The sequence below is a fragment of the Malaya genurostris genome, chromosome 2 (genome assembly GCF_030247185.1).
Source record: "Malaya genurostris strain Urasoe2022 chromosome 2, Malgen_1.1, whole genome shotgun sequence".
Lineage (NCBI taxonomy): Eukaryota > Metazoa > Arthropoda > Insecta > Diptera > Culicidae > Malaya > Malaya genurostris.
In genome coordinates, this window is record NC_080571.1 from 3858047 (window position 1) to 3968046 (window position 110000).

At 37.4% G+C, this 110000-nt stretch overlaps 10 protein-coding genes across 14 annotated transcripts; 4 read left to right on the top strand and 6 right to left on the bottom strand.

Moving 5' to 3' along the window:
• Positions 1 to 7249: 7249 nt before the first annotated feature.
• Positions 7250 to 10538, bottom strand: LOC131432541 (uncharacterized). 2 transcript variants are annotated; one of them, XR_009229890.1, is made up of 2 exons: positions 10364 to 10538; positions 7250 to 7671 (listed from the first exon to the last, which is right to left on the bottom strand). XR_009229890.1 is itself a non-coding variant. In XM_058598878.1 (2 exons), the coding sequence occupies exons 1-2, from the start codon at positions 10252 to 10254 to the stop codon at positions 7625 to 7627; spliced, it is 1017 nt and encodes a 338-aa protein (XP_058454861.1). In that variant the 5' UTR covers positions 10255 to 10283; the 3' UTR covers positions 7250 to 7624. The 2 variants fall into 2 exon arrangements, 1 of the variants encoding a protein (XP_058454861.1); XM_058598878.1 differs by lacking the exon at positions 10364 to 10538 and adding an exon at positions 9285 to 10283.
• Positions 10539 to 12056: 1518 nt separating this feature from the next.
• LOC131432251 (large ribosomal subunit protein mL44) lies at positions 12057 to 13267 on the top strand. The gene is made up of 2 exons (XM_058598397.1): positions 12057 to 12218; positions 12282 to 13267. Exons 1-2 carry the CDS (start codon positions 12158 to 12160, stop codon positions 13199 to 13201), a joined length of 981 nt encoding a protein of 326 aa, XP_058454380.1. The 5' UTR covers positions 12057 to 12157; the 3' UTR covers positions 13202 to 13267.
• Positions 13268 to 19638: 6371 nt separating this feature from the next.
• Positions 19639 to 27628, bottom strand: LOC131429605 (fatty acid synthase). Its single transcript, XM_058593835.1, has 5 exons — positions 26952 to 27628; positions 24680 to 26886; positions 24200 to 24620; positions 21641 to 24144; positions 19639 to 21579 (listed from the first exon to the last, which is right to left on the bottom strand). The coding sequence occupies exons 1-5, from the start codon at positions 27219 to 27221 to the stop codon at positions 19821 to 19823; spliced, it is 7161 nt and encodes a 2386-aa protein (XP_058449818.1). The 5' UTR covers positions 27222 to 27628; the 3' UTR covers positions 19639 to 19820.
• A 14110-nt stretch (positions 27629 to 41738) lies between these two features.
• LOC131429620 (malate dehydrogenase, mitochondrial) lies at positions 41739 to 43550 on the bottom strand. The gene is made up of 3 exons (XM_058593856.1): positions 43353 to 43550; positions 42838 to 43242; positions 41739 to 42613 (listed from the first exon to the last, which is right to left on the bottom strand). The coding sequence occupies exons 1-3, from the start codon at positions 43416 to 43418 to the stop codon at positions 42071 to 42073; spliced, it is 1014 nt and encodes a 337-aa protein (XP_058449839.1). The 5' UTR covers positions 43419 to 43550; the 3' UTR covers positions 41739 to 42070.
• Positions 43551 to 46802: 3252 nt separating this feature from the next.
• Positions 46803 to 67268, top strand: LOC131427010 (GTP-binding protein Rheb homolog). Its single transcript, XM_058589874.1, has 5 exons — positions 46803 to 47076; positions 47566 to 47637; positions 48026 to 48233; positions 48292 to 48421; positions 65653 to 67268. The coding sequence occupies exons 1-5, from the start codon at positions 47028 to 47030 to the stop codon at positions 65740 to 65742; spliced, it is 549 nt and encodes a 182-aa protein (XP_058445857.1). The 5' UTR covers positions 46803 to 47027; the 3' UTR covers positions 65743 to 67268.
• Positions 67269 to 68141: 873 nt separating this feature from the next.
• On the bottom strand, positions 68142 to 72615 carry LOC131432958 (uncharacterized). Its single transcript, XM_058599614.1, has 2 exons — positions 70419 to 72615; positions 68142 to 68803 (listed from the first exon to the last, which is right to left on the bottom strand). The coding sequence occupies exons 1-2, from the start codon at positions 72613 to 72615 to the stop codon at positions 68142 to 68144; spliced, it is 2859 nt and encodes a 952-aa protein (XP_058455597.1).
• Positions 72616 to 78109: 5494 nt separating this feature from the next.
• On the bottom strand, positions 78110 to 80193 carry LOC131432309 (DET1 homolog). The gene is made up of 2 exons (XM_058598512.1): positions 79623 to 80193; positions 78110 to 79569 (listed from the first exon to the last, which is right to left on the bottom strand). Exons 1-2 carry the CDS (start codon positions 80037 to 80039, stop codon positions 78274 to 78276), a joined length of 1713 nt encoding a protein of 570 aa, XP_058454495.1. The 5' UTR covers positions 80040 to 80193; the 3' UTR covers positions 78110 to 78273.
• Positions 80194 to 80298: 105 nt separating this feature from the next.
• Positions 80299 to 87468, top strand: LOC131430380 (DNA helicase MCM9-like). Of its 3 annotated transcripts, none has more exons than XM_058595309.1 (4): positions 80299 to 80631; positions 84014 to 84494; positions 84551 to 85613; positions 85717 to 87468. In XM_058595309.1, exons 1-4 carry the CDS (start codon positions 80576 to 80578, stop codon positions 87372 to 87374), a joined length of 3258 nt encoding a protein of 1085 aa, XP_058451292.1. In that variant the 5' UTR covers positions 80299 to 80575; the 3' UTR covers positions 87375 to 87468. The 3 variants fall into 3 exon arrangements, with proteins under 3 accessions (XP_058451292.1, XP_058451291.1, XP_058451293.1); XM_058595308.1 differs by lacking the exon at positions 80299 to 80631 and adding an exon at positions 83733 to 83951; XM_058595310.1 differs by lacking the exon at positions 80299 to 80631 and adding an exon at positions 83806 to 83946.
• On the bottom strand, positions 87417 to 89913 carry LOC131430381 (uncharacterized). Its single transcript, XM_058595311.1, has 2 exons — positions 88058 to 89913; positions 87417 to 87986 (listed from the first exon to the last, which is right to left on the bottom strand). The coding sequence occupies exons 1-2, from the start codon at positions 89745 to 89747 to the stop codon at positions 87865 to 87867; spliced, it is 1812 nt and encodes a 603-aa protein (XP_058451294.1). The 5' UTR covers positions 89748 to 89913; the 3' UTR covers positions 87417 to 87864.
• Positions 89914 to 93255: 3342 nt separating this feature from the next.
• On the top strand, positions 93256 to 107114 carry LOC131427299 (zinc finger RNA-binding protein). 2 transcript variants are annotated; one of them, XM_058590361.1, is made up of 9 exons: positions 93256 to 93449; positions 94445 to 94611; positions 95489 to 95960; positions 96028 to 97091; positions 97151 to 97378; positions 102331 to 102443; positions 105577 to 105672; positions 105737 to 106088; positions 106149 to 107114. In XM_058590361.1, the coding sequence occupies exons 1-9, from the start codon at positions 93400 to 93402 to the stop codon at positions 106241 to 106243; spliced, it is 2637 nt and encodes an 878-aa protein (XP_058446344.1). In that variant the 5' UTR covers positions 93256 to 93399; the 3' UTR covers positions 106244 to 107114. The 2 variants fall into 2 exon arrangements, with proteins under 2 accessions (XP_058446344.1, XP_058446343.1); XM_058590360.1 differs by lacking the exon at positions 93256 to 93449 and having other exon boundaries at positions 94265 to 94611.
• The last annotated feature ends 2886 nt before the right edge of the window (positions 107115 to 110000 follow it).

The following is a 110000-nucleotide window of genomic DNA, read 5'->3' on the forward strand; positions in this document are numbered from 1 at the left end:
CACAATAAACGTTTACGTGTATTTGTTGATGTAAAAGTTTCTTCTTGTAAATTCGGAAATGAGTGATGCAGGAAATCATTTCTGTTGTGATCAGCAAAAGTGCACGGAGGAGCGAGTAAATTAGCGAAAATAATAATTTTGACAAATATGAGTAAAAAAAAAATGCCTTCAAACGGTTTAACTTAAGTTATGCACTGACAATTTTTTCAGTAATTTGATTTTCTAGCATTGATATATATATATATATATATATATATATATATATATATATATATATATATATATATATATATATATATATATATATATATATATATATATATATATATATATATATATATATATATATATATATATATATATATATATATATATATATATATATATATATATATATATATATATATATATATATATATATATATATATATATATATATATATATATATATATATATATATATATATATATATAGTATATCATAAGAATTTCTCTTATCTGATTCTGATGCAGTTTATTTAATTGTACTCCATTTGAAAAAGGGCGGGAGATCAACGATTTCAGACGTAGATCATGTCATGTCTTATCTTGATCATATGTGATTTTCCTCCACCAACATCAAAGCTTTTCGAATCATCCAGTGATTCAACTTACATAAATCAAGAATCATTTTAGTTCAAAACCCATTGTGTGACGGAAGATCAGTACCGATATTGATCGATGTGATTTAAATTTCACTGATCAACTGATAATGAAAAGATTCTCCGGCAGTGATCTCGTTTTGATGAGGTTTTGGTCTTTATTTTATCAGCCCTGTATGCTACACTAAGGAAATATTATTCTTTACCTAAAACAATAATATATCTATATCGATTTTTCACTCATATTTGTATGGTTTGTCATACATATTAAGAATGTATTGAGATGAATTTTATTTATTTTGAATTCGTGACATGTGGCATAGGGGGGGTGTTTGCTTCTGTGACAATTTGTGACAAAGGGGGGAGGAGGAGTAAAAAATCGTCAAAAAGTGTGACGTCTTTTATGGACAGCCCCTTGTGACAATCTGATGCTGTACTGGTAGCTAGTATAGCAATGAACCGTCACAGCACGTATGAGAATTCTTTCTAGAGAAATACTTGTAAATTCACTGAATTGATCACGAAACGAAATGTTCTCATGTTGGAAGCGTAATTGTAGGTGATTAGGACAGATACGTATCAATGTCGATCACACTTAAAAGATTTCATTCGATTGCTAAAAGAGGAAATTGAGGATAAAGAGAATTAACGGTCTTTTGTTCAACGCGGGACCAAAATTGAAATTGAACCGATTTTGAAATACTTATTAGTTCTTCCATTGAAACGTCTAGCTGAATTCGGCTGGAAACGTTTTTCGATAATAGTCAATAAACTAACTCGGTAGTAACATGTGATTAGGTCATTTGCGTGAATCGGACAAATACGTAAATTTAAGTTTTTTTATGCCGAAAGATTCAAAATTGCATGGAACATCGAGATTTACTGTACTCTTGAAAAAAAAAATCTTTTTGAAAAAATCGACTGTTGAGACTGTGTCGAATATCGAAAAACAATTTTTTTATTAATCACGACTTCATAAATTGTTAGATTTCCAATATCTATTCTTTTGTCGTGAATACGACTTACTTTACTATGGGGCGCCTTTTCAAAATTAGCCATATGGAAGAATGGGCAGAACTTAATCGTGAATATCTCGACTTGTATTAATGGTAGCAACATAATTCTTTCACCATTTCATCAAAAATATGATCAGGAATTCAGGATAATATTTTGAACAGTGTGCGATAACCACAAACAATTCAAAAATTAAGTTTTCTTAAAATTTGAAAACAACGCGGAAAATTCTTTACTTTCGCTTGGGTTTTTCGCGCAAGGACGACGATTTTGAGGTAGTCAGGCACATATCTTCAACTGAATGCATATAAAAGGGGAACCGTGGTCGAAAATCGATCATTTCTTTTCGTGCGTTCGATGGAAGCAGACGTCGTGGGAGTGGAATCATCAACCAGCAGCGACGGAGAATGCACCTTCTGCGTGGTTACAACCTCAAACGCTCAAGTCGCATCTCTCATTCGCTTGCTGGCCATCAAGGCGAGAACCAGCAGCGACTGAAACTGGATTCTGAGTCTGTTATTGGATCTAAATTTAGGTCTTGAACTCAGGGTCCAGTTCTCTATTCCAGACTTCTATTCGGTTCTTCTTAAAACCATAATAATACTCCTAAAGAATTATGCGGAATTTACTTTACTGTACCTCTATACAACCCATTTTTGTCGTGAATACGACTTACTTTACTATGGGGTGCCTTTTCAAAATTTACCCTCTGAGAGAGTGATAAGAATCAGAACGCGTTCTAAGGAAGAGAACAAAATATCTGCTGCTGTACAACAAATCGTCCGGGAAAAATGTTCCGAAAAGTGGTGAATATCGCAGTGAGTTCCTCAATTTGGTCCTTGTGAATGCTAGAAACGAGTCCCTTCAGCATATTGATAGTTTCTTTCAATAAAATATGCAAATCCGAAATGAAATAATCGACATTAAAATTCTGTATGCGGCTATTTTTATAGCCGTTAGGACCGCCCATTAGTGAAAAAGCTACAAACGAAATCAGGTAGAAACAAGCCTCTCAACTAAACTTGAATCAGTTTGGATTGTATCGCCACTGCGAGCAGATGTGTTTTGTGTCGTCTGAACGCTTTCGACAAGAGCGATTACGTCACAGCTGCCAGTCATTAGCATTGGGAAAAAAACAACGATGGAGAGCATTGCACAATATCAGCCGTTCTAATGGCTCTAAAAGTTTTCTAAAGAACTATTAGGATTTGTTCGCAAATCGTAGGGAAATATCCTCAGTTTACTACAATTCAAGAACAGTTTGCTTAGATTTGTGCACTTTTCGCTGTGTGAAACTCACAGTAATCGAGATCAAGTGAAGCCTTCTTTGTTTTTGCGAAAAATGTTCCAGAGTTTAATGTCGTAGAGAATTACGCAATTTGACTTTTCTGAATGCTAGAAACGAGTCCCTTCAGCATATTGATAGTTTCTTTCAATAAATTATGCAAATCCGAAATGAAATAATCAACATTAAAATTCTGAATGCGGCTATTTTTATAGCAGTTAGGACCGCACATTAGTGAAAAAGCTACAAACGAAATCAGGTAGAAACAAGCCTCTCAACTAAACTTGAATCAGTTTGGATTGTATCGCCACTGCGAGCAGATGTGTTTTGTGTCGTCTGAACGCTTTCGACAAGAGCGATTACGTCACAGCTGCCAGTCATTAGCATTGGGAAAAAAACAACGATGGAGAGCATTGCACAATATCAGCCGTTCTAATGGCTCTAAAAGTTTTCTAAAGAACTATTAGGATTTGTTCGCAAATCGTAGGGAAATATCCTCAGTTTACTACAATTCAAGAACAGTTTGCTTAGATTTGTGCACTTTTCGCTGTGTGAAACTCACAGTAATCGAGATCAAGTGAAGCCTTCTTTGTTTTTGCGAAAAATGTTCCAGAGTTTAATGTCGTAGAGAATTACGCAATTTGACTTTTCTGAATGCTAGAAACGAGTCCCTTCAGCATATTGATAGTTTCTTTCAATAAATTATGCAAATCCGAAATGAAATAATCAACATTAAAATTCTGAATGCGGCTATTTTTATAGCCGTTAGGACCGCCCATTAGTGAAAAAGCTACAAACGAAATCAGGTAGAAACAAGCCTCTCAACAAAACTTGAATCAGTTTGGATTGTATCGCCACTGCGAGCAGATGTGTTTTGTGTTGTCTGCACGCTTTCGACAAGAGCGATTACGTCACAGCTGCCAGTCATTAGCATTGGGAAAAAAAACAACGATGGAGAGCATTGCACAATATCAGCCGTTCTAATGGCTCTAAAAGTTTTCTAAAGAACTATTAGGATTTGTTGTTCGCAAATCGTAGGGAAATATCCTCAGTTTACTACAATTCAAGAACAGTTTGCTTAGATTTGTGCACTTTTCGCTGTGTGAAATTCACAGTAATCGAGATCAAGTGAAGCCTTTTTTTGCGAAAAATGTTCCAGAGTTTAATGTCGTAGAGAATTACGCAATTTGACTCTTCTGAATGCTGGAAACGAATCCCTACAGCATATTGATAGTTTCTTTCAATAAAATATGCAAATCCGAAATGAAATAATCGACAATAAAATTCTGTATGCGGCTATTTTTATAGCCGTTAGGAGCGCCCATTAGTGAAAAAGCTACAAACGAAATCACATAAAAGGAAATCTCTTAACAAAAATTGAATCAGTTTGGATCCTATCGCCCCTATGAGCAGATGTGTTTTGTGTCGTCTGCACAGCTAGTTTTGCTTTCGACAAGAGCGAATTCGTCACAGCTGCCAGTCATTAGCATTGGGAAAAAAAAACAACGATGGAGAGCATTGCACAATATCAGCCGTTCTAATGGCTCTAAAAGTTTTCTAAAGAACTATTAGGATTTGTTGTTTGCAAATCTCCTCAGTTTACTACATATCAAGAACAGTTTGCTTAGATTTGTGCACTTTTCGCTGTGTGAAATTCACAGTAATCGAGATCAAGTGAAGCTTTCTTTGTTTTTGCGAAAAATGTGAAAAAGGGGAATGCGTGCATAATTTATACATTTGATATTCGGAAGTGTTAAGGAACATGTCAGTTGTTTTCGTATTCACGACATCCAGTTATGTCTCTGACATTACCCACCCGCCTTTTTTGTTGTCGAATGTATGAAATTGTTTCGAGATAACATCAGATCTCCACGTTTCATGCAGTTCTGAGACATTTGGCATTAAAAAAAAATTCGATTCAGGAAATTTCAAAATTTTTCCCTGTCTCAGAGTCTATTTAACATAATTGTTTCGAGATGGTACTAAATCTTGACGTTTTATGCAATTCTAAAACTTTTGGCATCAAACTTTTTTTTTCGATTTTTGGATTTTGGACGTTTTACTCTACATTCAGGCAAAATAAGTAGTAAAATCATAAGGCAAATTTTTGATGCATCAAAAATCACCAAAATTAAAAATATACCTGTATTATAATGTTTATGACTCAGAAATATACATCTCATCGATCAATATTATAGTTTTCATACGAACAACTTATGAATTCCAAAATATATGAAAAAAGTTTTGTTTATCATAGAAGTTTCGCACAATGTTCCTGATAATTTCGTATGAATTTCATAAGGCTTTTTATTGGAATTCCAATATTCGTGACTTCATAAGGAGGTCTTATGATTCTTGTGGCTAAAAACCATACGATATCATTATGAAATTATATATATTTTTTGCTGAGTGTACGCAAAATCATAAGCATTCGTTTTATGTTGAAAACTTTCTAGAAATTTCAGTAATGATTCTGTTATAATCAAAAGAAAAAGTATAAACAAAAAAAAACTCACGTTTGCATTTAGGACCTTTTGTCCTGGGACTATCGATGTATACAATACTATGAAGACAAACACGAGAAAAGGTCCTAACCCAAGTAACATTTTTAATATTAATAAATACTTGTAGCTATCTACATAATAAATCTTGCATTAAAACTTTAAACTCCACGAAAGCCTACTGAAAACCTCTATAGGAGCATGTTCCTGCCAAGTGGACCATTCTTCATAAGGTTTATAAAGCAAAGTGAAGAATCAGCATAAAGCTGCGTTAAAACTTCAATTTCAAGAAAATTTTGAAACCAGCTTTACGATCAACATTAATTTTATTTGGATGAAATGAATTTCCCTATGAATAAACTGTCGTTTTGATAATATTTTTCCTGACTATATGTGTCATGTCTGCGTTGAATGCAATCAGTAAGAATTCATTGGATTTTATTTACAAGTTTGAGGCTTTAACCGAACGTAAAAACTTCATGCGCTTTTATTTTTATCGTGAATGTATGGATAAAAATAAGAATTATAACTAATCGCCTTGAAATAAATACGGTTTTTGCAAAAGTCTCCATGATTTATAAAAATTATTTTCTGTGATTCATCGTCTTTTTTGTATAAAACTATTTCGTGGCGGTAAAACTTGTGCATACGTTCTGAACATGAATTATAAAAGTCCATCATACTTCCTCGTTTTTGCCTTTCGAAGTTTATTTGATGTCAATAAAGGCTACGGCAAAGAAAATCATAATGGCGTTCATGAAATTTTCTTCAATGCAAATTACACTTAATCTAAGAAGCAATGAATCAAATAGCCCACAACAAGTGTGTCATAAATGTACTTTAGAACCCTCAAATTTGCTCTGAGTGGAACTGTCATTAAATAAACACGCACACACACCAAACTAGATTTATGAAAGAATTTAACTGACAATAATGTTTTAAAGAAAATTTTTTAAAGCAATATTAAGAGAGTTTGCATGGTTTTATTCTAGTACAAATTGATTTATTTTTAGTCCAGTTGTTAGTCTAGGTAAAAGGTTTTATAGAAGCTTTAAAAACTATAAGATTACTAAAGTATCCACTACTGTGCCAAATAGAACCGAGGAAGTAACCTCATAGACTCCAGAACTATCCGAAACAGGTCCACTCCGAAATATATCCGAGAACTAATCAAACTTTGACGAAATAGAGCGGAAGGGTATTCTTCTTAATAAACAACACTAGATTTAAATCGTTCACAGTCAGCTGTCAGAAAGAGAACGGTCTTCTCTGCCGACTCCCTGCCACGACGCCATCTTGATGAGATCAAAATCGGAACTTCAAAATCAGCTGATTGCAACGTAAACAAACAAACAGTAATACATTTGTTTTACGCGTTTACCTTGTTTAGTGCACGAAAATTAGTGAATTTTTGGTCGACTCTTTTACAATAACTTGTCGGTTTACCTAAAATACAGCATACAGTGTTTTGGGACATCAAGTGGAATAATTTTCACAATTTGAGAGTCGCGATGAGTATTAAAACATCGCAGTGTTTGGGACTCGAAACGCGAGGGGCTCAACGTAATCGGTATACTTTCAAATGGCTGGTGCTCACATACCGGTGTCAGATGGGTGTTCTCTGCACGCTGATCATTTATTTAGAATTCTGCAAAACAGACTTAATTCAGATTAACTACTTTTTAGGGTAAAAGTTACCCTGTTGTACTAAATGCTTGTATACAACAAGTCCTTCCCATTTAGGAAGAGAATTAACCTAATTCGAGAATTCATAAAAATTATTTTACATTATTTCATAAAACTCTTCGACAACAAATCGACAAAATTATCATTTATACAATACATAATCATCAAAACTTAAATTTTTCCGACGTCTTTTAGATCTTCTGAGGGGTGCTTCGATAGCATCCTTTGTAGCTTTGCGTTTCCTAGTCTTAGAATTCGTATCTAAGTTTTCTTCTGGGAATCCACGAAAACAAACTTCATCATCAATAGATTTTCTGTCCACCGGCCAACCAAGCCGCGGAATTCGGTTGGTTTGTTCATAGTTTGGCTCCTGTCGTTTCTCTTCTTCTTCTTCTTCATCTTGCAATGTCGTTTCATGTTGTCCCTCCAATCTTCTTCGTGGTCTGACAGTTATCAGCGCGTTTGGCCGAACCACCGAGTCCGGATCTTTCGAAACTCTAAGTTGAGTACGATGGGCGAGAATTTGCGCGTTTCCAATTTGAACCTGGAAAGTATTAATTGAAAACCTTTTTAGAAATGTTGCCCGGACCCATCTTGCTTGATTGTGTGAATGATTATTCTTGTACCATAATTCATCTCCCGCGTTCAGATCATCTAAAGGCGTTACAGAACTTGCTGGGCCTAATTGCGTTAAATCATCATGTTGCGGGATTTCAGGAGAAGATAGATTATTTTGGTATTTGTTTTTGGGGTTGATTAAGTCAATCAACATCTTAGGTCGATAAACGAAGATTTTTTCAGATGGAAATTTACCATCCTTCGTCATACAATTTCTGAAATTTAACAGAAACAAATTTATCTGGTCCTCCAAATGCAATACTGCTATATCTGGGTCTAATAAGTATTTTTTTAAAACATCTTTTACTGTTTTCACTAATCTCTCCGCCTGGCCATTGCTAGCCGGGTTGTAAGGCGGAGTTTTTAAGACTTTTATTCCTTGTTTTTCTAAGAAATTTTTGAATGCAAATGAATTGAAAGGAGGGCCACCGTCCGTAACTAAAACATCCGGTAAACCAAATCTTGCCATAAAAGCAACTAAACATCTTAAAACTTTCTTGCAATCTGTGCCATATTTCATCCATTCCAGTTCCACCCATTTAGAAAAACTATCTACTATAAGCAGAAAAGTGCGATGCTCAAAATGGAAAAAATCTAAATGCACCCTGCTAAAAGGTCTAGTAGTTTCCTTCCATTTAGAAGTAATTTTGGGTTTTGGTGTAATCATCATACTGTTGCAACTTTCACAGTTAGCAACAAATCTTTCAATTGCTTTATTTATCCCGTACCAATAAACGAAACGTCTTGCCATTTGCTTCATTTTTACAACTCCACCATGGTTGGTGTGTAAAAGTTTGAGAATCCCACTTTGTAAAGATTGCGGTACTATAACTCTGTCTTGGAACAATAAGCATTCATCAATAATTTCTAAATCATGCTTGTTAGAAAAAACATTGGCAAAGTGTTTGTCTACTTTGTCTGGCCAACCATGCTGTACAAACTTCATAATTTGTTGTAAAAAATTGTCTGATTTTGTTTCTCCAGCAAAAAGTTTGAAATCCATCGGGAAATCATTGCTAAAATTTAAACAATGTATTACATCGTACTCTTTGGCAACAGTATCTTTTAACGGAAACCTAGAACAGAAATTCGCATTACTAATTTTAGAGGATGGTCTATAGTTTATTTCTTCTACCAAGAAGTTTTTTCTTCCAATATTATTCACTAAAATATTTTCCGCAAAAAAGTCCCTCCAGTTAGGAATGAAAACGTCTAACCAAGTTCTTCCAAAAAGCGGATAGAAATTGTTTTTGCAGTTTATAATCAACAATTTCAGATTCGCTTTTACATTCCTAAACTCCACTTTGACTACCACCTCCCCTATTAATTGCAATTCAGTCCCATTCACTACAATAAGTTTTGTCGAAGATTTACTCAAAGTTTTTGTAAAATGCGAAAAATATTGAGCTTTGCTTATCACTGATACAGAAGCTCCGCAATCTACCTCCATTTGAATCTCTTTCCCGTCAATTTTAACATTAATTAAACAAGGGCTATTAATTTTATTTATAGAGGAAACATGCATACAACACAATTCACCTGAATCAGAATCGCCGTCGTCATCAGAATCTTTAGTATTCAGACGATTAAGAAGATCAGACACACTGTCCTTGCTGCTACCAGGAACATCCACCAGATTGACCTCACGCTGTTTTTGAATCCGTCGTTTGTAACATTTCCTTGCTACATGTCCTTGTATTCCACAAAAATTGCAAACACGTCGATCCAACACTGGTTGTCTCCTAAAATCATTCCTCCACCCGGCAGGCTTCTGTCCGTTATAATCTCTAGCGTTCTCAAATTGCACTTTTTTGAATCGTCGATCGGTCAAATTCTTATAACCGAGCCTGTCTTTCACTGGAATACGTGTTTTATCTTCAAATTTACCACTGTTATTTTTATAAACATCAGCAAGATTTTGTAAAATTTTCCCTCTGCCCATAGCAGGAACAAATTTCAAAGCGAAAGCTTCGTCTTCTTTCTCAGTTATAGGTTTGGAGTTCGCACTTGCCATCTCCCAGGTTTCCAAAAATTTTTCTGCCGTAGCAAGATTCAATTTATTTTCGCTCAACAACTTTTTTTTCAACTCAATATCTTTTATCCCGGCAACCATCCTATCCAGAATGGCCTGGTCTTTATAATCACCATAATTACAAAATTCGGCTTGTAACCTTAAAGACAAAGCAAAATCTTGTAAGGTTTCGTCGGGTTGTTGGACACGAGTGTTAAAACGAAGTCGTTGGATTAAATCCGATTCGGTTCTATCCAAACGAGCTTTCAGTTTGCTAATTAGCTCTTCATAGGGAACATTTTCAAAATTGCCAGTCGGAAAAAGTAATTTTAATTGAGAAAATATTACTGGACCACCCATAGTTATGAAGTAGGCCCGTTTGTCGTTATCATCTTCAATTTTATTCACGATGAAAAAATATTTCAATCGTGTAGCCCAATCTCCGAAGGACGTGCCGTTCCGGAATGGTTCAATCGTGGCTGCAACTGTGGGCGCCATTTGAAGATTAAAACTATTCAAAATTTCACTCTGAGGATCCTAACAAACGTTAGGGATATTCGCCAATTATTTATAAAATACCAAAAAAAAAGTATAAAATTGCACTCACCGCAATAATTAACGCTTACGTGTAATCGATCCTATGGATTTCCCGTCAAATTAAACGAAATTATCGCTGCGTCTTCGTCCAACAAATTAGCCGGAAACGTCCAGATAGAAACTCCTTATGAGACAGCGACCTAATAAAAGATCAAAAATAATATAAGAATTTTGCCTCACTTAGATTTATCTCACTATAAAACCAAAGCAAAACGAATAATGAATAACACGAAATAAAGTTTAATTTAATTTTTCTTTAAAATATCGTCGAAGAAAATCTGGCACCACTGCTGCAATTTATCCTCACCTGAGAAAAAAAAATTGACGCTATGCTAAAAAACAAAATGGCTTTTTTATGAATTGCTTGGCGTCGGTATGAAAATTTAACACAATTTCTTTCGCTCTACTTCCCGTTAACTTACAGTTTTATCAATCCAGATGGTTTCTTAATTTTTAAAGATTTCCTTACTGCATCAGATAAAAGTCCGAACCGTGAAATCCTTTTCCTTCGGGTGCAATCTGCCGGGATCAAATAGCGGCCACCTTGTCGTCGCCGTCGTTTTCCTCGTCGCCAGTTAAAGTATCCACTACTGTGCCAAATAGAACCGAGGAAGTAACCTCATAGACTCCAGAACTATCCGAAACAGGTCCACTCCGAAATATATCCGAGAACTAATCAAACTTTGACGAAATAGAGCGGAAGGGTATTCTTCTTAATAAACAACACTAGATTTAAATCGTTCACAGTCAGCTGTCAGAAAGAGAACGGTCTTCTCTGCACGCTGATCATTTATTTAGAATTCTGCAAAACAGACTTAATTCAGATTAACTACTTTTTAGGGTAAAAGTTACCCTGTTGTACTAAATGCTTGTATACAACAATTACTTGTCAAAAGCGACACTTATTATAGTTGTTATAAAACAAGTAGTGATTGAACAAGCAATTACAAAACTCCTATAAATTATAATCAAAACCATAAGGCATTCGAATTGTTACTTGGGAAGTGCAAATGAGAGTTTCTCTTTGTTTACTTTCTCTTTCGAGTATTACGGTCCAATCAGCAATCTTTCCATCTAACTCTTCACATAGGATTATATCAAAATCCATCAACTTTCGATATGCACTGTAGAATTTGTTGGGAATTACTGGAATTTGCCGTAATAATTGAAAGAGAAAGTAAAATAAGAGAAACTGTCACTTGCATTTTGGACCTTTTCTAAAGTTTGTAGCTTTTGTAGCTTTCGGTCTTTTGTGCTTCTGCTTTTTGTGATATTCGGCATTTTGTAGTGTTTGGCCTTTTTGTGTTTCGGCCTTTTGTGATTCGGCCTTTTGAGGTACTTCCGAGAATTCATTTATATGCGAAAGTTTTACCAAAGACATCATATTAACAAGATATCCAGCTCTCACATTTCCCGAACAAATCATTGGCAACATCCTTTTTTGCGAGCATGTCGCCCTCAGGTGAGTTCGCATCGAATCTCATACATAGAAGTAGGGAAGAGAAATGTCAAATTCGTGCGCGCCAAAATAGCAGGGCTGCGCACCCATACAATTGACATGATATGTTGAATGTGATGCCGTGCGATGGCGTTGCTGAACTGAAGATTGATGTCGCTCCAAGCTGACAGGGTCTGGTTTTACCCTTATTATTCAGATGTCTTGACTTATTTGGCCGATGAGGCTAGTAGCTGTCAAAATCTATTCACGTTCTGTATTACAAAACCAAAACAAAAATTGGTGAACGCTGTAATTTCAAAAAATTAAAAAAAAACTTTGTTTTGTATAAATCAAATAGTTTTTGCAATGTCTTATATTGTCGCTTCGTCAGCTATAGTGCGTAATTTCTCACAGTTACTTTATTCCGGTGAGTTTTGCTTTCTAGTGCGATTCGATCAAAGTTGACTTAATTGTGTGTTCTATTCCACAGTACAGCAAACCCGACAAATTCATCGCTGGGTTGCCCCTACACTCCGGGAATTGAAGCGGCGTCGTGAAAAAATGGGCCCGGAAGCTGTTTTACCTCGATCGACTCACAGTGACTGGAATTATAATGCGGAAATTTTTGCTTTTGGTAAAAGACTATCGGAACATTTTGATGCCGGTCTGCTTCAGCAAGCATTCACCCATCAATCATTCATCGCAAAAGAAGAGGTAAAGCAGGCCCAGGTCGGTATTGATCAGCCCCAGCTTGGCCTGAAAGACAATCAACAGCTGATTGAACAGGGAGAAAAACTAATACAGCAATATGTGCAAGCATTTTTGTTAACAGCCCTGCCAAATCTCCCTGAAGAAGGAATTCATGCATTAGTCACACATCTGACAAGCGAAGATAAGCTGGCTTATGTTTCTAAACACCTAGGGACAACCGACATAATTCTATCAGCTGAGTTCCCTGTAACGGAAAGGTTGTTAGCCAACACTCTTAAAGCAGTTATTGGAGCGCTTCACAAATCATCCGGTGACGAGCGGGTGTACCTGTTTGTACGAGATTTTGTTTGCACTCAACTAAACCAACAGGACGTCAACGAATATTGGAATATTGATGATCCGTTATCGTTGTTACAGGAATATTGTAGAAAGAAGAAAATAGGCGAACCCGAACCACGTTCCATTGGGTTGATTGGTAAAAATACCATCCTAGCGGCTCACAACGTAGCAATCTACTGTAATAAAGAGTTCATCGGATCAGGATACGGTGAAAGTATCGAAACGGCCATTCGGGAAGCCGCTTGCGACAGTTTGCGACAGCTGTTCGGTACGGAACACAATATGAAGCCGATCAATTTTAGTTTGGAGCTGAGAGATATAGTTAAACATTTGAAACAGCATGAACTGAAGGGGCAGTAGATAATAAAAAAGAAAACTGTAGACTAAAACAACTAATAAAAATAGATCAAACTCGAAGAATTTGGAGACAGACTGATTTATTTTTACAGAATGAGAATTCCAAATAAGTTATTGTTCTGAATAAAGGTTCGGTTTTTTAACAAACCCCTAAATGTTCACTTTCTGAGACGGCCAGTAATAAGTCGTCACTCATTTACGCCCGAGACGTCAGAAAGTATATAGAACCTCAATGCAATATACTTAGAGTGTTACATAAATGCGTAAACTTTGCGTCGACTTAGCATTTTAAATTGAACTTATGGGCAGGGAGGTATGGCATATTCAATTTGAACTACTTAAATCATTGATGAGCCGAATGTGAAACGGAAGAAGCTAGAGTAATTTTCTTTTTCAAATACTGCGAGTCTTTCAATTACTTCGTTAGACAGTACACAGCGAACAGACATTTAAGCTAGTACAAACTTTTTTCAAAAGTTCTGTGTAAAGCATACAAATCTAATTTATTAAAAATGCGATTTTTCATGCAAGAATTTCCATTGTACGCCAGTTCGAATGCAAGATCTCAAGCTATATTACTGGCGTGGATGCCAGCAACGTTGCCAGGTACACTAATTTCATGGTGTTTTACCGATTTTTGACCTCTATTGAGGTTTCTATGCCCCCCCCCCCCCCCCCCCCTACTGAAAAATGGGTGGCCAACACGTTTCCTGATGAAAACAAAACAATATGTAAAAGCGATTCACACGCAGCATCAAGTGACTATCAGCTGCATGGAACGATTACGAAACAACAACATTAATTGTAAGCAATTCATATGAAAGTACACTACGTCAAGTTCACGGAACATTTTAACGTCGGATACGTGAGCAATATTCGACTAAAAAAATTAATAAATAATAATCTGGACGTCGACGAAAGTTGATTGACCGTCTGAACCGTGTTTAATGCATGCGTTTCCTGATGAAAACAAACCAATCTCATTTGCATTTGTGGTTGTAAGTGAGCTGTCAGAGACCCTAATACAGCAATACAGATATGTTCTCTTAAAATACCGAAAATTCACGGATCATATACATACAGATAAATGAAGACAAATACGAGAAAGGGTCCTAAGTGCAAATGACAGTTTCTCTTTGTTTACTTTCTCTTTCGAGTATTACGGTCCAATCAGCAATCTTTCCATCTAACACTTCACAAAGGATTATAGCAAAAACCATCAACTATCGATATGCACTGTAGAATTTGTTGGAAATTACTGGAATTTGCCGTAATAATTGAAAGAGAAAGTAAATCAAGAGAAACTGTCATTTTCACTTGGGACCTTTTCTAATGTTCATCGAGGAATACCGATTTTGGATTTCAGCGTGGATAGGCATGCGGATGTCTTGGTTTTTTTTCTTTGCTTCAATGAGCCCTGGTGACATTTTCCTGGTACTTATGTAGCAGAGATTCTGATACCGATAGATTTTTGCGCCGAATACAGATTTTTGGAAAAATGACCTGACGACGCTGGATGTCAGGTCATTTTTTAATAATTTGTGATCAAGCCAAAAAACAGTCTGTGCAAAATCCGTAACATAATAGGTGATCGGAATTATTTTGAGCAAAAAAAAAGTCGGATATTTATTTTCTCCCTAGCAAATTGAAAACTTTTTGGTGCTCATCTGTTATCGATTTCAGAAATCTAACAGATCGGCTGAAAAGTTCGTATCGTTTCTATGAGAGGGCGCCACTAGAATTAAATCCATACCATTTTCAGTTAGTACCAACCTTCAAAAGATACGTGTATAAATTTGACAGCTGTCTGATTATTAGTTTGTGAGATATTGCATTTTGAGTGAAGCTACTTTTGTTATTGTGAAAAAATGGAAAAAAGGAATTTCGTGTGTTGATGAAACACTACTTTTTGATGAAAAAAAGTGCCGCCGATACCAAAAAATGGCTTGATGAGTGTTATCCAGACTCTGCACCGGGCGAAGCAACAATTCGTAAGTGGTTTGCTAAATTTCGTACTGGTCATATGAGCACCGAAGACGATGAACGCAGTGGACGTTCAAAAGAGGCTGTTACCGATGAAAACGTGAAAAAAATCCACAAAATGATTTTCAATGACCGTAAAGTGAAGTTGATCGAGACAGCTGACACCCTAAAGATATCAAAGGAACGTGTTGGACATATTATTCACGAATATTTGGATATGAGAAAGCTTTGTGCAAAATGGGTGCCGCGTGAGCTCACAATCGATCAAAAACAACAACGAATTGATGACTCTGAGCAGTGTTTGGAGCTGTTATATCGAAATAAAACCGATTTTTTTCGTCGATATATAACAATGGACGGAACATGGCTCCATCACTTCACTCCGGAGTCCAATCGACAGTCAGCTGAGCGGACTGCACGCGATGAACCGAACCCCAAGCGTGGAAAGACTCAACAATCGGCCGGTAAGGTTATGGCGTCTGTATTTTGGGATTCGCATGGTATAATTTTCATCGACTACCTTGAAAAGGGAAAAAACATCAACAGTGACTATATATATTGGTATATTGGTTTGCTCTCCGAAATCTACCATGGAGAGACCCATTAAACCTTCCAAGTTATAATGATCGTTGCCGACTGATCGAACTGGATCTGCTGTGTGTTCGTAGAAACGTCTACAAGGCTGTTTTCATCGCTGATTTAATACAATCACATATTGATTGCCCTGATCTCCTACGATTGGTCAACTTTGACATCCATCGTCGCAATCTTCGTTCACATCCATTTTTACGAATCCCTCGTGCTAGAACTAACTACGGATATAATGAACCGTTTCTCAGTATGTGTCGTTTGTTTAACAGTTGCTCGCAGGTCTTTGATTTTCATCTCTCGCGTAATGCGATAAAACGCTTATTCAACGATTCCTTAACTATCCAGTAAATAAATGTTCACCATCTTCATTGGAAACTAATCAGATTCGCCGAAACTAACCTGTTCGTCCTCTCTTTCATTTTCTCCGTCTTCCACCATCTTTTCGTTCACTAATTAGATCTACATGCCGGTTCTAACCCCATCGTTCGTCCACGCTCACTCACTGCTCCCTCAACTAACCTTCTTCTTCCATCTTCATATCCACTTTGCTCTTCTATCCCGCCTTTCAAGGAAGCTGCTCTGTAATGCTGTATTATTGTGCCATCAACTAGTTATAGAGTTAGTGATTTAGCTTTAACTGTTAGTTTTAATTGTTACACACTTAAATTTTTTAGCTGAGTCTCGGCAAAAAAATGCCGAGATTCGCACAGCCGAATAATCAGCAATCATCTCGGCAAAAATAAAAGTACTGAGCGTCTCGGCATCCTAAAATTTGACAAACGTCAAATATTGCCGAAATCGTCAGCATAAGATTTACTGTTTGCTCAGTGAAACGTTCTCTGAATATTCGGCAATCCAATAAAACGAAAAAATGAAAAAAATAAATTACCGAATCATCAGTATTTAAAAATCTAGTCAATTAATTTTGTTTGTATTTTTTCAACATTATAAACACGCCATTCAGGATAAAAAATTCATTTTATTAACACTTAAAGGAGGCTTACAAATTTGTTGCCAGTAGTGCTTAAAGCCTACCAGAAAACATGTAGCATAAATAAAAAGCGGCGTTTCCAGAGGCGGCCACCTTGAGTCGAGCTGGAAATATGAAAATAAAACTATATATTGATTTTTGGCTTACAAAAATGTTCAATATTTAATGATGCATATACGGTATTGTTCAAAAAATAAACTTACTTTGATCTATTGAATTATTCCATGCATTGGGTTAATTTTTCGCATATCCCCCAAAGTTTTGTCTCGAAGACGCTTTGAGCCCCGTCTTGGGTGTTTTTCCCTTATAATCGCGAGTGCTCTGATAAAGTCGCTTTTTATAAAGCGAAACATGTCACTATATTTATTCAATATTTTTACTTGCAAGTGGTTCCACACTTCTTCGAAGATTATCCATTTTTTCACTCGAGAATTTCATTAGAAAATAATTGCACAATGCGAAGCGAAAATGTAACGCGGCAATAAATGACAGCTGTCGTGCTGGATCTCGGCAACAGCTAGCGCATATTCCGAAATCTCGGCAAACGTCTCTGCTGATGTCGGCATATCTGTTGTTTACTGATAAATTCAGCAAGCAATTATGCCAAATTTCGGCAAAGTGGAGTATTTTACCGAAATATCAGTGAATGCATTTAACGAAGCTCAGAAACATGCGTATTGATTACTGAGCAATCAGCAAATTTACGTGTTGCTGATCAGTTTCGGCATTTTGTTATGCCGAGCTCAAGAAATGGTTTTAAGTGTGTAGTTTTAAACGTAAATGTATCTGTTGGATCATTGTAATCTGTTGATACAAAAGATGAGGAGGTTTTATGCCTGCTGGAGAGAGAGATTGCTATATTTCATCTCCATCGGGCTTTTCCCTGCTCCCCAAAATAAATAAATAAATAGCGTTCTTAGAGCGTTTGAAGGACGAAATTTAAAAAAAACGGCCTCATTTGAAGAAGAAAAAAGTTTTGTTTCATCAAGACAATGCACCGTGCCACAATTCGATGAAAACCATGCTGAAATTGAACGAATCGGGCTTCGAATTACTCCCTCATCCACCGTATTCTCCAGATTTGGCTCCCAGTGACTTTTTCCTGTTCTCAGACCTCAAGAGAATGCTCGCTGGTAAAAAATTTAGAAGCAATGAAGAGGTAATCGCTGAAACTGAGGCCTATTTTGAGGCAAAGGATCGTACTACAAAAATGGTATCGAAAAGTTGGAAGATCGCTATAATCGCTGTATCGCCTCTGATGGCAATTATGTTGAATAATAAAAACGAATTTTGGCAAAAAAATGTGTGTTTCTATTAAACGATACGAACTTTTCAGCCGAACTGTTATGAAAAGCTGTGATCGATTTCAGAAATCCCTAAGACAAGACCTGACAACTAGCTTCTTAATCTTCCTTCCGAATCAGCGTTGCCAGGTCATTTTTCCAAAAATCGGGCAACGTTGTTCCGAATCATCCTTCTCGTCATTTTCGCCCTGTATATGGAATAAATACCAACGTTTCGGCTACAGTGTAGCCATACTTACAGATTTTTTAATAACTTTATGCTAAGAAAAAAATATTTAATAAATTTAAATTCTTTGACTCGGTTTTTGATTTGAAATAAACATGAAAAATGTTTTGGTGAATGCTTGTACTTGTACACACTTAAAACTAAATTTCGATCTCGGCGAAAAAAAGTTCGGCTGTGTAAAAATGCCGAAAACGAACGGTGAAGCGATATTTTACTGAAATTTCGGCTAAGATAGCTTTTTCCAAAATACTCGATTTATTATTTCCGATTTCTCGGCAATTCAAAATGTTATACTGATATTCGGTTATGTAAACTACCATATTTACCAGTAAATGGTTGTTTTACCGTAATCAGCAAATTAATGATATCCACTTACCAAAATCTCAGTAAACAGTTTTCAGACATCTAAATGTTGCATATTAGTGAATTTGCATATTAGCGAATAAAACAAATCGCTTTGGTTGTGTATTGAAATGAAAGAACATATCAAATTGAAGTGCTATTTACATATGAATCGACCGTGCAAATTTTTATCAGTGCAGGCGGATTGCTACCTGCCCTCTCAGAAGAAAACGCTCAACGGTGGTCCATCGTTGGTCCAATACGTTGGATCGTTGCTCCAATGAAAGTTCAATCAATCGTTCAACGGGAGGCCATCGTTGAGCCCTTTTTTTAATATGAGGAGTTGGAGCCACGTTGGATTAGTTTTACTGGAGAATTTCCGAAGTTTTTTCCACTTTTTTTTTAAATTAACACTACATACCTGTACAGTACTTCTACTTCACGTAGAATAACGACAAATTTTCTTTCTATATAAAGGTAACATCTAATTTTCACACTATTTTTGCAAGAGAAAAACAACAACAACCCGTTCCAACAAACTGAACGAATATTTCGTGCAGTACAGTCACGTACCCAGAGGGACGGCCCAAGGGGCCCAGGCCCCTCCCGAAATCAAAAACAGATATTTAATTATTTAGAAGGTCTCAGACATGTGTTACAGAAATAACAAGACAGTAAACGTAAAGAAATGTAATACAATAACAGTTTCAGTGGAAAAGTTTAAAGTGTCTGTTAAAAACACCAGTAAAAGGAACACCGCGAATTAGGCACATCAGCAATCTTCGGTAACAATATTTTTTATCTTTGGGCCCCTCCCGAAACGAAATCCTGGGTACGGACCTGGTGCAGTATGTCGTTCAACAAGCGCTCAACGACCAACAAAATAGAACGGCCCGCTGAGAGGATGGTGATCAACAACCATTAAATTTCTTACACACATTAAGGTATCTACTTAAAAGTATTTTCTCTGTGACAGTAAGTCATATAAATTCAAACGACAGCATTATGACGAATTAATTTTTATTGAGAAAATAAATAGTTTTTTGTTAATAAGAACTGTGGTTTAGGTGCCTGTTATGTACGTGTATTAAATAAAATTATCAAATAAAATATTTCTTCGGGTGCCATTTCTGTTAAGGTGATGTTCAATCGAATCGTGGAAAGTAGAGAGCAGAATAGAGTTAACTACTCAGCTATAACGTTACTCTGTAGATACTTTTGGAAGAAACGATCCGATTCCAGCACTGGATCAGACTCGGTTATAATTTGGGTCAATTTCGGGTTCTCTAGCATAGTAATATGATTACCTTCCAGGAATTTCAAGCTTACATTGGATTTAGTATACTCAGATAGGCCGTAATCTTCCTCAATATCGACAACTGATACTTCGGTAGGGCGAACCAACGTAATTGGTGACTCCAAAGGCTGGATTTTATTGACATCGGTCAACAGGGTGATCTTGATACGGTTAAATAATGCCTTAGTCATCATTCGCAGATATTCCTCAGAGTAGATGTTCTGGTCTTTTGCTAGTTCCAGTAACTTATCGATGCGAGATTCAAATGTAGTACACTCGGTTATAATTGGTAGTACATCAGTGGTTTCATCGGGGAATATTGTGTTTAAAATACCGGCGATCAACACGATTTGAATGGATTCTTCCGTCCAGTTATCTGACATTTGATCAACCGCCAGTTTATGAAGAAACTTAGGTGCTCCATCAATCAGTAGAATTTGTCCACGTTTACCGGTTTCCTCCAATAACCGAGCTAATTCCAACGTAACAAAAGCACCGAACGAGTATCCGACTAGATAGAAATGTTCGGCCCCTTTGAATACGTTCTCGATTACATCATTAGCTAGAAATTCGCTTATTTCTGCTATGCTGGTCATGTTGATAGTCTTCGTCAATTGAGTAATGAAAGTTGGCAAAGTTAGTTGGCTAGCGATGTTGTGCCAGGCATTACCAGCGACTCCCTCGATTCCGGGTGTCAACAGGACGCAGGCGTTATATTTCTTTGAGTCGTTCTCAGATTGTAATCGTAAAATCGTGTGTTCACTGTTAAATTCATCGCCCAGATTACGCAGCAGCATAGCAACTCCGGTTGGTGTTTTCTCGTTGGCGAGTTTTAGTTTCACGTTCTCGTCGGAACTTGCCTTGGCTTCCGTTAGCTCTTGTAGCTTCATGAACGTCAGCGAACGAAGGTCTTGAGGTGTAAGGAATAACTCGTACTCGCGTTCCAATGTCTGCTTGATCTCTACGGCCATTAACGAATCCATACCCAGTTCCGATAGCGTAGTATCCATCGATACCGATTTTATGTCACGAATACTCATGATGTTCATCACTGATTCGATTATGTTATCTTTTCCGCTAGTTCGAATGCGTTTCTCGGCGACAACCATACTAGCGACTATAGGATCCGGTGTCGTCAGTAGAGGGTCTAGCTCTTGAAGACAAGAAGATATGCGTTGCTGGAGGGTTCCTCCAATTTCCATATCTAACTTATCCTCTTGCATGTCAGCTACTAAACCAACTTCACCAACAGCTCCCCACTGAATAGCCTTGGCTGGAAGACCGTTGGCATGACGATGCTCAATGAGTCGCTCCATCACAGAATTTGCCATACCGTAATTACTTTGACCACCATTTCCACGTCCACAGGACACACTAGAGAAAACGATAAAGTATTCCAAGCGAGGACACATTTTACGGCTTAGTTCATCCAAGTATTTGGTAGCCAATGCCTTTGGTCCCATGCATTCCGCAAACTTGTCCACCGTTTGGTTCTCGAAAATACTATCACGTAGTTGAACAGCTAGATTGTAGATGCCACCTACGGGACCCAATTTGGTAGCAGCTAACAACAATGCTTCACATCCCTTTCTGGTCGCAATGTTTTCGGTGTTTACAACAATATTTACTCCATATTGTTCCCAAATTCTGTGGAAAATCGGGTTGTTTTATGTACGTGCAGTAAACATAATAAAAATGATAAACTTACTTGATTCTATATGCCTGATATGGTTTGGAGACACCCTTACTCGAGCTCATTACAAGCTTACGGCATCCTCGAAGTACTAACCAATCTGCAAGTTCTAAACCGAACCCTCCCAAACCTCCGACAACTACATAGGAATGATCTGGATTGCAGTACATTCGAGGGAGGTAGTCGATTGGAAGCGAATGATCATCGTTCGGATTTTCACGAATTTTCAGCAGAACCTTTCCAACATGTTTGCCGCTAGCCAAGAACCGGAAAGCATTCTCAATTTCGCTAGCCGGAAATACGTTACTTTTCAGTGGTACAATGATTCCGGATTTAATATCTTTGTCTAGCATATTCTTCAAAACCATCTTTTCTTCTGGTGGAGCAGTGAAAAGGAAATCGACCAGTACTGCGGTGAACGACAATGCTCGCAGGAAGCGGTTCAGACCAAGCTTGGTATCATTTGCCATATCATATTTGCCGATTTCCAAAAACTTTCCATACTTACCCAAGCACCGCAAGGAAGCATGAAGTTTATCCTCCGATAGGGAGTTCAATACATAGTCAACCCCCTTTCCGTTCGTGCGGTACATAATCATTTTTTCGAAGGATGTGTCACGCGAGTTGCCTATGTCCTCTGCCTGAAGTTTCGGGAATGTTTGCAACAAGAAATCTCGTTTAGCTTGACTGCCAACCGTGGTGTATACTTTTAGACCATATGCAAAGCATACACGAATTGCTGCCAGTCCGACGCCACCACTTCCAGCATGAATAAGAATAGATTGACCTTTTTGAATATGCGCATTAATGAACAGAGCACAATAAACGGTGGTGTAAACCACAGGTACGGTTGCCGCTTCTTCAAGTGTCCACTTATCCGGAACAGTCCAGGTCAAGGTATCATCACATTCCACGTGAGTTGCCATAGCACCAGTGGTAACCATACCCATTATACGACGTCCACTTTCGCCCATTCCAGAAAACTCAAACCCAAGTTCACACTGCTGTTCGATACGGGTTAGATTGGCAAAATCAGCTGACAGTTTACCGGCAGCAAACATCACATCGCGGAAGTTCAATGAGCTGTAGCTAACTCGTACCAGTTCTCCTTTCGGTCTACGCTGGTTAAACGGTCCGCTTAACCATGTCATAGATGATAAATCACCTTTGGTTAAAGCATTAGCATAGCAATGATCACGTCTAGGTTTGGTAACTGCTGGCTGCACTAGCTGAAGATGGCGATACGTTCCCCACCGACCATTTCGGTAGATGTTAATAGCGAGGCCTAGCTTTAAATGAACCTTATAGATCGGGTTATCAAGTTCAAAGGACGGGGCTTTCGGGTCATCGATAAAAACACAACTAACCATTCCACCGTCCGGTTCTTTGCGAATACAGTTCACTAGACCAATAATTCCCGAAGTGCGATCCCCTTGAGACACTACGATAACCGATCCCTGTTTCATGGCTTCTCTAAGTTTGGAGATCCATTGATATTGTTCATCGTTAGCTGGAAGACTAATGATGGTGGGGCTTCCCAGGTACTTGCGTTTGATACGTTGCAAAAGTACGTACGTTTCGTTTTCAACTGGGATAACTGCTATAAGTTGATATCCCGCTGGAGCCACAATGCTATCTGAAGCTAGGTTTGGTGCCTCCCGTGAAAGGATGAATCCGCTATCGTGCAGACTGCTAGCCGCTTCCTCGATCAATTCTGGACGACTTAAGCAGTGAACTGAAACCAGGAAAAGGCAGTTCGACTGTGTTGAGAGCTTGCCATCCTCGACGTGCACTGTGGGCAACGATATTTGCTGCTGTGAGAGGAACATAAGATCGGCTGTTACAAGCGGAAGGTCCCCCAAAGCTTCAGCAAAGAGAGGAGTTATCGGTGTGTCATTGTGGAAGTCTACTTCAACGGCCTTAACCTTCGGAACCGGAATATTCTCGAGAGCCAACTGAACGCACACTCGTACAGCATCAGATTTAGACATCTTCGGAGCGGGAATGTGCGAGATAAACTGATAAGATTCTAGCACGGGATAGCCAGGGGGCTTCCTACGTCCAACGGTGCTAGCTTGCAGACCAATGATTTCGATACCTCCACAACGTATTGTGTTGAGCACTTCCGAGTACTTGAAGTCGAAAACTTGCTGGCCTTCATCCATTGTATTGGCGATGGCCAGATGCATTTTGGGATCGATTCGCATGCGCTCCAATCCTGTTGGAATCATAAGTGAACGGCTATCCTTGCCCACGATGCAACATTGTAGTAGACAATCCAAAAAGGACACCCAGTTTAATTCCCAGTTAACTTTTCCGCAGCGAGCATCGGCGCGTGCTTCTTTCACCGATCGGAACGCTCCGTTATAGTGATATCCTCGGAGACGCAGTTCCTTGTAGAAATCGCGTGCTTGAAGAATGGGGTAATCGCTCTCTGGTGGATCCGGAATTTGGGAGAGCTGAATATTTTCAACGTGTTTGACATAACCAGTCACCACTGCTGCGGATCCTTCGGTAATCTGAAGAAATATAATTTTTACAATTTTACTCTTCTACTAGGATGCTGTTGTTTACCTCGAATCGGCCGGTTCCCGGTTGCAGCATCACGGTAAACTCGATTTCCTGGTCCTTGGCAATTGAAGTCGCCCGCAAAAACTTTACATCTTCAAACTCGACTTCTAAATCGAAATACATTGGTCCCCGAACCATAGCCAGTGTTTCCCAAGCTAGATGTAAATATGCAGTTGCTGGGAACAGTACACGACCGTCGATTACGTGGCCAGAGATGTAACTGTAGTCCTGATCACTAAGTTTAATCTTCACACGACGCTCACCACTCTTGGAGGACTTCTGCATTTCGAATTTCGTCACAAACCAGTCCTCACTGTGATCCCATCGAACCAAGTGCGAGATCATCGGTGTTCCACGGGATACTGGAAATTGCACTTGTGGGTATAGTCGCGATACTGGAATGTCCAAGCCGTTAACGTACAATCTAAAATGAAAGAATTTGTGGAATTATGCCACGTATTTTCAATAAACAGGGTAACTCACTTTCCAAGAGCGTTAAACAAATATTGAACATTATCTCTATTGCCACGTTTGGTCAAACCAATATGAACCGCATTTGGCATTGATTTCTTCAGAATAGCCTGCAGGAGACCATGCGGAGCGATTTCGATGGTCATTGCGTTGTTTGGAAGCAGTGCCGAGGTTTCCTCGAACAAAACTGAACTTAACAGATTGTTCGTGTGGTAGTGAGCCGATGAATATTGACTCTCGGTTTGATCCCAACGAATTTTGGGTACGGAAGAGCTCAACCACTTGGATGAACGCTTCTTTGGTTCGGGAATCACTTCATTCAAACGTGCCAAAAGACGTGGTCCCATTTCGGCAATGTATTTACTATGGTACGGTATGTTGGAGCATGGAACCTCTTTCGCAAAGATACCCTTGCCCGTAAGCTCCTTTACAAAGGATTCTACATTTTGTTTCGGACCAGAAATTGTACACGAATCCGGCCCGTTGTGACAGGCGACCTCAATACCCGATGGCAGCATTGTTCGAATCTTACGATAACCCAACCCAACGGCGGCCATTGAACCGAATACAGTTTTAGTTTCCAAACTCGCCATACCACGAGAATAGGCCGAAAGAATCATCTGTTCGGCCGTGAAACAGTTGTCTGCATATGCACATCCCAACTCTCCAACCGAATGTCCGATGACATAGTCAGGTTCAATATCTAATGACCGAAGCACGTCTACGATGCCGATCTGTACCGCTGCGATTCCAACAAATGAATGTAGAATATTTTCGTATTTACACTCTTTCGATGTCAAAATTTCCATCAAATTAAGACCTCTCTTTTCCAGAATGCGATGACAGTTTTCGATGGAATTTCGGAAGATCGGTATATCTATCAAGGAACTACCCATCTCTGTCCACTGCGATCCCATTCCGCTGAACACCCAGACTAGGGGTCGTTTCAAACCAGTGTAGTGCTGACAATCCCGTCCCAAACAAATGGCATTTTCGGTTTCGTTCTTAGCATATACTCCATAGCCTCTAAATACATTGCCGGGGATTGACTCGCTTTGAACATTATGCAAGAGTGCCACATATTCTGCATCTAAATGACGGTTGCTCATATCGGTTAGAATTGCATCGATAGCTTCCTCAGTTCTGCCAGACCAGGTAATCAGTCTTGGAAGATTATCGTCTGGAACGCCACCGTTAACTTTCTCCTTTGTGTTACCTTTGAGTAATGCATGAGCATTGGCTCCACCGAAACCAAACGAGTTCACAGCTATCAACGGACCTTCCAACGGTATTGGTTCAGAGACGACAAACAACCTTCCTTCAACTAGCGAAGGAATATCCTTTCGGAGATCGGTGAAGTTAATGTTGGGTGGAATCATCAAATTTTCAAATGCCAACACACTTTTAGCGATTGAGCAAATGCCAGAGCTAGATTCCGAATGACCAATGTTTGACTTTACTGATCCAACGGGTAATGGCTTCTTACGTCCGGTGCAGAAAATTTTGTCCAATCCTGCACATTCCTCGGGATCGCCCACTACAGTACCGGTGCTATGGGCTTCAACATAGTCGACGGTTGAAGGATCAATACCGATTTCTTGGTAGAATTCCGTGAGTAATCGACGTTGCATCAACCCTGACGGATAAGTTATACCTTCCTCCTTGAAGCCATCGCAATTTGTCTTGGAATAAACAAGATTAGCGTAGATGCGTTTGGCGTCACGCGCTTTCTGCAGATACACCACAGAGATGGCTTCTGATCGAGTATAACCGGAAGCATCCTTGTCGAACGGTCGACAATAGCCATCCGCAGCCAGGACACCCAGACGAGCAAACTGCAACGTAACGTATGGATGAAGCAACAAATTCGATCCACCCACGATGGCAGCATCGCATTCTCCATTACGAATAGCATTGAATGCGCAATCTAACGCATACATGGAGCTACTGCAAGCAGTGTCTAACAGAAACGACGGCCCGTTCAAACCCATGGTATAGGATATCCGATTTGCCATCATTGCCCTGGAGCAACCGGTAATACCGAAACCACCCGAAGATATCTTTTCGTAGAACCAAGTTTTCTCCGACTCAGCAAAACAGGCACCAACAAACACTCCAGTTCGTGAACCACGGACTGTTTTCGGATTCACACCAGCGTCAATGACGGCTTCGTAGGCATGCTCCACCAGTATACGGCATTGCGGATCCATGGTATGAGCCTAGAATGGCAGAAGGTTTATGATTTTGGAATTTCTAATGTATACTGCTTCATTTTCTAACTAACCTGTTTAAAGTGCACACCGAAGAACGTAGCGTCGAACTTCTCCAGGTTATTGACCTTTCCCATCCGACGCGGAATCTCCACATTACTGTGGCGCCAGCGAGTTTCCAGATCGTCAACCATATCGATTTTGTTATACAAATTGTAACCGAATTCCTTCACACTGTCTGAATTTGGGAACCGTCCAGCAATACCGGAAATGACGATCTCATCACCCGGCAGAGGTGGCTTAGCCCGGTGCTCAATCGCAGGATTGTCAATTTCGGAACTCATTGTTCTTGTTTTTTTGTTGTTGTTGTGTTATGTTACTTTTTCCTCAATTCGTTTGAACACAAATCACTCTCCAATCACCTTCAAACTAGTTACCACATAAAACACACCACACCAATTCAGTTCTTAAACTATGTTCACTGACGAACAACAATGAAGTTTTGTCCGAGTTATTCTGAGCTTCTCCAGTTTCCACAGTGCGCATCTGAGTCCTTTGTTGCGGTATAGTCTGCAGGTATCCTCTATCCAAGCATTGACACTGAACTTGAACCACGGTATAAATGCACCTATCACACGTTACAGGAGTTATCGGCCGCGAACTAGTTATAACACCTATTAAATATTCATACAATAACTACACAATAGAAGTAGAAGGACCCGACAGTTCAGAACTCAACGCGCGGCACAGCGACTAGTCAGCTAGTGAACCTCGTGCAAGCAGCGAAAGCTATTTTATAGGTATGACCCTTAGCTTTGAGGCGACTTTCGATTAATGATTCCACGCATCTGATTAATACTTTACTTTCATTAAGCTTTGAACCAGTACGGGTAGGAGGTAGCTATGGTAGCTGAACAATACACATATTTGACTGGTCAGGAACATCGATTGATGCTTTCGATAACGAGGTATCACCTACTGAACGCACCGTGATTGTATATTTGCATAACTGACACCAGGGGGATTGTTTTTGGTATTTTTAACAACCCCTTTTCCACCGTTTTCCATTGCGTTATCGTTCATTTCTTTATACTTCTTCGGAAACCGCACCCGTAAAATACGGTTCACCGATGCCGTTGATGATCCGGACATGTTATGGAAGTAGATATAATGTAGACAACGTATGAACGTGCTTAACCTTTACGACCTATTCATCCACCAGGGTACCACCACACAGCCAACAAGAGACGCAAGCCTCAAAGAATCCGTTCCGTTATATAATTTGTTCTAGATTTTATTTCTTTTACATGGCATGGTGATTGAAGCTTCGATTTGGTAACTGGAATTGATGGAAATTTCCTTCAATTACCAATATAAGACATATGAAATTTTTGTCTTTTGACGATTTCACACAACAAACTCATAGAAAAGAGTGTAGCATGAAATTTCGAATTAAAATTGTTCTTCAAAAAAAAACTTGGAAACTCAGTGGAAATACTATGTAAATCTGTTTAAATCTATCAATCAAAATAATGAGGCCTTTCTGAAATATTCCTCAAATTAATATGATTTATAAGATAATACAACAGAAACAAATTACTAATATTATAGTTAAAGCTCTAAACTGTGTTGGTCGATTGTAGTGATATATACTTTTATGGGGTAGCTATATACATATCAGGGGATGGTCACATAATACTCATCTTTGTCAGGTAAAATGTCCACATTAACGTTCAAAATCAGTTTACGTGAAATTTCAAGTAATTCGAACGTGAATTTTTATTTGAGTGTATGATAAGATAATAATAATCATGAAGTTCAATAATAATATTTATTATCTATTCGCCATAGACAAATTCATAAACTAAATGAATGTGTTTATCGACTCCGTATTCCACTATATTAAAACAATTCTATACTATTTCGCTACTAATGTCACGAAATAGTAACAGATACAGGTACTAGCATTTCGGTATGATTTTTGCAACCTTTATCAGTGTATCAGAACTTAGAACTGATATACGAGTGAATTTTATCTGAATTTCAAATCACCATGAAATCAATGACATTTTAATGGGTACTCTAATAGAGAACACAGCGTCGCTACATGATTTTCAGTTCTTAAGATTTAATTTTAAATGTTTTTAATGGAGCCACTCTGCGAAAAATTGTTATTTTTTCATTTATTGTTTTAATGGGCAGTCTAAATGATGAAAAAATCGAAAAAATTTTTTCAGAATTATTGTTTAACAAAATAAATTCAAATATTTTGTATGACAAAAAGCATCATTCAAACAACATTTTGTAATTTTATCGTGGAAAAATATTGATAAATAGGTGACTAATCAGAAGTGAACAAATGAACGCAGCATAGTTAGAGTAAAAGTTTTTCTAGACCCCAACGATTCTGTTTGATTTTTTAATTTTTGGTAGATGTTCAAAGTGAAAATTACGATTTTTCAAGAAAAAAATCGCCATTTTGAAGCTGTAAAACCTCCCCAAAGTAACAAACAACGAAAAGGAAAACGTTGGGGTCTGGTTTTTAATATTTATAAAGTGTGTGCAAAATTTGAAAAAAATTGGTGCAGTAGTTTTTGAATGACGATGGACACGGACTTTTAGAACCTGTTTTCGAGGAAAACACGTTTAAAGTTTTTTGTCTATGAAATCAATGGAAATAATTTATTACTCAAAGGAGCCCGTAGGTTCTAACATTTTCAAAAAATCATATTTTTGCCTTTCTCATATAGAAAGGTTATGCAATCACTGTGAAAACCGACTTTTGAACCGAGGCCCGGAGGGCCGAGTGTCATATACCATTCGACTCAGTTCGTCGAGTACGCAAAATGTCTGTGTGTGTATGTGTGTGTGTGTGTATGTGTGTGTAACGTTTTTTTGCACTAACTTTTCTCGGAGATGGCTGAACCGATTTTAACAAACTTAGATTCAAATGAAAGGTCTTGTGGTCCCATACAAAATTCCTGAATATTATTTGAATCCGACTTCCGGTTCGGGAATTATGGGGTAAAATGTGCAAAAAATTGTGAAAATAAGTGCACTAACTTTTCTCAGAGATGGATGAACCGATTTTCACAAACTTGGGTTCAAATGAAAGGTCTTGTAGTCCCATACAAAATTCCTGAATATTATTTGGATCCGACTTCCGGTTCCGGAGTTATAGGGTAAAATGTGCAAAAAAATGAAAATATGTTTTCTAGCTTTTCTCATAGATGGCGCGACCGATTTTCATAAACTTAGGTTCAAATGAAAGGTCCTGTGGTCCCATACGTAATTCCTGAATTTCATGCGGATCCGACTTCCGGATCCGGAAATATAGGGTAAAGTGTGTTAAAAATTGTAAACCATCACTGAAAAGGACGAAAAACCGTAAAAAGTTTTCTAAATCGACCTCAAATCTTCTCCAATTAATAGTTTTTTATCAGCAGACGGTCAAACAAACCGATTTCGGTTATTGTTTTTAGGAATCGAAGAAAATTATTTTGAAGATTATAACAGTATTATATATGATGGTATGATTTATATGAGAAAGGCATCATTACACCACTAGGTAGATTAAAACAGGTTTTTCATTTATAATTTGTTATAATGAAACATTTCAAGAATATTTTGTCATATTTTAAGTCAATCGAAGCAGAAGTCTTGGGCATGTGTAACGAGCTCTTACTTCTTCGCAGTATGAGATAAGCAAAGATAGGCATGCAAATTTTACAGAATATTCTTCAAATGTTTTACTATAAGAAAATACAAAGAAAAAAAATAAATGATTTTTCAAAAGTGTTAGACCCTACCCTCCCCTTAATATCTGGACATTTGTAAAAGTTACGCTGTATTGAGTACATCTGCGATTGTGCGTGTCCTCGTTTTTGTACAATTTTCAAAATGGAATTGAATTTGCAACAACGAGTTTGTATAAAATTTTGTACCTTTTACTTTTTTATTCATTACTTCTGGTCAGTCAGTAATTTTAACTTTTTTTTCGAACCGGCTGGTTCGGATAGTAAATGGCAAACGACCTTTGCCTTTACTTTCTGACATATCAGAGACTCGGATGACTCGTATCGCTAAGATGCCTAAGTTCGACTCCTCTGGTAGAAGGTAAAAATTTAGATACGAGAAGCCTTCTGCTTACTTAAATGACCCTTGTCACGTCTCACTGTTCCGCACTTTATTATTCACATCCTTGCTCTTCCTTGAGTACTATGGCTCTATAATTTCATATTCTATCTCTTCTTATAATCTCTAGTTAGTATGATATCGTTAAAAAAACCGAAAAATAAATAAAATGTTGTATTAAAAACGGTTTCAATGGTGTGACGAAATTGCAAATGTTAGAAGAGTGTTTCGGCAACGATACTCTGAAGGAAACAGTCGTTTATCAGGGACACGAACGTTTCAGAAGGGGTCGTGAGTCTGTGAACGATAATGAGAGAAGCGGTAGGCCATCAACATCAAAAACAGACGAAAACATTATCAAAATCTAAGAATGGATGAAGGTAGACCGCAAATTAACTATTAGAGAGATGGCAAATGGCGCTGCATCAGGATCTTTTGCGTGAAGCATTTCACCAAAAAATACCAGATTTGTGGTCAATGTGGTGAATCTTGCATCACGATAACGTACCGTCACACGTAATCCGTTAAGATTTTCCTAAAACGAATACCATTCAGCTACCACCTAATTCATCTGGTTTAACTCCTTGCGACTTTTTGACTTTCTCATATAGAAAGGATATGCAATCACTGTGAAAACCGACTTTTGAACCGAGGCCCGGAGGGCCGAGTGTCATATACCATTCGACTCAGTTCGTCGAGATCACAAAATGTCTGTGTATGTATGTATGTATGTGTGTATGTGACAAATTATGTCACTCGATTTTCTTAGAGATGGCTGAACCGATTTTCTCAAACTTAGATTCAAATGAAAGGTCTTAAGGTCCCATACAAAGTTGCTGAGTTTTTATTTGGATCCGACTTCCGGTTCCGGAATTACAGTGTGATATGCACCAAAAAAGGAAAAAAATAGTCACACACGTTTATCAGAGATGACTGAACCGATTTTCACAGACTTAGATTCAAATGAAAGGTCTAATGACCTCATACAATTTTCTCAAATTTTATTTGAATCCGACTTCCGGTTCCGAAATTACAAGGAAATATGTTCAAATTTATTAAAAAAATGCGCACTCAATTTTTTCGGAAATTTCTTAACCGATTTTCACAAACTAAAAAGCAAATAAAAAGTCTTAAAATTCTTTAAAAAGTTCCTGAAAAATTGATCCAGATCCGACTTCCGGTTCCGGTATTACAATGCAATTAGTGAAAATTTTCAATTTCATGAGTATTTTTTCACAAGCGATGACGAAATGAGTCCCCGGTTTCCGCTCTGAAAGCTCCGATGATGATGAAAAAAATCTCCAAAAATGGAGCTCACTTCGATTTCTCAGCAACGGTTAAGCCGATTCCCATGAATCATGATTCAAATTAAACTCTCATCGTCTTTAAATATACTATGCAATTTCATCCAGATCTGACTTCCGCATCCGAAATTATAGGGTGATGAGTGTCAAAAGATTCAAATCGTCATTAAAAAGGACGATGCAAAACTGGTACGCGTCGGTTTGTGCGGTTTTACTCCGTACGCCGCGTGCTTTGTTCAATTACGTATAGCGTGCAGGGTTGCCAAATTTAAGTCTATATTCTTCAGGTGAGAAATATGTAAATTTGTAAATCGTTTATTTAATTTGTACCTACTTGTTAGTGTTATTACAAGATCATGATAACGATGCTTTTCTATAAACATACACGTATTGCCTTTCTCATATTGAAAGTTTGAGCAATCACTTGAAAAATTGACTCATGAAAATTGGCCCGGAAGGGTGAGTGTTCTATATCGTTCGACACAGTTCATCGATCTGAGCAATGTATGTTTCTGTGCGTGTATGTGTGTGAATGTGTGTCAAATAATGTCACTCATAAAATAAAAAATCTCGTAGTCCCATAGGTTGCTACTGAATTTCATCATGCTTTCATAGGGTAAAGTGTGCTAAAAACTGCACACCATCATTTAGAGCGACGATGCGAAAAAGTGTAAAATTCATCTAGATTTGGCTTAAAACTGATTCAATTTGTAGGCTATATTAGAAATTTACTAAACGAACCGACTTCGGCTATACTGATTCCAAGTTCCAGGTTCCAGAAGTACTGGAAATAGTGGTCAAAAAGTTTAAAACGAGACTCACTCCATTTTCTCAGAGATTATTTGATCTATTTCCACAAACAGGCTCAAATAAAAGTCCCTATAGTCTCATAGGTTGTTGTTTAATTGCGGGTCCGACTTCCGGTTCTAGAACTATGGGGAAAAGTGTGTTTAATCATTTAGTGCAACGATGCAAAATAAACAAAAATTCTTATTAACTTGACATAACTGTTTACAAATTGAAAAGGTTATGTTACTTTATACCTAAAGAAAGTTTCTTATTTTATTCAAGATTGAAAAAAAAATTTCTCCGTAGAATTTTCCAGTGATATTTTTGAAAATATAAGTAATATGAGAAAGGCATCATTACACCACTAGGTGGATTAAAAAAGGTCGACTCAAGAAACCGCTCCGTGGCACGCGTTTCAGCACACGAGATGAGATTATGGAAAAATCGGAAATGGCTCTGACGGCCATACCAGAAACTGAATATAAAAACCTGTTTCAATCCACCTAGTGGTGTAATTATGCCTTTCTCATATATAATAATGTGGTATTCTATTTAAAATGTTTCCCGTCGATTTTTGAAAGAAACCAAGGGATTGTTTGTGTATTAACTGTATCACAGTAATTGCATAACCTTTATTTATGAGAAAGGCAAAAACCGTTCATTGCAAATACTCCTGAGTCAATAGCCGAAAACGAAGGACCGTATACGGATGAACAAAAAGTGCGAAGAGTAAGTTCAACACCATTGATTCATTAAAAAATAGATCGTGTCTTCTTTCCAGAATGAAGACATAGTACCAACATATTTGATTCCAGAACATCTTCAAACTCTACAACAGGCATCAGACTACGGAAGATAAATTTTACAGTATTTGAATATCCACCCGCTTTCTGAAGTCGGACAAAAATTGGTTTTGTAAATTATTGATTTCCACATATCGAAGCAGAGAAAAACCACTGCTTACGAGCTAAGAAAACTAGAACATATCAACGCAGGAGGCTCAGTGAATGCAAGTACTCTCGGAGAAGAAAACAGCTTACTTGAAGAAGAATCGGCAATTCACTCAAGCCACTATATATTTACCCACAATATCAACAAGAGTCTGAATTCTAATTAGTAATTTTTTTATGAATTTCAACACCGGTTTTTATTAAAGCATTTGATTATTCTAGCTGGACAACGATTATCACAAACTTGAACTTGGAAATCCTGCTGACCCGTGCCGTAAAAGGAATGAAATAATAAAGCCTGTGGCAAGTTACATCACAAAGCATGCACAATTGCACACGATTCGATATAAACGATTGGCTATAGCTTTGACCAATGATACACAATCTAATGGTGAGTAGTAGTTTTATTACACTGCCGTTTTAAAGATTATTCTTCCTCCACAAGAGTCTACTGTAAATATTTTAAAAACTCTAATACTTATTCTGCGAAGATTTTTAAGTTTTTGTTTTCTTGTACACTGAATACTTGTTTATTAATATTTAAAAATTAAGCTACGAAACTATTTAAATTAAACTTTAAACTTCGAACATAGAATATTCAAATGTTTTTATATTTTCGAATTTCATTCACAGATGTGCAGAGATGGCATTTCACCAGAGTTATACACGCTAGAGTCAGATTTTTGCCACACCGAGGATGAAAAAAACGAAGCACCGCACAAAGAGGAAAGCGCACTTCTTCTCAGTGTCGAATAGACAGCATTTGAGTGTGTGCTTGTGGTTAAAGCAGCTGGCGCGAGTGAAACACATTCTCTTCGCATGAATCGCTCACACGCGCTCTCGTCTAAATACACCCAAGTGACCACTGGCGCGTGATGGTGAGCGAACACTTCTGTGAACTTCAATTAATAGAGAGTAGATCTGGCCTTGCTATGAAAAATTTGCAAGGAAAACCGAAAATTTTACGATAAATTGTTTTATTTCGCTGATTTTGCGTGTCCACGCTTCATCTACGAAAACCATACAGTAGAGTGCTCACCGGCGTGTACACCAGGGCTTGTATTGTGAATCCTCAAACGAACGAAGCAACAAAAAATATCTGCTGTGAACACTTTGCTTGACATAGCTGATGAGAGACCTATATTAGAGAGAAACTGGATGCGTGAGAGTATATGCTACTGAGCAGACCAATTCCCCTTGCCAAGTAAATTGTCTGTGCTCTCATTCTCAGTTAACACATGAACTAAGCAATCCATGACAATGTAATGAAATGAAGGGTTCACTCTCGTTAGTATTGTACGAGAAAGAAGACCATGCCTCACGGTATGCTACAAGACGCGAAGCAACGTCATATAGGCAATGTTTACGGTTTATTTTTAAAAAGTAGGTTTACAGAAATCATTTTTAACATAATGTTCGCATTCCAAGACCAAATTTGATCACATTTCAAACAGACTTTAAACATTTTATAGCAGAAATTTTGCATTTGAGCCCATTTCAAAACGATCCATTTGTTTCTTGGCAGTTTACACTGTGTACATATCCTAGAAACACTAAAAGCAATGTTCTTTAAATTAATATTCATCGGAACTAAAAGTTATGAAACTAGTTTCCTCATAGGCATCTACAATATGAGAACCATTCATCAAATGCTAACCTCATGAAGCATAGGTCTCAGCAAGCGGGCATATTCATGAACTAATGAACGAACGAAGCAGCTCTCCTGGCTTGGGTTGCGCTGTGAATTCTACCTGACATACGAATGTGTGTGAATAGCACAGATAGTGAAACCCTTTCGTTCATATTCGTTGCTTCAATATGCAAGCCCTGGTGTACACCTCTGTGAAAGTATCTGCATCCACCTCAGAGAATTTATTAGCTAATGCTCTAGCACTTTGGTGCGATTCAGTGGAAGAGGTAAAAGGAAATAAACAAACGAACTCATGATGCGTGCACACTTACACAACAGTGGTGTATAAATGTGAAAGAGAAGAGCTCTCGTTGAAGTTGTCAGTGCGAGGGGAGAAATTTTGCTTGCTCTTCGTCACACAGAGGAGATAGACATCTCTGGATATGCGACTACTTCATATTCAAGATTCAAACCAACCATGCCGCTCTCACAAGAAGACACTTTTATACTAACGGAAAGAAAAGCCGCTGGTTTCACAGAACTTAACAAAGTTTTGGATACTTACGAAAAACAGAAAATATCTATACCACCTAAATTGATAGTCATAGGCGAATGTATGACGGCTAACGAAACATGCTACGTAAATTATAAATCCATTGAGTACCAACTATCCACAATCGCTCGAGGAATCGACATAATACTGAAACTACAAGTTATACTGGGTTTGTCTGTTTCTCGGAGATCAAAATAATCTGGATATTTATAGAGAAATTCTTCTACGAAACAAACCTTTCTTAGGGAGGATAGAAATTTTTTAGCATATAAGGTAAATGAGAGATCGGAGAGAATTACCGATATTGATATAAATTCAATAGACGAATCCCCAACTTCGAACGACGAAATTTTAGGAATGTATTATTTAAGACCACGTAGTATTTAAGTTTATTTACAAATGTAAATATGAGAAAATTGGTATAGTTACTATTACAAAATTAAATAAGACAAACCACGAATGTTTTTTAATAATCTTGATCCGTTACTGATCAGGATTAGCTGAAATTGTACAGGGAGTTTTTAGATGATCCGACCTGGGACTAGTAAATCATACTTCAATGTACATTTTCTGGTAATCCCAGATTTCATTGATCAGTACCGGCGACGGCCATCATTCCTTAGACGTAGATCGTCTAAGGAACGGGAAGGAATGTTAGTCCAACAATTGTTGTTACTCTGGCCGTATATACTACTGCGCACTCCACAAGTGTCATGGGAGTGTTATTCGCGCGCGACTCAGTATGTTCCGGTTTCAAGATGCTCGAATGCACCACTAAACTCACTGACTTCCCGAGTGAACGTTTCAACAATATCCTATATTGAAGTCCCGGGAAGTCTTGATTCAGAGCTCTTATTCGAGGAAACTGAAGAAAAATTTGCAATACTATCGCGTAAAGAATAAAAACTTCCCTATTTTTTATAAATGAAATTACGTGATACCAAATAAACGAGTAAATAGGATTTAGACAAAATAGTTGATTGATTGCATTGACATATTCTAAACAGTTGTTATAAAATCATTTTAAATCACCAAATAAAGGTCAAAAGATTTCACGTGCGTCTTGGTTCTATATTATTTCCGCTTTATTATTTTAATTATTTATTAAAATTATTAATTAGTTATATTGGTTGATCTGGGCAGCCGGCTACTGAGAAAAATATCACTTGATATTATTAATATCAAGTGTTTTGCCTTTCTCTATAGAAAGGTATTAGAATTGCTGGAAAAACCGACTTTCGAACGGAGCCTCGGAGACCCGTAGTGTTATATACCATTCGACTCAGTTCGACGAGATCGGAAAATGTCTGTGTGTGTGTGTGTGTGTGGTGGGTGGTGACTTTTGGTTCCAGAGATATAATGGTATAAGTGACGTAACCGACAAAACACATTGATTTTTACCGCTCTTATATATAAGGGTGCCAAAATTTTGGATCACCTCTATTTTCGTAAAGCTCTAGTGCTCAAAAGTTTAAGCACCTCGAAAAAAGCCCTCATGCAAAATTTGAACTAAATCGGACATGTGTAAGGGGTGCTGCCCGACGGTAAAGGTTTGAAAATTTTCGATCTTGAAAAAGCACCATAGGGGGAAGTACATGAAATTTACAAAATCGAAAATTTATTTTGATGCCAAAAGTCTCAAAACTGCATGAAACATCGAGATTTAGTGTCATCTCTAAGAAATTTTTTTTTTGAAAAAATCAACTTTCTGGGACTGAAATTTTGATATTTTCTCTAAGTCCCAAATTTTTTTTTCGATTTTTTCAAAAAAAATTTTTTTTCGAGATGACACTAAATCTCGACGTTTCATGCAATTATAAGCTTTTTGGCATCAACATTTTTTTTTATTTGTTTAAGGACCTTTTAAACTTTGTCATTCAGGTCCGTGGCATCAACATGTTTTTTTCGATTTCGGGAATTTGTACATGATAATTTAGTAAAATAGAGTAATCAGAAGTGAAACATTGAAAATATCTGATAACTGAAAGGAAAAAGAAACTCCTGCTATTGTCGCCTTTTACGACATGGAAGCAGGAACCCAGTGGATCTATTTTTGTTTCATTTTTTCCGGAACCCAGCCCCTACAAACCACGAATGTTTTTAATAATTTAAAAACTTCAATCTGTTGAAATCAATCAAACCAAATGTCAAAATGTGTTATTTATGGAAACTCATTATGGTACCTTATGATCATTATAAGACGAAGTGAACGAAGTCCATTAAAGCAGTTTTATGAATTTCATAAAACTCACGAATATCTAATATTGAAATCTTGAAAAATGTCTCCTCTATCTCATAAGACAAACTCAAACTTATGGAATACATTTATAATCCTTTTGTCGGCAAGTCATAATCAATCAGTTCTGAATGTTGGTCGACACTGTTGGTATAGCATTGGATGTGAGACGGAAATGATTTTTTCATTGTAACGCAAGAAAAAAACAAAAAAAATTGGTAAAAGTCTAATAAAACAATTTCAAGTTGCTGTAATTATCATTGATCATTGATTTTTTTCGTTAGCTTATTTTATTTACACATCAGGTATTTTAAAAATTATGAAAGTGATGAAAAATTTCATTAATTATATGTTTATAAGAATTGTAACTGAATTTGCTGAAATCCTCAGATTAATTCACGTGGTTGTTAGGAGTGAGATGTGTTTCCAATTTGTCCTTTGAACTTTAATAAAACCAACAGATGCTCTTTCAAATCGCTTCGCTAACAAATACCCTTTACAATGGCGTACGGTTTGATTTTAGCTTCAGCTAGTTCACCGGTTCACGAACCTTGTCCAAAAATTTTCCTTATGCTCATATGGTACCTAGTAGGGGAAAGTCTTATAAAGCGTCTCTGCCAGCCAAAATGCCCTCTTTCCTTTCTTAAGCATTGGAGACTTTTCTGAACCAAAGTTTTATCACTAACACTATCTTTTCGTAGGATCTTTCTGCTATGCAAGTTTGGTGGTTGTCGTTTGCAGGAAAGTATGAAAAAACTAAAATTTTCATTTGGCAGCTTTTCGATGTAAGTTTTGCTTCGACTAAATAGATGTTTTATCCGCCATTTCTTTGACATACTGATTATCTCAAAACAGTAACTTTATGGACATTTCAAGAAGCATAATGCATAATTGTTGTGGGATAAAATGTCTTTTGTTGTGTGTCATGCCACTGATTTGTTGTTAGACATATTTTACGGCTGCTGGGGCATTATGTCTGAGGCGAGCAAAAAAAACTAAGAATGAGGCCGCTTTGGAAAATGTGTTTATATCAATCAATTCTCATCTTTTCTATTGGAGTCATTGAAAATTATGTTCCTCATCCGTATTGCAATGAAATACTTACATTCTCGAGGAAAATATATCAATACACTTGGAAATATCTCAATGTTTTCTTAAGGGGGGCATATTATAACACTTTACCCTAATCTTGAGTTTTCCTTTAGTAATAACAATACACTTAAATTTATATGAAAACACATTTTAAAAAAGTGTGAGCTAACATTCCCCTCACTCTAATTCGCTTTTCGGCAGCAGCAACATCAGTATCTCAGCAATTGTGTTCAGCTTCTAAATAATACGGATTCGGGAACTGAATTTTGGATTGGATTCTAGAACTGAAGTCTACAGTTTAATTCAGAACAACCTGGTCTACTACACCGTAAAAACTTAAATCTCAGTTCAGAATTTGATTTTAGAATTCAGTTCCATATTTCAAGATTGCAAGTTCAGAATTTAACTCCTAAATCTGGATACTGGGACTGGTTACTTGACTAGATTTCAGAACTGAATTTAGTTAATTTATGTTCGGATTTCTAAACCAGAATTCTGATCTGAAACTTCAGAATTCTGGAACAAAATTCAGGATACGATATGAATTTGATTTAATTCCTGAATTCAGTTTCATAATTTATTTTCTGAATTGAATATCAGAATTCAATTCCTAAATTCAGTTTCAGACATTATTTCCATTTTCATTTTCAGGTCTACTGTATGCTAGAACTAAATTTGAAACTTGGATTCTAGAACTAGAATTTGAAACTGAACTCGGTTACTTTATTCAGGTTCGGAATTCAATTCTGTTCTAAAACTGAATTCTGAGTTTGTTCCTGATTCTTAATTTAGTTTTTGAATTCAGTTCCAGTTCCTGAATCCTGGTTCAGAATTTAGGTTCTGATGTAGAACGATGGTAGAAAATACTCGAAAGAGGTCAATATTGAAAAAAATGCACAAATCCAAGTGATTATGCGAAGTTTTCCTCCACTGAGTAAATGAATCTACTATAACATTGGTTGCTGTATTTTTTATTTTCATTTGTTCCATGTTGTGAGATTGAATATGTCATCAATAAGTCGTACTTTGGTATAGATGCACCGTTACAATTCTGGAAACGAAGCTGTAAAACTTTCACACAATCTATCAACTAATACGAACAATTATTAATATTAGGAAGTGAAAAAAACATGTCAGTTTGATTCATACTCACACGCTCAATATATGCCTATGGCATTGCCCATCCACCTTTTATTCTTTGAGACATTGTACAGAGAAGTGCATGAAACTCTAGTATATATGAAACAAATCATTTTAGTTTTTTGATAATAACAACAAAAAAGCGTTTTGTTTTTCTTGCATATGTGTTTGTATATTCATATGTAGCTGAGTAGTAAACATTCAAATAGTAATCCCTATTCTGTATTTCGATCGAATCGGATTACTTCGATCGAATGTGAAAATTTGAATACTGTAGTTCGATCGAGTGATGCTTTTGTATGGAAAACTCGAACTGATTGATCTGATACATATTAACACATATCACGAAAAAACTTTGAAGCATTCTAGGCATCCGGCTACCCAGAGCAATACATATGGCAATAATATGAACACATTTTCTAACATAGTACTTCTTCCTGTGGTACGAGAATGCAGAGGATTTATCGGTTTCTAGTATCAACATGCATCGAACTAACAAACCTTCCCTTCCCAAGTAGATCTGCATTCGTAGACGTGACCGGCGTCGGTATTGTTTGTGCGAGTTACTGTTCCTCAAGCTTCGAGTGTGGCTGCAGTCTTCTACAATATTTTTATCTCTGTAGCATGCACCTGATGGTTGAACGAAACATATATGTTCAATGATTATATGATCAACGAGCCATCAAATGCGACAGGAAAAAAGTTTCCGCGCCAGCATCTTTTCTAAACCCAAAACAAAATTCTATCATCAAATAGAATAGTTTAGAATTGACTTGGTTTGATCGTGAAAAAATTTTCTTCCCTGAGAACATAGCGATGTTGATGATTCGGTTATACTAATCTTGAACAATTGTCGCACTTCGACTGCTTGTAGCTTGAGCCTAATTTGGAAGTCTAAATGTAACACAGCTGTTTTCTTTTTTGTGTTGTGCATTCTAGATAAGGACGACCTCGGTCTATTGGCCACGAGAATTATACTAATAATCAATTGGTTTCATCGAATATTACTGATTGATGGAATAAAACGACACACTTTGTTCAACACAATTTCAACTCTATTTTCATACTGAATGGCGCTTGATTTATTATATGAATTTGCAACGGAAGTATTGAAGCATATTTTACTTAATGGTTTTTAATGCGCACCGACTTTTCTTTGGGTTTCTTCCTTTACTTTTAAACTTAACTTAATGATGTACAAATTGCGTTTAGTTTTTTTTTTTGAAAACACGAATGACGTGTGCCACCGTATGACGTGTGAAGTGTATTCAATCACGTAACTTCGAGGACTGTTAGCACACCAATCTATCAAACAAGGTGTGGACACACTTCGAGTTTCGATGTTCTTGGTACTGTTGAAAAGGATTAGTTTTTCTTGACAAATTCTTCACCTTTTTGAATATTTTTCTTAAGTTCTGGGATGGCTTTTTTGAGTAGGTCTTGTTCGTAGGCATTCAATTTTGGCAGTCCAAGATTTTTCTCTAATCCATTTTTGCCCAACAACAGCGGCGTAGAGAAATATTTTGCCTCAGTTACATCAGAGCGAACATATGCACATTCGATTACATTCTGCTCTCCGTTAATTGCACGTGCCAAAGCTAAGGCGAACCGTGCGCCAGCGTAAGCCATGGAAAGAGTAGCCGAACCTGCACCAGCTTTTGCCTTGACGACCTCAGTACCAGCCTCCTGGATGCGTTCGGTTAAGGCAGAAATCTTATCCTGAGGGAAGCTGACTGATGGAGTAGCTTGCGATAGAACCGGAATTATGGTTACTCCCGAGTGGCCTCCGATAACGGGAACATTAACCTTTTGTGGATTAACTCCGGAAGCTTCCCCGATGAAAGTATTCGCTCGAACAATGTCCAGTGTAGAAACTCCGAAAACACGCTTCGGGTCCAAAACTCCAGCCTAAAATAAAAAAATCAATTTATCTAATCTTTAGTCGAGTAGAAATGCAATCAGCACAGTGAACATTTAATCTAATCCATTCAATATCAAGTTTAATTGTGCACCATTAACACTAGTTCATTGCTAAGCTTTTTTTAGCACACATCTGATTAGAAAGAAGGTCGTGCTATTTTTTAACATGGAAGCAAACATTAATTCTCGGAAAAAAAGCATATTTATCCTACCTTAGCCAGTGTGTCACAAGCGATGGGCACCGTCGAATTAACCGGATTGGAGATGATGCCGATCAAGGCTTTCGGACAAGCCTTAGCAACACCAGCGGCCAGATCTCGCACAATCGATGCGTTCGTGTTGAACAAATCGTCACGTGTCATGCCTGGCTTGCGAGGAACACCGGCTGGAATGATGACGATGTCAGCACCGGCCAGTGCCTTTTCCAGATTTTCGGGACCGTTATATCCAGTAACCTTGGAGTGAGTCTCAATGTGAGACAAATCTGCAGCAACTCCGGGTGTGTGGACAATATCGTATAGTGACAGTTCAGTCACCAATGGGCTTTGCTTCAAAAGTAATGACAAAGGCTGCCCAATTCCACCGGAAGCACCGCATACTGCTACTTTAACGTTATTCTGCAAAAAAAAATGTTTCGATTTTCTAAAGCAATAGGTTACGTAAATAGCAAAAAAAATCCGGTCATGACCTTAATCATTTTTTTTTGCTATATGAAAACGGAACTAACCTGCGAGCTGGTGGAGAAATTCTTAACTCCTTGAGCAGCAACAGTTTTCAGCGTACGAGAAAACATTTCTGAAAATGATTGTACTGTATGCTTATTCGGAAGAATTTGCAATAATAAATGAAGCACACGCAATCAAAGCAATGAAATACTCCCGCTGATCTAATGCCCACGGACTCTCTTCGATACTAAACTTGAACCAAAAAATGAGTTGAGTCTGAGTGGTGATTAGATTTATTTTTCTCACAGTGAATGAGCGTATATTCTTCGCACTTCAAAACCAGGGTATCCATATTCACAGATTATTCGTTACAATCACAGATCTTTGAATCAATTCAACCAACAATACAGAGTTTCTCATGTTATTGGAAAATAATAGTTTTCATTAAATTTTTCAGTATATACCGAAATACAGACAGATTTCTAACATGTTTTATTCAGATTTGAATCCAGATTTACAGCTGCCAGCTCTGCTTCACTCACCATTACTAAATTGAGTAACGTTTATATCGTTTTCCTTTTAATTGCGTGAGTCTGCAGTGACTCCAGTAAAGATGGGCAATTCGTTCGCGAACGGTTCAAAAGAACTAGTTCTTTTGAAAGAATGAACGAGCTGTAGTTTTTTCCTCGAGAACGGTAGTTTTTCAGTTCAAAGTCGTGGTTTCTTTTTTTTTGGTTTTTGAGCTCACTAAACATTTTTTCAAGAACGGTACTAATAAGAAAGTTTCATTTCAAAACCTCAGTTCTACTTCGAGGGACTTTTTTTTGCTCGTTTAAGCTTACAAAAGTAAGTTCTCGTTTAGTCTTTGAACAAACAAACCAACTATGAATAGAATGAACGAACGGCTCTGGAGAACTAGTTCGTTCAACAGAACTCTGCATCACTGAACGGTTCTTTTAAATGAATTGTTTGCCCATCTCTAGACTCTAGTAGTCATAGTATAAACGAAAACCATTGGTTAGAGTAGGATCAGCTATATCTGCTCGATAGATTGACTGCAGCGATAAGATGAAAAAGAGTTTCGCGTCATTTTAACAACATTAATGCACAATTTTGAACTATATTTCTGCGGTTTTGCTTCTTAGAGCCGAAACAATGATATTGTATTTGATTTTATCACATTCCGTTGATTGACATTCGAGTAATCGGAAAAATTATATGGCGATTTTAAAAAATTTTTTTCGTTTATTTTGGCCTGGCTTTAACCTAATTGTGATCGTTCGCCGGACGTGGCGGCTCTACTAATGAGATAACTACCCGAATAAAAAATATTGTAGAAAAACAATACGATTTGCTGTTACAAAATCTTCCACAATTTTCCTGTGACCATTGAAAAATATTTTAATGTATTGTTATACACTATTCAATGAATTGTGAACAAGCTTTTTACAATAGAATGTATACACTAAGCTACATTTTCTTTTTCACATTATATGATATTCTAATGATTTTGCACTATTAGCATTTCCAATGATAATAATGCGGTTTTGCTTCTTAGAGCCGAAACAATGATATTGTATTTGATATTATCACACTCCGTTGATTGACATTCGAGTAAACTGAAAAATTATATGGCGATTTTTAAACTTTATTTATCGTTTAGTTTGACCCGGCTTTAACCTAATTGTGATCGTTCGCCAGGCGTGGCTCTACCAATGAGATAACTACCCGAATAAAAAATATTGTAGAAAAACAATACTGTAGAAAAACAATGCTTGATGGTAGTATGAGAATAATTCGATCGTCTCGCGACAAAAAGACTAAATGTCTTCAAAATTGCCAATATCAATCAAAGGCTTCAACAATTTGAATACGAATATAAATCGAAATAAAAATAGTATCAAAAATTACCTTGAAATTAGATTGAAAAAAATTTTAAAAATATATTATTACTGTTGTGTCTTACGAATTACAACTCGGTTAACGGAACAACATTTATTTAATTTTAATAAATTACATTTAATTCAGAGCGTTAAAATAACGTGTTTTAATCTCCTCAGAGTCTACGAAATCACTCCGCGTGAAAAACACTTGCTGTCAATCTCGTCATGGTCAGTCCTAGGGATGTCGTAATATCGATCGATTAATCGAGTAATCGATTAATAACCCAGATAATCGAGTAATATTTAATCGAATAGCTTAAAACTAATAATCGATTATTGAGCTAATCGAATAATTTAAAAAATCCCATATTAATAATCGAACGAATAATCGAGTAATCGATTAATAACCCAGATAATCGAATAAATTTCAATCGATTAGTTTCAAAATTATACTCGATTATTGAATAATCGAGTAATTCGAAATTTCCGACATCCCTAAGTCAGTCCGCCAGTGCTGCCATAACAATTACAACAAACAAAAGCGCTAGTTGAAATAACTAACTTTATTATTTAATTTAAAGTTAATAAATTTAAAGTTAATAAATTTAAAGTACTAGAATTGAAAACTTTAACTAAAGTTCGTTCATTTAAAATAATTTTCCAAATTGAATTTACCGTGAAATTATTTGTCAAGAAATTGACAGGAACGCACAAGTAAAAAATATAATATAATATTTTTATCAAAATATTGATTGAAACAAATTAATCCACTAATAAAAATTCGTTATCTTGTTTTGTAGCAGTAAAGCAGTTAGTAAATTTAATAATTGAATAATATAATATAAAACGAAATAAAAATAGTATCAAAAATTACCTTGCAAATTAATTCGAAAGAAATCATTGCAAAAATATATTATTATTACAAACAAAAACGCTAGATTAAAAAACTAAATTTAAGTTAATTTATTTAATGTTAGTAAATTAAAAGCACTAGAATTATAAACTTTAACTCAAGTTCGTTCATTTAAAATAATTTTTCAAATTGAATTTATCGTGAAATTATTTGTCAAGAAATTGACAGGAACGCACAAGTAAAAAACATGTAATATTTTTATCAAAATATTGATTAAAACAAACTAATCCATTATCTTGTTTTGTAGCATTAAGCAGCAATATTTGCAATATCATACCAGTTTTTTGACACTTTTTCAATAGCAAAATTCGTTCTGTGAAACCCAAATTTGATCATTTTTACAATTTTTTTCTCTTCGTGTAGAAAGTATTTCAAACGTTTGCCATTCCAGGTCTCTGTACATTCACGATAAGTCTCGCAAATGTCGATAAGTCAAGTCGCTACGCGAATGAGTTTGTGAATTCTTATGTCAAATTTCGTATCAAATGCACTAAACAACAAATCGCTAGCGATATAACATCTTGTAACAATATCCTATCCGGTTCTAGATTATCATAATTAAATACCTTATTGAACTTACTACTTTCTCAAAAATATTCTGAAAAATGATGATTGAATAAGCATGCACAGATATTCTATTGTAAGGCTTTATAACACTTAATTTTAAAATTCTTCTCAAATAGTTATTAATTATTCATGATGGCCCAAGAAAGAACTCCTCAGGCGAAAAACTCAGTGTATAGAATGAAAGCCACTCACGTTAGACAGCTGAATATTTTCCTCATCGTGTTAAACCAAAATTGAAACGATCGGAACTGAAAGTTGGCCTTCAAAATATCTGCGTATTTCGATTATTTAGAATTCAGGTGTTTGTTTGTGGAAGCGAAAATAAAAAAAGTGTGTTCAATAACCGGTAATTGCGCCTTGAAAAAATACACAAAATGCCTGCGAAAGAACGAAACATTGCCATGATGGGTTACCGATCCGTAGGTGGGTACGATATTTGCCTCAATGTGGGGCAGCCTTTAATTGCGAAGTTGGAATTTACGCAGCTTAATCTGTCATGTTCATCTGATGTCGTACCAATAAAATCATAAATGATTAGATCATAACCATTCCGTTGGCATGTTTGTTTTTGTATATGTCTTTGTTATCAGTGAATTGGCAAAAAAAAAAATGGGAAGTGATAAGTCCAACAGAGGTTACTCAAGTTAATCAGTTCTTCTCGATCTCGAGAATCCTTTTTTTCACATAGGAATATTGAAAACGGTTTCAGTTTCACAAATACTGTTCCGTTTGTGAAATGAAGATCACTTGGAATAAGTGCTAAGTGGAAGCCTAAATAAATCCGCACGTCCCAGATATCAGCAAATTTAATTTTTGTTGTCGAACCCTCATGAGTTATTTGTCGATAACGTTCATCAGCTGATTATTTGTACATGTAATGTTAATTCGTTTATACTTTGATCTCAATTGCAGGAAAATCATCGCTCAGTATTCAGTTTGTGGAAGGACAATTTGTAGATTCATACGATCCGACTATTGAAAACAGTAAGTATCTCACAATAGTATAAGTCAAATGTTTTCCGAGTTTACAATGCATTCGCGAACTAATTGCGACTTGGCTTCCAACTATTCTTAAATTACAAACAAAGGCATTTCGATAAAGTCATTATCTACAATAATCTTAAATTAGAGGTTAACTAATTATTAATTCAACTAAATGTGCTCTTTATAATGAGTTTCATTTTGATTTTAGTATATCTCAAACTCGAGCTTTTGGTAGTATTGTTAGGGGTAGTACAGCAAAATGAGTTGTGGCATGATGATAATCTTGATAAAACTGTAGCATTTGACAAGACTCAAAAGTGACATTTTTTTTCAAATTCCAGGAAGATTCCGTTAATTTGCTAATACGTGTTGGATTTTTTTTTTGTAGCATTCACCAAAATTACACGCGTCAATTCAACAGATTACGAAGTAAAACTTGTTGACACAGCAGGTCAGGATGAGTACAGTATATTCCCTGCCCAATACAGCATGGACTTTCACGGTTATGTCCTAGTATACTCTATCACCAGTCAAAAGTCGTTTGAGGTGATTCAGATTATCTACGAGAAGTTACTCGACGTCATGGGGAAGGCCTAGTAAGTTAAAACTGCAAACTTTTCCTCCCGTAAGTAATTGAATTAATTTATTTTTTAGCGTTCCAGTTGTACTAGTAGGAAATAAGACCGATCTGCACCAGGAGCGCGCTGTCACGACGGAAGAGGGCAGGAAGCTAGCGGAATCCTGGAAGGCACAGTTTCTGGAAACATCCGCCAAGCAAAATGAGGTATATTTGACATTAATGTTTCTTCCCCATGACAGTTTGATTAAAAAAATCTAATAATTCTATTGAAATTGCAAATAGGTTTAAAATTTACATTTTGACACAAATGTGCAAGATCTTATAAGCCGGTTGTCGTATGTTCGAATTCTGACCTGGAAAGATTCTACTAAACCATACTCTTGATTGCTTGACGGCATCTAGTATAGTAAATTCAGAACAAATGTTTTCATGTACACAAAAAATTATACAGAACTTTGTTTTGCCCGTATATCAGCACCTTTTTGTAGACGATATTCGACATAACAAAGAATTTATTGTAAACAAATTACCGTCATTGTTACTGTGCAGTGAGCTCTAGTAAATTTTTCGGGTATCAAACGTTTTTGTTCGCTGTCAATTCATCTCATTCCACTACTAAGCGTCGTCGCGAATGTGGATACTAACCCACCAATTCACTATGTTCAGGGCGGAAACAAGTTGATAACTGTAATCTAAATCTCGATATCAACCTCAGTCGCCTCATAGTTTCTAACTCTTCTTCACCAAAAATCAAAGGATTACCGAAGGTTCAAAAACCTGCTGAAGAAATAAGGGAAATATTTTTTTCAGTGGGAGCCCCTAGCCAAACAAAATTCCAAATTGCTAATAAAACAACTCAAATCTATGCCAAATAATTTTTCAGTAGATCAGTTCCTAATACGCAAGAGTTCGCTACTCAGGAATCAGAACTCCGGTGAATTATAAGATGATGAAATAATGTAAATGTAAACCAAAGTAAGTCCTAACCTAACTCGGCTTTGCATGGATGTAAGTTATTTCAAATTCAGTGGTTAATTTTATATACAACGCCGATGGATAGTTCGTTCTCCCTATTTTTATGCGAATTATGGCAAACTTCTTTAAAAAAAACGGAATAATACCTACTCGCTGATGGAGTTGATATTAGATGCCTTTCATGCAGTCCACCTGGGTTCGATTCCCAACACCGCAGGCGAATGACCGTAAGGCAAATGACCTCGAAACAAAAAAAAAACAATTTACAAAACAAAAAGCAATAAATTCACTTATGAGAAAGAAGAAAAAGAAAAACCTGTTTTAATCCACCTAGTGATGTAATTGGTGCCTTTCTCATTTCAATCAAACTATCATATATAATGCTGTGGCATTCTTCAAAATAAATTTCTTCGATTCTTAAAACCGAAATCGGTTTGTTTGAATGTCTACAGATAAAAACTATCAATTGGAGAAGATTTGAGGTCGATTTAGAAAACTTTTTACGGTTTTCGCTCTTTTCAGCGATGGTATAAAATTTTTAGCACACTTTACCCTATATTTCTGGATCCGGAAATCGGATTCGGATGAAATTCAAGAATTCCGTATCGGACCACAGGACCTTTCATTTGAACCTAAGTTTGTGAAAATCGGTAGCGCCATCTATGAAAAAAGTTAGAACACATATTTTCATTTTTTTTGCACATTTTACCCCATAACTCCGGAACCGAAATTCGGATCCAAATAATATTCAGGAATTTTGTATGGGATCACAAGACCTTTCATTTGAATCTAAGTTTGTGAAAATCGGTTCTACCATCTCCGAAAAAAGTCCCCATAAATCCGGAACCGGAAGTCGGATCCAAATAATATTCAGGAATTTTTTATGGGACCACAAGAGGTTTCATTTGAATTTACAAAACAGCAGAGAGTTATGGAAAAATTCTCAAACAGTTGATAAAGCCTACACATGGTGCATCCCAAGTAACAATTTTTGTTACGCTAGCTTGTTTGTGACTAGTTTGCAACCAGATATTTGAGTGATTGTTACTAACATCTAACCACTTGCATGACTCAAAAAGCGCAGTTTCTACTAGTTGTTAAGTTGCCATACTGTAATAACTTATCTTTTCATAACTTGAAAATAACTTGTTTTCAAGTAAACTAGTTGAAATTTAGTCACCATCGACATTATAAACATTGAATGAATCCAGAATACTTTTCTATCATCAATAAAAAAGCAGAAGAGTACTTTAAATCACAAACTTGATACAAGGTAAAAATTTCACAACGATTTTAAAACTGTCGAGCGGAATTCAATTCTACTTAACTGTTTTTTATGCGCCTTCAATCAAAATCTGATTATGAAGATATAAAAAATAAACAACAAAATAACGCTATGTTGAGAATGCTAAAAATTATTCCAAGTGGAGTGATTTTTCATCATTTTTAATTCATATATCATGAGAATTATAAAATTATCACAAGCGATGTTCAATCCCTATATTATTTTCTTCGTGTTTATGACAGTGCATAGAACAAAAATGACTATTCTGCCTTTCACTATTTTCGGCAAAAAGTAGTTTTGAATAAAGTAATATCCTGGTTTTATTTATGTTTCATACACTTCTTGAGACTCCATATTGTGTTCGTCATATTCAAGCCAACAAAGGTTGTTTTGTTTGCATTTTCGTTACCATAACGTTGGGAAAACCTACCGATAACTATCTGAATCAATGAAGAAATTATATGTTATAATCTTATAATATCTAAGTTATCACTACATCAATTCACAGTAACGATGTACATTTACGCTTACGCATTTATAATGGTTCCGCAACGGAAAATAAACCTTTTTGCAACTAGTATCTAAAAGCATAGTTGTGATTAAAGATATGTTAGAATCAAGTAACGATAACTTACAAATGATAGTTAGTTCAATATTTACGTTATAAAGAAACACTGCTGTCACCTTGTTTTAACCAGCATAACATAAAAAAAAACATCAGTCGGTGTTGAACAGTCGTTCGCACCGCACGCGTATAGCTCTTGGCTCCTGGAATTTTTTTCTGGCTACCTAGAGTTGCATTGATTCAAGGCTTCAGTCTTTTTCAAGGCTACCTGAATCACTAACTAAGTGATACAAAGAGTGATATTAGAGTGACTAAGTGATACAAAGAGTGATATTAGAGTGACTAAGAAATTAATCAGCCTTTTTTAAGGCTAGCTAGGAGTCTAATCGAAGACTAATTTAGCCTAGTTAATTTAATTTAAAATTTCATTAATTTCAAAAATGCCTGCGTCCAACCGGAAAGGCAACAAGCCTAAGGCTAAAAATAATTCAATACGGAATAAATCACAATCCGTTATTCAACATTTTTCTAATAACATTCACGATCTTATAGAATCTGAATGTAAAAATAAAAGACAACGGACGGATTTCCCTTCCGTTGATCCTATGCCGTCTAACAATATTTACGAGATTCTTCCTGAATCCGATTGTAGCGACATAGAAGAAAATTCTTCAAAAATTCCCAAAATGGACGCTTGTCGTTCTGGGAAGAAACATCAATCTATGCCACCAGTGACGGTGATGATTTCCGACTTCAAAGCATTCCGTACTGAGCTTTCTACTTTTCTCCCGGAAGTAAAAGTCTCATTTCAAATCGGACGAAGAGGAGAATGTCGAGTCTTGGTGGATGGATTGGAAGATTACGAACGTCTTATTCGATATTTGTCCGAAAAACTTAATAAATTTTATTCATATGATATAAAATCAGACAGACCCTTCAAGGCTGTCTTGAAAGGATTATCAAATGATCAAAGTATTGATGAAATTAAAAATGAAATAAAAGAATTGCTTGGTTTTGCCCCTTCCCAAGTAATACTTATGAAAAAAAAGAGCGAATGGTACTTCTAAACCACGCTCTGGAATTTCCCATGAACTTTACCTAATACACTTCAATCGAAGTGATGTAAACAATTTGAAAACTTTAGAAAAAGTACGTTTCATTTCCCACATTAAAATTCATTGGGAACATTATAAACGGCATAATCGTATTGCAAACTTAACGCAATGTCGTCGTTGCCAAGGCTTCGGCCATGGAACCAAAAATTGTCATATGGATATACGGTGTTTGAATTGTGGTAAATCGCATTCGAAAGACGTTTGTCCAATGAATGAAACCACTGATAAATTTTCATGTTCAAATTGCAATGGAAATCATAAATCCAATTATTTGAAATGTCCTGTCAGGGAAAAAATTTTAAACGCTCGTTCGCTTAGACAACAAGTCAAATCAACGACCTTAAATTTACAGAACATACCTGAAAATTCTTCTAAGGCATCTGCCAATTCGTCTTCTAACGAAAACAATTTATTGACAGGTAGATCGACCTCGTCATCATCTTCTTCTAATGTCAGTTATGCTGGTATATTAGGTAGAAATCTATCTCCTATTTCTTCTAATGTAAATAATCAAAACACAGGACCGCCTTGCAGTTCTTCTTCTAACGAAAACAATTTATTAATAGGTAGACCGGCCAAATCATCTTCTTCTAATGGCAGTCTACCTACAAATATTCGCTTCTTTAAATGAAGTCGATTTAGGCGATATAACTGAAAATAAAATGATCTACCTACAAGATCAACTTTTTCAAATGATCATCCAAATGAATTCGACTTCATCACTTTTTGAAGCATTTCAAATCGGATGGAAATTTGCAAATAATATTATAATGAATTTAAAATTTAACAGTGATGTTAAATAATTATTTGAATATTTTAAATTGGAATGCTCGATCTTTGAAATCGAGCGAAGATGAATTTTATAATTTTCTCAAAGTTCACAAAATTCATATTGCCATTGTGACAGAAACTTTTCTTAAACCAAATGTAAAATTGAAAAGTAATCCACATTATGTGGTTCATCGATTTGACAGGTTTACTGGAATTGGTGGTGGAGTTGCCATTTTTGTCCAACGGCAAATTAAACATCGAATTTTACCTTCTTTCAATACTAAAGTTATTGAAAGCTTGGGAATCGAAGTTGAAACCATTCATGGAATTTATTTCATCGCTGGAGCATATTTGCCATTCCAATGCACCGGCGAACAATTAAATTTCTTTAAAGGCGATTTGCAAAAACTTACAAGATATCGATCGAAATTTTTCGTAATAGGGGACTTAAATGCTAAGCATGTCCAGTGGAATTGTAGGCAAAATAACAGTAATGGTAAAATACTTCATAATCAACTCTCAGCTGGTTACTTTACAGTTCTTCATCCCAGTAATCCTACTTGTTTCTCTTCCGTGAAAAACCCGTCTACAATTGATCTGGTTCTAACAGATCAAAGTCACATTTGTAGTGAACCGATTACTCATGCTGATTTTGACTCAGATCATCTTCCTGTAACATTCAGACTTTCCAACGAAGCTATAATTAATCCAATTAGTTCTATTTTCAACTATCATAGAGCTAATTGGTTGGATTACAGATCTCACATTGAAAATCATGTGGATCATGAAACTATTTTAGAAAATTCTGCGGACATCGACACAGCAATTGATAATTTGAATCATTATATTATCGAAGCTAGAAATCTTTCAGTTCCCAAAGCTCAAACTAAATTAAATTCTCCTATCATCGATGACAATCTTCAACTGCTCATTCGGTTGAAGAATGTTCGTCGACGACAATATCAACGTTCTCGTGATCCTGCTATGAAAAACATAGTTAAGGATTTACAAAAAGAAATTAAACATAGATTTACTCTTTTGCGAAATGAAAATTTCGCTAAAGAAGTTGAACAAATTAAACCATATTCTAAACCTTTCTGGAAACTTTCTAAGGTTCTTAAGAAACCTCAGAAACCAATTCCTGCTCTCAAGGAAGGAAATCAAATACTTCTTACAAATGGTGAAAAAGCTCAAAAGCTAGCTCAGCAGTTCGAGAGTGTCCACAATTTTAATTTAAACGTTGTGAGTCCTATTGAAAATGAAGTCTCACTGAAGTATGATCATATTTCAACCCAAGTGTTATCACACGATGACATTATTGAGACGAATTTTGATGAAATTAAATCAATTATTAGGAAACTCAAAAACATGAAGGCTCCTGGTAATGATGGAATTTTTAATATTCTTATTAAAAATCTTCCCGATGTTGCCTTGAGACTCCTGGTTAAAATTTTCAACAAGTGTTTTTCATTAGCTTACTTCCCAAAAAGATGGAAAAACGCTAAAGTAATTCCTATCCTAAAACCTGATAAAAACCCAGCAGAAACATCAAGTTATCGCCCAATTAGCTTACTTTCTTCTATCAGTAAACTTTTTGAAAAAATTATCTTGTTAAGAATGATGACTCATATAAATGAGAATTCAATTTTTTTACCAGAGCAGTTTGGATTTCGTCATGAACATTCAACTACTCATCAACTTGTCAGAGTAACGAACATGATAAAATCAAATAAATCTTCTGGGTTATCCACTGGAGTTGCTCTTCTAGACATAGAAAAAGCATTTGACAGTGTTTGGCACAAAGGTTTAATAGCAAAAATGTCTGATTTCCAGTTTCCTATTTATTTGATCAAAATGATTCAAAATTATTTAACTGATCGTACTCTTCAGGTTAGCTATCAGAATTGTAAATCTGAATTGCTACCCGTACGAGCCGGTGTTCCGCAGGGTTCGAGTGTAGCTCCAATCTTGTATAATATTTTCACTTCTGATCTTCCAAATCTACCCGTTGGTTGTCAGAAATCGCTATTCTGTGACGACACAAGTCTGTTAGCCACAGGTAGAAATCTAAGAGTGATCTGCAGTCGCCTACAAAGAAGTTTAAATATTTTCAGTGATTATCTGTCAAAATGGAAAATTAAACCAAATGCAGCAAAAACGCAATTAATTATCTTTCCTCACAAGCCAAGAGCTTCTTTTCTTAAACCAAACAATAATCACATTCTCAAATTGAATGGCTTGGAATTGACATGGTCTGATCAAGCTAAATACTTAGGTTTAACGTATGACAAAAAACTCACTTTCAAGGATCACATTGAAGGAATCCAGGCAAAGTGTAATAAATATATTAAATGTTTATATCCTCTTATAAACAGAAATTCTAAGCTCTGTCTAAAAAACAAATTGTTAATTTATAAACAAATTTTCAGACCAGCCATGCTTTATGCGGTACCAATTTGGTCAAGCTGTTGTTCCACCAGGAAGAAAACGCTTCAAAGGATTCAGAATAAAATTCTGAAAATGATTCTGAAGCGTCCTCCCTGGTTTAGTACAAATGAGTTACACAGACTCACAAATATAGAACCATTAGATGTAATGTCACATAATATTATAAGCAAATTCCGACAAAAATCGATGCAATCTTCAATTGAATCGATTCGCTCTCTGTATTAGTTAGTAAGTTAGTATATAAGTTCCTTTTCCCCATTACACAATACAAGTAGGTTTAGAATTTTCCCTACACAAAAATCTCAGAATTGCGGAAGCAAATGATGTCTTCATGGTAATAACCAAATCATATATATATATAACAGGGCTGAAAAGTCACCACTTGTGGCTGAACACCCAATTTAAATCTTAATAATTTAATTTTAACTCATATTCCAATAAATAGTTATTTAAAAAAAAAAAAAAACATAAAAAAACATGTTTGTGCTCTTGTTGCAACAAAGTTGGGCTAGGTGGTATCAGAATTAGTTACGGGTTGCTAATATTGAAGTCAAATAAACTTATTTTCAACTAGTAGCTAGAAGCATTGTTGTGATTAAAGATATGTTTGGATTAAGTAACGATAGCTTATAATTTTAAATTAATTCAATATGACTAAAAGATGTGGTGATTTGAAACCTAAATAACTATTTCGAAACTAGTTATGTTATGAAGAAACATTTCTGTCACCATGTTTTAACCAGTATAACATAAAAACATATTCGTGCTCTTGTTGCAACATAGTTTGGACTTTGTCGTATCAGAACTAGTTGCGGATTGCTACTTGGGATCGAAAACCATAACTTTTAACGGTATAGAAGAGCACACAGAACAAATTATATCTGAAAATTTCAACAGTTATTTCATAAATAGTGTTCAGCAGATCAATCAAAGTATTGAATTGGTAGGTGAACCTGTTTAAATAACACAGCCGATGAATAACTATTGTAGACTTGATGAATTTCAACCAATCACTTTTGAACAATTGAAAAATATTTGTTTTAATTTGAGAAAATCAACTGGTATTGTCAATGTAAACTCAAAAGTGAAACAGGATTGCTTTCATGTTATCGGACACGATCTACTGGATTTGGCAAATGAATTATTGTACACGGGGCACGAGCCAAAAGTGTGGAAAGAATCTCTGGTGGTTCCTGTCCCCACGGTTCAGGAATCAGAGCAAATTGGCTCAAATGGGACGTTCCCCTTGATATTTGGACATTTGTGCCTGTGTCCCCAAGGTTACTGGAACGGATAAAGCCGAGGAGTACCGTCCCATTAACATGTTGCACATGCTGGAAAAAAATCTGGAACTTGTTGTTAAAGATCAGCTGATTAACTATTTGAACTCTAACAGTTTGCTAATACCGGAACAATCGGGATATCGTAAGGGTCACTTGTGAAACCGCTTTGAACCTAGTATTGGCAAAATGGAAGAAGAAAATCGAAGCCAAAGAGAGTATTTTTGCTGTGTTCATGGATTTGAATAGAGCCTTTGAAACAATTTCAAGGTTATTTATTCTGTGAGCACCGGTCATGACGCCAATGTGAAAATTGATGATGAAACTATTGATCGCGTTAGAGAAATGAAGTATCTTGGAGTCATAATTGATGAAAAGTTAACATTCAAATCTCATATTGATGACGTTCAAGAAGATTGCCAAAAAGTACGGTGTATTGTGTCGTTTGAGAAATAACCTAGCGATCCATAGTAAGATTCTTTTGTATAAAACAGTCATTTCACCACACATTGATCTTGGGATTACAGCGACTGCAAAATAAAATCATGCGATTAATTCTAAAATGTAGTAGATCCTCAGATTTTCTACTGAACAAATTACGATGGCTTTCAGTGAAACAGAGAATTTACTACTTAACCATGGTATTTATTTTCAAGATCTTGAATGGCATGCTGCCTCGATATTTGTGTGGTCGAATTGAAAGAAGAACTGATTTGCATAAGTACAATACTAGAAACGCATGGCCTTCCAATTTAAGTGGACTGTATAAAATTTCGGTAAATCGAATTAAAAATGCGCAGCGTTCTGTTTCCACGTCATTACGACGGTAGCATTATTTTTACTCTGAGTGAAAATTGCTCTACAAGGTAGAGCGCATGTAAAGCAAAAAAGTGAAGAGCAAAGAAGAGCAAATAAACAAAGGTTTTCAAATACAGATGGGAACATATTATTCATGGTTCATCCATCATCCCCCGCGTTGAAATGACACATTTCAATCCTCTAATATCTCCTCTCTGTCCAACGGTAGTAGTGATATCTCCGTAACGCCTCGTTTGCATTCACCCTTGGCGGTGCGTATAGTAACGACGCGAACAATTTTATCGTCTCCGGGGTGTGTCCTTATGATTCTACCGAGCGGCCACTGCATCGGTGGAACGTTAGGATTATTGATAAGCACTAAAGCTCCTGGCCTAATTTTGGTGATCTTGTACCACTTCTGGCGATTCTGCATCTCCGGTAAATACTCTGCAAGCCACCTTTTCCAAAAGTGCTGTTGGATGACTTGCACTAACTGCCAACGTGACAGCGTCGAAAGTTTCAGATTGATGTACGAAGGCTCAGGAATCGATTGCATTTGTCGTCCAACAAGGAAATGTGCAGGAGTAACAGCTGTTAAATCGTTTGGATCATCGGAACAGGGCGTCAACGGTCTCGAGTTGAGCACTGCTTCGATCTGAACTAGCACAGTACTTCCTCAAAAATTAGTTTATTGCTGCCGACGACTCTTTTTAGATGGTATTTGACCGATTTTACCCCCGACTCCCAAATTCCACCGAAGTGTGGACTTCTCGGAGGAATGAAACTCCAGCTAATCGATTGACTTCCACAAAACTCTGTCAGTTGCTTAGCGTGTTCATCAGTAGCAAACAGTTTTCCTAACTGTTCCAACTCAGCTTCTGCTCCGATGAAGTTTGTCGCATTGTCTGAGTAGATTTTGCTCACCGGTCCTCGTCGTCCAGTGAAGCGCCTCAAGCTCTAGGTGAATGGCGCGTGTACTGAGGCACACGAACAGACATACATATCCCTTGGTAATCATCGGTTTACGTGCTTGTGTAAGTGCTCTAATGAAAAACGGTCCCGCATAATCAACGCCGTTTTTATCGGATTCGCTCGAAAGCAAGTGATACACTGTCTAATTACCTTTCGTATTACGTTCTTAGCTTGCAGTGGCCAGAATCGTCGGCGTACGATTGCAAGTAAAGCCCTTTGTCCTGCGTGTAAGTTGTTCTGGTGCTCGTGACGTATCAACAACTCGGTGAATGGGTGTTTTGCTGGTAGTAGCATTTGATGGCGACTGTCGTATGGGATGAACCCCTTCTTCACACGGCCACCAACTCGCAGAATTCCATCGACTGGATCAATAAACGGATGAAGACATCGGAAGCGATGTGTTTCACCTTCCCTTATCGCACGTAATTCCGGCAGGAACGCTTCCCTTTGCACGCATCGTACTATCAATTTCAAAGCTTCTTCGTGTTCATTAACTGTCGGGGACCCCTTTGTCAACATCTCCCGTCCAGAAAGTATATAATGTGAGAATCGAATCACCAAAATCATACATCGTTGCAATCGATTGAAAGAACCAATTCGGTCAACTAACGGTAGCCTTACAGGGGGGACAATAAGTGCTAAACATGTTCGCATTTCAGGTAGATATTCATCTTGCAGAGGTGGCGGTTGTATAACCCTTACTGTGTCTTGGTTTAACTGAGTTGGTCCATTCCTGTGGATAAGATTCTGAGGCATTTCACCTCTCGATATTATGTCGGCAGGATTATCGAATGAGGAAATATACTGCCATTGATATTCCCGGGTTAGTTTTTGAATTTCAATCACTCGGTTCGCTACGTATAATTGTAAATCAGATGTCGATTTCCGAATCCAGCATAGTACGATTTGTGAATCGCTCCACAGCGTAACACGATCAAATTTGATACTGACCGAATTGATTACCTTCGCTACCTCTCGGGATAAAAGCAGAGCAGCAAGGAGTTCGGCTCGCGGAGTAGTTATTGGTTTCAGTTTTCCTGTCTTCTTGGGTAAAATCCTCGATCTGCTGCATATAAGCTTCATCGTGACAGTGCCATTCGGATGAATGAGACGCGTATACAAGCACGCCCCATACGCTTGGTCTGACGCATCGGAAAACCCGTGGAGTTCCACGAGATTCGGTCCATCACTGAATATCCATCTCGGTATCTCTAGGTCATTCAATTTTGGTAGTTGAGATCGGAATTCACGCCACCTTGCAGTGAGAACATCGGGGATGGGATCATCCCAGCCAAGATTCAGTAGACCGATTTCTCGAAAAATCAATTTCGCTGATGTCACAACCGGTCCGCCTAAACCCAGAGGATCGAAGAATTTTGCTATTTCACTAAGCACCTTCTTGCGAGTTACTGTCTGGATTGGTTCTTCAAGTAGCTGAATCCGAAATGAGAACCAGTCGAGAGGAGCATTCCACACTACTCCAAGAGTTTTTACAATTTCCATATTAAATGCATCTTCAACGTCGAAAGTAGTACCACAGAGGTGTTTCGGAATTTCCTGTAGGATGGTGGGATCATTTGAGCACCACTTATGTGCATTGAAGCCACCACGCTTAAGTAAACTCAACAGTTCTTGACACAATGACTGTGCCCCTTCGATTGTATGCGCTCCGCAGAGGGCATCATCAATGTAAAATGATTTCCTTAGTACGGGTGCAGCAAGTGGAAACTCCTTCCTTTCGTCATCGGCTAGCTGAGAGAGTGCCATCGTTGCATGAAACGGCGATGAAGCCAATCCGTATGTCACCGTGAGCAGTTCAAAGATCTTTAAAGGTTGTGAGCGATCATCCCTCCATAGTATGCGCTGAAAAGGCGTATCTTCAGAATTCATCAAAACTTGCCTGAACATTTTCGATATATCGACTGTAAACACGAATCGATAGCAGCGAAAATTCAGTAGTATAGATGTCAAATCGCTTTGAACGATTGGGCCAATCATGAGTGTATCATTGATAGACACTCCTGTCGAAGTTTTTGCCGAACCATCAAATACGACCCGCAGCCTAGTTGTGGCGCTATCTGGTCGCAACACACAATGATGTGGTAAATAGTATGCTGATCCTGGACATTCGTTCGGGTTTATTTCAATGCATTTCATGTGTCCGAGTTTCTCGTACTCACGAAGGAATGTGGTATACTCAGCCTTCAAATCAGGGGATTGATCCAAGTGTCGTTCGAGAGATAAAAATCGTCGGGTTGCCATCTGAAGTGAACTTCACAGTTCGTTCTTCCGCTCGTTAAAGGGAAGACGGACTACAAACCGTCCGGATGTTGTTCGTTGGTGAGTGTTCTTGAAATGTTGTATACAATCATCAGTAGTCGCAGTAGACGTTCGCTGTAATTCTTCGGCACATTCGATCTCCCAAAATCGTTTAAGTAGGTTACTGAAATCATTCTGATCAACGACGTTACAAAATGTGCGCGCAATGACCGGTGTGTGTTCAGGTATCACACCTCCGACCACCCAACCTAATTCAGTGCTTCTAATCGAAGGAAGGTTTTCAGCAAGAGTAATTCTTTTTGATTTGATCAAGTCCCAGAAAATTTCTGCTCCTAGCAGCATATCAATCCGACCACGTTTATTTAAGTTAGGGTCCGCAAACGCAATGTGCGTTGGAAGGTTCCAGTTTGTCACGTCGATCGATGTTTCCGGCATATCGCTTGTAATCTTCGGGGTTATTAACAATTCAAGTTCGGTTGAATAATTTGTAACTCGAGACTTAATCCTTGTGCGTACTACTTTGCGAATCTTTGTTGTGCCGCTGACTTGATAATTCGCATAGTGATTCTGAAGCGCCAGTTGTGCGTTCTGCAAGAATGGAGAATGCCATCATTGCCCTAGACTAAAACAACTGCGGTCGTGAGTAGAGTTTGCCTCTCCGATTGATTAGACGATGCACAGAGTACCACATTTTGTTGTTTTGTTACCAGCTCAACGGTAGGAGCACCATCTGTTGCTGGTTCTGTTCGAGAACCTCCTTCTGATTTTTTCTGCGGGGCAAGTGATGGGTTTACAGCTGTCTCTGTCTTTGTTTCTTCCGGATGCAGTAACGTGTGGTGCTTTTTGTTGCACTTACGACATGTACTCATCGATGAACAATCGGCAGTGCGATGTCCTCTTCCCAGGGAGTTAAAACAAGATCCAGACTTTCGAAGCAATCCATATTTATCACTGATACTCTTCTTCTTGAATTCTTCGCACTTATAGAGTTCATGAGAATTGTTGCACATTGCACACTTTTGTTCATTCGAAACCACTAATGTCTTTGATTTATTCATCGGCCGAACAGCCTTTGTATTTTCCACTTTAACACTGTTTGTGTCCACTTTTTCCATAACTCTGCATCGTTGTTTCAGGAACTCAATAGTGTTCGAATAGGATGCCAACTCTCCTGGGCCTTGTTTCGTTTCCCAAACTTTTCGCGTATCACGATCCATTTTCGATGCTAACTGATTGATCAGCATTTGTTCTCCCAAACCGTCAACAGCGAGCTCAAGGTTTTCCAATGCCTGGACATTTTTGACACAAACGTCAACCATCCTGCGAAGTTCGATTGAACTATCTTTCGAGATTTTTGGTAGAGAGAAGATAGCATCGATGTGTTTATCGATTATCAAGCGTTTATCTTCAAATCGATCAATCAAAATCGCCCAGGCAGCGTCATAATCACCGTTATTGATGACATCTTGGTCGATTATTCCAGCTGCTTTTCCAACAAGGGCGTTTCTAAGATGGTACAATTTTATTTCTGGTGATTCTGTAGCGTATCGTGCCATAACGGTCTGAAACATGGCTTTGAATGAATACCATGCTTCGTACGTTCCATCAAAAGTGGGCAATGGAACTGTCAACGGCGGAATGAACTGCTGTGGTGCAACGACAGGAACCATCGGTCCAACCACATTTCCAAAAGCCGAAGGGCCTGGTTGTATCTGTGGTTTTGGCATTAAATCTTCTAGTAGAATGTTCAGCTGAATCGTAAGCTCGCTATGAAGAGTTTCGAACTCAACATAGTGATTTTCTTGTTCATGTCGTCGTTCATCAGAAAGGGGTAGAGCCAAGGGGAGAGTCGCTTAACACAAACTATATTGTGCCTCTAAAAAAACATGTGATATACTGTGAATCTAATGGCGTTTTTCATTGAAAAACACTGGTGGCGTGGATTGCTCTGGTTTTGCACTTTCGAGTAGAAATCGCAATAAAACACCGTCAGAGTGTTGCATTTCTGCTCGAAAGTGCAAAACCAGAGCAATCCACGCCACCAGTGTTTTTCAATGAAAAACGGCATAAGTGTGCCACTCTGTGTCCCATGAACAGCTACTTGTCAAAACTGAGCCCTTTGTGTGCCGCAACTGTGCAACTGTATGAAAACGAAAGTGCCAATATTGATAAATGCACCAACGCATTGTGTTAATGTGTGATTGGCACATTATTCTAGGCGTCCTCCCCTTGGGTAGAGTATATATTTGATTTTGAAATGCGTTGTACTCAATGTAACAATTCTCAACAGTCTTCGCATGTAACTTCAGGAAATGCACATTTCGAATGTTCGGGTTCGGTACGGCGTCACTATGCATAAGTGCTTTTTTCACTCGGGTCAGTTTTCCTTTTACTGCTCCTCTCTGATGAACGAGAGCTTTGAATGATTCTTCCATTACGCGTGTTTCTTTTTTCCTTTGTTGTAGTAAACGTTGATCACTAATCGACTGCAATGCGTCAGTTTCGGTTTCTTCCATTCACAAAGCAATTCGAACACGTTCGAACATGTTCGATCCAAATAGCATGTACACCATAAGCTCGAGATTAGCAGTCACGTACACCTAATCGTCGCAATTTTCCGATAAACTTTTCAGTATTTTCAAACTAGAATCGAGATTTTCCATAGAAAACTCGTCAAATTCCGAATTCCGGGCGTTCCGGTCAATACTTCAGATTGGGTAAGCCGTGAACACGTCGACAGCATACACACACTCGTTCGTTACAGCGTCCGATCGAATGTTTCTCTTTCGCGGCAGATTCAAGTTTTCCCGGTGGAAAACCCGTCAAGAACAGTCTCAAATCACTCCAAAAATATCCGGCTTCCTAAGGACCAAAAAGATTGCCTTCCAATTTAAGTGGACTGTATAAAATTTCGGTAAATCGAATTAAAAATGCGCAGCGTTCTGTTTCCACGTCATTACGACGGTAGCTTTATTTTTACTCTGAGTGAAAATTGCTCTACAAGGTAGAGCGCATGTAAAGCAAAAAAGTGAAGAGCAAAGAAGAGCAAATAAACAAAGGTTTTCAAATACAGGTGGGAACATATTATTCATGGTTCATCCAACGCATATGATGCTAGAACACCAAGCTTTCTGTTAGCCAGGTCGCAAAACTCATAATAAGTTTTTTCAATTCGATGCCAAGAGAAATCGAAAGCGCAACGACAATGGTGGAGTTCAAAAAGTTATGTATTTCACACATAAATTCCGCTTTGTAAGCAAATATTTAGTTATTTAGTTAGTTCAAGTTTTGTCGTGAATACGACTTACTTTACTATGTTCCTTTTCAAATTTTTACCTTGTACAAGAACGAATATAACTTAATCGCGAATATTTCTTGTTATATTTAACGCAGCAACACATTTTTTTCTTCATGCAGTCGGAAATATGGTCAGCAATTTATGATAAAATTTTCAGGGGTATGAGATCACCAGAAACAACTCAACTTTGGAGTTTTCTTAAATGATTGGTATAAACAAGCATTAAGGTGAAATTCAGTACCAAAGTAAGGCGCGCAAAATTTCAATCGCATTAATTAAACGAACCATCGCACAAAGCGTATCGTGCAAAACCGACAGTATATTTTCAGCAGTTGAGTGCAGTGGACTTTCGACATGTTTTGCCGGTAACTATGATCAATTTATAGTAAAATGCCAAACCGAAATTGATTCTCTCGCCTTTCAAATCGCTATACAATTTGTATTTTCGAGATGGGTTTGACAAGTAAGCTGCTGAAATTAATGTCATATTAACTCCCAACTTCAATTTAGAAATTCTAGATGGCTTAAAACGATTTGCTGTGGATTGAATTTGAACATTGCATTTTTTATTAAATCTCTCTTGTCCACTAAATTTTTTGCTCTCGTGAGCTCCGCCTTATAATTGTACTGTTACGATTTAGCAAGTGACACGTTGGAAGTTTGCAAAACTCACACAATCAATCAACTAGTATGTGCGATTATCGATATTAGAATGTGCCGAAAAAGCATGTCACTTTTATTCGTATTCACGGTATTCAGTAATGTCTCTGACATTACCCTCACACCTTTTTTAATTTTTTTAATTTTTTTTACGTATTACGAAGATTGTATTTTCTTTTTGCTTATTTATATTTTTGTGAGACGTATTAAGTTACTGTGTTCGGTATGATGATGATGGATTTTTAGTTTGTTTGCAAGTTAAAAATAATAAGCAGTCTGCAAACGTTTGAGCCTCGCGCCCGAAGCAGGTAGTGACTATTAGGAAAGCGAACTGGACTGGCCGAAAAGTCTTTGCATTTTGTGTGTTTAGTTTGCTCTTGATCTTGATCGATAATTTAAGGAACAGATTCGGGAAACTAATTGGGATCGACAGTTGTTGATGGAATTGGGCTTGGCTCTGCTCATCCGCAGTCTCATTACTCCATCGTAGCTTATGTGTGTAGCGATGAACTGGTCCGGCGGGAAGGGCCAGGTGAATTACTGTCTGATCTTTACCATATCGGGTTCGATTCCTGGTGTGATCAAGGATCTTCCCGGGTTGGAAATTTTCTCGATTAACCCTGGAGAGTAAATCCGAAATATTTGATTGTTATTTTGTGGTCAGTCGTTCTTTTGAAGAAGAATCTATACCTGCTAAATTATCATTTAGATAATTCGTTCTGCTCACACCTTTGTAGGGGTATGAGGTAGGACCATCATCATAAGTTTGTGAAAATCGGTTCAGCCATCTCCGAGAACAGTTAGTAAAAAAACACGTTACATACACACACACACGCGTGCGCTCACGCACACACATTTTGCGTACTCGAGGAACTGAATCGAATGGTATATGACACTCGGTTCAAAAGTCGGTTTTCACAGTGATTGCATAAACTTTCTATATGAGAAAGGCAAAAAAGATAGTTGATTTATATGATTTATTTTTCAGTCCGTGGCCGACATTTTCCATCTGTTGTTGCAACAAATCGAGCGCGACAATGGAAATACAAGTGAGAAGAGCAGTTGCACCATCTCCTGAATAGCCTGTGACCGCGAAACTAGACCGACTATCATCGCTCCTATTTTCCCAAATTACCACATACGCGATTACAGAACGTCATCGTCCTTCGACAGCTACAGCGTTACTATTCCAGTTCTGCGCACTACGTACTACCTTTATCAGCAAACCGGTGGCGAATCGCATCCTAAATCGTTGCAATCAAGAGAATAAATTTAAGCAATGTTTCAAGTATTTGAGTTTCACGAATCACTGGCAGTATTGTGGGAGGACAATTCGGAATGAATGCGGGATGGAACTTGTAATCTAGTTGCGTGTAAACTTGAGCCAGGCAGTTTCCAGTTGGACGTTACCTTAAACACACAAATACTGAACAGCTTTTCTTGGTAGTATCGAAAAGCAGATAGCTGGTTGGATGTTTGGGAATGATAATGAAGGCAATGTGGCGAGTATAGTTTTATATCATATTTTATCTGTCGGTAAACTCGTAGCAGTGTGCGGCGCTGCGAATGAATGTATAAGGATATTGTAAAAATATGAAAATTTATTTTAACCCATATTTCAAAACTTTGAATTGAGAAAGGATTCATATTGGCACATTTCAACTGTGTAGGAAACAAGAAAAATACTGAATGACAAAAAAAAGGTAACTTAAGTTACCTTAGGTTAAGTGAGTAGAACAAGACTTACACTTAGATAGAAAGATTTCACTGAGCATACAAGCCGGGGGCACAAACCGTTTAGAAGATTTTCTTCACAAATGTTTCATGTGCTATGTTTCGTGTGTCTTCATCTTCAAAACATGCACGAATGAGATGAGAGTGACGATTTGCGCTCATCGGAAATAGCAACTGAAAATAAAATATTCCTTTAGTGAAACCTTTACCCGATAAGGTGATATAGTTGAATTTGAAATTATTTTTACCCGATTAGATCTGGATACCTTTCCGAAGGCAAAAGTTGATGAATGTTGTGAACGCATGCCCTTTTGACACACCTAAACCTTATATCAAATCTAAATTATCAGTTCAGATCAAACCCGTTGAGAATAGCAAAATAAAAAAAACGACTTTCTCTAATCCACGAAGAAATATTGAGATATTCATTGTTCCACAATGAAAAGCCTATATAGATTGTAACTAACTTAAGTGATTTTCAATGCTCATCCTCTTCGGGTTTGACATTCAGAAAAACTTTTTGAAAAATAGTGATTTGTCACAAGATTAATAGATAGTCTGTAAGTGCCCGGACACGTGAAAGACTAGCCTCCCACCAGGAAGAATATGGTCAGAATTTGTGACGATAAAAATCTTGGTAGTAAATAAAAACCAGATCGATTGAGTCTTGACACACAAAAACGCTTCGATGTAATAAAGCGCAAAAAACGACTACTTTATGTATGTTTTTTTTCTCTTAGTGAAACAATAGAATCGTAGCACCGTAGTTTTTATTGAGATAAAATAGAACATTATTGCAGGAGAGACGCGAATGGGACAAACAAAACCAATCGGTGGAAATAACGATTTATTTATGTCAAAAAAAGTGAGTTGTTTGATTTACCTATATCACAAATTCTAGGGGATTCTCTGGCACTCTCTCCATCGTTACATTGATCAATGGCGTCAAATTGTCCAAAAGTACTTGCCAAATCGCGAATATGTTATTCGTAGGGGCAACAGCGGCTACAGATTTGATTGGGTATAATATGGTTTGCTTTCATTATTAGTGACCGAGTTTATCACATTTCGACATGGTTTTGTACGTTAGTATTTGATTCATGAGAAAACATAAAAAACCAGTGAATTTTTGTCGTGAATACGACCCTGTACAAGAATGGGCAGAACTTTATCGCGAATGTCTTTTGATGTACTTAACCCAACAAACGTATTTTTTCTACAAGCTATCGGAAATATGATCAGGAGTTTGTGATTGAATTTTCAACAGTGTTAGAAAACCATAAATAATTGAAAAACAAAGTTTTTTAAAACTTTTGGAAATAATGAGGAAAATTCATCACGCTTGCTTGCCTTTTTCACACCCGGATGACGGTTTTGAGGTAGTCAAGCACATATCCCAAGTAGCAAATGTAACTTATTGAAATTTTAAGAGGTTCTACAATTGTTTTAGAATTGTTTTTCATGTTAGATATTGTTTGATTGCGAATGTTCGCGATATCTAATCGATCGAAAATAAAACGACATTAATTCTTCGTTAAACAAGCGTGAGACAAACTATAACAGTGAGAATTTATTTTCTTATTAAAAACGGAAGTGAGTTGTTACTGGTAACAATGAATTCATTTGATTTTTTTTCTTGACTGTAGAATTATCTTGTAGATGACGACAAAATTCGCCACGTAGACGAGGAACAGTTCACATATTACGATCCGTAAACACGCTCCCGACCTTGAGGCGCTAGCCTCAATTTCTTGGCAAAACCACTAGCTTGTGTATGGGTCGCTGGTACTCCGTTTGGCCTTTGCTGAGAGTGACATTGCGAACGATGCCATTTCGATCGGGATGGACTGCTATAACTCTGGCGAGCTCCCAATACGCTGGAGGAGTGTTGTCATTTTTAACTATAACCAAATCACCAATCTTCAAGTTTGCTTGCACACCTCTCCATTTACTTCTTGGTTGAAGTGTCGCTAGAAACTCGCCTTTCCATCGATCCCAAAATTCTTCGACATATCGACAAAGCCTTTGATAACGATCAAGACGATTTTCAGTTATATTCAATACGGAAGGTTCAGGTATTAGATTCAGGGCCTGACCAATGGTGAAATGCCCAGGAGTTAATGCTTCACAAGCATCAACCGATGTTGATAGGGCGCAAAGCGGACGTGAATTGAGGCATGCTTCGATTTGAGCCAGAATAGTTGATAAAGCTTCGTACGTGAGTATCTCATTTCCAAGGACGACTCGAAGATGTTTCTTCATACTTTTTACAGCTGCTTCCCACAGCCCTCCCATGTGAGGTGCATTGGGTGTGATAAATGTCCATTTGATTCCTAAGTTGTTGAGATACTGGCTAACACTAGCGTCAAAACTCTCAGATTTCAAACTCTCACGAAGTTGCCGATCTGCACCAACAAAATTAGTACCGTTGTCAGAATATATTTGACATGGCACACCACGACGAGCACAAAAACGCTTCAAGGCACAAATAAATGCATTTGTTGAGAGCTCCGTAACAGCCTCTAAATGAATAGCTTTAGAAGCTAAACATATGAAAACTGCAATATAACCTTTAATAGTTTTAGACGACCTCAAGGAGCTGGCACGAAGAATAAGTGGCCCGGCGTAGTCAATTCCAACATGTTGAAATGCTCTTCCTTCACACGTTCGGACCGAGGGCAAGCTTCCCATGAGTTGTTTAGCTGTTTTAGCTTTCCACCGAATACATTTAACGCAATTATTAACTACAGTAGTAACTGCTGCGTGACAGCCCAAAATCCAAAATCGTGGATGCGATTAACAATGTAGGGCCTGCGTGAAGATTTTGCACATGTAAATATGAAATCAACAAATGTGTATATCGGTGGGACTTGGGTAAAATTATTGGATGACGCCTATCGTAAGATAATTGCGAATTCTGCAACCGTCCCAGAACTCGGGCTATGCCGTTGCCATCTAAAAATGGGTTAATTGATTTTAGTTGCTTGTCTAAGGGTTCCAATCCCTTATGTATACGATCGAGGTCACCATTGAATTGGTCATGTTGTGCACAACGTATTAACTGGGTGTCCGCTTCCTGAATTTCTACCAACTTCAAATTTCCATTTGATACAGACAATCCTGTCAGCTTCGCTGACGCATTATTCTTGAATCGATTTATCCAAGCCAGGACTCGCTTTATGAACAGCAAAGATGAAGAACGATTCAGGAGGTACTTTTCTACGTTGAAGTTCGACACCTTTAGGGTGGTTGTTGATGAACAAATGACTGTACTATCTTGTTTACATACATTGAACGCTGTAATAACGGATTCTTGATTCCACATTTCATTTTTGTTGTACAAAACTGTTGGGCCGGTCCACCACAGCACATGATCAATTAGATCTGCGGGAAGTAGGCCACGCGAAGCACAATCCGCCGGATTATCTGCAGATGGTATGTAATTCCACGAGCTACGAGGTAACAGATCCAATATCATTGATGTTCGGTTGGCGATGTATGTTTTCCATTTCCTAGGATGGGATGACAACCACTCGAGTACGATCATAGAATCAGTCCAGGCATAAACACGAATCTCCAGATGATCGAAAGCCTCAAGTATTCGTTTTAAAAGCTCAGTTAATAAAACTGCTGCATTTAGTTCTAATCTCGGCAATGATACTTGCCGAATTGGGGCAACCTTAGTTTTGCTTGCTATTAGTGACACGTTTACTATTCCGTTGCTATCAATCGATCTAGCATAAACAACTGCTGCGTACGCAACCTCCGACGCATCAGCAAAACCGTGTAGCTCAATTCGACCATCATGGTTTGCTATCCACCGTGGGATATGTATGCCTTCAATCAGATGGAGGGTAGATTTAATTCTATTCCATTCGTCGTCAATGGCTACTGGTAGAGGATCGTCCCATGACAAGTCAGTGAGCCATAGTGATTGGAATAATATTTTGATTCGAACGATGACGGGTGATATCCATCCTAGAGGATCAAATAATCGGGCTGAGTCCGATAACAACTTACGCTTGGTATTTTGGTTATGGATGTTTAGTTTTAAACGGTAACTAAATGAATCGTCCAATGGAGACCAATGAATACCCAGTGCTTTAACATATTCTGTTTCTGGTGACAATTTAAGAGGTATGGACTGTTCTGGAATTGTTTTCGGTTGTGAAATGTTTGATGACCATTTCCGGAGGTTGAAACCTGCAGCCGATGTGATTTTAATGATTTCATTTTGTAACCTAATCGCCTCCTCGAGTGTATTAGCCCCTGACAAAAGGTCATCAACATAGAAGTTTTTCCTTATTCTCTCTGACGCGATGGGCGATTCATTCTGACTGTCTTTAGCTGCTTGTCGTAATGATTCCATAGCAAGGTACGCAGCACAGGAAGTCCCGTAGGTGACGGTTAATAGTCGATAATGCTCGATTGGTTGAGTTGGATCGAATCTCCATACGATTCGCTGGAAATCAGTATCGTCTTTATGTACGTTCACTTGACGATACATTTTTTCTGCATCTGCGGTGAATGCGACGGCATAACTCCGAAACCGAGTGAGTACGACAAAAAGTTCTTCGTTTACGTTAGGTCCGACCAGCAGCTTCTCATTTAGGGAAACACCCGTTGAGGTCCTACATGAGCCGTCGAAAACAACGCGTAGTTTAGATGTGGAGCTATCCTCCTTTAAAACGGCATGATGGGGGAGATAGTATCGTTTGTCTGGCGCGATATTGATTTCATCTGTCGGTACACGTTCCATATGACCGAGCCTCAGGTATTCGGTCATAAATTCACTATATAGGTTTTTGAAGTTTGGATCCGAACTAAACCTTCTCTCCATTGCCTTCAAGCGTTGAATTGCCGCTGGCAATGACTCTCCAAGCGTTAATGAAGAATCATTCATTGGTAAGCGAACTGTAAACCTTCCTGCATCATCACGTTGATGTGTTGATTGAAATATTTCGACAGCCTTTTTTTCTTCCACAGTGAGATGCTTAGGTTTCACGATTTCTTCGATCTCCCAAAACTGACGTAAAGTGCGGTCAACATCGATGTCGGTGTAAAGATTCATGACAGCAGTACTGCATTGAATAGTAAACGAATTACCGATTTGACCGGCAACCAACCAGCCGAACAGTGAGTTTACCGCCACTGGCATTCCGAAATCATCTTTAACCTTTCCTTCGTCTAGAATTGAAAGAAACACATCAACGCCAAGAATAAGATCGATCTTACTTGGTGTATCATATCCAGGATCAGCTAACGGCAATGATTCCAAGCACTTCAAACTGGTAGTATCGATTTTCTGCTGTGGTAAATTACGAGTGAGCTTGTTCAATACGTAAGCTCTTGTGTTGATAATAGGGTTGAAGTTGAAACGCGAAGAGATTTCTAAGTTCACCACACCTCTTGTGGTTTCCGATGCACAGTTAGTAACGCCAGTGATTAAAATGTTGCCATTGGCTCGATGTAATCCAAGACGTGTAACACAACTTTCTGTAATTAACGAAGCTTGCGAACCGCAATCGATCATGGCGCGCATCTCGTAGTATTTATCCTTTCCTTTAATTCGTACAATAGCTGTGGGTAATGTTCCTACAACATACTTTGGACTATTGGTTTTAAGACTGGTCGAGTATGAGTGCATTTGCTGAATATTATTATCTTCTGTTTTTATTTCCATCAGGGACTTTTCACTTTGATTGGATGTTGCGTTCGATTCCATTTGACACAGTAGTGTGTGGTGCCTTTGTTTACAGTCCGGATTTCGACACACTGACTTTGATTGACACGTTTTTGCAAAATGATTCGATCTTAAACAATTGAAGCACAATTTTGCCTTTTGAACTAAATCTCGTCGTTCTTGAACACTTGCTTCCTTGAAGTTATTGCACTGATAAATTGTGTGATCCTCAGTACACATCGGGCATGGAACATTTTGAACCACTGTTAAGCTTCGAACTTCCTTCTTTGGAATCTGACTTACCCGCTCGTCTTTCCATATATCACGCTTCATGTAATCAATACTCTTTGTACCAAAAGCAGCGCAAGTCTCCAATGCATCACATTTTCGCTTGAGGAACCGCAACAATTCGTTGAACGTCGGATAATCATTGTCTACAATGTGCTGAGCCCACTGGGATCGCAGGCTATCGTCAAGTTTCTTGAGTAATAGATGGATGAGCCAAGGGTCTCGTGTTTCGTATTGTTCCCCCATTGCGTGTAACTGGCGTATTACCTCGTCTGATGTAGATACGAGTCTTCGAAGGTTAGCAAGGGTTGGAGTTTTGATCAAAGGTTGATCGCAGAATTCTTGCACAAGTGACGATACGGCGAATTTAGGCTTGTCGTAGTTTTCAACTAGAGTATCCCAAACTTGCTTGTAATTTGCATCAGTAATAGCGTAGTTACTTACAAGGCTCTTCGCTTCACCTTCCAAGTGTGTAATTAAAATTTGCAGTTTTAGCGCGTTTGTAAGATTTTTACGGTCGACACTGGTGGAAAACAAATCTTTGAATGAAGCCCATTGCTTCCTATCACCTCTAAATATCGGTAGAGTATATGACGGCAATTGAGTATCCATTGGTTCGGTTGCGTTTCCTCGGAGCTGTACAGCTAACTCCTCTATGGACGTTGAAGCTGCAGCTTGTCTGGTGAGCAAAGCTGTTTGCGTTTCAAGAAGTACACGGATTGCTTGTTTTAAATCATTACCGGGATCAGCAATTGTTACGTCACTGGCTACGTCATCTCTTCCCGTCGTCAATAATGCATTGTACAAATTTTTTGTTGCATAAAATAGCCTTTCGAAATCTGTCCTAATATTCAAAGCCGATGACAAATCGTCTGGCAATGATGCTTCTTCGATTTCTGTTTGGATCCTTTCGAAATGTTCCTCCAGGTCTGATAATTTCCGAAGCCGATCATGAATTTCAAACCCGGGTGGTTCCTGTTCACAAAGTTGTTTCGCGCTAGCGTGTTCTCTTCGAAGCCTCTCGAAAGTGATGTTTCTTTTATTTAACAGTACATCCATGATGACGGTTCTTTAGTATCCGGATCAGAAGGACCAATGTTTGATTGCGAATGTTCGCGATATCTAATCGATCGAAAATAAAACGACATTAATTCTTCGTTAAACAAGCGTGAGACAAACTATAACAGTGAGGATTTATTTTCTTATTAAAAACGGAAGTGAGTTGTTACTGGTAACAATGAATTCATTTGATTTTTTTTCTTGACTGTAGAATTATCTTGTAGATGACGACAAAATTCGCCACGTAGACGAGGAACAGTTCACATATTACGATCCGTAAACAGATATGTTCAAAAAGATTTTTAAATATATTTAAATCGGTTGTGCAACTTATACCTGTATAGTTTCACGATAATACCGAAAAAATCACTATAGAACAATTTTTAATATATCTAACCAACTTGCCCACGTTGCACTAGTAGTTATAGAAGTCCTGCCAAAATTTTCACATCGTCATGTAAAAACGAAGTAACTAAAACAATTGTTCAACTTATCAGAAATTTTCCAAATGGCTGTCATAATTGTATCGGACTCAATATATGTCGAAATGGCTGTATATCTCTTGTGAAGAAAAAAATAGTGAAATTAAGCTCTCCGCAAGGCAAAAACTGATAAGCCGAATTGAAAACCTCGCAGTGAAAATTATTTTGCTGCCAAGTCCGCATTGTCTTGACTGCCTCATGAAATTTAAGGTCAGTGTGTGCAGTTTTCTTCATTTTTAGAAAAACAATTTGAAACTTGCAATTAAGTTGTACCAGGTTTATCTGCTTGAAATGAACGTAAAACTTGCCGACATGAGAATATGATCATAAAAGTTTCAGAAATACATTATTACATACGCAATGAAAATAAAAATCAAATCAGATTATTTGTATTCGGTTTTCATCTCGCAAAAAAATGAGCAGACCTGACATCACTTTTCAAAGATATTGAACGAAAAGTTAAGTTTATCATAGTTACTCTCATAACTATGAAAGCTATTACTATTACCGCTTGAGCAACTTGTTTTTGCAACTAAAGCATATGGGCTCACCAAAATAATACCTACAGTGCGTATCATAAATGTCGGGTTCACTAAGATGAATGACTAAACTGTATTGTTGTTTAAGTCAACTAGTTTGATAAAAATAAAAACAAAAATTTCTCTTTTCAATATTTACATGTTTATATTTCCATTTATTTAGGTAAAATAAATCATTACGTTGGGTGAACCATTTTCTTTTCAACACACTGTTCCCCTCGATGCCATATTGAAAAATATTGAAGAACAATTCATTTCAAGATTTTTCAGATTAATTGAAACATCAATATGATTAATGTCGTCTGAAAAGGTGTATGAATGTTTGATAACTTTCTTGTACATATTTTAAACACTCTCCCGATCATATTCATTGAAAAGAATAGATTGTTATTTGCATAGAAATTTATGTGCAATCATCAAAACACGTACATTCAAAGGCGCTTGAAAATTTCAAGCGTGCGAAGACATGTTTCACCATAAAAATGCAGTTCGTTGTCGATTTTCTATTTACTAAAACTTAAAAGATCAATTCTACAATATGTAGTATTACTATTTATTTATGTGCAACATATTTTTAAAGTTCCATGTTTGTGTTACGGGCAGTTGTATTGAAAATCAAATGTGAAACTTATTCATTAGAAATTATGTTTGCTATGTTTTTGTAAACATGAATTCAATTCTTGTGTACATCACGTAGTAGTTCCCATGAGTTTCACACTCGTTTTTTCGCTGATTTATTTGCAGTATTTGTAATGGGGTCGATGCATGAGTTTTTGTATTAGTTGCACAATAATTGTGAATAAATGTTCGTGACAACGGAAGAACTTAAAGATATGTTGCACAACACAGAAAAATTGCGCTACAATAGTAATATGAACTAATTTGATAAATTGCACAATCTTCGATCGTCGAGAGCAACAGTTGCCAGTAATGAGCGCAGACTTTTTGCATGGTACAAAACCTCAAACGCTTAGCTCGTGCTTTTATTTAGACTTCAATCGTCAGGAGAATTTAGTTTCAAAATTATGTTTCAGGAACTTAGTTCCAGTATACAGGTTTAGAATTTAGAACCTGCATTTTGGAACTGGTATCCGGAACTAAATTATGCTTCGAAACTAGTTCTAAAAATAAATTGCAATTGAATTCTGAGCCTGTTCTAAGTTCTGAATTTAGTTCTTGAACTCAGTTCCAGTCCCTAATTCCTGAATTCTTCGAATCGGTTCTTTTTAGAATCATTAACATATTCCCAAACAACTATGCGAAATTTTACTTTACTGTACTATATACGATCCTATTTTTAAATCAGTTGGAGTTCGTAGTTGTTATTCGATATTAATTTTCTATAGAAAATGCATAGCACCGACTCAGTTTAGGTGCATCGTTTCAAACTCCAGTAGTGAAAAAGGGGAAAGCTGGCATAATTAATCCAAGTGATCAACTAACTGATATTCAAAAGTAAGAAGAAAGCGTTTTAGTTATATTCGTATTTAAGACATTCAGTAATGTCTGTGACATTACACACCCGTACTTTCTAAATCTAGAAATCAGAAAATTTTTGCTTACCTCTAAGATCGCCTTTTAGTCAGCACAGCCGAAAAATTAACAGGATACTTCAATTGCCGATAATCAAAGACATCATATTAATAAGATATCCAGCTCTCACATTTCCCGAACAAATCATTGGCAACATCCTTTTTTGTGGGAATGGCGCCCTTAGGCAAGTCCGCATCGAATCTCGTACATAGAAGTAGGGGAGAGAAATGTCAAATTCGTGCGCGCCAAAATAGCTGCACTGTGAACCCATTCAATTGACAGCATATGTTCAATGTGATGCCGCGCGATGGCGTAACTGAACTGAAGACTGATTGCTCTGATGACCAGACAGCTATGTATCCGCTTTTAGAGTCAGTTTTGGACCAGCTCGTGATTGGTTTAAATAGGCACAAACAAGTACTTGATTTTGAAATTAATGTTACTGTGGGAGGAGCTGAGTGTTTTAGATGATTACTGTTAGCTATAATCTGTAACTGAAATAAATTTGAAGTGCAAAGCATAGCTTTTCAACCAAAACCGCTAGAAAAAATCCAGAACTCAAGTTTAACCGATCATAATTTTCATGTGAATTGTAATGAAAATTACATTTCCAAAATTTAAATATCACTTTTACTTCTGATCTGGAAACATTGACTGAGAGGCGTCAGCTTTCTGGTCTTGTCCTAGATTAAATTTCTTTACACTTTGGAATTCGAATCGATAGTTGATCGATTGTGTGAATTGCGAAACTTTCCCCCTTTTCACTACTAAAATTTTCAACGATTTTTGACGTCGATTATCTCATTTCGGATTTGCATATTTCATTGAAAGAAACTATCAAGATGCTGTACAGGATTCATTTCAGCTTTTTAGAAGGACCAAATTGTGGAATTCTCTACACGGGCAAAATTCCGATTCTAGAAATGAGCAAAACGAGTCATGATTTGGGGAAAATAACATATTTTCATGTTATGATAATACATCATGATAAAAATTTCTCGGATCATGATCCATTCGGACTGATTTCGATGAAATTTAAACGTAACGCACTTGTAGTTGTTGGGTATAACTTCAGGCGTGTTTCTTCTACTATGGTAATTTCTGCAACATAAATTCAGGCGTTATGTGTGATTTTTGCAACGATGGTCATTTTCGCAATATAAATTCACTGAAAAGCACGATGAACTTCTTTAAAAATTAAAATATTCTGTTTTTGAAAAACGACGACGCAAGAGATAACGTGTTTACTTGCGTTCATTACTTTAGTTTTGATTTTGTGTTTCAGAATTCAAATACTTAAACGAACCGCATGAGAAAACACGAGTGAATCAAGCCTCTTAAAAAGAAACTCTATGTAGAATTCTTGCAAAAAAATCGTCTTATTCATAATATTTAGGTGCATCAATACAGCTTGTGTTGTTATATCTATGAAACAAATTATTCAAAGTGGTTGAACAAAATATTTTTCTGATTTTCGTTAGATGGTGTTCCAAATTCACAATCGAATTAAACGCTTGCTCTCGGAATAGCAAAAACGATCACATCAAATATGTAAGAATACATTCGAACAAAATGTAACATTGATGTTTGTCAAATGAAAAGTGTAGCCGTGCTTAGTCTCTTATGATGTCAATTTTCGGTTCATTATCTTTTTTTTAATGTTATGTTGGTAAAATAATACGATTATTGAATAACATGCTTCAGGATCAAGTAAACATTTTCAGTAGGTCTTGCTTTTCAATGTCTGCTTTTTGCTTTACCATTAATCTAAGAAGTGTATCGAAAAAAAGCTATCCACAAATTTTACTTCCAAATTATGATAAAAAATGATATTTTATTCAAACTAAAAATCGATCCTTTATTGTACCAGGTTAATCTTGAGCATAATGAAAACCGGATGGAATTTAAGTGATTCCTTCACGAATTTTCGAATTTTTGATCGAACCTTTTTTGCATCATTACTTTGAACAACGGTTTGAAACTATATTTAAGACATTCAAGAATCTTCTATGGAATTATGAGAGCTTTCATTTGAAATTTTGTTTATGGACATCGGTTGAACCAGTTTTGGGAAATCAAAACCCAAGAAAAGACATATTAGAATAAACAATTCAGAAATTTTCCGTTTAAAAATGTATTGTCATAATTTACGCATCTAGAACTAAATCACTACATAATATGCTGATAGCATAATTCTAAACCTACTTGTAGAACACTATCGGTTTTGGTTATCCTTTCATCCACGGTGCGGATTTATTACGTTCGATACTCTTCTGAAACAATTCAAACCATCACCTCAACACACGAGCTCCGGCATGTCTGATGTGGAAATTCGCTATATAGTCAGTGTTTATTCGCTGCACACTGATCGCGAACGGTTCTGTTGGATGGAAGGTAAATGCTACCAGTCTTCTTGAGCTGGAACTTGGTTGCTGGTTCTGCACTCCAGCATAGATCCGGAACTTGAGCAACCCAGAATCGCGCGCGAAGAATCGAATGGGAAATTCAGCACACGCTTTGGGCCGTTCCATAGCAGAGACCCATTTGTCGTCATAGCTGAATAGGCTAAGGTCCAAATATGGAGAGCTACTGTAACTTTGAGCACTAATCGGAAGCTGTACTAGAATCCGCTTGGTCGCTTCCTGAACCCCTCCTCCACGAGCACCAATCAAGGTCTGTTTGAAACGCTGATGAATGAGGTTGCTGTAGATGTTGTTACTCGGAGAGCATGTAAATTGGGTCTGGTGGGCCAAATTGGCATTCCGGAAACTGTCACAAAAATTTTCGTACAGGAAAAGTAGTTCGGGCGATTGATTGCCGTAGATGCCGATAATCTGACTCTTCCAGATATTATAAATAACGAAAATTGAGTTTTGGATGTTTGTTTCGACTATTTTCAATGTGACAACATCTTCGCTTGCATATTTGATCAGTAAGTGATCATCGTCAAGAAGTTGCATTTTCCACATGCGAAGATTTCTGTACTCATCAAAACGACGATAGAATTTACGCAAAGCTAGCGTATCTTCGTCAGTATCGACTTTAATTTTGGCCTGATGAAAAAGAAAGACTAGCATCCGGTGCTTTAAACTGTTGATTGTGGGTTCTCGAAATGCACGAAGGTTGAAAAAATTCCCGGATCGACCTGTTGCTGTACCAAGACCGTACAGATAGCTCTCATCCGGGCAACAAAATCGGCCAATTGTTCGTTCCATGATAAATGTGCCTTCGGCAATTGAGTATATGTAAACCGTCTGGTGCTGAATCGACAGTATTGCTAGTGTATCGTTATATAGATACACTCCTTGATTATGAGACAGAATAATTTTATCCACCTTGAAATCCTTTGAGTCCGAAATACGACCGTTTTGGAGATCTATAATGTAAAGTGTATAATCCTCCAGGGGACAGGTGGCGGTCGGTTTAATCGCTTCATTGTTTGTGTACAGCTCATAGAAATGGGGACGATTCTCCTCCGGAATGAACACAGCTGCCCCAATTATCACATACCTTCCGTCATTGGTAAATAAACTACATTCACGATTCAACTGTTTCTCGTTGTTTTCCATATTAACGATATGTCTAATCTGCATACGAAAAATTAGAATAGAAGAAACTGTTTGTTAACTGTATCAATTACCTTAAATAACTTGTCGAAAATTTGACTTCGAATGTCGTAGCTTCTTCCCCCGGTACCGTCATTGATTATTAGTTCTGTATCTTCCCAATCCTGGAATAGACTGGCAGCCGCCGAACATCCCATATACTGATAAATTTCCAGTGAGGCTTGATCCGATGAAAAAGCAATTAAAAATCTACCATCTGGACTGAATTTTCGTAGATAGCACGGTGGTTTCTCTACGTTAACTATAGTGAGATTTGGATACACATTTTGATAGAACTCGCGCACCATGTGTTGTGGTGACTTTACGCCTAGACCCATCTCCCGATAGCGCAATCGATGCACAATATTCTGTGAATGTAATCGACGAAATTTAATACGTTCTGAGCAAACGACATCTTGTGGGTCATTTTTAGAGCTTGTTGAGCTATTCATACCAATCTTCAGTAAGAACTAATATTTCAATTTAAACCAAATTTAATCAACTTTTGTAATACTACTTTAATAGCTTTTGGATTGCGGTAAACGGCACGGAGCCCATCACAAAACCGGCTGTGTTTTGATGTGATGGGCAAGGATGCCAGGTTATTTTTTCAAAAATCTTACACGAGAATTATTTATGTAATTTTTAATGATTACTAGGTACACTGATAATAATTTGCACGCTAGCATCATGTGCAAATCATTTGATCAATCTCTGCTTGTAGAACACATGAAATTCATGGAAATATGAACTTAACTCAGAAAATGAGTGTAAAATTATTGATATTCAGTGGAAATCATGCTACGTTTATATGAAATGCACAAAAACCATCAGATATATCGTAACCTCTAGATTCTATATGCATTTCATATGAATGTCACATTGTTTTCCACATAGATTTCAATTAAAACAGAGTTGACTGATTCAAGTGATTTGCACATACATTTGTGCTGTACTTATTCCCACTAGAAAATGAAGTGTATAACACATGTTGTTCGATTCAATAGCAAAACATATCACATCCAAAGAAAAAACACATCAAAGGTAAGTGAAAAATAATCTAATCTTGCGTCTTAGTGAATTTGCACATGAAATCTTGGAACAAATTGCTTTGGTTATGTATTGATATGAAAAGCATAATTAATTTAGGTGGTGTTTACATATGAATCGATTGTGCATTTTTATTAAACCGAATTACATGGGTTTCATGAATTTCGTGTGTTCTACATGTAGTGATAGTTCAAATGCTTTGCACTTGATTCTAGTGTGCAAATTATTTTCAGTATAGATGACAAACTGGATGTTTTTGATAGGGCCATCATGACATATGCGAGTATTGTCCGAACTAAAGGAATATTCGAAATGACCGTTAAAATGATTAAAAAATCCAATATGAGTGTTCTGACTGTTAGTCTGAGTTAATAATTGTCGTGTAAGGGTTGTTAATTATTATTTCTCGGTTAATTTTTCAAAAGGGCGTATAAGCAAGTGACAGTTTCTCTTTAATCACTTTCTCTTTCGATTATTGTGATGTGATTAGAAATATTTTCTTTGATATCACTATTCTGTATGAAAGTTGAAAGACTCGGGTATCATTTCATGCAAAGAGTTGAGTGATAAACGTGGAAACCGCTTGGTAATTAATAGAAGAGAAAGTAAACAAAGAGAAACTGTCACTTGCTTATACGCCCTTTTGAAAAATTAACCAAGATACATGTAGCGAAACATTGCTGCTTGAAACTACTAAACATGATAATCAATTTTACTCAGTGGGTTAGTTTGTTTCGAACATTTTGATAAAAACAACAAATATTTTACTTGTGCGTACCTGTCAATTTCTTGACAAACAATTTCACAGTGAATTCAATTTGAAAAAATTGTTATGAATGAAGGAACTTTAGATAAAGTTAAGAATTGTTGCGCTTTAAATTCACAAACATTTTAGTTGAAATAAATTACCTCAAATTTAGCTATTTCAACTAACGCTTTTGTTTGTTGAAACATTACATTTTTGTTTGTTTTTAAAAATAAAATAATTTCTTTCAAACTAATAATTTACAAGGTAGTTTTTGATACTACTTTTATTTATATTTGTATTCGTTTTAAAATTCCTGAAAAAACAATTATTTTCAATTTTGAAATTTTTAAGATGTTTCGTCTTTGCCGTTGCTAGATGGTCGATTCGCATACCACAATTCGATGCTCCATCAGTCCGGCCAAAATAAAGATCCTGCATCAAATAATTTATGTAAAAAAAATGTGTTATGTAATGACATACAAATTTCTAAAATATTCCTAATTATCAATACGTACACTTGAGTTGTTGAAAACCTCCTAGGAAATGAAAGAATGCTTTGGTTTATGCGCGCGAGAAAAAATTGCTCTGGTTTATATGAAAAATAAAACTAATATGGACCATATTAGTAATAGTAAACTTAGTTGTATCATTACACAAATAAGATCATAGATCTATTGAACCAAATGTTTTCTTCATATAAAGGTATAGCAGGATTGAGTCAACAAGGACATTGCCGATAACATTAACTAAACTTTGGTTGACATGCAATAAATAGTTAGTTTATTTCAACAATAAACTTAGCTTGAAAAAATATATCATTGTTTTTGTTGAAGGGAGAAATTGGTTTGTAACAATCATATTCTAGCTTGAAATGAATATAAATCAAATTTGAAAAACTACTAACTGTTTTGTTATTTTAAACATGCTCAATTTCTCTGCGTGTGGCAGCCAGCAGAAGTCGCGCCTTTTTTTGAGAACGGCTAATAAGCCATCCATCAACATTCACTTTAAAGAGTAATTTCGAATGACTTGGCACTCGCTGAGAGTAAGTCATAATAGTAAACGGCAGGAAAAAGTTTTCTCTTTCGTCTGGTGTTAAATTTAATACTCTATCTTTCATAGCTCGCTTGCAATTTCTTTCGAAGGTGGAAGTTGACAGGTGGCTTATTGGCCGTTCTCAAAAAAAAAAACGCGTGAAGTGTAAACGCGGCAATACCATTGGAATGTGACAGTTCGTTTGGCTCCCTAAAGCGGCCCTTACACGAGCATTACTTTTGTCATTTTTAATTATGATCAAGTAATGATGTATGTATTTGATAGAAATCTCGTCATTACTGCACCATTACAAGTTCATTAAAATGATATTATTTTTTAGTAATGACATTTGTAATGACTCGTGTAAGGGCCGCTTAAGGAGTATTCGCCGGTCTATTTCTTAAGCAGCCCTTACACGTGACAATATTATTGTCAATCCAAAGTATTGTCAATACCGTCAATCCAATTGGCTTGGTAACTTGAGTCCGCGTTTTTCGAAAAAATCATGCGTTTGGAGCTTTAAATATTGCAACTGAATATAGTAACATTGAGAGAAACGGTCATTGTACATATTTAACTGTTTCCTCTCTGGAGAGAAAGTATTGTAGGATTGATGAGCAGGTTTGATTTTTTGACAATATTTTCGTCAATCCAATGAAGTTTCCATTACACGATCAAAAGTATTGTCAATACTCCTTGTATTGACAATAATATTGTCTCGTGTAAAGCAGCCCTTACACGAGGCAATATTATTGTCAATACAAGGAGTATTGACAATACTTTTGATCGTGTAATGGAAACTTCATTGGATTGACGAAAATATTGTCAAAAAATCAAAACTGCTCATCAATCCGACAATACTTTCTCTCCAGAGAGGAAACAGTTAAATATGTACAATGACCGTTTCTCTCAATGTTACTATATTCAGTTGCAATATTTAAAGCTCCAAACGCATGATTTTTTCGAAAAACGCGGACTCAAGTTACCAAGCCAATTGGATTGACGGTATTGACAATACTTTGGATTGACAATAATATTGTCACGTGTAAGGGCTGCTTAAGGGCAGCTTTATGAGAGTCTGTAGTTTCAACCAGAGTTACCATATTCTCTGATTTTTTATTTCTATTTTTTTTGCCTAATTTGCCACACAGAACACAGATTTTATCCAAATTCACAGATTTCTACAGATTTTTATGAATATTTCATAAAAATGCAGATTTTCAAAATGTTTTTCCCAGATTTTTACAGATTATGATCGAAAATATTCAACACAGATTTTTCAAATTGAAACACAGATTTGAAAATTGCAACTCTGGTTTCAACTTCAAAAAGTAAACAAATAAATTATTGCCTGTTGAATTGTGCTTGGTATATTCAGACGTTGTAATTTATCGACATATTAAATTTTGCTTAGTATTATTAAATATTTTGTACTTAGTATGGAGGAATATTTGATAAAATACTACGAGGAAGAAATATCCGATCTGTTGAACAACTCAGATGATATAATTCACGTTTCTTTGACTGTAAAGTAATTTAGAATCCAATCGATGTATTTTTTCACCTAATAACTTTTGGCTTTTGATATGACAGTTTGGCACGTCTCCAACGAAAACAACTGGCACTATACGATGCCTTACTTCGTGATTCTCGTCAAGAACTACCTAAGTGGAATGCCAGTTTAATAGAGGCCCAAAAATATCTTGTCGAGGGAAATAAGTTTCTTGAGGCTGGCTTCCAAATCAAACAAAACTGTTATGTGCGGTTCGTTAATATGCCACCGACAAGCGTCCAGGTGGTGCACAATGTAGCATTCCCGAACAACGATCATGTTGGACATTTTCTACAGGTAAAAGGTAGAGTGTTTCGAATGAGTCAGGCTAATTTTCTGGAGTTCAAACGAGAGTATGTTTGTAACCGGTGTCGGCACGAGTTTACGATAGAAGCCCAGTACGAACAAAGTTACGTATTTGATGTGCCCCGAAGTTGTCCGATGGCACTAGAAACTGGATGCAAAGGTTTTCCTGAGCAAAAAAGTGCACAGCCCCATACGGACTATTGCCGACATTCGCAGGTATTCATAGTTCTAGTAATTTCATAGGTTCAGTATCAACTATAAATGATTTTCAGGAGGTACGTATTCAGGAGATTCAAAGCGATAAAAATATTCCCACAATGTTGGTTATAACGCTTGAAAATGATCTGGTAGACAGTTGCCAACCGGGAGATTGTGTAACCATTGTTGGGACAGTGGAGCGTCGCTGGAGACCGCTGGTTGCAGGCAGAAAGACTGTAGCCACCGTATCAATGCTTGCTAATAGTGTATGCAAGGACGACACCAAGATGGCATCGGGGAAAGAATTACCAGAACATCTTGTTCTCACCAAAGCTGACTGGCAAAACACTGTCAAAGATATAGGAGAATCAGCAGCGCGAGATTTACTGGTGCAATCGATATGCCCGGAAATATACGGAATGTATCCCGTTAAACTTGCCTTAGCTCTTTCGTTAGCCAGTTGTACAGATAGATACATTGGTTGTGAAACGGCCGTTCGGGGACATTCACATTTGTTGCTCATTGGTGATCCAGGAATGGCGAAATCGAGGCTCCTAAAACGTGTTTCAGAAATCGCAGTGCGATCGATATTCACGACCGGAGTGGGGTGCTCGACAGCCGGGTTAACAGCGGCTGCTGTGAAGGAAAACGGCGAATGGCAATTGGAAGCGGGAGCACTGGTTCTAGCCGATGGCGGCGTTTGTTGTATCGATGAATTCAATCTTATGCGCGAAATAGACAAGGGATCACTGCACGAAGCGATGGAACAACAAAGAATCAGCATGGCAAAGGCGGGATTGGTTTGTAAGCTGAGCTCAAGATGTGTTGTATTGGCCGCAACCAATCCCAAACATTTATACTCGATGATTGAAATAGGGCAAACGTCGAATTTAGGAGTCGGAGGACCTTTGTTAAGTCGATTTGATGTTGTTTTATCACTAAGTGCCTCAGATGATGTTAACTGGCATAGTCCGATGTCCAATCACGTTTTATCGCTCGCGGTTGTCGAAGAATCACGGGAAAGATATGCACAAACACCTTCGGGAGGGCACTGGGAATTGGAACGACTACAGACTCATTTCCAGGCGATTCGAGACATTCATCCAAAAATATCGAATGATGCGAATACCATACTATGTAAGATATTTATTTGACCATTGCATGGCTGGTACCAAAACCTAAACTAAATGACTTAATTTGCGTTATTCTGATTACAAGTTTATGCGCTTTTTTGTTTCAGCTGCCTACTATAAACGTTGTCGGTTAAATTCAGATGGTACATTGGCTCGTACAACCGTTCGATTATTGGACAGTTTAGTTCGTATTTCTCAAGCCCATACTCGCCTGATGTTCCGTGAGGAAGTCACTGCTCTGGATGCCCTAGTCGCCGTTCGCCTTATGGATTCCAGCTGGGGCTTCGGAAAAATATTTCGTCCAATTGATCTGCTTAGAGCTCCGCTTCCGCTCGGGCCGGATTCGGCGGAAATAGCAGAGATGCTACAGATATTACAGCTGAGCAAATTAGTTCAAGAGATCCGCGTCGAGCAAGTAGATAGATCCAAACTAAACCAGTACCAGCAGAAATTGGCAGCGACAGCTAAAAAAAAGGATGCAACTCCGGTCAATAAATGGGATACTGTTAGCGTAAGTCCCATGAGTAAATTTGCAGAGCTAGTTCTTCGAGATTTGGATAATAATAATAAGAGCGACAACAAACCTGCAGCCACGGACATCGATCCGAATCGGTTTCAATCACAAAAGCGAAGCACATCGGATGTTGGTGACCTGTATTCGAAATACTCATTTACGCAAAATAGAAAAAATGCCACTAAAAAAATTAAAGTTAGTGAACCGACGAGACTTCATTCGTCAAAAAAAGTTGCTTCCAAAAATACAATGCCACTTGATGCCAGTTTGAAGGAAAATTTAGGAAATGGTGAACTGGATTGTATACTGAGCAGCTTGCGTCAAAACTTCATGAAGGAACTTTCGAAAGCTACCCAGCCGAATATAGAAGAAATTATTCCTCAAAGTAGTCAAGTGACCAGCAGTGGAAGATCTCAAACATTACGGGAAGAGTCTTTCAACGCTATGCTTGATGTAAGTAATCTGTTGGATGACGATGAACTGGCCACCAATGACAGTCAACAAAAAAACATACAAACCGCCATCAGTCTAGCATCAACAGAAACCGGCCTCAGCGTTTTCAATGATTGTACACTCGTACGGACAAATTCCGTTGAGACATTCCCGTCTATTCAGTTAAATAGAGACCATACTCCGTTGGTTAATCCTATCGCAGAGAAAGCAACGATTTCATACAATTCGATGAATAAATTCCAATTCAAACGGCCACAAAAAGATCAGCTGAGAGTTTCGCAGATGTTGACACCATCTGCGTCTGCGAAATTTCCTGCAAATGCAAGTGCCCCCTTTTTAAATATTAAATCATTAAGAGATGAATCTGATCGTCGATTTACATGTGAAAACCAAAATAACGCGACAGATTCACTTTGTTCGACCTATTCCAATACAGTTATGGCCTCGGAAGCGAAAGAGTCTGTATCTCGTTATCAATTCAAACATCAATCGCAGAAGAATCGAACCAATCCCGTGGAAATGAGTCCAATGCTCCTCCAATCGAAGAACGACGTCGGAGTCAACCGTGAAACTACCGGCAAAAGAAAACTATCCGATCAAACATTGAGCAAACTTAGAGGATTTGAGTTCATTCGGCAGGATCAGAACAAACCAAACAACGAATCGAAAGATAATAGCAGCCAGGCGAGTCACACTGCTAAGGCAGCTAAAATAACGGAAACGAGCGTTTTCGTGACACTTGGAGAGCAGAGAGATCCGGATGAGGATTTGGCATTTTTAGATGCTATTGACTTTTGATCTCTTGTCAAGTAAAAAACGAAAATAAAAACTTAAGCTAGTTTCAACACGCTTTTTATTTACAGTTCAAATACAGCGTCGTGAAATATGTAACAACTCGAACAGGCTATTTGCCTTTCAACGATAAGAAAAAAATCTATACCAATAAAATACATAACCGCGAACATTCTCGAAAACATTTCATTTCAAGTCTTAACCATTTCATGCATCCTAGAATCAGGGTGCTTTCAATTTTGTGCTTCGAACGGCTGACTTCGAGAAAACTTCGGCCAAACAAATATAATTTCGATCGTTCAGGATTAACACTGAACAAAATGCTGTCTAGCTGATAAACAGAGAAAAATCTATCCCTGTCTGCTAATTAGATTAGTGTGCTCACTGGTTCTGTTTGCAACTTTCGTCTGTGGTATGATTCGTTCGATAGCATCCAATTATGATGGCGGAACATAAGATCAACTCATTTGTATTTAACGGTGATGGTAAACAGACACTAGAAGTAACGGCCTCTCTCGGTCTGCTGGTTAGATGGGGGGTAAAGCGACACTCCAAGAATACCTTTGTTTCGCATTTGTTTCATATAATCCTTACGTATAATCTCGTCGACCACACTGTCTGAAAAGAGTGTAGCACAGATTTCGTAAATACAGTATTTTGTAAAAGAAACTAAACTTCCATTCACTTACTAGGGAATTCTACGTACAGTTGTTCATCAGTGATTCGATAGTAGCTATCATGATATACATCTGCCATACACCCGGCAAATGACTCCAGTTGTTTTTGTAGTCGAAATTGATGACAATGACCTTCCATGTGGTAGTTCAAATAAGCAATATTAATCCCTTCATAGGCACAAATTTTACATTTAACCCGCGTCGGTAAGCGCTGATCATCCATTCGAATAGCGTAGATAGTTGTTCCGTTGTACAGGTGTCTATCGGCGAATAGCGACACGGCATCACTGGTGCGAATTTTCATCAATGCATAATATTCGGAAATATCATACCGATTTGTAACAATATACAATTGTAGGTTCAACACGATGCCGAAATCGGAAAAATACGACGTAGTTTTGTGAATAATCGGTGCATTCGTTTTGAATCCAACCAACAGTATGTTCAAAACCTGCGGTGGACCGCCACATTGTTTGTAAATGGTGGATACACGTTGTTCTGCCGGTTGATTACAGAACTCTCCATACTGTGGTATTTCGTATTTACGACGTTTGACAAATCGTTGAGTAGTAGGATCTTCTACCGAATCAATTCTGCGTTTCTGAGTTCCGATTGCAATAGTTTTTCCAGCCCATTTACGCTTCGTAAGTAATGCAGTCGTACGACCTTTCTCATCTTCTATTTTCAATATTTTTGCGTCACGTTCAGTATGACGACCGCTTTTTCTCAGCGTTATTTTCAAAGGTGTCCTTTTGTTTACCATCCCTCCTTGCGATTGGAACCGAGTCTGTTGATAGCGATTTAACATGTTCTTGCTTTGTGACGCGGCCTTAACCTTAACCATAACCGATCTGTGCTTTTGTTCTGATTCGTTGGAGTCGTCAATGGATACCTGCTCGTACTTGATTCTTGGTATTTTTCGAACACATTCCATGTTATCCATATCCGAAGTTGACGAAACACTTGGCCCCAATTTGGATTTAATACCAGTCACTATGGTTTTGGAACTATCTACCGTCTCGAGTACTGTTTTTGGTGCAGTCGAAGGTTTCTGTAAAATCGATTGTGAATCGTGTACTGATACTATTTCAATTGTTTTCTCTTTCACAATCACGTCAGATGTTGAGGACACATTTTCTGACGAATGTGCGATACGTTCCAAAGTAGCCTTAGCCTTCGGAGTACTTTGGGCTCCCCGCTGCAATATACTTTCCATCTCGAAATTGCTCATCGTCCGACATAGGAAAGATGAGTCGTTCCTTGCTAATGCTGCTACTGTCGCTGAGCCATTTACGTTTGTTTCTGTCATTTCCATGAAAGCGTTTACATCATCTGTATCATTATAATAGTACGCAACAAAACGCATATTGTTCATGTCTAAGCCGGGTGGAAATCGGAAATACCCATTGTGATACCGTACGTATTTGGTTTCCATTTGGTTTTTTGCATTTACAATCTTGTACTTGATACCGAAGCAAGTCGAATAGTAGCTGCGTAAGCTTTCCAAACTAAGTGTTTTATCTGGTTCCAACGCAATCCAGTATCCCGCGTTGAAGCACTCCGACTCGGCCACGTAAACATAAAAGTATTCAACTTCTCTATGTTGCAATAGCAACTGTTGCTGGGCAATTACGTTGCTAACTTGCTGAGCTGGTAAATGCCCGTATATGCCGTCTTGATGCACATTCATTTGACGGGCCATCACAATCGATATAGATGTCTTTCGAAATCTTCACTTTCTTCTCAATACTTGCTACAATATTCTTACCTTTTTAATAGAAGTCGAGCCAAATAATGGAAATTGATAGAAAAAAACACATCAAGATTTTTCTGTTCCAAAGCAAGGTAGATGTGCTTTTTAGTTGTAAGCAGAGATGCCAGGTAAAAAAAAAATGCGCAGGTACACTCAGAAAAAAATTACAGTAACCGCAACCTGTTCCTCATGGTAATTTCAACTGTGCACTCAAATAATAGTAACGATCATGATATCAGATTATTCACCATCTGTATTGTAATAAGCACTATAGGATGAAAACTCTACTAATTGATTATACTATTCGTCTTTATGACTTTTCTGGTGTGGCAATTCTGACAATCATTAAAATAAGAACGAAAAAGTCCCAATGACAATTACAAGTAAGGTGAAATTGAACTTTCGGTCACCATAATGTTGAGAAGTGATATAGTTATGACTACCATGTGAGTAAGTTCTTCTTCAGAATATAATAATGTTACCATGAATAAACATAAAGTTGCATAGAGATTGTCAAGTTTGAAAGCACTATACATATTGTTCATATCAACATAATTTATGTGTTTTTCAACCGACTATGTATTTTCTTAGTGCGACTATACAAATTGTCAATCAACGCGTCTGCTTTTTTTAGTGTCACATAAAGCTTCATTACAGTGGCAGATTTCATATTCCAACGACGAAATTGCGATATCTTGAATTAGTGTTTAATTTTGTAATAGTGCGTAGTTGTACTTCAGTATTGGTATTGCAGGTGAGTAAATTTCATAAGGGGACGGGTATAGTGTGATGGGTAAGTCCATGCCTTTCACGCAACCCACCTGGGTTCGATTCCCAACCCCGCACATAGGGTCAGAAAGTTTTTCTGATCCGAAGAGGCGAATGACCTTAAGGTTAAAACCTCTATAAGCGAAACAAAAAAAAAAATTCATAAGAAATAATGATAAAGGAAAAACCTGTTTTAATCCACCTAGTGGTGTAATAATGCCTTTCTCATATCAATCATACTATCATATATAATACTGTGGTATTCTTCAAAATAATTTTCTTTGATTCGTAAAAGAATAACCGAAATCGGTTTGTTTGATCGTCTACTGGTAAAAACTATCAATTGGAAAACATTTTAGGTCGATTTAGATAAATTTTTAAGGTTTTTCCCCATTTTCAGAGATGATATACAATTTTTAACCCACTTTACCCTATATTTCCGGATTCGGAAGTCGGATCAGCATGAAATTCAGGAATAACGTATGGGACAACAGGACCTTTCATTTGAACCTAAATTTGTGAAAATCGGTCGCGCCATCTATGAGAAAAGTTACAACATATGTTTTCTTTTTTTGCACATTTTACCCTATAACTCCCGAACCGGAAGTTGGATCCAAATAATATTCAGTAATTTTGTATGGGACCTCAAGACCTATCATTTGAATCTAAGTTTGTGAAAATCGGTTCAGCCATCTCCGAGAAAAGTTAGTGCAAAAAAACGTTACATACACACATACGCGCACACACACACAGAGACATTTTGCGTACTCGACGAACTGAGTCGAATGGTATATGACACTCGGCCCTCCGGGCCTCGGTTAAAAAGTCGGTTCCCACAGTGATTGCATAACCTTTCTATATGAGAAAGGCAAAAATGTTACAAATTGTTTCAAAACACGGAGAGCTTGATTCGGAACATCGTAAACACTCCTCACATGAATATCTCTAGCGGATATGGAAGGTTTTTCAGAAATAATATCCGAAAAATAATTTATAGATGTAAAAAACCCGATTTCATAACAGAAACATTAAAATGTTAAAGAGAGCAACGAGTTTATAATTTTGAATGCCTACAAGCGTTGAAAAACAAGCTCTTACTGTGAATAAATTTTTAAAATTTTATAGATAATGTTTATATATAATGTTAAATCAGTGAAAAATGTATTAGAAAAATAAAGCAGGTTTTAATGTATTCTTGTTATTTTTGTATCGAAATTTCAATTAATATAACTTTTGAACATTTTTGCATGTTCGAATGATCTACACCATTGTCAAATTAACCAGATTTCCGTGTTTCGAAAGAACCAGAAATGAAATGTCAAAAATACCATGGCACTAGTACAATAAGTACAATGTAAAAATAAGATGCTTTCACGGTTATGCTAAACATTCTAATTGTAGTAGTTATTCGTACCATATACAGTTCAATATTACTATTCTAGAGCCAAAACCATTCATAGTAAAAGTGAGCTTGCATATTGTTAACATCATCTGATTTAATTGTGTGCTGAAAACCACTATACTCGTATGGTTAAACTAACCTCCCATATGGTAGCTGTTACCATTTTATTTTTCTGAGTGTAGGGTTGCAAAAATCTTTAAATCTGAAAAAATCTTCAGTCAGCAAGTATGCCTTGGTGGCAGCAACAAACTCTCTACAAAGTATTAGAGCAAATTCAGCAGCTGCAAGATTCATATAGGTGGTCTATAATTCAAATGAAACTGAAACAAACGTATCCCCAGCAATCCGTTTTAGTTTTATTTATTCGACCAGTTCTACTGTCAAATTTAAAACTGGTATACATTGCCGTTCTATTTTTTCTATATTTGAAACACAGATAAAACGCTGCTGGGGCTGCCAGTTTATTTTGTTATAATTTCTAGATTTAAATTTAAAAACTAGCATAAATTATGCATCTAGAACTAGAACACTCCTGAATATGCCCTTAGAGCAAATTCAGCAGCTAGGAGTTCTATATGGAAGATCTATAATAGAACAGGAACTGGAACAAACGTATCCCCAGAAAGCAGTTCTAGTTTTATTTATTCGACCAGTTCTTCTGTCAAATTTAAAACTGGTCTACGATGCCGTTCTATTTTTTGTGTATTTGAAACACGAGTAAAACACTGCTGAGGCTGGCAGTTTTTCTTGTTATAAAATCCAGATTTCTCGGTTGATTTTTCATTAGGGCGTATAAGAAAGTGACAGTTTCTCTTTGTTTACTTTCTCTTCTATTAATTACCAAGCGGTTTCATCGTTTATAACTCAACTCTTTGCATGAAATGATACCCGATTATTTCGACTTTCAAACCGAATAGTGATATCAAAGAAAATTTTTTCAATCACATCACAATAATCGAAAGAGAGAGTGATTAAAGGGAAACTGTCACTTGCTTATACGCCCTTTTGAAAAATTAACCGAGATTTGATAGATATCTCGTCATTAGTGCACCATTACCCGTTCATTAACACTTTTAATGATCGTGTAAGGTCCGCTGTACAAATTTGGAATGTCATTACTTTAGTAATCATTAAAAATGACTATGAATTCTCGTGTAAGACCCGTAATGAAGGGATCAAATTTACTCAAAATTAAGTAAGAAATGATCAATTAATAGATACATTTGCTTTGCTGTGTACTTTGACATAACTGTCAGACGGTCAATATTTCTTCCGCCATTGCTCTTCGACTTTTTCGAGTTTAGTGAGCTAGAGCAATTCAATGCGAAACCGCACAAAGTAGAAGCAGTATTTCCTAGTGAATATCGTTTTCATCCAGCTCGCAACCATCTCACAGTGGAGAGTGGAAAATAGTCGATGTACTGAAAAAGTATGGCCACCAACAACTATTTTGGATTTCCGCATGGTGCGACGCAGTACGGGTAAGTAAAAATAGTGCCGATGGGTGTCTGTCATTATCTGGTCAGCGGGAGTGATGAAAATTGACCGTGATATATATTAGTTGACGCAAAAACAGGATTTGAAATTTGGCCAATGGAAAATTTTTGGTCTTGAAAGCGGCAGCAGGCTGCGCCGTGATGACATTGGGATAAAATTAAAGGAGAGGGAGAGAGACTGCTGAAATTGATTCTGAGAGCATTTGTGAGAACGTTGCTTCTGCTTAGAGACGTTTTAGCAGAAATTTTAGTTTGATATAATGAGATTTTTTATATGTACATTTGGTTGCAGCAGATTATGAAATGTTGACATATATTACACTCAATTTTTACGTGTATATCATACATTTTGAACATCGCGTTAACTTTGTTTTCTAATAAAATTTAAAACCCGTTAAACGACAACGTAAAATTCTAATGAATTTCTTTTTAATTTTCGCCCGAATGGTTTTCAACATTATTTCTTCACACCTATGAACCTACGAACTACCTTTCAATGTCAATGTGTACAATGGCCTGTTAGTTTTTAATATCAATAGATAATTGTTTCCTTTTCCTTACCGAGTTATTAGTTCTCATCAAATACCTTTTCAGTTATCAATAACATGAATTACTATATTTTTGTTTATAAAATATATCACGCATTTGTTACACCGCCTAGTGAATGTGAGGCTGAGTACAGTGAGCCAGAGAGTGTCTGATTTACCGGCAACCTTTTTTTACTCTCCCGGTCATACATAATGGCTGCCTGAGACGCATCATTTTCACACAGTTTAAGACGTCGACTCCAGAAGGTGAAAAATCGATCGATTCGTTTTTGCGGCTCCGCAACCCGCTTGACTGAATGCGCATTCGATATATCCTTTCTCGGCGGACCCGGAAAAACTTTCATTGTTTGCATAAGTGTACGATTCACTGTTATTCATGTACGTTGTGTTTTCTTCTCCGGCGACGACGACGACGACGATTTTGACGTGCAGTACGACGGCTACCGGAACAGCCTATCCAACAACGCAGACGGGTTATGCAGTAGCAACCGCGGCCGCACCGGCAGCAGCAGCAACTTACGGCACCCCAGCGGCCGCAACACGCCCAACGGGATACGATCAGGCTTACCAGACGGCAGCCACTCCTGGAACATACGCAAGTAAGTTTTAGTTTTAGACTTCCATCATTATAGCATATAGGAAAAAATCATTAAACCTATATCATTTCCATGTGTTTCGTACCTTCACCTTAACAACACCAATCACTATATCGAGGTCAATGCTCTTGCATTCACCATGAATAGGAATTTTGAACGGCATCATGGTGATGATTTTTTCCATTTCCTTCTAGTTATTTTAACATTGTTCCTTATGTTAGTTGTAACAGCAGCATGCGCCTGAATTAGATGTAGGTAAATGAAAAAGCGAGTATTGAATCGAAGAAAATAAAATTGGTGAACTGATGCTACCGGCACACTCGTGTCGTTTGCGCTCGAGAAGTCTAGAACTGACCCGGGACAGTGTCTTCAAATAAGCATTAAACAGCTGAGATGTGAGAGAACCCAATCTAAAAAAATCAGGTACTAATTTCAGTTCGATGGTGATTAAATTAAGCTCAAAATTTGCCTAAAACAAACACGTTGTCAGCAGATTAGAGCGAAGACTGGGTTAGGTTCGTCGTCAAGCGTAATTGACAAGATTTGTTAAGATTTTCGTTTTACCGATACCGATTTACCGATGGAGAAAATTGGTGAAGCTTAGAAAAGTAGGCTCTGATAATGATTATTGTTACCCAACCTCAGTGTTGCACTGACAACACTTTCTTCAATGTTGGTGCAATCAAGACTATTTTATCTACATCGATGTACTTCCAGTATAGAAAACGTAAATTTTATCAGACACTGTCGACACTTCACCAATATAGTTTAGTGTCATGAACGAAAACTTAGAGCATAAGAAGGATGACTTTACATCTCTATGAAAGACAGAAAAAATTTAATTGTATTCATGAATCACCTGAACACTTGTTATTTTTAGCAACAGCAACAGCGGCGACCTACGACTACGGTTACGGTCGTACCACCCAAACCTACGACACTAGCAAGACATACTACCAGCAGGCAGGAGCAACCGCTGGTTACACCGCAGCTCCAACTGGCTACGACACATCTGGTGCGGGAACAGCAAAGGTTATAAACTTCCAGCCGGCCACACAAGCCACCTACGCTGCTCAGCCAACACGTGCTACGATTCAAACGGCCAAGGCACCGCAGTACACCGGCCAACCGCAGCAGGCATACGTCACACAAACGGGAGGTTATTCGCAGACGGTAAACAGTACCCCAAAGTCAGCTGCTGTAGCCCAACCGGTAGCACCGAACGCCAATACCTACGCCGGTTACGAGACGGCTCTCTATAGTGCTGCTACAATGTATGTCACACAAACTCAGAATAACAAACCCGGTAATCCGGTAGGTGGTCAGCAAGGACAAGGTGGTGGTTGGCAAGGGTAAGCTCAATACCAACTCGAAATTAGGCTGTATCACTCACTAACCTCACTATCCTCCTCCGTACAGGTACAAGAAAGGACCGATCGGAATGCATCCATTCAACAAACCTCGACCTAAGCTTCCTCCAAAGCCTCAACCGATTCATTATTGCGATGTTTGTAAGATCAGCTGTGCTGGGCCACAAACCTATCGTGAGCATTTAGAAGGTCAAAAGCACAAGAAGCGTGAAATTCTGCTGAAGCAAGCTTCCGAACCGGGTACTCCCGCACCGACTAGACCTCCCAACAGTCTTCATTGTGAATTGTGCGATGTTACTTGTACTGGAAATGATGCATATGCTGCTCATGTGCGCGGCGCCAAGCATCAAAAGGTGGTCAAATTACACACCAAACTAGGAAAGCCTATTCCGGCTTGTGATCCAGCTCCAAACTCGGAGGAAAAAAAAGACGGTGAATCCGATGAACATGACGAATCTGTGAAGCCTGTTGGAAGTGATTACATTGAAGAGATCAAAGATGACGAGGGCAAACTGGTCAGCTTCAATTGTAAACTGTGCGAATGCAAATTCAACGATCCAAACGCAAAGGAAATGCACATGAAGGGACGTCGTCATCGATTACAGTATAAGAAGAAAGTTCAACCAGATCTGTTTGTAGACATAAAACCAACATTGAAGCAAAAGAAGATGGCCGAAGCTCGTGCTCATCGTCAGGCTTTGCACGAAGACTACTGGAACCGTCGTCGTATGGCAGAAGCAGAACTGGATGACGGAGATCATGGAATGCGCCAATTCGGACGACATCCGTTCTACGGAATGCTTCCAGGTCGGCGTCCAGAGTCATCCGATGATCGTCATGTTGTTGCTCGGCATGCTGAGATTTATCCGAAAGAGGAGGAACTTTTGACAATTCAACGTATTGTTTCACATACAGAACGTGCTTTGAAGCTCGTGTCAGATGCTATGACTGGTGGTAAAGAGGAGAAAAAGGACGGTGATGCAGAAAAGAAAGACAGCAAGGATGATCAAAACAAGCCGGATTCTAACCAAATGATTTCTTTCCACAAGGAAGCTGAAGGAGGTAGTGTTCGCTTGTTGAAAGGAGTTATGCGCGTTGGTTTATTAGCCAAAGGTAGGTTGAATGCTGAAACAATGCGAAACATTCGTCATTTTTTATTTTTATTTGAACAGGTCTTCTTCTACATGGCGATAGCACTGTTCATCTTGTTGTGCTTTGTGCCGAGAAGCCAACTACGTCACTGCTTAAACGTGTTGCTACCGAATTACCGATTCAGCTTAAGAAGGTCACGGAAGAGCACAAGTACACGGTTGCAATGGCTCCGGTTGAGGGTGCCGTTATGGTGTCGGATGGTACGATTACGGTGAAAATATCCCTAACATCGCCATTGTTGCGCGAAGGTAAGTACCGAAAGTTCCTTTTGGCTGACACAGCTTATGCTTTTGATGCCATTCTCAATCCTTCAATCGGCCAGAAGACAAATCACGATTTCGAGTTACCAGTTTCAATGATACAATTCCACTGCAGTTAAAACCAGAAGTTTTTTTCAATTTTTCTTTTATTTAGAATGGATATGGGTACATCGTGCTCCTGAACATTGTGAAATTGGTGTTTCGAAATCAATCAAATTGCGTACGATTTGCTGAGCTGAATCAAATATGAATAGAAAACGTCTGGTTTCCAATTTGTTTCACACATTGTCACAGCTCTGCTTGTTTAGTACGGTGTCTAAATCCATAACGCCTGTAGCAAATCTATTTTGTTCGATTCTGTAGGTAGAATTTTTTCAGCCGTTTAAAAAAAAACAGTATTTACATAAAAAATTTACGTTTAATTACGACATTGAAGGAAAACAGAATTGATATCTGGATGAATAAGATTCCAAATCTTTGACTTTGATAAGCTTATGTATGCTAATCGTTTTCGATGATGTTTGGGAACAGATAAACATATCGTTTTTTGCTTTAAAAAAAGTGATCATATATCTTTGCAATTAAATACTATACACTGCAATTGAATTAACTGAGCGGGAACATGGTTGAAGCTGAGTTATTTATTAGTAGTGTTCTTTAAACCTTCAAAAGCTAGTGGTTCCCGGATTCCATGCATTCCATACCAGGGGGACTAGGCTACGTTACCCGCTTAAACACACAAACCGATGTTGTCATCGAGAAAATTCTTTTAACTCTCTTCTGTTTAAAAAGCACTTAATGTGTACTGATGAGCTCAATTTCTAACTGTATATTTGAATAATCTAATTCATTATTCTTTGATCAAACAATTTTCTTAAATGATAGTCAACAGATTCTATCGGAAAATCTTTCAAATTAAGTAATTGTGTCAAAATCATTGTTATTTCAATTGAAAAATTGTTTCAAAAATTATTTCACTGTCGGCAATATTTTAGGCTTTAGCAAATTCCGACAAGTTTGGTTTGATCAAATGAACAACTACAGATGCCTTGCCAAATCATTAATTTGAGACATTAGGATTCAAGAATTATCTAAATATTCGGATGAATTCTGTAGTGGTAGTGGTTCAAGTGGTTTCAGCAATTCCAGAAGATCTTAGACAATTATAACAAAAATAGAAGGTAGTGGAAAAAAAACTACTGAAATTTTTTTTAAATATATGGATGAAAACCGAAAAATTTGTACTTTCTGAAAAAAATCATTACATTCCATATGGGGTTTTGAAGCATTCGTAGTAGGTTTCCGAGTAAACCTAGTATACATTGAAATATTCCGAAAGGCTTCAAAAAGAACAACCCTTTCCAAAATAGTAACCTCTGAAAGGACGTTTTTCAGGGAATTTGAAAGCAATTTTCCAGAATATATAAAGTACATAAAAGAGAATTTGTATTAGCATTGGTAGGAGAAGGTCTGGATATACCTTGATAAACAATACAAGCTCTACACAAAATAACGTTCGTTTAAAAAAATGATGTTTTTCGCATGGTGGTAAAAACACTAAGACAGATAATCGTGAAAGAAGTGCGGCTTTGACATTCCCTTCTCGCTGATTGTCAGCCACAGCAGCACCTTCTTGGGGCGAACTTGGTGTGTGAAATGAACTTCACTTCTTTCGTGGGGGAAGTAAAATACGAAGTGTCCTGCCAGTCGTTGCCATCCAGGGTAATTTTTGCACATTTTTTTCAAATGCTAACGTTAGACCAAAATTTGGATTCACATCAACTAGAGATCATTGTTGATGTTGAATGGATTGATTTGAAACAATTATATTCTAGATTGAAATTAACGTTCATAAATCAAATTTAAAAATCTGTTAACTGTTTTAAACAAACTTTATTTCTGTGCAGAGATGTCCATCTCCTCTGTGTGACGAAGAGCAAGAAAAATTTCTCCCCTCGCACTGACAACTTCAACGAGAGCTCTTCTCTTTCACATTTATACACCACTGTTGTATAAAGTGTGCACGCATCATGAGTGCGTTTGTTTATTTCCTTTTACCTCCTCCACTGAATCGCACCTAAGTGCTAGAGCATTAGCTAATAAATTTTCTGAGGTGGATGCAGATACTTTCACAGAGGTGTACACGCCGGTGAGCACTCTGGTGTATGGTTTGCGTAGAAGAAGCGTGGGACACGCAAAATCAGCAAAATAAAACAATTTATCGTAAAATTTTCGGTTTTCCTTGCAAATTTTTCATAGCAAGGCCTGATCTACTCTCTATTAATTGAAGTTCACAGAAGTGTTCGCTCACCATCACGCGCCAGTGATCACTTGGGTGTATTTAGGCGAGAGCACGTGAGAGCGATTCTTGCGAATAGAATGTTATTCTCTCGCACCAGCTTCTTTCAACACAAGCACGCACTCAAAGTCTGTCTGTCTGGACACTGAGAAGAAGTGCGCTTTCCTCTTTGTGTGGAGCGTAGCAAATGTATCCGCAGTGTTTAATTGAAACCTACGCCCTGGTGTATCACTCTAGTGAAATGCCATCTCTGTTTCTGTGTGTGCATTACAACTAAATGGTAACGCGGATATGAAATGTCACAAATCAAATCCGTCGTCTTACACGCTCGTTCAATGTTCCTCTAAAATGAGTACAATTTCACTCACTTTCGTTAAAAGTGGAACTACTCTATAGTGAGTAAAGCTTGTTTACTCACTTTTGAGTAAATATGGTAGTTGTCAAATTCTGAGTAACACTTACTCAGTGCTATAAATGGGAAAATTAGCTCGAGTGAGTAAATATTACACAATATCATTCAAATTATCTAAAGAATTCTTCATTTTAATCAAAACTGCGTGTAAATTAAAAACAATGCAACATTTTTTAATATTTTTTCAATTCTCTTATTTACATTTTGTAGTTTTTCCATATAAAGTTGAAAATGTTCTTTAAACTCTCTCACGTATCCTGGAACGAAGGTTGCACAAATGTGGCAACGAAAAACTTAAATCATTATTAGGAATAGGAGGTATAACAACATTACCTTTTTATTTTCGATAGACTTCTTCATCTACCACGGCTCCAACCTGCTCCTTTTTTTCAAATTTACTTTTTACAAAAATCATTGAACGTAAATTTTCACAAAACGTTTTCAAAGCTCTGTGAGTAAAACTTGTTTTTAATTTAGAAGCTGAGTAAAAATTACTCAGTCTTCTAAATCAATATTACTCACTTTTTGACATTTGCACTAAATAAACAAAAGTGAGTACAAATTACTCACTTGAGAGTAACATTGAATGAGCGTGTAGCAAATAAAAATTATAATACGGAATGCTTCGATGAATTTTCATAGACAAGTTTTCCACTATGAGGTACACTGTCAGAGTGACGGTTAGCTCGTTGGAATTTATATATATGTATTTGGTCTTAGCACTGGAAAGGCAAACGTCGATTTTCGTCTTCGATAGAAAATTTAAATTTTTGTTATGTGTTATTATTTGATGCCACTGGAAATTCAATAAAAAAATGCAAGAGATTTTCAATTCGGAAAATCTTTGCGTCTCACGGCAACAGTTAGTGCAATCATTTTTTCTATACATTCGAACGGAGACGTTAGTTTTCTTCTGTCATAGGTACGTCACAGACCGGCAAATTTATGTAAATTTTTACCTACAAAGCGAACAAAATAGACTTAATCAGGAGTACTTGTTGCGAATAAAAATCATCCCTCCAAATTGTGTTGGCCGATCTAAAATCTGACTGTACTATGTATGTGGAAGCGACATGCATGAACAAAAATAAACAACTAAATTGCAAACAAAAACAGTTTAATCGATATTTTACCATACATAAAACATCGACGGGTAGCAAACAACCCCTCGAACGAAAATGCACTCCACTTCAGCGGAAAGTGTTGGTTAAACTATTTTTCGCCATGCATTGTTGAATCGATAGAGAAAAAAGAACAAAATATCTGACGGAATCAATCTGTGGTAAGCAAGATAAACGGACGGAGTGGCTGTTCAATAAATCCGATGCCCATTATCTTGCTTCTTCGGCCATCTCGAAGCATCTGTAGCATTCATCGAAGGATAATTTGTTCTGCCTCCCCTCAAACCAAAAAAAACCTTATCAATAGTCCATAAGAAGAAGAATATGAATATGTATAATGAAACCACGACCATACACCGAGCAGTGCACAGAAGAAAAACAAACAATTTGGATGTCACATCGCATGTCATTTTCTATGTTCTCTACCCACATATCTCGTTGACCACGAATTCTTCTCTACAGTCGTGAATGATGTATGAAGATGATGACATCCACGTTGGTGTTTGGATAATGATGCATTGATGATGGGCTCTAGATTTGATATCGCTTACACGAATATCAAGTATCAACCAAGAGAAAAAAAATAAACTGTGCTTAATGGATTAGCTAGGTGCACATAAATCGAGCCACCACAGAACAAATAGTAAACTATTGAAAGGGATTCCAGGAAAACTCTGAACAACCAAAAAAAAAAAAACTGCACTCCCCGTAAGATAAAAAAAAACAGGATTTTTGACCATCAGAATTTCCCTACTTTGCCCCTTAGGCCCCAGAAACTGATTAATGGTAGTTATCGCTTGGTTGCGAAACAACTGCAATAAATTTTTGTTTATCCTCTCATTTCACCTGCAAACTGATGACTATCATTGATCCTCTAGCAACAAAACAAAAATAACTCTTGTGATTTGTCTTTTGTGCTCTCAGTAGCAAAATCAAGCAATGGTCAAACACCCTGTCAATAAAACTGATTCATCGTTTTTCTTATATTATCTTTTCTCGTAAACGAAAAAAAAACGAAAATTAAAATCAAACCAAAAACACACCCGTCGAAACGAAATAAATACACTCTTGACAACAAATCGAACACAAAACGAATCCACAATATCAGATGCAACTAGTACAGCTGCGAACGAGCAAGTCGCCCCCAGCTCGGAAGATTTACTGCCACGAGAGCCCTGTCTCCAGGCACTTGCCGCACTGCGACACGCGAAGTGGTTCCAGGTTTGTGTGTTGAAACTACATTTACTTCTATTCTACTTTTATCAGTAAATATTATTTGAACTATTATTTTATTTATTTTCGGAATCGAAAAACAGTCGGGAACCGTCGAGCTCGCATCACTAGTCCTACAATGAAATTTAACGATTTGATTTTTTTTGTTACGCTGCTGTCAATCATTTAACTTTAAGGGATAGTTATCTTATTTGGGGTTTCACGGAACCTTCATAAACTATTAAGTTAATCTGGACAAAAGTAAACAAGTTTAATCTAGAATTATAGAAAAAAAACATCCATGCTTTGAACCCAAGCAAGATTTTCGTTGGTACTAGACCGATCGATTTTTCGCAATAGATTCAATGTCGTGTCGTTAGTATCAAATTTAGTTTTATGTTATAGTATTCAAGTCTAAACAGTATTTGCATACAATATTCTTAATCTTTTTTTATCGGCTTCAATTGTTCCTTCAGCCGTAGAACATACGGGGATCTGCTGTATATAGGAGACGTTTCCATTCAACTCGATTCATGACTGTTTGCCAATAACCCTCGGTAGCAACCTCGTGCGACGGCGAACTTTGCTTGGCCAAAACGTTAAGGGAAGCTCAAACTAAACGCGAATCATCCACGAGTCTAACCATTTCGATTTCATTGCCGTCAATCTGAATTCGTAGTTTCAGTCCGTTGTATGTTCCCTCCATCTTCTCAAAGTTGCGTCCATAACATCCACAAAAGCTAGCTGAGAAAAGTAGTTGAACGGACTTGTAGGAAATCGTATCCTCGCTCTTCTTATTATACCTTCCAAAGCAATGTTGAATAACGGACTCGGAAACTCATCATCTTAGTTTTACTTTTTGCAATATTTCAATGGACCCGATACTCGAACAACACGCCTTACTTGGTCCATCGTAGCCTTGAACAACAGTATCAAGTTTGTCCGGAAAATCGATAGTCCTGCATGCTCTTCCATAGCTGATTTTGATCGCTTGTGTCGTAGGATTTGAGACACTACCTAGTAGGCAGTGTCCCGCAGTGATTGCGTGGTAGATTCCTTCCACTGTAACATCTTATCCACTTAGATGTGATGACCCAGTGTAATGTTCTCGATTTTTCACCACCGTATTTTAGTAGCTGTTACGATAGTTGTTCAACGCCTGATTGTTTTTTAGCCGGCCTATATTCTCAATTTCTTGGAGATCTAAGGTCGACAATCTATCGTCTTTCGCTCGGGCTCCCAAGTTCGTTATCTCGCCGCTACCTCGTTCTTTAATGTGCATGCTACTTCTCAATAAGTTCGTAAGAAGATTTCCGTTAGTGTCCTTGGACACATCGGTCTGTGGCACATGATCTGGTCTTTCTGGTGATACATTTTGTCTTCAAAGAATCTATAGGCAGTTTGAATCCACCTCGTTTCGCTTTTCAGTTAGATGTATATTTCCCGAACCATCTCAAAGTTATGTCACAATATCAACGTGCTCAGCGAAACCAATGAACTGAAAGGACAATCTAAGGATCGCGAGGCTCATATCAATCTTCTAATTCACTCTTCCAATTATTTTTTTTTTCAAAACCCTGAAAACAGTATTAGACATGAGAAGCGACTTGAAAGGAGCTCAGCTACTCGGACGTAACACATAAGTCGTTACTTCGGTCAATCGCGTCAAGTAATGAAGGCACCCGTATTCATGCATAATCTACCCTCAATTCGTGCGATAGCTCTTAGGAATAGACGAAGACAAAGAAGCATTTGGGGTTGATTCTTGTAGGTGGCGTTCAGTAGTGTGATTCCGCGGTAGTAGCAACATTCTAGTTCACCGCCAAATCGTCTTTCAAATCTCAGAAATAATCCAGTGCTTTTAGATAAAGTAGATGCAGGAAAACTGTCGTCTGTCGGATTGATTCCGGCTATTGATGCTTTGTCATTCGTATGTTTACCTTAGTACTACTTCCAACTGCCGATCATCTAACATTCGGTTGTAGGATAACTACAACTGACATTTGAATTTTCTATGGTTTACAGGGTTTAACTTACGATCCAAAATTGGACAAATAAGAATGTACATTAGGTTAATTTTCCAAGTTCAAACTTCTTTTTAAACGAAATGTGTATGTCGTAACCTTCGTTTGACTCCGTCCAAATTTTGCACCGTCTTCGGTAAATTCGTCTTGAGCTGTATCTCGCTCATAATCGTGTTTCGCAGCTTCTGAAACTCCGCTTGACGATCAGCCATTATTTATTCATTGGGCTCTGATGTGTTTCAAGGCTTCATGACTCTAATGGCAAGATACCAAAACCGACCAAAATAGAATGGGACAAATATGTTGCTTGAGGGAAGGCAACATAAATTATTTTCCAGGCACTCCCGCATACAAAATTCCTATTTGATGGTCCCGGCCGTGATGCCACAGGAACAGATGGCTTAACACACGAACTTCGACAGCCTAAGGTGCTTAAATATCACCTGTCACCTTTCCTCTTTTAGTTTCCGTATTCCTGTCTATGAAACTATTTACAGCAGTTTTGACGTAGGCTTGTGCAATTGTTCTGCCCACTGTATCATCTGTCAAATTTATCTATAAAAATGTGAAACAAAATGCTTTCAAAAATGTATTGACTGTTTTCATTGGATTTCATGCATCATAGAGTAGTGTTATTAAAAAAAACTCGTCTCATATTTGTTACATCATTGACCTTTGAATTCCAGTTCAGTTGTGTTGCAATGAGCAGCTACGCAGAATTTCCACAATCCGGGTTGTCACATCGGTTTTGGTTTTTAAAATCGAAAAACTGACTTTCTTTTCGTTTTTCGATTCTCAAAACAAAAAAAAATCATACTTTATAGAAATTAGTCACTGTTTTCCGAAGGTGGGCACTTTTGAACCGCACAGAAAGAAATCTTATTTTCAATAAGTCCAGTAGATGCAAAAATTTATATCTCCTAGCTAAGACCAAAGCACCAAAATAACATAATATGAAGAAAAAAAAAATAACCCATTCGTGTGTATGTGAGTGAAGCAAATCTGCCAACGGAACTACAATATAGTAGGATAGAGTTAGCAAAGATTAGTGTTTTGAAAAATTCAGCCGTCTTTGCAGCACAGTACACTAATTGTCTTCTTTCGTTTGTGTAATCAAGGCTAGAGCAACCGGACTGCAATCCTGTGTGATGATCATGAGAATCATGCGTGATCTCTGCCAGAGAATTCCTATCTGGGGCCACATTTCGCAATGGGTAAGCACGCCATCCGTTGAAGTCGCCCTTGGTGAACTGATTGTTCTAATTTGTTTCTCGTCAGGCCATGGAACTGTTAATCGAGAAGGTCATCTCATCGACCGGTTGTCCGTTGAGTCCGGGCGAATGTATGCGCCGTGTGATGGAGGCTATCGCTTCGTCTATTCTAATTCATGGTCCCGGTATATTAGATCCGTGTGAAAAAGAACACGAAGATGCCCTGGCTGGACTCAGCAAACAACAACGAGAGGATATAACCGTGTCAGCCCAAATGTTCCTACGATTTATTGCGTTCCGACAAGTACATAAAGTTCTTGGCATGGAACCCTTACCTCCGCCGAAGTTTGTGGGCAACCGAAACTGGCGCTTCAATCGCAAGCGCAGGCGATCTGGCACTGAGGGGGCCGATAATGAAGGTGAGTATTTTTATTTGTAACAACAGCACAGCTCAGTTTTTATTCGTTTAATTTTTCTAGCCGACGGAAAGATGGTCAAAAAGGAAAAGGAGGAAAACAAGGACGGTGGTACCAACAACGCTGTGGTCGATATGGAGACCGAGGGTGGGAAGTAGTTATGATAGGTTTTTTTTCTCTGAATAGAATTAACTTATGCGTAATTAAACTGAGATGTCTTGAACACTGAATTCGAGATTGTTGCGGATGCTTATCTTTGAAGATATGTATTACTTTGAAGTGAACTCAGATTTAAACCGTTATTAAGAGAACGATTGCATATGAATATAGGACATTTGAAAACTACTAACATTTTTTGTCTCCCTGTCTTAAAATGCAATATTTGGAAGAAGAAAAAAATACACACACTATTATATTTTCCCCTGAAACTGATCAGAAAGTGAAAAACACGCAATCTATTGAACGTCAATTTTGGATCCTCTGGAAATTTTATTTCAATCAAGTATAAACTAATTTCTATTGCAAAAACATGAAAAAGCAAGACTAACTTTTAAAACAATCTTTTTGGAAAACGACAAAAAAAATGTATGAATGTATTTTATTCCTACTAAATCAGATAACCAAAATTAATAGTAATGCAAGAAAATTTTGAATCATGCGAAACACAAGCACCTCCTACTAATATATTGCTCTGTTGGAACGGCAGTGTGCATCGATTAGTATCCTACAGTATATGGTACGGTAGAGATAAGAATAGGACAACTACACTATGAAATACATGAAGCAGGATTGACATGCTCTAGCAAAGCAACTGCAGATATTTTTGCAGACACACTTTCACACAGACACGCATACATACTCAAGTTTGAACCAGTCTAGAACGACGATTTAAAATTGTAGTTATTTCATCCAAATGGAAATAAAAATACCACATCAAATTGTTAAACAATGGATTAAGTCAGCAGGTCCATTCTCTAGAACGTATGAAATAAACCAAGTATTTTCTTCTCGAAGGATGAACATAAAGAATATCGTTTGTTTTACTTACCATTCCGGAAAAAAAAATCTTAATTTCATACATCTCTTGACACTTGAGCTCAGAATGGTTCGGATTTCAACTTTGCTAGAACAACGCTCTATCTTTTTTCACGTTAATTTGAATATGATTCTTTTTGCCATTTCTTTCAACTGTTATATTTTGTGGTTACCCCTTACCCGTTGCCACATTCTGATGATCTGAGCTAGTGATCTGTGACAATAATATAGCTTTAAAATGAGTTTAAGTACTTCCGATTTGGTTCTACCATTTCTGAAAGAATTGTGCGGAAAGAAAAAAAGTGCGATTTGTCGACAACGTCACAACGCTTTCAAACAAGTCAATAATTTTTCAATTCATTTCAGATGTCTCCGTTGAAATTGGTAGGATAAAAGTTTTTTTTAATGAACGTGTAAGGGTAGTAATGATGAATTATCCGTACAAATTTGGAATATCATTAGTTTAGTAATCATTAAAAATTAAAAATGACATTAATAATTCTCGTGTAAGGGCCGCTAAAGTATGGTTTGTCAGTTACTTCACCTATACAGATGAATTAAAAAAAAATCGCAGCAGGCGTGCGTATCTGGAGTGAAAATTTTTGGCTATCGTTAACATTTTTTCGTGAAAAATAGTGAAAAAGTGAAATCCAAAGGTTCAAATTTCCACGCTCTCCGGTTTTCGTGGTGTTAAAATCTAGTCCGGACTGCAGACAGGATGTCGTTTTGCGTGTTTACACCGTTCATACAACGAAACAGCCATTCAGCAAATGCGCAATGACGATATCCGAAGGCGGAGTTTATCTGCCGTTATGTACCGAACCTGAAATCACAGAGAAAAATTTCAGCATGGAACAGCAAGATTGCCCCTGCCAAAAAGATGTTACACAACGTACGAATTAATTTCGGACCTCAGTGTGGTGCTGGAACTCGACGAGGAAACTGTCATAAGGGCCAATTTGCATATCGGTCTCTTGCATCGTGACAGGAAAAGCTGGTGAAGTAACGCGGCTTTTTTACACGATTTTTTTTTAGTTTTGTCTTATGGCGTTTTCGTTTTTAATTTGCACTACACCGGTGCAGTGCTACACTGTGGCATGAATAAACGAAAAAAATGACGAAAACAAACTACAATAAACGATTCCATTGCACAGAGCTACACCAGTGGTATCGGTGCAGAAAAAGTGTAGCACTGGTGTAGTGCAATTAGCAAAAGCGAACGGTGTAGGTACAGCTTTTGTTACACCGGTGTAGTGTAATTTAAAAACGAAAACGACATTAGAAATGCACGAAGCGTCGAGATCTGGTGTTATAGCCTGTTCGCACTATACCGGGAAGTCCGGGACGTTTTTTTCTCATCGGCGATGACTGAGCTGCCGGCGTGTGTATGTATTGGAATCCCGGATCCGGGATCAAATCCATTTGGTTGCCACCGATATTCCTCGCCGAGTTTTTCCCAGTACCAACGGTGCGAAACAAATCATTGGCAACATCCTTTTTTGTGAGTATGGCGCTCTCAGGTGAGTCCGCATCGAATCTCGCACATAGAAGAGTAATGTCGAATTTGTGCGCGCTAAAATAGCACTGCGCATCCATACAATTGACATGGTATGTTGAATGTGATGCCGTGCAATGGCGTTGCTGAACTGAAGATTGATTTCGCTCCAAGCACACAGAGTCTGCTTCAGTGTATGTATACATAAGCCTTATGTCATAATGGATACCTCTGGGATCATTCCATTATTATTCACTCTTGTATGTATAAATTCTATTATATATTTGAGGGCGTATATGGTCCGGAATTCCATGAGTCTCTCCTCTCATGGATGTGTCAAAAAACACAGTAGAATCAGAAGTATCCAAGAAATGAGCACAGTTGAGAACAAACGAAGAAGGATTGATATTCTGAGCCATGTAATCAAAATACAAGGACATAAAACAAACCTGAGAATTGAGCTCGATAAGCCTTTCGAAGTTTTCAATCACCATCGAATTCAAGTTATCGTTACGGATTAGCAATCGAGCAAGTTATCTTAGTGTGCAAGATGTGTTGATACATTCATCGATATCATTTACGTAAAGGTTGTATAAAAAGGGGCTTAGACATGAGCCCTGAGGAATACCCATGTAGCTGAATCGTATTGTCGACAAATTACCATTCATGTGTTTCTCGGAAAATATATAAGTTGTTCAAAACTGGCGAAAGATTCTCAGATAGTATATTTATACAAACTGAGTCAAAAGCCCCCTCGATGTCTAGGAATACTGATGTTATTTCTTTTCTTTACGAGCAAATGCCATTTGAATTTCTGTTGAGAGCAATATATAGAATTCGCTCAAACTAAAAAAAAATTTTTCGAACATTACCCACCCGTCTTTTTACTAATGAAAGTAACTAATAGTTGTACAAATCCAACAGTAACTATTTTAGATGTATGCAAATGAATTATTATTTTCAATCGTCACCATGTACGTAACCTTTCCTAACAATTATCATAAGTGTGAGTGCAATTGAAATTATGTGTGCATCAAAGATGTATTTTTCATGGAGATTGCTGAAGCAGGTATGTAAATATTTCGGATATTTTACAACACTAGATGCGCTATTTTGCCTTTCACATAAAAAGGTTGTGCAATCACAATGAAAACCGACTTTTTGAACCGAGGCCCGGATGGTCGAGTGATATATACCATTCGACTCCGTTCGTCGAGTACGCAAAATGTCTGTATGTGTTTATATGTATGTATGTAACATTTTTTCACTCACTTTTCTCGGAGATGGCTGAACTGATTTTCATAAACTTAGATTCAATTGAAAGGTCTCACGGTCCCATATGGAATTCCTGAATTTCATTTGGTTTCGACTTTTGGTTCCGGAGT

What these genes read in the sequence shown, in the direction of transcription:
- LOC131432541 (XM_058598878.1), bottom strand. Translation starts at nt 10,254, where the DNA reads ATGGCGCCCACAGTTGCAGCCACGATTGAACCATTCCGGAACGGCACG. An exon ending in CGACGGCGATTCTGATTCAG is followed by an intron (nt 7,672 to 9,284) that starts GTGAATTGTGTT and finishes AATACTTTCCAG; the next exon opens with GTTCAAATTGGAAACGCGCA.
- LOC131432251 (XM_058598397.1), top strand. Translation starts at nt 12,158, where the DNA reads ATGTCTTATATTGTCGCTTCGTCAGCTATAGTGCGTAATTTCTCACAG. An exon ending in CTCACAGTTACTTTATTCCG is followed by an intron (nt 12,219 to 12,281) that starts GTGAGTTTTGCT and finishes TCTATTCCACAG; the next exon opens with TACAGCAAACCCGACAAATT.
- LOC131429605 (XM_058593835.1), bottom strand. Translation starts at nt 27,221, where the DNA reads ATGAGTTCCGAAATTGACAATCCTGCGATTGAGCACCGGGCTAAGCCA. An exon ending in TTGTTTAACGCTCTTGGAAA is followed by an intron (nt 24,621 to 24,679) that starts GTGAGTTACCCT and finishes CTTTCATTTTAG; the next exon opens with ATTGTACGTTAACGGCTTGG. An exon ending in CGGGAACCGGCCGATTCGAG is followed by an intron (nt 24,145 to 24,199) that starts GTAAACAACAGC and finishes ATATTTCTTCAG; the next exon opens with ATTACCGAAGGATCCGCAGC.
- LOC131429620 (XM_058593856.1), bottom strand. Translation starts at nt 43,418, where the DNA reads ATGTTTTCTCGTACGCTGAAAACTGTTGCTGCTCAAGGAGTTAAGAAT. An exon ending in ATTTCTCCACCAGCTCGCAG is followed by an intron (nt 43,243 to 43,352) that starts GTTAGTTCCGTT and finishes TTTTTTTTGCAG; the next exon opens with AATAACGTTAAAGTAGCAGT. An exon ending in CTTGTGACACACTGGCTAAG is followed by an intron (nt 42,614 to 42,837) that starts GTAGGATAAATA and finishes TTTTTATTTTAG; the next exon opens with GCTGGAGTTTTGGACCCGAA.
- LOC131427010 (XM_058589874.1), top strand. Translation starts at nt 47,028, where the DNA reads ATGCCTGCGAAAGAACGAAACATTGCCATGATGGGTTACCGATCCGTA. An exon ending in GATGGGTTACCGATCCGTAG is followed by an intron (nt 47,077 to 47,565) that starts GTGGGTACGATA and finishes TCTCAATTGCAG; the next exon opens with GAAAATCATCGCTCAGTATT. An exon ending in CGATCCGACTATTGAAAACA is followed by an intron (nt 47,638 to 48,025) that starts GTAAGTATCTCA and finishes TTTTTTTTGTAG; the next exon opens with CATTCACCAAAATTACACGC.
- LOC131432958 (XM_058599614.1), bottom strand. Translation starts at nt 72,615, where the DNA reads ATGGGGGAACAATACGAAACACGAGACCCTTGGCTCATCCATCTATTA. An exon ending in CCATAACCAAAATACCAAGC is followed by an intron (nt 68,804 to 70,418) that starts GTAAGTTGTTAT and finishes TTGTTGGTGCAG; the next exon opens with ATCGGCAACTTCGTGAGAGT.
- LOC131432309 (XM_058598512.1), bottom strand. Translation starts at nt 80,039, where the DNA reads ATGAATAGCTCAACAAGCTCTAAAAATGACCCACAAGATGTCGTTTGC. An exon ending in TTTTCGACAAGTTATTTAAG is followed by an intron (nt 79,570 to 79,622) that starts GTAATTGATACA and finishes TTTCGTATGCAG; the next exon opens with ATTAGACATATCGTTAATAT.
- LOC131430380 (XM_058595308.1), top strand. Translation starts at nt 83,860, where the DNA reads ATGGAGGAATATTTGATAAAATACTACGAGGAAGAAATATCCGATCTG. An exon ending in CACGTTTCTTTGACTGTAAA is followed by an intron (nt 83,952 to 84,013) that starts GTAATTTAGAAT and finishes TTGATATGACAG; the next exon opens with TTTGGCACGTCTCCAACGAA. An exon ending in ACTATTGCCGACATTCGCAG is followed by an intron (nt 84,495 to 84,550) that starts GTATTCATAGTT and finishes AATGATTTTCAG; the next exon opens with GAGGTACGTATTCAGGAGAT.
- LOC131430381 (XM_058595311.1), bottom strand. Translation starts at nt 89,747, where the DNA reads ATGGCCCGTCAAATGAATGTGCATCAAGACGGCATATACGGGCATTTA. An exon ending in ACTGTACGTAGAATTCCCTA is followed by an intron (nt 87,987 to 88,057) that starts GTAAGTGAATGG and finishes CACTCTTTTCAG; the next exon opens with ACAGTGTGGTCGACGAGATT.
- LOC131427299 (XM_058590360.1), top strand. Translation starts at nt 94,389, where the DNA reads ATGTACGTTGTGTTTTCTTCTCCGGCGACGACGACGACGACGATTTTG. An exon ending in CAAGGTGGTGGTTGGCAAGG is followed by an intron (nt 95,961 to 96,027) that starts GTAAGCTCAATA and finishes TCCTCCGTACAG; the next exon opens with GTACAAGAAAGGACCGATCG. An exon ending in GACACGCGAAGTGGTTCCAG is followed by an intron (nt 102,444 to 105,576) that starts GTTTGTGTGTTG and finishes TGTGTAATCAAG; the next exon opens with GCTAGAGCAACCGGACTGCA.